Genomic DNA, 144,179 nt, shown 5'->3' with positions numbered 1-144,179 from the left:
GCTGTATGTGGTAGTTGAAGAATAAGTCATTTAAATAAAAAGACCCATCTATGTGTGGTGTGGGAGGAAGAGTGAGTCCTGCTAAGATCATGGTTAATGCTTAGAGTGATAAAAAATAGTGTTGGTGGACAAAGTGATTTTGTGGCAAGAAACAAATGGACTTTTAGTTTTTAGATCTTTGCTATTTCTTTTCTCATTCCTTTGTTTATCTGCATTCTGATTTCTACACTTTGTCTTCAGCCCCACCCTCATACACAAGTACATTCTCATCTAGTCTCAATGTTTAACATAAACCTACACACATCTCTTTGTTTTTATCAGAAACTATGAAATAATGTCCCCACCTCCAAATTATTCTTTCTTTACTGCCCAATAGCCTATCTTCAGGAGCAGCAGCAGCTTGCTGAACGTTTTACCCTCAAAAGATGGGTTTGCACACTTGAGCTCTTCATGGTCCAGGGAGGACCTGTGTCGGTGTCCATAGTCATTATCATTTTGCCAAGGGAAAGTGTTGTTTCTGATAGAGCAGCAGCTGGGGCTAATTTACCTAAATAGTTTCTCTTTCCTCCAAATGGACAGTAAAATATCTATGTAAAAAATAAAGAAGAAAACTGTATCATGAGGTAGAGAGGTATGTGATGGAGATTTATAAGGTACAAGTCAGCCCAGAGAAGTAAGAGCTAAGAATCTAAAAATAAGTATCCGTCCATTGTTTATAGAAACACAGTGCTAAAAAAAAAAAAGCCCATATAATGTCCTAGAGTACATATCTTTGCCACTGGGAGCTTTCCTCTCTACCCCCAGACAGGGGATGGACATCTTCCTGCTTGTAAATGTCTCTGGGGCAGGGAGGCCTCCATGACCATTCTCAGAAAATTTTTGAGGGTCAAATGTTCCTGAAAGCTAGAGGGTTCTGGCTTTGCTTAGTTGAAATCATTCTTCTTCTCCCCTATTATGGACATGGAAAGAGACCCAACTGCTGTCCATAACACAATGTTTCCCAAGGCTTCTTGCATCACTTCCATGATAACTTCTTCAAACTGCAGGGATCCTCCCCTGCTGTGCATTACCCTGGCTTCCTTGGATAATTCCAAGGCTCCTTCCCCATATGTCATCAGAACTATTCTCCTTTAATGTTGAAATATGTGACCAAACATTCACTTATTCTAATAAGTGTTTGGAGAGAATGAATGTGAAGGTCTTGTTTTGCTGTGATGAAGTGGTGATGAAGTACTTCACTTTTTCTCTTCCAACCTGCAGCTTCAGCCACTGGTGAAGGCAACCTGACCCTAGGCTAACAACGATTTCAACCAGGTTTATTTATGTGACAGCATTGTGCCAGCAGCTCTTCCATTTCTTTTCCTTTTTCTTTTTCTTTCTTGTTCTGCTCAGTTCTCTTTTCTCCAGCAATCGGACATTGTGTTCTGCCCCTCTTCTTGGTTGGAAAAATGTTTCCTGCTAATTTTCCCCCTATTTGTTCTTAAGAATGAGTGTTTTCCTCCCTATTTACAAAACATGCTCAATGCAGAAAATTTGGAAAACACCAAAAAGCACAAAGAAAAAACTATTCATAATTCTACTACCCTGAAGTCTCCATTATTATTAATTTAGCCTGCCTATCATCTATCTAATCATTCTAAGCATTTTATTCATATTACAAAAGCACCATTATACTGTGCTTCCTGTTCTATATATTTTAAAATTTGGTAATATGTTATATTCATCCTTTTATATTATTCGTGTCAAGATTTATTTTCAATAGCCTCATTTTATTAGCTTAACATTTTATTAGCTCAACTTTCTAGATGTAGATTTTCATTTTTTCTGTCATATGCAATAGTGAAATGAACATGATTGCACAAACTTTTTAAAAATATATTTGTTTTAGTTGTAGGTTGAAACAATAACCTTTATTTTAATGTGGTGCTGGGAATCAAACCTAGTGTCTCATGCGTGCTAGGCAAGTGCTCTACTGCTGAGCCACAACCCTAGCCCTAAATAGGTGTTTTTGTACTTTGACATTTTCTTCAGAATAAATTCCTAGAAGGAGGATTAAAGAGCCTGCACATCAGAAGGCTTTTGATCAATGTTGCCTTCTTGCCCTTCATAAAGGCAGCACCAGTTTATTCTCCCACCAGCACTGTATGGAAGCATCCGTTTTTAAGTACTATGGCGAGCATTAGATACTTAACATTTAAAATCTTCATCAGTTGAGTGGGTATAAATGCTATCAATGTTTAATATAGTATTTCTTTAATTATGAATTTGAATATATTTACATGTGTTCCATGGTCAGATATACTTTTGACAATTTGCTTATTTAAGTTTTTAGTCCTCTATTTTGTTCATCTCTTTTCTTTTTTTCTTTTTTGTATGTGTTGATACATAAAACTCCACTAACTCACTGGCAACAATCAGAGTGGTTATCAACCTGAAGTCACAATGTCTGAGGCCAAATCTCATTCTACTCCTTACTAGCTGTGTGACCCTGGATAATTACTTAGCCTTAGAATGAAACATATCTTCCCCAAAGGGTTGTTGTGAAGACTAAATAAGTTAATGTATACTAAGCATTTAAAATGGTTTGGCACATAGTAATGAGTAAAGAAGTGCAAATCATTACATATAGTTAAGACACCCTCTGTATAAGAGGATATCAATCCTTTGTTATAGATGCTACAAATACTTCCTCCTTTTTCTTTTTTCTTTCTTTCTTTCTTTTCTTTCTTCTTCTTCTTTTTTTTGTATTGGGATTAAACCCAGGGTACTCTATCACTGAGCTACATCCCCAACCTTTTTTTTTTTTTAAAGGAGTAGGATTTATTCAAGTATGAAGAATAGAAACAGAACTCTCACAGGGTGAGAGGGACCCTAATAGCAGGTTTTGCCCCAGCCTTTAAAAAAAAATTTATTTTGAGACAGTGTCTCATTCAGTTTCTCAGGCTTCAAACTTGAGATCCTCCTGCCTCAGCCTCCCAAGTCACTGGGATTACAGGTATGAGCCACCATGCAGGTCTTCTCTCTCTCTCTCTCTCTCTCTCTCTCTCTCTCTCTATTTCTCTTTCTTTCTGTGTGTGTGTGTTGCTGGGGATCAAACCCAGGGCCTTGTGTATGGTAGGCAAGCACTCTGCCACTGAGCGACACTCCCAGCTCACCCCTAATTTTTTTAAATGATATGTATGTATAAAAATGACTTATAAAAATCTGCAAATTAAATTTACCAATTATTTTCTTTAAGAGTTCTGCCATGGTGTAAGGTATAAAAAGTATTTTCTTATTATCAGTATCATATAAATACTGTATTTTCATCCAGGATTTTGTTTACTTTTTTGTTTTTAAAAAATTAATTATTCAACCAAGATTGAATTAATTTTGGTAGAGTAAGGCAAAGCACCAATGTTAAAAATCTCAATACTCTTTTTAAATCCCATTATTATTTATGAATAATCTTTAATTTTCCCATTATTTGGGATATCACCTTTATTATATGATAAATACTTATGTATTCTTTTTTTTTAAAGAGAGAGTGAGAGAGAAAGAGAGAGAGAGAATTTTTCAATGTTTATTTTTCAGTTCTCGGCAGACACAACATCTTTGTTTGTATGTGGTGCTGAGGATCGAACCCAGGCCGCACGCATGCCAGGCGAGCACGCTACCGCTTGAGCCACATCCCCAGCCCTACTTATGTATTCTTGTCAGCTTCTGCACTTACTATTTCATTTCTCTGAGCTTACTCTGTCTCTTAATATTAATGCCACAATGTTTAAATTATTGTCACTTTAAAATATATCTTATTGGGCTGGGGATGTGGCTCAATTCGTAGTGCGCTCGCCTGGCATGCTTGCGGCCAGGGGTTCGACCCTCAGCACCACATACCAACAAAGATGTTGCGTCCGCCGAGAACTAAAAAATAAATATTAAAAATTCTCTCTCTCTCTCTCTCTCTCTCTCTCTCTCTCTCCTCTCTCACTCTCTCTTAAAAAAATAAATAAAATATATCTTATTGTTGGGCAGTGATGATGCTTTTTCTTTTACTATTCTTTACATTGTTTCTTTCACCCAACACATATCATTAACTTTGTAATATTTTTTTTCAAATTTCAGAAAATATTTTTAGCATTTGAATAGGAATTTGCATTAAATGTACAAATTATTGTGTATTGACACCTTTACAATGCTGACTTTCTCATTCAATAGGTTAATTTATGTCTATTTTCTGATATTTTATGTATTTCAGTAAAATTTTATTTTTATCCCTACCAGGCTGATTTAAAAAAAAATGTGTTAAAAAACATAAAAATTTAGATTTAAAAAGAAATGTATAGTCCTATATATTTCCTTTTAGATTAAATCCTATATAGTTTATGTTTTGCTATGCATTGGTAATAGAATATATTTCTTTTTTTTTTATTTTTTTATTTTTTAGTTCTCGGCGTACACAACATCTTTGTTGGTATGTGGTGCTGAGGATCGAACCCGGGTCGCACGCATACAAGGCGAGCGCGCTACCGCTTGAGCCACATCCCCAGCCCCGAATATATTTCTATTACACATAAAACTTGTTATTAAAATTTTCATTATAATGGAAGGAAACATTTTCTTTTTGTATTTTTTTTAGTGGTTGCTTCAACAAACTGTCCTATGTACTAATGAATGCTATTTATGTAGATTTTTCTAATATTGATATCATTTGTAGTCTCTTATGATATCTACATTTTTTTCTTGTTACTATGGAAAATTTTAAATGTTAAATACTTGCAGTGGTCTGAGCATTCTTGTCTCACTTTGGTTTTTACTGGCAAGGTTGGTTTTTGATTGGAGGTACATATTCCATTTAGTGGTATAATTAAGAACACATTTTTTTTCACTGAGCAAAATCATGAAAGCCTTATCTTTTCTGTGCAAAAATCATTCCGCTTCCCTTGTGGTTAGAGTTGCTCAAGGGTGGAACTGTTTGCCATTTTGTGTTCAGCATGACTTAATCTGCATTTATTATATGATGTAATTCTCCTAACAATGCTCTAAAGTTATTGTTATCCCTATTTTTGAATGAGGAAACCAAAATTCAGAAAAAATATAAAAATTGCTTAATTTCTAGTCACACAGCTACCACATGACTGACAGAAAGTGATATTTGAGCTAATTTTGTTTTTTTCTTTTCTAGTGTATTATAAACCAGTAGGAATAGTGTAAGTTTCTAATTTCATTACTCTGTAAAATCCAAAAGGAATATGAAAAAATATATGTAGTTCTTAACTCAGTAGCTTTCAAATTTTAACGCTCATAAAAATTACCTGGAATGCCTTTTAAAATACTTCCTGGCCACTTTTTTTTTCAGAAATTCCAATTCATACGGGATAGGAAGGGGACCAGGGTCTATAGTTTTGAAAAAGAAGAATCACAAATCATGCTTCAAGAAACAACATTGTAGCTGTATAATCAAGGCTATTGTATCAGTCAACCACCATGTCTAGGAGCTGCCTGGGATATGGAAATGCTGCCCAGAATTGATGAGAAATCTCTGTGAGGTATTCTAGGGTAAGATTCTTATATGGTACATCCTCCCATATTAAACCACCAGACCTAATTTGTTTGTTTTAATAGAAGATGTAGAAACTGGTGTCAGAAAAGTAAATAGTTGGGCTGGGGGTGTGGCTCAAGTGGTAGCATGCTCGCCTGGCATGCGTGGGGCCCGGGTTCGACCCTCAGCACCACATACCAACAAACATGTTATGTCCGCCAAAAACTAAAAAATAAATATTAAAATTCTCTCTCTCTCTCTCTCTCTCTCTCTCTAAAAAAAAAAGTAAATAGTTTATTGAACAAAATTTTGCATTTTTGCATCTATGATGTTAAGGAATGAATATTTTAATCTTTTGCTAGGACCCCCATTTTACTCAAAAGTAATTAAGGAGTTTCTCCAATTTGTTTGTTTGTTTGTTTGTTTGTTTTTGTCTATTACTGCTTCAACCAAATCCTTATCTGAAATTCTCTTTTCTGCATGGCTCAAGCCTATGAAATTTTAAAAGAAATTTAGTATTTTTTATTATCAGATATGTTATAAAATCACTATATCTTTAGTTTAATCAGGAAGAATTTTACTCTAGTGGCATTAAGCCAACAGTTGATTACATGTGAAAATGATTGACTACTTGGTTTCAATTTTTGGTTTTAATTACTTGGCTTTATCTATATTATTCTGGACTATAATTTTCCTATGAGAGAGCTGATCTTTACATATGTGTTAAGCTGGGTTTATCTGCCCCATACTTATTTCATATTTTTAAACTTTAAGTCTAACTTCTCATAGTTCCTAAGATTATGGATGGGAACTGATTTTATTGTAGTTTTTGGAAAGCAGCCTCAAGAAGATGCAGACAGCAAAAGATTTTCATCTTACTCGAACTTCACAAAAGGATATTTTTATTTACTTTCAAATGGTATCTTTTTAAAAAACTAAAAAAATAAAATCCTCCAAATACAATGAATGTTAATTCATACAAGTTGGAAAACAGGGTGTACCTGATAGAAAAAGCTGTGAAACCAACTCAGGGCACATTTCCCAGCTGAAGAGGGGCTGGAATTACAGACTCAATTCTTTACTAGACTGCCAGCTACCGATGAATTTGACCCAGGCAGGTAACTGGCAGGTAGGAGCCTGGGAAGTATTATTCTGAATTCTCCAGTCCAGGTGCCTTGGAGTCCAAAGTTTATTCTTAGAGATGTCTTTTCCTCATGACATAATCTGTTTTTCAAAATTTCCAAGGGCAGATGGTTAAATTAATCTCTAATTCCTTGATTTCTTAGAATGATTTCTGCCCTGATGAGACTGACAAGGAGAAAGGAGTGAAAAACAGCTGATGAGAGGAAAGAGCCCCCCATAGTGTAAAACCATGCTGGGGCTGGCCAAGTTTCTCCCAGCCAGACGCCCGGGAGATGCTGTCTCCCAGCGTGGTGGCTTGCCTCAGTCATTCTGTATCCCCCAAACTAGATGGTCCTTTATGATAATTTATCTGAATTCCTAATAGCAATTCTTACAGGTTGGTTACACTTCGCTTCCTGCCCAGGCATGCACAGATTACAGTTTCCTCTGGCCTCACTTGGAACCTTTGAGGAATATTCTGTGCAGGAGAGTAGGTGTGATAGTGATAAATGGTGTTGGTGCTCTTTTGGATCACACTTCATTTATTACAGTAAAACTTGGGTACACTCCACCCACAATAACATAACACCAAATGTAATACAGTTGTCAATTAGCTCCCACCCTCATTTCAACACTTTTTCTTGGGGGGTGGTCTCATTATAATACTTTCTTTTGGGGGAGGGGATAGAAAGTGATTTCCTTCTGATAATTGGATAGTTGGTCAGTTCATTTATTAGTCAATGACCTACACATCTGATAAGTACCAATGTTTTTAAATTTCAAAATATCATTCCTCAATAATCTTTCAGTTTCACAACTCTGTGCTTTAAAGAGTACTATACTGTAGACCAGTTACTTCATTTTACCCCACCACTATCATCAAAACACAGTCATAAATCACTTCAGTGTCTTGCTTTCCTCCTCTCAAGCTGTCACTTACTCATCTTCTTGGCCATTTTCTCAGATGGTTTTCTATCTTTGACATGTATGATTCTTCTTCCTGCTGTCTTCTTGGGGCAGTGACCATATAACATATACTTCTGATGTTCCATTTCTGTGGAGACCTTCTTGGTTCTAATGCTCTCCACCTCATTTTTACTTTTCCAGCCTTTCACACCAATGGCCTCACCTTGGACTTGGCTCTTTAGCAGGACTCCTTCACTCTGTGACACCCCACCCTGGTCACAGCCTCTGATCTTCCCACCCATCACTGTTTTTCATTACATCAGCTCAAGGATCCTGCAGGGTCTGTCTTCTAGCTCCTTCCTTTTCCTTGGCTTGTGCATGGATTAGTCCTCCTGTGACTTCACTCTCCTTCCTGGATCCATTGTGTATGTGTTGTGTGTATGTCTGGGGAGGAATGCATGCTGTATTTAGTTTGTGACAGATTACCTATTTTTATTGATGTAGAATTTATGTACAGTAAAATGCCCAAATCTTAAATGTACAATCTGGAGAATTTTTCATATGTCTCCTATGTAACCATCTTCCAGATCAGATATAGAACATTTCGATTGCCCCACAGAACTCTGTCCAGCTTCTTTCCAGTCAATAACCACCCTCCAAATGTAACCATTATCTTGACCTCCAATTAGCAGAGGTCAGGGTTTGCTTATTCTTAAGTTTCCTATATATAGAAAAGTCTCTACTTCTTAAAAATCAATATTTAAATAAATTATATGTTATCCCTAAATGTAAGAGGTCATCATATGGTGGAAACTGGGGTTTAAAATAAGTTTCATTAACTACACACACACACACACACACACACACACACACACACACTGCAGCTGTTTTAATAAAGAAGGAAAAAACCTTTCTCCCAAAAAGTCACTGAGATCTTTTTCTTTCCCTCAGAGTTGTCTGTCCCAGGATATTCTTGGCATCTTGTATCATTTAGCTCAGTGTCTTCATGCTCAAATCCTCCCCTCCCCCAATATACAGCTCCAGAGAAAGGAAATGGTCCTTCCTGTCTTTCTCTGACTCTACCCCTTGGCAGAGTAATTCAACTGGGCCCAAACAGAGACAACTATGTCACGTACCTGTAGGTCAAGCATGCTACCTTGATTTGAACAGAGAAAGAAGCTTAGCTTGCTGATATATTTATTTATTTATCGGAGGGGGTTACTATGAAAGGAAACTCAGTCCTCAGTCCTTTCAAGTGCTCCAACACTGAAATATGTCCTCAGTCACCAGTTTGAGGTAATTTCGACTCTGTACATTCCTTTAGGTGATCTAATATAGTAATGTACAAGGTTTTATTTACTTTTTTTAAAGAGAGAGTGAGAGAGGAGAGAGAGAGAGAGAGAGAGAGAGAGAGAGAGAGAGAGAGAGAGAGAGAGAGAATTTTTAATATTTATTTTTTAGTTGGCGGACACAACATCTTTGTTGGTATGTGGTGCTGAGGATCGAACCCGGGCCGCACGCATGCCAGGCGAGCGCACTACCGCTTGAGCCACATCCCCAGCCCCTGTACAAGGTTTTATTGGTTTAATTTCACAATACTTGTGTTGTATGAGAAGGAAACAATGTCAGGATCCAAAGGAGGAGCAGACCACACTTACTTATGTTTTTCTCAATCCCTTTGTTGTCTCTAGATGACCTCTTCATGTGTTTCCAGAAATCCATCCTTGGGCCTCTTTTCTCCTCCTGCCATACACTCTTCCCAGGGAATTTCTTCATCATTGCCTGCTGTGGCAGCCCTCTTGTCTCTATAGGTGTGGCTCCACAGATGTTCATCTCAATCCAACCTTGGACTGAGCCCATGACCCCAGTGACCCTTCCTGGATATTTCCACTTGTACATCCTGTAGGCATCTCCAAGGCAACAGATACCAAACTCCACTCAGACCTTCCTCTCCTCCAAATCTGCTCAACCTCCTCCAGTCTATGTATTGATGAGGTGAAGTCTTCCCCCTTCTCACCTGAGTTCTGCCTTATCAAGTTCTTGATCCAATTCTTTTGTCTTGCAGGGTCATTGCCAAGCTTAGACCCCATCATAGCCTGCCCAATCTTACCTCAAATCTTCCCTGCTCATTGCCTTCATCTGTTCTGCTCCTACTGACAGAATGAGGATAGGGAGTTGATCTTTTTGACATGAGATCCGATCATGTCAATCCCTAATTTAGAATCTTTCAATGAGTTGGGAGTGGGGGTTGTTAGGAAGATGTTAGTCAAAGGTTGCAGACTTTCAAGAGTTCAAGAGATCTATTTACAACATGATGACCATAGTCAATAGCAATGTATTGTATTGTTGGGACTTGCTCAGAGGACAGGTGTTAAGTGTTCTCAGCACAAAAAATAAGTTTGGGAGGTACTGCATGTTAACTAGCTCAATTTAGCCATTCTACAGAGTGTACTTATTTCAAAACATCATGTGGTAAATGAAAAATAAATGCAATTTTTGTCAACTAGAAAAAAATAATTAATTTTAAAAAGTGCTTCAATGGCTCCCCATTTCAGCCTCTTAATCTGGTTCCTGTCTACTTATCCAGACTTACAGCTTTTGCTACTCTGCTTCAGACTCAGAGCTTCAGTAATGCTGAATCATCCAGCTTCTCTGCACGTGCTAGATGCTGTGCCCATGTACTGCTGCCTACTTTCCCTGGAAAGCACTTGTCCTGTTGTGTGCCTGGGAAGTGTGACAGCCTCAGTGCCCCTCTTTGTGAAGTCTTGCCTAACTCCATGTGTGCAAGCACAGACTCCCCAGTACCATAGACATGAGGCAATGAATATGTAAACCCTGCAAGCCAGCTGCAAAGTAGATCCAAGGCTCAGTGCTTTCCCATTGCACAGCTATCTGGTGCCCTGGCTTCTGTTTCCTCTAGGTTTCCAGAGGGCAGAGGTTCCCATTTAGCTTTGCTCAGAGGAGATATTTAATATTCAGTTGTTAAATAAATAAAAGAATGAATAAAGAAGGTAGCACTGTACTGGGTATCTTGCAAATAAGTTGGATGCCATTTCTACCCTCTTTAGTCATACCTGCCAAAAGGATGACAAAGGCAGGAGGGGAATAAGCAATAAACAGTGATTCTTTAGTAACTATTTGCTTTCAGTGAGCATGGTGGGGCAAGATGCCAGGAAACTACCTTCTGTTTCTGATTAGTCTGTGGAGCTGCAATCTGGTGGGGCTGGGGCTTTAGGATCTGGGGCTGGGTGTATAAGGGAGCCTACCCAGAGGGTGGAGAAGGGTTTCAGGAACTGGGTGGGGTTTTTTTTTTTTTTTTTGAAAGAGGCTCCTGTCCATGAGTAGAGTGTTGCTAAGAAGACAAGGTGGCAGGGCAGGCAGGAGAGGAGTGAGATAAACCACAGATGGTGCGATAACTCAGAGCTTATGACACTGGGGTGGAGTTCCTTTTAAGTGTGCTCAGATTGTGTATGCTTGAGGATCACATCGAAGTCATCTGTCATATTTTAAGAGCTAACATATCATAATTGCAGATTAGCTAACTTCTGTCTTTTCCCCAGGGCCACTTAGGCGAAAAAGTTAAGTCAGGAAAAGCTTACCTTGCCTGTCACACACACGCATGCACACGCGCACACACATTTATCACAACTCAGAGCACTTTAGCTGAAAAGGAACGTAGATCACAGTGTTTGAGACAATTTGGGAGAGGTAATTTGATGTCATCTCTGATGTTTTCATTATTCTGTTCTGGGGTGGAGGCAGGTTAATGTTTAAGTGTATACATGTTTGAAAATATGTGCTCAGCTTATGTGAAGCACAAAGTTTGCAAACTTCCCAATGAGCATTATTAGTTCTCTATAACAGAAGAAATATCTGGGGATTAGAGAAGTTAAGTGACTTTCCTTTGATCACAAAGTAACTCTGGACAAGTTACTTAGAATTTCTGAATCTCAGTTTTCTCACCCCTAAAATGGGGGATGATAATACTATAATGGATATTATAGTTGTATTGCCAAATTTTCTTCTGCTTGTCCTTCATTATATAGCAGCCAGCTTAAAAAAAAAGAGAGAGTAGTATGCAAACTTGGGTAGTTACTCCCCAAAGTATTTGAAAATGTGGGGGGGACATTCTTGTTATCACACTGACTAGAGGGGCATGTAATTGACATTTAGTGGGATCTTCCTCCGATCATTGGCTGGATCTTGATGGATTTCCGTCAATTAGGATAAGCCTTCCCCTTTGCCACAGTCCCTTTATGGGACTGTCATCCAAGATGGGAAACTGTGAAGGACCCATGGGAACAGTAATAAATAAACATTAACAAGTGGTATCAATGGCAGCAGAAGAAGTGTGGCCCTTAGCCATACCATACCTCGTATTGTTTTCTGTTGTTTCTGATAGGTTCATCTTCTCCACTCCAGCTCTACTAGAAGCTCTTTGAGGGCAAAGACGCATCTTAGAATTCTCTTTTACTCATCATAGCATCAAAAAGTAGAAACTTCCAGGGGAAAAAAGTTGTTAATATCTTTAGAAATATAAAAGAAGCTATTTTAACCACAAAATGAAAATAGAATGCTAAAAAACATAACTAATAGAATGATAACAAAAATATCTTAGAAATTAATAATGACATAGAAATGAATAGTTGGAAGATAAGGTTGAGAAAACATCTCAGAAATAAGAGTAGAAAAAGAAAGGGAGTGGGGTGGTCAGGGGGTAATAAGGTAAAATAATTAGAAAATTCATCCTGGAAGTATAACATTTGAATAAAGGTGATCAAAAGAGAGAACAGAGAAAGCTTATAGGAAGGTAAATCATCAAAGTAATTCAAGTACATTTACCTGCTGTAAGACACAAATTTTCTATCTGAAATTGCCTATGTAATGCCCACCAGAATGCAAGGACAGAAACCTATACCCACCACAGCACTGTGACATTTCAGGGCACTGGAGACAAGGAGAAGATCTTGAAAGCTTTGAATTAAGACAGAACAAATCACATACAAAGAGCCAGCAATCCGAATGGCTCTAGACTTTTCAGAAGCAACACTAAAAGCTAGAATACAATTTTGAACTCAGTGTAAATTAGCATAGACATGCAGTCTTGAAAAGATTAACAAAGTTTGCCTCTACATAAATACTCTTAAGAAGTTGCCATAGGATGAGTACCATTCAAATAATGGAGAAAACTAAAGAAGAGAAAAATCACAGAGGACGGGGGGGGGGAGGTGAAGGGGATCTCAGCTGATGAAAAAGTGATGTTCCAAGATAGTGTCTCTGCACCAGGCTTGTAACCTCACCATCCTTCAGTTTCCTTGTCTATGAGATAGGGACAATTGTTGATGTCTTCCCCATGAGATTATAAGGATTAAATGATGAAAAATGTGCTCAGCACTTAGAACAGAGACTGACACACAACATTAGCTATTAATTTTTTCCTAGAACTTTCTATTAATGTAGCTTAAGAAACCCACTAATATGTTTGATAGTTTGTTTTAATTACTCAATGAAACCATCAATCAAACCACAAATATTTATTGTGTCCCTACTCTGTGCTAGACGCTCAGAAGGAAGAGAGTAAGAGTGATCCCTTATTTGGAGGAGTGGATAGTGTATCACTACCTTGTCTCATTGAGAATTGATTATTCTATGCTTTTTTATTGTTTCATTTTAAAAAAAAGTTTTTAAAAAATTAATCATCAAAGGTGTATATGCACATTATCAGAAAGTTAAATAGAATTTAAAGTTTAGAGCAAAACACAGCAGTTTCCCTGGATTACTCCTCAGACTTTTCCATTTCCTCTTCCTGGAGGTAACTGCTTTTAAATCTTTTTTTTTAAGAGAGAGTGAGAGAGGAGAGAGAGAGAGAGAGAGAGAGAGAGAGAGAGAGAGAGAGAGAGAGAGAGAGAATTTTTTTTAATATTTATTTTTTTTAGTTCTCGGCAGACACAACATCTTTGTTGGTATGTGGTGCTGAGGATCGAACCCGGGGAGCACGCATGCCAGACAAGCGCGCTACCGCTTGAGCCACATCCCCAGCCCATGCTTTTAAATCTTTTGACTGTTTCTTCTGTTGTATATATCTTGGCACTTCTAAATAATATGGCTATATTATACTGTTTGCAATTGTGACTTTAGACATAAGCACCTATTCCAATAGAAGAGCTTCCAGGTCTAGTATACCATCCTCTCTTCTATTCCTTGCCCTATCTGCCCAGATAATATAATTTTTGACTAGATAAACATCTCTACATAACTTACTGATGCAAATACTATTCCTAGTTTATTATTGTGGACTATGATAATTTCTTTTCTGATTTTTTTGCTCCCCCCACTATTTGCTTTTTTGGGGGAGTATGCACTTTCTAATAGACACACCTTCTAAGAGATGTGAGGTCAACCAACATTGGTAGTCTGTTCCTTCCTTCTTTCCTCTTTAGCAGGCTCTCCTCCCCGCCACTCTGCCCCTTCATCCTTTCAGGTTGAGTGTGCTCTGTAGGCTATTGAGGAGCTGACAACATGACACAGACCCACCACTATTCCTTCACTCTCCCTAGGTTTTTCTCTCAAGTTGTATTCCTCATCTTTTCCTCTTTTTTGGTTTACTCTCTTGTTTTAGGAGAAAACATGCTCCAGTGCTCAAGTAAAAAAAAATCCTTTTTGAGGATATCTTTTCTGTTCTCATTCTGAAATTCCACAATGATGTTCTTGGGAAAGAATCTCAATCTCTCTCTCTCTCTCTCTCTCTCTTAATTTTTTCTTAGTTGTAGATGGACACAATACCTTTATTTTGTTTATTGATTTTTATTGGTGCTGAGGATGGAACTTAGTGCCTCACACAGGCTAGGCAAGCACTACACCAATGAGCCACAGCCCCAGCCCCAGGGAGAATCTCTTTTCATCCACTCTTCTATGGCCCCAGTAGCCTTTTCAGGAAATTTGGAAACTCATATCTTTTGCCTATGAGTCATTTGCTTGAATTATTTTATTGATGATTTCTGCCCCCTTGGTTTTCTGTTTCTTCTTTCTGAAACTTGTTACTTAGATGTTGGATCTTCAGAATTGGTTCTCCAATTTCTTCAGTTTTTCTTTTTTCTATTATTTTACTCTCCTTGCTAGAATACCTCAACTTTATTTTCTGATCTTTCTTTTGAAAGTTTTTCATCACTACCATTAATGTTTATTAATTTCTAGTTCTTCTTCTCCCCCACCCTTTCTTCTTCTCTTTCTTTTGTGACTTGAATGTTCCTTTCAATAGTTTCCTATTCTTTTTATCATAGTATATCATTGTCTCTTATTTCCCTGAGTGTATTCTTGATACTTTTTCAGTTTCAGTCACTGTGTGTTTTGTGTCCTCCAAATTGATTTTCTGTTTTATTCTATAGTTTTTTTGTTGTAAGTTTTCCTTAAATACCTGGTAACCCTTGATAAGCATTAGAGGACTAAATAACTGATTGGGGCTCTGAGCTCGTCTTGTTGATTTTCAGCCTAACTAGAGGGTGAGCTAGGGGAGTTTTTTTATTCTAGGAAACTTCTAGTTGAATCCGTTCTGGTCTTTCTTCTTGGGCTAATCAGATTCTCCAGAAAGAAACTATTCTTATCTTCTGCTGTGGTTACAAGTACACTCCCAGTGTTTTAGTAGCTAACTAGAAAAGGAGGCTGGAGAAAGAGAACTGAGATGTCAGCATTTTGGGGTCTCAAATACCAAGCTTCCTGGTACTGTTCTCAAACTAACCACTGTGCCAGTTGACCTCCACTTTCAAAAGAGTTCCTTTTAAGAATAAACCTGTAATGAAAGGTTAATAAAATAGGTACTTGTCACTCTGTTTTTCTATATGCTTAACAAAACACTGTTGAAATCTTGTTCCCAGGATGTGTTGTCCCCAACTGTGAACTGTTTGCTAATCTTGTTCCCAGAATGTGCTGTCCCCAACTGCCAAACTGCAGGATGCACTCCCTCACTCGGTTGCAGGCAAACTGCTCACTCGCCCTGACCCATCAATGAACTTCCCTCCCTGCCCTCTCCAAGAAAAGTATATAAGCTCTGCTCAAGCAGTTCTCAGGGCTCTATCTCTCTTTGCTATAGAGAGCTCGGGCCCCAGCATGCTGGTCTCCAAATAAACCCACCCTTCTGCTTTTGCATAAGACAGTCTCTTGTGGTCTCTTACTCCTTTCGCCGGACCCTTACAGTAAGAATAGGGGCGTAACTCAGTGGTAGAGTGTTTGCCTGGTATGTGCAAGGCCCTGGGTTTGATACCTATCGCTGCAAAAAAAAAAAAAAAAAGAAGAAGAAGAAGGAAAAGAAAGAAAGAATAAACCTGCCATATTCTGTTGGGGTGGAGAAGAAGTGCTCAGTGAGGTGGAACAGGAAAGGACTGAAGGCCCTAATTGCTATTTAAGTCACTTTCACTCAGCCCTTAAGTTTGTTTCACCTTAACTTCCAGTTTTAGAAGTGTCTGGGTCTGGCAGTTCTTTTGAAGACTTGGCAACAAATTTTGTTGTAGTTCTTTTTTTTTTTCTTTTTTCATTGTTGGCTCAGAATTCAACATTCTATGATGTACTGAGTTACATCAGCCCTGACTACATTCAGAGAGCATTGTGTGGCCCTGCACTCCAACCCCCCTTAGCTTTTTTTTTTAAAATTCTCTTTGGCTATTGGTTGTTCTGGATTGAACCACTTTTTAAAATCTTCCTTCTCCTCTCAAGTTCTTAGCTTTATCTCTCCTATAATATTAGAATTCCCAAGAATTCTCTTTTTAAAAATACAGATGCTTCTCAACTTACAATGAAGTCATATCACCTGATAAACCCATTTGTTGTAAGTTAAAATATTATAAGCTAGGAACACTCTTAGTACCTGTAACCTACCAGACATCATAGCTTAGCACCCTAGACACTATAGAGTGCTGGTATTTATCCTTGTGACCAACTGGCTGTCTGGGAGCTGCAGTTTGCTCCCATTTCCCAGCATGATGAGAGAATACAGAGCTACATGTCACTAGCCCAGGAAAAGATCCAAATTCAAAATTTGTAGTGTTTTTTACTGAATGTATATTACTTTTGCACCATTGTGTAGTTTAAAAATTTCAAATTGAGCCATTGAAAGTCAGGGGCCAGATGCAGTGTCCTGCTGGGTGAACGTATCTTCTCTTATATCTCTGAATAAATTAATATTATCTTACAATATGTTATCAATGTCTAATTAGTTTATTTTTCTTCTTATTTTTATTTTTTCTGGTCTATTTCTTTTCAAGATGTGGCTTTTCTCAAATGTCTTGGTCACTTTTTGTTTGTTTGTTAGTAGAGCATGATTATTTTGTAAGATTAGAAAGTATAGATAAAGAACTAAGTACAAAAATGACCTATTATTTCACCACTCAGAAGACTACTGTTAACAGTTTGGCAAATGTCTTTTCACTCTTCTTATGAGTATTCAAAAACGTGTTTGTTTATTTATTTATTTATTTATTTATTCCCATTTTTTTTTGTTGTTGTTGGCACAATATAGTTGTACATAATAATGGAATCTGTTGTTACATTCACACAGTATAACAATATAATTTGACCAATATCACCTCCCCTCTTCTTCGGTCACTTATTGTTAAGGGAGAGGTATCACAAAGCTGGGGCTTCCTAGCTAGTAGGCTTCTCTGAAGGATAATCTGGCAAGAGCTCTCATTTTTTTTTCCATTGGAGGAAATTTAAATGACATTGTATGCAGGGGATGGGGTCAGGTTTCTCTTGGGACATTTAGTTTCTCCAGCAGGGAAATAGTGTCTTACCTGAAAGACATGAATCTGCCTTCCAAGCTTCCAAAGCCAAGCTTTGCTAAATTTGGTGCCTGGGGCAGTGTTGATGTGCACTCATCTCCTTATCAACTGATTGGTTCACCTAATCTTGTCACTCTTGGTGGTTCACACTGCCCAGTTCTGTGACTGGAGTCCCTCCAAATGCAGAGTCCCTTGGCTACTTAGCAAATTTTTTCTTAAAAAAAAATCATCTTTCTAATGCCATTTTAATGGGCTCGGGGGAAATAAACACAAATCTTTAACTTTTCAAGTGGATTTAGAAATCCCATTTCTATATTTATTCATATCTACTCTAGCTTGTTGAGTCCACCAAATCATATACAGCATTAAAAAATCACTTTCTGTTCTTACCAAGAGCCCAGGAAGATGATTTGATGGGAGTCTAGCTGAGCTTTGGATTAGTGTGGGATAGATCTTGAGTCAAGTTTGGCATGGAGTCCTCAGCTGTCTATGCTTCCTCCTCTGTATGTACCCCATTCATCATCTACAGGGCAGGAGGGAAGGAATTTTGCTTCTGTCATCTAGCACAAAAATGCTGGGTTTCAAGAAGTTGGCTGGGCTGCCTTCTGGAATGTGGGTCAAGATACTAACTTCTTGGGCTGGGGATGTGGCTCAAGCGGTAGCGCGCTCACCTGGCATGCGTGCAGCCTGGGTTCGATCCTCAGCACCACATACAAAGATGTTGTGTCCACCGAGAACTAAAAAATAAGTATTAAAAAATTCTCTCTCTCTCTCTCTCTCTCTCTCTCTCTCTCTCTCTCTCTCTCTCTCTCTCTCTCCCTCTCCCCACTCTCTCTCTTTTAAAAAAAAAGATACTATCTTCTGAAGGATAGCTATGGGTAAGAGAAATGAGAGAGAAGAGTGAGTGTACAAAGGGGACAAAGGCCTGTGGATGTGGAGGCATTCATACCAACACACATGCTGAACTAACAGTATGTGCTGGTTCACAACCCAGGGCCCCTGCCACTGCTGTGTGCCTCTGGAAAGCTGCTATGATGCCCATAATTTATGGTTTGCTCTGTTTGCCCTGGAAGATTGCTAGTTGACCCCCAACCCTCATGGAGCAGAGGTCCTTGAGAAAGTCTGGGCAGTGCAGTTTGTCCTTCTTGAAGGCTGTATGCAACTCCTGTGCTAACAGGTATCACCTGATTAAGATGCAGTGGGACTGGGAATGTAGTTCAACAGTTTGGCACTTGCCTAGCAAGTGTGAAGCTGTGAGTTTGAACCCCAGCATCAGGAAAAATAAAATAAAAAGAGTGGCCGACAGTGGTTAGGCTGACAATTCAGACCCAGCAAAAGCTAATTTCATTATACTTGAGTCAGATTTTATAGAAATGTTTAAAAAGGAATGGAACAAATGGTTTCCTAATTACATTTGGACATTTTAGAACTTAATGAATGGTTCATTGAAAGACTTTTTTACCTAGTCACTAAGCAAGAAATATCATAAAACAATCCTTTGTCAGCCTGTCCTAAAGGTATACCATGATTTCAAAAGTAATAAGGACTACTTTAAAAAATTGTCCTATAAATCAAATTAAAGCATAAAGGGGGTTTTCACAGAGTCAGACTGGCTAATGCCCTGTTAGTTCAAAATGTCCCATATTTTCAAGTAGATTCTAAGTGTTTTGTTTTGTTTTTTTAAATAATCCATGGATGTTTGATGCAGTATGAAAAATTAGCTTTCTGTTCTCATCAAGAGCCCAGGAAGATGGTTTGATGAGCTTTGGATTAGTGTGGGATAGCTCTTGAGTCAAGGTTGGCACAAAGTCCTCAGCTCTCTATGTTTCCTCCTCTGTGTGTACCTCAGTCATCATCTACAGGGCAGGAGGGAAGGAAAAGTACACTTGTCCTGGACTTGAGTGTACTGGAAAACATCTGCTAAGAGGATGGTTTTCATTTGGGTGTAGAATACCCCTGCTGACCCAGAAGCAGCATAGATAGAATGTGGAGTTTTTATAACAGTTCCTAAGAAGCTAGTATATTTTCACCCCACATGATTTCCATAAGCATACTAAGTGCATTATTATTAACTTTGTAAATGTTCAATGGATTTTTAAAAAAAATTTGTGTCAATGACATTTAAAGAATTCATCTTTAATGTCTTACTTATCTGTGTTGTGATTGAAACTTAAGGCGGTTGTAAAATCCTCAATTGTTGTATTGCAAAATATAACTACTATGACGTCATCTTTTGTGAATTTGTTTCTTAGACGTAGGAGTAAAATTTACTCCCAGCACACTATTGCAATTTTTAATGTCCTTGGAAACTTTGCCTTTAAAATGAAGGGTAAAAATAACATAAGAATGCCTATTAATATGTAACTTCCTTCTCAGAAGAAATGAACCTATAATTTCTAACATACTGAGAACAAGAGTTCCTTTTTATAAGTATTGTTGGGATGTAAGAACAAAATATCAAGCTTGCTTCTAAGCAACTGAGAAAAATGAGTGGTGATCCAGGACAGACTTAGAGCTGAAAGCTCAACTGTCAGATGTTCCCTAGTTAGAGAAGTCTTGGGTGAAGGGGAAGAGAGGGGCAAGGACCCTGAAGCATGTGGAATGCTGTGCTTATTTCTTTTTTGCTTTTGCCATGAAAAACCATATAGCATAGAACATTTCAAGCACTCACAACAGTAGAGAGACTCATATAATGAACCACTATTATAAAAATTTATTTTTAATTTAATGTCCTCAAGTTGGTATGTGAAAAAACAAAAAAACAAATTTGCAAGTATAAGTCTTTACAAAACAGTGCAGAATTTTAAAACCAGAACAGGTCATATTTCCTTGCTGCTCAGGTCCATTCCTCTAGTGAATACCAGCATAATACAAATGCCTTTAAAAAAATTTTTTTTTAAACAAACAAAAAAGCTTTCTTGGAGTCCCAATGATCTGAAAGAGCTTTCAGGGCAGGCTTATCGGAATGCATTTGGGCATCTGACCTGCCAGGTCCACTGTCCTAAGTCAAGCATAAATGGAAATAATAGTATGGGTTCAGGAGAGTCAGTTCTAACAGGCACTGTCATAAGCCCACAGTGGCTTGGGAAAAGCTATCAGACATGGATATGTTTGATTCAAGGTCTCTTTAGAGATGCCACTGACCTGTTGAAACTGACAGTGGGTAGGGTTGCTTGCTGTGGGAAGCTTTGTGCTCTGGCTCCTGAAATTCCTATTCACCTGAATTATGGATGTGGGGGTGAATGCTCCAGGGGGCAAAGGCTGTGCATTTCTTTTTCATAAGAATGCCACTTTTTAATCTCTATGGAAAGCCCTAAAACCCCCCAGGGCCTTCCAAACATAGATAAAATTAGTCAGTAGTGACATTTACAGGGTGTTTTTCCCCCCTCCCTCCTCCCTTCTCAGGAATGCCAAAACTTTTTCTTCTTTGTTCTTAGTAAACTTATCTCCCTTGAGGATTTTTACCATATGAAAGAAGGGCATCCTTAATTCTACCATATTGTATTTACTAGATTTTACTAACAAACAAATTAGAGTGCTATAACCCATTTGGGAACATGTTGCAATTACTTTGAGGATGGAGAGGGCTAAAATGGAAGGTATTAATTAGAAAAATTGGGGGTGAGTTTGTGAAAAGCTGAAAGAAATGGCTCCTCTGAAGTAGAATGTCTCCATTTGGATACTGATTGCTTCCCATGCCATGAGAACCAAGGATGTGTTTGTATAAATATCACAAAGTCCTTTTCTAACCACAGTTGTAGGTGTCCAGGTTTCACACGTGCTTTATAGATTGAGCCAATATAACCACATGTGTCTGGCAATGGAGATGTGCTAATTGAGAAAGAAACCCAATGAGAGGCAGAGTGCCAGGAAGGAGGAGAAAGACCATGCTGTCCTTTCATTGGTCTGTCTCTCTCTCTCTCTCTCTCTCTCTCTCTCTCTCTCTCTCTCTCTCTCTCTCCTTTCTTTCCCATTGCAGGGCCCTAGGACAGTTCTCTCAACTGTTCCCTTCCATCCAGTTACCTCCTACTCTCCCTTCAGATCTCAACCAACCTTTGCTTCCTCAGGAAAGTCTCCCCAGCAACCTCTACCTCCACCTAAAGTGGATTTTGTTCTTAATGAGACACATCTAATATATGTAATAGATACCCAGTAAATATTCGTTGAGTGAATGAACAAGTTAATCTACGCATTCTTTCCTTTGTCTCTTCACTAAGCAAATTTATAACAGTGACTGTGTGAGGGCCGTGCCTAGATAGGTAGGCCAGGGAGGAGAGGAAAGCAGCCTTTTGAACTTGAGAACTCAAACAAGTCAGGTGCCATCTTCTTCAAACACCACAAGAGAGCTGAGATGTGGTGGATTTCAGCATGGGTCTAGTGGGTGGACGTTCATGGAAACTAACCAGAAAACGGACAGAGACAGAGTGAAAACTCTGTTTACATTTGTGTCAAGCTCATATGACTCTTAGAATTTGATATTTAATTTTCTGGTAAGGAAACTTCAGTCTAGAGATTAAGTTTGTTATTTTGATGTCACAAAACCGACAAACTTGAATCCCTGAGATTTCTTTGAACTGAATAAAAGTAGTTGTGGGTTGAACTAAAAAAAAAGCTGGGGTATGTTTTCATGCCTTGAATTTGAAAGGCACAAGATATTTCTAGATAAGTGCATCCAGAGTACAGATGTGCAAGAGAAAGGGAATCCCAGTCTCAGGGCTCTTCTACCAGGGCAGTGGTGGAAGAGGGGTGCCAGCAAGATCACCAAGAGAGCATTCCTGGAGGGGACAGTTCTCTCAGCAGTTGATTTTACCACTGCTGGGTTTTACCAGAAAGAAAAACTTTTCTCACAGCACTGTAGAAACTTCTGGATGGTTATCACTTGCTCTATTTAACTTAGCTGTTCTACTTAATTGTTCGTTGATTATGTATACCACTTTTGGAATATGTTTACCTTAAACTTGCAGGGTTTTAGCAGGTATGCAACCCTTTCACATACACTAGCTTACTTGGGTCCTTGACACTCTTGAGAAGAATTTAAAGAGTCCTTGGTGGTGTGTCCACCCAAGCTTGAACCTGGGTCCCTGAATTACCTCCTGTACTCTGTCCTGTGTATCATAGTAAGTTTATGAGAAAGAAAATGTTTCTCCAGAAAGCTGAAAAAAGCCCTTAAATTTCATTTTTTCAGATTTATTAAGGAATAAATGACAAACATAAATTACATATATTCAAAGTGTATATTGTGATAATGCAATATGTATATACATTGTGAAGCAGTTATCACAATTAATACATCTATCACCTCACATACTTATTGTGTGTGTATGTGTGTACACTTAAGATCCATTCTCTTAGCAAAGCGGCATATAATACACCATTATTAATTATAATCACCATGCTATGCATTAGATCATCAGAACTTACTCATCCTATAACTAAAATTTTACTATTTGAACAACATCCAATTTCATTTTTTCTTATTGAATTTAAGTGCTGTCCTTCTCCGAGGCAAACTTTGCTTACCTGAAACTTTTCTTCTTACTAAACAATATAGCAAAAAGTGGTAGAGGTGACTAGCAACCAATAAGGATGATGATGATTAGTGATTTACTAGATGGCAGACACTAAGTGCTTCATATACTTTAGATTATGTAATCTCAGGATGTTGTAATTTTTCTCATTCTACAGATTTATAAACTGAGGTACAGAGAGGTAAAGAAACTTATGGTCTTATAGTATGTTTAGTGTCTGAGATCTATCTTCTTAACTACCACATGAACTGACTTCTTATCTGTAAGTTTGGTTTTAATTAAGCCAACCCAGTACAAAGAGGGGCCTTGTTATTTCATTGTGAAAAATACTGAAAACTCTGGGGTTCCATGACATTACTTTTCTTTCTATAGTAATTTTCTCAAGAACTACACTTCTTGAATAAGTGATCCATATGAACAGTACACCATTCGCAACTACTAAAGGATGTGTAAAAAAAATCAGCTTCCCTCTACCCTGTTCCTCCACTTCTTTCTTCCCCTCTCCAGCAGTCTGCTGTTAGCAGTTTCAGTGTTGAAAAGGCTGTTTGAAGATTTACTTTCCTCTTTCTGCCTAAAGTAGAAAGAAACCACATAGCAGGGTTCCTGGCACAGCCTCCACAGTGTCCTCTGTCAGGACTGAGGCACATGGGCTGTCTGGAAGATTTGCAGGGCAGCGGGCCAGCAGTCAGAGGCTGCTTTCTGGGAGAGTGAGCAGCTTTCTGGGAGAAGGAAGCACCTGAGAGAGAAGGCAGCTGGCCCCTGCACAGAGCAGGAGGCTTCGTGGGAGGGAGGGAATTCTAGAAGCAGTGGCAATTTTCTCAGCCTTGATATGGTTCCCCCATGCAGTGGGGTCTGAAGTCCTTTGTTTGGAAGAACCCCAGAGTGCCAAGGTAAAGCATGCAAGGAGCATTCTGGAAGATGATGAACACTGCTCAGAACCTCTCCTGCCCAATGGGCCACAGGGTTGGGGGTCGGGTGGGGAGGGAGTCCATGGAAAAAACACTTGATGATTCTCTGCACTGACCATTCTCCTGCTCTTCTGGATTCTTTATTCATGCTGCTCTCCTTGACAGATACCTTTTTTTCTTCCCTTTTCCTGTCCAGTTCCTGCTTGCCTTTAAGACTTGGCCAGACAACACTTACCCTAGAAACCTATGCCACCCTCTGCCTCTCTATGTCATTACCTGATTTGTATTAAAATGACATGCTAATGAGTCAATCTAAGACCATGAACTTCTTTTGTTTAGCAATGGTTTTGCTTAGTTTCATAGTTCTAGTGCCTGGCGCTCAACAACTATAATGTTCATATAGGAATGCTCTAAACTACATTTCTGGAAGCAAAAGATCCCTCAGTGACACTTCAGTTTTTCCAATAATCCACCTTTTGCTAGCTTGGCAGACTTAGTGAAATATTGATAGAAATGGACCTATAGGGAATCTGCCTTTTAATTGCAAGCAGAATTATAAGATCTGCTGAACTCCAACAGATTTTGGTTTCAGAGTATTCATATCTAGAACAAATTGTCTGGAAAATGATTTGCATCAATACATCACCATAACCATTTAATTTTATTAGATATCCAACAAAATGTTGCCTATATTACTCAAGTTTAGACAATTTGCAAAAACAAAAAACAAAAACACAACAGCAACAACAAAACCAGCCAATTGAGAAATATCATCCTGTTTACACAGGGGGAAATATGAGGGTACATTGAGATGTTTTAAAGAAAGACTCCACGTTATTGTTATTTTCCCCTCTTGCAATTTAACTTATTTCCAATGCTTTTCTTTACTCCAGAGTTGGTGATTTGAATAGTTTAACTTGGGGCAAGATTAGGATATAGAAAATGGCCAATGCAGAGAAGATAGGTACCTGCCTAATATTTGTAATAGAGTGGAAGTAGACCACAAGAGGTATACTTCTGGCACGTAACCCTTTTCTATATCTTTAGAAGGTTGTCAGCGAAGTAGAACAAAATCTGAACTCTGAGCAGATTCTGCCTTGTGTAGTTCCAACTAAATTTGTGTTGAAAGATTACAAGCTTACATGCAATGGTGCAAGCTGAAGGTTTTACACTGTGTAAATATGGTAGTTTCCTGTCGGAGGGCAAGAAGACAGGGATGGGAGGGGTGGGTGGGGGAATCAATGTTTAAGTCAAACATTTAAAATTTAAGTGTGATCCTCTTAGTCATCACTTTCATTTCTGTCTTCTAGGGAAATCTGACACAGCTAGAAAGCAATGGAAAACACTAAGGGTTGCATCAGATATTGAAGAGGAACTGATCATACCATGGGTTAAAAAGGGTTTCTTAAATGAGACTTTTTTTAAAGCTGGTTATTTAAAGGTAGCTTTGGGCAAAGGAACAAGGGTTCCAGAGTCTAACTTGTCCCCAGTTGGCAGTGTTGGCTCCGTATTAGGAGATGAAATATATTTTGATGCTTTTTCTTTGCTCAGTGTAGGTTGTCAAGGTTGTGCTATAAATGGACTTTCAGACTTTTTCAGGATGTTTCCCAATAAAGGATATTCTAGATTGTGGAATCATGTCTACAGTAGAATTAATATATTTGGGATTTTATCTTAATTCTGGTAGATCAATGGTTTTGTTTATTCATTTTTAATTCTGTGTCTAATATTAGCCTACAGTGTTACTGGCACTGTATGTGTGACCCAGGGAGAAAGAAAGTAAGAGATGTGTCCTCAGTGAGCTCATTGGAGAGGAACCATACAATAATGATAATTGACATTTGTATAGCACTTTAAAACTTAAAGGTCACTTTCTACCACATTACTTCACTAGCTCTCTCCATGGGTGTGTTGGGTAGGCTCCACTGTCCCCACTTTATAAATGAGGACAGTGGAGCTTGGTGAAATTAAGGGACTTCCCTGGGATCACATTTCAGTAAATGGTAGAGTTTGAGCTTAGAAATAGTATTCTGCCTCTAAAACTGTATCAGATTCCATTGAAGGCTGGTGATTATAGCTCAATAGCCTGTATCAGGGCATGACCCAGGTGGCTCTTCAGGGATGGTTTCTTGGGGAGGAAACAGTGAGTTTGGATTATTGAAGAAGGTCAAAGGAGCACCTGCTATGGAGAGAAGGATAATAAATAAATTATACAGGAGGACAACAAGGGCAGAACTGAGTTTGCTATGTCTCATGGGAAGGAGCCAGATCTTCTGAAGCACAAGAACCATTGTTGGGTTTAAGGGGAGGTAAGTCCAGAAGGCATTGGAAGATGTGTGTGTAAGGGTAGGGGATAGTAGCACCTGGGGGGGGTACTATTGTCTCAGGGGCTGAGAGCACTCCTCCTTTGTTCTGCATTGGTGCCTCAGTGGTAGAAAAGGGGGTTGCCAGGCAAGTTATATATGGAAGGTCTACAAGGGAAGTTCTTATGCAAAATGACTAAACATGCTTCACTGCCCTCCCTGGTTACTTATCCATGTTATGTATGTGCAGAAGTCAGTGGGAGTCCAGCCACTAAGAGATTGCTCAGAGAATAAATGAGAATGAAGTTGTTAGAAAAGATGAAGGGCTTCTATGTTATCTGCAACAGCTGAAGACAATATGTTGTTTTGCCATAGTGGAGACTGCTTAAGACACATTCCTTTAGAGCATTTCCTTTATCTAGCACTGACAGCTTGGAACTTGCAGGAGACTAAGTGACCTAGCCTTACTCAAGGGAGGGAAGTGAGACATGATACAGACTTGGTGATCTTTACAGTTATGTAACTTTCTGGTCACAAGCCTCTTATTATGTAAAGGTATGGCGAAACGTCGGAGGGAGAGACCACCCAAGAGACTGACTCCATGCAATTGGCAAAAGGGGATATTTATTGGGATCCATTCCAGCGCGCTGGGACTCTGTGCTCACTCAAGAAGGGAGAGCAGCCCAGAACCCAGAGCAAAGGTCAAGCAGAGCTTAAGTACACTTTTTGGAGAGGGCGGTGGGCTTTGCATACATCAGAACAAATCATCATGAGGCGCGGGGAAATTGAACAACAACTCTGAAACATGATTGGCACAATCATTGGCAGGAACAGGTGGGGCGGGGGTGATTCGTCATTCCTAAGTGGGTTACACATTCAAACTGATTGGTTCAGGCCCTGTGAGGAACTGCACAGGGCCCTAGGCTAAAGGGCCAGTAGGGCGTTGTTTTAACTATCTCGGGAATCTGGGTGTAACAGAGGAACTTAATAATACCTAATCTTTTACATTCAAGCTTTCCAGCTTAGAAACTTTACCCTTTCCATTAAACCACTAGATTCATAAAACAAAGATCACTGTATATTTGAATCACTTCAATGACCTTGGAACATGGGACCTTTAGGACTGGGGGTGGTAGCTGCTCATGTCAGGGAGACTCTTTTCCACAGTGCCACAAGTACAGTAGCACCAAACTCAATTGGAAACTCATGGTAGCCAAACCCTGAAGCCCAAAGCAATAAAATGGGGAGAGTTCAGAGGCTTCTTCCTCTGAAACATGTGAGTAGGTCCAAGGGAATACATAATGGCAAGATACATTCTGCAAGTTAGTGTCTGTGCTTGATGTACTCTCATCCCAGGGTTGGGGTGGGGTTGCCTAATTCTAGAACAGGGATTGTAGTTTGCTGCAGTTGGTTCTAAGAGCACAGGTTCTAGAATCAGGGAATGTGAAAGTTTATGGAAGCTCTTGAGACTTGACTTTCCTCTGTAAAATAGTGGAAAAATTATGGCAAGGATGAAATGAAATAATGCGTGTTTTGCATTTTGAATTCCTTGGGACCCAGAGTATGAGGTGGAGATTTGCATGAAAGAAGGCTACTGGGAAATCCTCCTGGGATCAATAATTTTGTAAAGTGAAGGTAGAATTATTGGGTGGAGCGAGAATGTGAACTGTGATGCAGTCAGAAGAAAGGCTTCATTACTCGCATGGTGGCCGTGGAGTCATCTGAATTGAGACAAGATTGACCCCATCATTGGTCAGTCACTAACTCCAGGAAAGGGAATGATCTTGAGTAAAGAAACTCTTGAACAGAGGGCAATGCTTGCAGAGGGATTCAGCTGATAGCTGATAGCCATCAACCTTTCTGGTTGAGAAAATGAGTCATTGGGCTTGAAGGGATGACAAATCTGCAGTTGACTTGCTTCCTGTAATAAATTCTTGGAATAGATCTGCCAGATTTTGGTGGCTCTCTTTTTGGGGAAACTTATAAGATGAAGGTGAATGAAATAAACTATAGCCCTCACCCCAGCAGCTACTCTGATCCTCATTGTCTTCCTCTTTTCCTACCCATTCTAGCCTACCCTTCTCCTTATCTGGTCCAAATAGTTTACTTGGTGGCTGCAAAACTAGGCTGTGACTGTTGTCCTTATTGATTTCCCTTTGAGAGACACCCAAATGGATTACCTGGGTGCAAACAGTCTTCCCTGCTCTCTCCGTAAAAGCATTTCTACTGACTGGTGGTCAGAGTCAATTCCTATGTCATAATACTCCTTTTTTGTCTACTTGGAATGCAGAAGGTGAATTAACTGGGTGGCAGCTACACCTTATTGTTTAATGGGATGTTATCTGTGTTCCCTGTGAAAACAGGCCATCAACAATGGTATGAGTCATTGAATCTGCATAGGCAGATTCATCTGTTAAGCATGCATTTACTGAGGCCTCTAAAATACTTTCCACTTCTTGCTTCTCAGGTCCACACAGCCCTGGAATAAGATTGTAATGCAATTGTTATCTGTTCCTAATGAAATAGAACTATTTCTGATCTCCCTATCTGATAGAGATTGAAAAGAATGCATTTATCAGATCAGAACAGCAATCAATACACCTGAGGCAATTCCAGCCCTTCTATCTGGCAAAGCAGTTGCAAAGAGAACCAGTGTTAAGTGAGTTTGTGCAAGTCTCTGGTCATCCTCCAAGATCCATGTGGCTTTTCTGGAGATGAATTACATGAAAGTGTAATGGGGATCTGCCATTCCCTTTGGGATATGATACTGTTTTAATTTCCTGACATGACTGGGGTGGGTAAGGGCAGCTTCAGAGGCTTCTACTTGGTTTTCCCACTATGATATCAACCCCATATCAAGTTATGAATTCAAGGTCAGGGAAAGTGACTACTAAGTGAGTGCCTACAGTGCCTACTGTGAGCCAGACTTGAGCCCCATAAGCCTCCTCTCTAATGGGAGAGGGGATGATGTTGCTTTGGATTCCTGGATTTCAATGTCAACCTGCTTTCTGTGTACAAGTGTTATCAAAATATCCAGAATTTCCCCTTTTTTCTGTGTACAGTTCCCTGAGTAAATGGTCATAGATCTGTTAGGAAGGGATTGAGGTAACTAGGAATTATATACTTACCATGGTGGTACAGGGTCCACCCTCTTAGAGAACTTGTCTTTCTTTCAGTCAGGGGATTCCAGGTTGGAACACCAGCTTAAATCCAGAAATAGGGCTAGAGATAGTGACTTTTCACTGGGCTGTTTCTAATCTCTTGGTCACTTTTTTTGAGCAATGCTAGGGATCAAACCCAGGACTTCTTGCTTATGCTAGACAAGTGCTTCACTAATTGAGCTACAACCCCAGTTGATGATCCATCCTTGATCTGTTTGGTTTGTATAGATTGAATGTTACCTTTATTAGTTTGCCCTAGGAATCCTATATTCTATTCACCAACTCTGGAGTATGATAGCTGTGACTTCCTTTTTTTCTGTTGGCTAAGGGCAACTACCTGAACCCTTTTCAGGGTCCTTTCATCCCCATTACTATCAATCAGTCAGTAGAACTGTGTAATAACATCTACTTCCATCAAGTGGCCTTACAGAGGATGACCACTATTGAAATTCTCAATGATGTTGATTCCTCTCTCATCAGGGCATTCCTTGCTACTTTGATAAACAGTGTTTCCTGGCCTCTCTTGTGAATCTAAGTCATCTGGGGGCATTTTCTCATCTTATTTAGTGTATCTGCTCTCAAGCACCTACTTCTCTGAACCTTTCAATCACTTCTTCCACTGTTTTCCATGGCAGTTCTGACATTTTCACTTCATGGTTTCCTCCATATTTCCAAGATCTGTCTTAGATGTTATCTTAGCACTGTCTTGTGTGATATTAAATCTTCTGTCACAAACAGTGTTCTAGTTCTTGCTGGCATATTCTAGCAAGAATCTGAAGTTTATTGGGGGCATATTTTTTTTCTTAGAAGACCTAGAACATCTTCAATTGGGTTATGTTATGATTTAACTCAAGATATTAGTCTGATGGCCAAGATGAGAGGTAGGAATAAATCCTGAGAGGACATATTATTTATCTATCACTGTGTAACAAATCACCCCCCAAATCTAGCAGCTTAAAATGTAATCAGTCCCCCAATTTCTGGCTCAAATTTCCTGAGATTGTATTTAAAATGTTGTATGGGGCTGTAGTGATTTGAAGCTTTGAATGGGATTGGAGGATCCACTTCCAGGATGGCTCTTAATGTAACTGTTGCCACTAAGTCTTTGTTACTCACTGGCTATTGGCAGGAAGTCACCATTCCTTGCTCTATGGGGCTCTCAGTAATGCTTTTCATCTTGATGTAGAATTGCTAGTTTATTTTTGCTTTCCTTTACTGTAAGGGGGGGTCCGGCGGAGGCTCGGAGGGAGAGACCACACAAGAGACTTACTCCATGCAATTGGCAAAAGGGGATTTATTGGGGATCCATTCCAGCATGCTGGGGCTCCGTGCTTACTCAAGAAGGGAGAGCAGCCCAAAGCCCAGAGCAAAGGTCAAGCAGAGCTTAAGTACACTTTTTGGAGAGGGCGGTGGGCTTTGCATACATCAGAACAAATCATCATGAGGCACGGGGAAATTGAACAACAACTCTGAGATGTGATTGGCACATTCATTGGCGGGAACAGGTCGGGCGGAGGTGATTGGTCATTCGTAAGCGGGTTACACATACAAAATGATTGGTCCGGGCCCTGTGACGAACTGCACAGGGCCCTAGGCTAAATGGCCAGTAGGGCGTTGTTTTAACTATCTCAGGAATTTCAGGTTCTGGGTGTAACAGAAGAACTTAATAATACCTAATCTTTTACATTCAAGCTTTCCAGCTTAGAAACTTTACCCTTTCAGTACATTCTGCCATCACCTGTCATTAATCAGTTTTCTATCTTTTATTAGCCTAATAGCAATAAAGCAATAGCTTATCATTTCTTTAATTTTCCATTTCTCCGATTATCTCTTCTTTTGAATATTTCATGGGTTTTCTGTTTTGCAAATTGCCTGTTCATAAACTAAGCTGGTTCTCTTACTGGAATTGCTTTTTTTTTCTTATTGACTATCAACAATAAGAACACATACCTAGATGTAATCCCTTATGGGTTTTAGAAATCACAAATATCTTTCCCTATTTTTTAAGCTGTTCTTTAATCTTACATGTCTACCATTGAATAGAAGTTTTTAGTTGATTTCATTTTCTCTTTGTTTGCTCTCATCCATGCTAACCTCTAATAACTCCTTTTACTGGATTTGTTAAAATTCACTAAATGATATGTTAATGTCATATTAGATGAATTGTTCTTTTTTCTCTTGCCCTTCAAATGTTTTACATTATCCTTCCCCAACCCCTACCTGGAACCCAGGAATTACAAGTGAAGTAAGAGTCAGGACTGGATATGGCAGGCCTCATTCTACAATGGAAAACACTGAAACTCCTTAGGAACATTTGGGACTTGAGCACATTTCTGTGCAATCAGTCTATTTACATTTAGGTCTGATTATTGTGTGGCTGGGCCAGAGGTCACCTCACAAACCCTTAGGGAACCTACTAAGACAACTTAGGGCCAACAGCACACAGCACACTGCAGCAAAGTGATAGCACATGTGGGGGGATTTTGGGGGAAGTGTTCACTGAGTCACTCAGTGTGAGAGCTGGAAGGATCTTGGGGATCATCCAGTCCTGCCCCTCCTTTTACACATGTAGGAACCGAGAAGGAGGGAAATGAAAGGGCTTGTCCAAGTCATACAGCAGTGGGTGGATGGCTGGGACTAGACCAAGATCTCTGGATTCCTATGAAGTATGTTCTCTCTCCCTCCTCCTTTCTTTTCTTTCTATTTCTTTCTCTTCTTCCTTCTTTTTCTCTCCCTTCCTTTCCCATCTTCCCTTCCTCCCTCTCTCCTCCTTCCCTTTTTCACCTCCAACTTTCTTTTCTTTCCTTTCTTCCTTTGCTCCCTCTTCCTCTCTCCTTTACTCCTTCTTTTTTTCCTTCCTTCCTCCCTTCCTTCCTTTCCTTCTTTCCTCCCCCTCTTTCTTTTCTTTCTCTTTCCTTCCTTCCTTCCCTCCTCCTTTCCTTCTCTCTCTCTCTCTCTCTCTCTCTCTCTCTTTCTCTCTCTCTCTCTTCCCCCCACCCCTCTCTCCTCAAGAGGAGGTCAGTAGTCATACTTTGGAGAATTCTTAAAGCAAAGTTGAGACTTAATCAAGAAGGTCATAGGTCCCCAATATTGGGGCCCTCTCAAGGCCTCCCACCTATTCTCTAGCCATTCTAGATTGGTCTCTTCCTCCTTGCTATACAGTGCCCCCCTCCTCCCCTTTGCCCACACTGTGGTGCTTCATGATCACAAGGGGCACCCCCTTCCTTCTTCTCTTTACCTATATCATCCTTCAAGTGTTCATTCCTTGAAGCTCAGTTCTATTTCCTTCATACCACTGCTGACTAACATTCTTCTCTTTCTTCCTTACTTTTCCATAATATCTGTGATCTACACAAATACCATTTAGACTTGATTATATTCTGCAATATTTTTCTGAAAAAAAATTCATGTACAACTGATAGAGTGAGTCACTTCAGGTCTCTGTGCTTCATTCAAATATTCACTAATAAAAGAGTAGAGTTGGTCAAGATCATTTCTAAGGCAGCTTCTGTGTCTAATAGTCCATGTTGCCATAAAATTTTGAAGGAAAAGGACTCCTTCTTTTATTTCTTTGGCAATTATCTTAGTCTAGTGGTTTTCAACAGGAGACTATTTTGCTCCCCAAGGGACATTTAACAATATTTGGAGAGATTCTTGGTTGTCACAATGTTGGGGGCTAGAATCTAGTGATACTAGAATTTAGTGTTTAGAGGCCAGGGATAATAATAAAGAGTCAACCCTTCACATAGAGGAATTTTTTCCAGTTCAAAATAGCAATAATAGCCAGGTTGAGAGATCCTTCCTCAGTCCCTAACCCAACACCATGACATATTGAAGATTACCTTCATCTTTTAGGCAAGGAGAATTGCCCTCATAGAAGGGATGGTGTTGGGTATGGAACTGTCATGAGGAAAAAAGGAAAGGTGGGCACTCATGCAAGACCAATCCTAAGTCAGAGAAGAGCATCTCATTTTTCTTAGTCAAGAGGGAGGGGAGGGAATACAGAAAGGAAGGAAATGTGAGATGGGCAAAAATTGAAAACTGAGAAGTTATTCACTTTGTAGGAGGAGTTGATTTAAATAGTTCATCTTCCAGATATCTCTAGGGGAACAGTTTGTGAGTGTGATAAGTAGTGGAAATAACATTGGAAAACACAAAGGGAAGTTCTGGGAACTATAATTTATGTTGTCAGGAAGTCTCATGTTTATAAGTTTTTTTTTTTTTTTAATTTTACCTTCTCTTGAAATAAAGTCTGGGTGATGAAAGTGGATTTCATTTACAGATAAGGAAAGGAAATTGGTCCCATTGACTCTTATCTCTGACTCCCCCCCTTCCAAATAAAATAGAAAAAAGAGAAAGAAAATCACAGCCTCTCTTTCCAGTCCTCAGCTCAGATTTTTCTGAGGATTGGGACAATTTATGACTAAATGTTTTCTGTGATTCTTCCCAGCCTTTGCCTTGGCTGTGCTCCCAATGTTCTTTCTCATCCTGCCATGTCTGTCTTTCTCCTTAGATTATAACATGCAAAAAAAGCCAATTCATTATCCTCACCCCTTCCCTCTCCACTCTACAATTTAATAAATAAAAAATATCATAAACTTATAGGATAGAAAGCTCCTCAAAAAGTTGGGATTGGAGGAGAAAGCATGACCTGAAGCTTTATTGAGATAGATGCAATTATTTTCAACCTCTCTAAACACTTGGCAGGAGATTCCATTACTGCATCTCTTGGCTACTAGAGGTATTTGTCAAGGTTTCTGTTTAGATTTCTTTGAGGGAAGAGATGTTTAAATTAAACATTGAAATTCATGAGAATATTTCTGTTCCTTATAAACTCTTCTAATCACAGTCACTTCAAGTAACTCATTGTCTCCTCTGTGAGTAAAGGTTCTCCTGAGAGGGACTTCCAACAGTTAATTTCGGGAGATCTGAATCCATGGTTATCATAAATCAGGCTGAAATAGTATACAAACTATATTCAATAATTTTTTAATAGTTTAGATTCCTCTCTTGCACAAGATTATAAATTGAATTGTAAGAAAATGAGTTTTCTCAACCAGCAATGCTTGGGTTCACTTTCCAGTTTTTCCAGTAAGAGAAAAGTCAAATAGGGAAATTGAAACATCTTCCTATAAAGGTTTTTGAGGAAATATGAAAAATGACTGAATATCAGTTGTCAGAGCAGAGATCCATGTGTAATAGAAATTGGAAAGGTAAATATACTTGCTAGTGTTGTATTTTTTGGCTAATGAGTGCATGGCTTCTCATCATAAATGATCTGAAAAAAACACAGGAAGGAGTTAGGAAAAGAAAGAGTCTGTGAGTGTGATTGAAAGGGTAAAGTTTCTAAGCTGGAAAGCTTGAATGTAAAAGATTAGGTATTATTAAGTTCCTCTGTTACACCCAGAACTTGGAATTCCTGAGATAGTTAAAACAACGCCCTACTGGCCATTTAGCCCAGGGCCCTGTGCAGTTGTCACAGGGCCCGAACCAATCATTTTGAATGTGTAACCCGCTTACGAATGACCAATCACCCCTGCCCGACCTGTTCCCGCCAATCACGTCTCAAAGTTGTTGTTCAATTTCCCCGTGCCTCATGATGATTTGTTCTGATGTATGCAAAGCCCACCACCCTCTCCAAAAAGTGTACTTAAGCTCCACCTGACCTCCGTTCTGGGCTCTGAGCTGCGCTCCCTTCTTGAGTGGGCACAGAGTCCCAGCTGGAATGGATCCCCAATAAATCCCCTTTTGCCAATTGCATGGAGTAAGTCTCTTGTGTGGTCTCTCCCTCCGACGTTCCGCCGGACCCCCCCTTACAGTTGGTCAAAGATCAGTGCTTAGTAAAATCTACCAAAGCATACATATTTGCCAATGTTTTTTCAGGTAGCCACTTTTTTCTGTGAATAAAATGATACAAGATTTTTACTCTTTCACTACAGTGGAGGATGCAATAATATCCTTTCAAAGATAAAAGCCAAGGTGATACTTAGACATTTTTCAAATGAATTAGAATTCTTGAATTTTCAGTCTAAGCTCTAACTCTAAATCAATCCCAACAAAACTTTTTCACCCCATAAATTGTTACTATCTCTATGGTAAAATATAAATATAAATGCTTGTTTTAATGAGTAAAAGGGACTATTTGGTGTGAGACATGTTTCCTTTTCAAAGCATCTTACTTATTTTTTAGAAGTGAAATATAAGTCTTCCCCTTACTGTAAGAGCAATGTCCATATGAACACGGTGGCTATTTGTATATTGGGGGAGAAAAGGGAAATTCCTACAAAGATTGCTTTTCCCAAATTGAGTATTGAGGTAAAATTATTTTCAGTTTATAAATAACTATCCTATTTTAGTTCAAATATCTTTTTTTCTTTGTTCCAAATCACTTCAATATTTTCCTTGGAATTCAAATTAATCCAAACTGTTATTGGAACCTTTTTCAGAAATCCAGGAAGTAGACCTAGAGCTTTTTGATATGTGTAAATTCAAGAGAGCTAAGATAAGATAAAAATGTTTGGAACAGGTGAACAGAGCAGTTAATGACTTTTCAGCTATTTTAAAACAGTTCCTGGAATCTTTGCAGTAAATTACATGGTATCAACTTTTAAACAGATATAATTGTTATTTGACTTGCCTTCTTTTTAATTACTACCCCACCAGATATGCCCACATTCCATAGACCCTTATCTAAACACAGCCAGAAATGAATGGAATGCTAATTTATTCTTCCAGAGTAGATTAGCAAAGAGCATCTCTGATCTGGAATTCAGAAAGGGAAAAGAAAATTTTGACAAGACCTTAGCTTACAATTGATAAAGTGCCCACCTGTCTTGGAGACACTATTTTTCTACTTACTCTGTTTTTCTAATTATTATTTGTACTCAGAGGAGATGACACAAGGAGGAAGATATAACCTCAGGAGAATGGGAATTCAATTTCTTCTTTTTGTCCCAGGTCTGAAGTAGTGACTAATGGACTAACTGTTAATACTGTTTTTCATTTACTAGTCATTAATCATCCAGGTGGGGGAAGGGATATGTAAAAGCTCTTTTCAAATATTTGGAAAGAAAATGTTCGTTCCCTATGTTCAGCTTCTACTTTGATAAATTCTGGATGACTGACTGATTTACAAAAAGATGACAACCAGATTCAGAAGGATAAGTATTTTTCTCCTCAAGAGAGACATTTCTAAGCAAAATGTGAAAATAAAAAGTCCTAAAAGAAAATAGCAACAGATTTGACAATATAAAAATTTAAATATCTGTATTCCCTGAACAAAGTAAAAATACAATTGAAAATGGGGGAAAAATTGAAACAGATATAACAGACCAAAAGGCTTATATTTCTAATGTGTAAAAATATAAGAAAGAAGAAAAACTCAATTAGTGAAAGAAATATTAGTATGCAATAAACCTACTAATATAAAAATGCAAATTAAGGCCCTTATCTCATCTAAAAGGATATAGATATACATTAATGCAGATAGTGCTTTGTGCAAATCAGATTTAACAAAATTAAACAGTCTGATAATATTGCATATTTGGTGTTGGTGATAAGAAAATAAATGTACATGACCTTTTTGAAGAGTGATTTGTACCCATAAAGGTAATAATATGATTTTTCTCTATCCAGTAATGCTTCTACCAATAGATGAGAACTTGGAAAGGATGTTAGAGAGGAATTTTCACATCAGGTAAGGAGTCCAATGCATTCATATTTTTTGTCTCTGCTGAAAATCTATAAGTCTAGGTTGGAGAATAATATCTGCTTTTAATTTTGAGGCAGATCCCCTGCTCTGCCCCAGCCCCATGAAATAGTTGATTTGGTCTGTATAATGGATGTGACTTTAGAGTGACAAGCCCATCTAGAGAGAATGGGCTCAGAGGCTTACTGTCTGGTTTTGCCTTCACTGTTGGATCCCATGGAGATAAAGAACAGGATGAAACAGAGTGGAAAACTCACCTGCTGTATGCTGGAGTTGGGGCAGCACCTCCATACCCCTGCTGATGGGACAGGGCCTGAAGGGAGCTTAGTAATTATTAGGAAATTATTATGTATTTCAGAGAATAAATATCACAACATCTGTCTGTCTCTCTCCCACCAATCAGACACCCTTAGAAAATATAACATTATAGTTTCCTGTTAATACAGTCATAAACCCTTTTTCTAAAATTCATATTCATTTCTTAAAATTCAGCTAACAAGGATGCAACCCACTGTAACTGCCACCATTCTTGTATAGATAGACAAATGTGATTCCTTAGACCTCCTGACCTTGATCTTTTGGTTGACCTCAAAGGGTCCAACATCAGGTAAGGGAGAGAGAAGGAGGTATACTTAGATTACATTCCTAAACTTGTGGGCAGGGTCTGGAATTCTGTTAGTGCAATAGAGTTTAGAAGCATTTCTGTAACAAATTTAAAGATTTAAATAAAACAATGGGCCAAGGTCAAATAATATTTCAAAATGAGAGAATAATTTTAGAAGTGCTATCTTCTCCATTTGAATTAAATGGAGACAACAAATTAACTTTTCAACTCATTTCAAATTCTGTTCATTCTTTCTTAGTTAGTGGTCCTTTCTCATCCCTTCTGTCTACTACCAATCAGTGTAGCTTCTGGACTCTATGAAGTCACATCATCATCTTGAACACACATCTAAAACACACTACTACTGTGGTGTAATCTTCTACAGGCATCAAAATTCTGTTTGGACTAGTGATTACTACTATGCTTTTGTGACTTCTTTCCATGGCCTCTGCTAACCCCAGAGGCATCTACCTATGAATGAATGAATAAAGTAAGTGCCACTCAAAAATGATGCAGCCCCAGACTGGGGTACGTGGTAGACTAGATATTATATTTCATTCACTACTCACTCCGTCAACTGGGACCCCTTCTGCAGTGAACAACCTTTGTAATGGAATGTAATCCCCTGGTTTTTCCTACTTCTGTTCTAAAGCATAAGAAAGATGAACGGTTAGGAAAAAGAATGTGTGCAGTGCTGGAAGGAATAATTTATGGGAGTCCAAGGCAACATCAAGACAAGTGGGCAACACAGCTGTGTAACTCAGCACCTTGTCCCGCTTCTTATGTCCACAAAGTCTTTAACTTAATGATGGTGCTGAGTTGGTGCTCATTCAGTAGAAAGTGTACTTGGAATTTTGAATTTGGATCTTTTCCCAGGCTAGCAGTACAGTATGATGCTCTCTGGCAATGCCGGGCGTTGGCACGAGTAACAGTTCTCAGTTAGCCATGTGACCATGAGAGAAATGGATCTATTTGTACAGTGTGCTGTTGCTAAGCTATGATTTTCAGTAGTGAGGTGTTTTAAATGCATTTTCCACATGCATATTTTCAACTTACAATGGTCTTTGGGGGATATAACCTTGTCATAAATTGAGAAGTATCTGTATTTCCTACAGAATATTAAAATGGGATTCTTTTGCTTTCAAAGTTTTGGCAGAGCCTCCATGTCTAAGGACCAAATACCCTAGATTCCTAAAGGAGGTGTGGGACTTTCTGTGCAGGATGTGTTTGGAGACTGTGACATAGGTTGTGCTGGCATCAGTACATTGCCCACCACCAGGTGATATAATAGAATCAGAGATGCAGGATTAAGAGATTATTGGAGAGAATTTTGAGTGGGTGATCGTGTGTTGGAGAGAGGGAAGGCATGCCTCTGAAATCAGAGCTGTAAGAGAAGCTCTCAGAGATGTTGACATGGGTCCCCTGGAAAAAGAAGGAACATATGTAAAGTGTGAGGAGAGACTGATCTTGCTGTTCTGGAGCCATGGAAAGTACCATTGGTGGGGAAGATGAGGACAGAGGAAGGCACCGAAAGGGGTCATTTTGTGACGGACTCTAAGAAGACAGTCTGTGGGACGTGACTCCAACAGATAAGGGTGAACTGTCAGAAACCATGGGGCAGGAGTTGCATGGCTCTCTTAGAGATTCTTAATTATAAGGAGTCTTTTTTTTCTTCTTTTAAATATTATTTAGTTGTCAATGGACTTTTATTTTATTTATTTATATGTGGTGCTGAGAATCGAACTCAGTGCCTCACAGATGGTAGGCAAGCGTTCTACCACTGAGCCAAAACCCAAGCCCATAAGGAGTCTTTAAAGAATCTATAAAAATGCTTCAAAAGAGAGAGTATTGGCATTTAAATACTACACTCTGAAAGGGCATTGATTCAAACTACAACTCACCAATCAATTAAGGCTCTTCATTTCCTTACCTTCCTCCATACCAGGCTCCAACTATGGAAGGGCCAAAAACCCAGCAGGTCAGACTGGCCAGTAGAGAAGTTAAAGCAAACAAGACAGGAGACACAATCTCTCCTTCCCCTTCCCTCACTGATGATTTCTTGGGGGTGGTGTAGTTCAGAGCTGGAGGAGGCAAGGACTTAAAATTAAAAAGCTTTGGAATTTTAATAATATATAGGTTGCTAAACAAAACTAATGAATTCTTTGTTGTTGTCGTCACCTATCTGCAAAAGTCAAAGATATTCTGGACGTTTGGTCTGGGAGCAGAGAACAACAAGTTGAAAGAACTAGTTTCACAGGATGGTGGCGGGGGAAACCCCTTGCTTTCTGTTGCCACCTTTCTAGTTTCAATCTATACACGGAGCTGGTTCTGCCTTAACTAAAAGGGTCTTGCTTGCTAAAAATCATGGGCAAGCTCTGAATTGAGCCCTCTCACACTTTCTCAGGGTTGTCAGTCTCTGTCCTCTTGTGCACCACTGATCTCTCCCTCTCTGCTGGCTCTTTCCTTCCAACATGTAACAATGACTTTTGTTCACCTACCTGGGGAAAAAAATGTTCCTTATCTCCTTTAGTTATTCTTCCCTTCACTGAAAAATTCCTGGGAAGAGTCACATAACTGCCAGGTCTTTTTTCTTCATCTCTCATTCTCTACTTGGCTCACTGCAGTGGGCTTCCTTTCTACCACACCACTGACCAGACACCGCATGGTGGGTTCCCTATCATCATCTTACTACGTTCCTCAGCTGTGCTTGGTGAGATTGGCTACTTTCCTTCTTGATCCATGTTTTTATCTAGGTTTTTGGCACTCCACATTTATCTGGACTCTTCTTACACAAACAGCTCTTCTGCTTACTCCTTCTCCCCCAGTAGACCTCTATCCTTGCTCTCTTCTCATCTCGGTCAACATTTTTTTTCTAGTTGATGTGTCCAGGGACCTCACTGGACAGAAACAGACATAAAATATTTTTACTCCTAAGGAAATTTTTATTGGCTAGTGCTGGTCCAGAACTAGAAAACAAAATTCCTCACTATTAAGTAAAGCAGATTTAATCAGAATTAACAAAAATAAGGAGGAAAGAATCAAGAGTATCTGAATGTGTGTTTGTGTATGTGTGTATATGTGTGTGTGTTCATTAAGAAAAACATTCTTTTGGTTGTGACAGAAAAATTAACCCAATTATCATAAAAGAGAGGAAAGTATTGAATAATATATGCTGTTAGGAGCAACTTAATTGAGGTTTAGTCAATGTTCCCAGGGTCCTTCACCATCCTCTGAACCCACTCCACTTTTATCACTGTTAATTGACTCCTCACATATAAAATGTGCAAAATTTTTATTATAATGAACTAGTTCACATAATTATGGAGGCTAACTAGTGTCCAGATCTATAGGGTGAGTCAGTAATTAGGAGAATCTAGGAGATCTGATGGTATATGTGGTTCCAGTTCAAGTCCAAAGCCTGAGAACCAAAACTGACCTGTGATTCCAGTCCAAAGGACCAAGGAAGAGACAAGGCTGCAATTCAAGAACATTCAGGGAGGAGAAATTCTTTCTACTTGGGGAAGGCTTATTCTTTGCATTTAAAGCAGGCCTTCAACTGACAGATGAGGCCTACCCACATTAGTGAGAGAAATGTGCTTTACTCAGTTTATCAATTTACATGTAAATCCCACCCAAAAACATCCTCCCTGAAATACCCAGAATGATGTTTTGACCATGGGTATCTTGGTCCAGTCAAACTGATACATAAAACTAACCATCAGTCTCAGTACACTTCATCAGCTCATGTGCCTTTTTGTCATCTGAAACTAAAGTATATGTTCCTCTGCACAAGGGTGGAAAACACAGGTAAAATAACCCCTATGAAGGAAAATTGCAGGACTGTCATCAAAGAGGATAGAGTAGAAGCTGGGACCAAAACCACGTGTCCTCCACAACTGCTAATAAGTATATTTGAAAGCTAAAGTGAGAATAGGGTGAACAAATACTGAGTGATTGCTATGCCCTGGTAATGGTCCTAAGCACTTTGTAGTAACTCTTAGTTGATAAACTTCCTCAAAATGCTTTACTTGAATCTTTTTACCATTTTCTGTAGATTTACAATTAACAAAAATGGAACCTTTTCTATTCATTCCTTATTTCCAACCCACAGTAAGAAAAATAAGAATTCATGTTTCTAAAGGTTGACCCAGGTTCATAAGGTTGGGGCCAACCAGTTTGAATGGACCAACTCTTCTTGCCCCATGGGGAGTAAACAGCTTCTAACTGTAGTATTTCTGGTCAATAGAACAAATTTACTGTAAGACAATAGATCTCTTTGGAGATAGCCTTAAGAACACTTTTCTATATTGTTTTTTTTTCTTTTAGACTAAATTCCTGATTTATTAGTCAAGAATAAAGGAAACTGAGAGTGAAGTGGAAAAGTATGTGAAATTGTTATTTGTTTCTTGCATGTTTGTAAAGATACACCATTGAAGTCCTTGTAAAAGATTTTTAATTTCTTTCAATTTTCTTGGTAGATTTAGAGCTATTCAAATTCACAGATACAGAACAATTTAATACACAGATTCTACTTTCTTTTCATGGATATAAACTATTGAGATTTTTGGTCTTCTTCTTTTGGTAAGTTTGTTTTTGAAAGATTTAGTCCATTTCATCTAAAATTTTAAAATTAAAATGATATAAGATTATTTATAATATCCTCTTATCTATTAAATGTCTTAGTGATTTTCTCCTTTTATTCCTAATATTTTATGTATGCCCTCTCTCTTAGGTTTATCAATTGCATTATTATACTCAAATAACACATTATTGGTTTTATTTTCCCTATTCTATGTTTTTTACCTATTAATTCTGCTTATTAATATTTCATTTCTTCTATTTTCTTTAGATTTAGTTTGTCTGATTCAGATTTATTGTTACTTAATTTTTCATTCTTCTCCTCTCAAATATGCATTTGCATTTGGAACTATAAATTTCCTTTTTTGGCTTCACTGTATAATAGTCACACTTTTATTATCACTCAGTTTATAAGATTTTCCAATTTTATCTATTTTTTGCCCTTGAATTATTTTGGAAATATTTTGTTGACTTTCAAGTGTTGGGGGATTTTCTTTTTTATTGCTTTATATTTTAATTCCTCCAAAGTTAGAGAACATATTCCATATGGGTCTAATCCTCTGAAAAAAAATTAGGACTTTCTGTAAGGCCAGCACAGAGTGTATTTTGGCAATGTCCTCTATTACTATAATGACATCAGCTCTCTTTCAGCCATTTTATACCAATATCTTTTATTATCCTCTCATTCTCACCTTTTTGTATTTATATATGTATGGTTATTATTATAGACAACATAGAGTTGGGTTTCTACAATTTATTCAATGTAATAATCTTTTTTTAAAAAATTTGATTATCTGGCTTATTTATTTGAAATGAAATTACTGATAAGAGTTGGGTATAAGTCCATCATCTTCTTGTTGATTTTTATTTGTTTACCTATTCTTTATTCACTTATTGCTTATTTATAGCCTTCTTTTAGATTAATCAAGTAAGTTTTATAATTTCATTTCTCTACTTAGTTATTAGATGGTTATTTATACACCTTTGTATTATTCTTTTAGGCTCTCTCTGGAGATTATGATTCCTTTGACTTAATACTGTCCATCTCAATCTTTATGCTATTATTGTTCACTTATTTATATTTTATAATTTCTATAAGGCATTATTATTATTACACGAAACAATCATATTTTATATGGACCAACATATTTATACTTTCTGATGCTCTTCATTCCTTCTTTCAGCTCTATGCTTTGCATTTCTTTAATGAACTGAGGCAGTTAATTTATAAAGAGAAAATGTTTACTTTCACTCATGTTTCTAGAGGTTCCAGTTCAAGATTTGGCAGTCCCATTGCTTTGGACTTCTGGTGAGGGCAGGACATTGTGGTCAGAGTGCACAGCAGAGCAAACTGCTTTTGTCAAGAGCTAGGAAGCAAAACAGAGAAAACATATAGTCCCTCAATCCCTTTTAAGGGCTTGCACCTAAGTGGACTAAGGACCTCCTAGAAGGCCCCATTTCCTAAGATTCCTAACACCTCCCAGTAGCACCAGCCTTTTGAGGGACATTCAGCATCCAGACTATAGCACATGCTTTTATATGATAATTTGATCTTAGGTTTAAATTTTTCCTCTAATTGTTTTAGTAGTGAAGACCTTCTAGTAAAAGCTTTTCATTTTTATTTGTTTGAAAATATTTTTATTTGGGTTTGTTTTTACTGATATTTTTAATAAGTATAGAATTCTAGATTGGCAAAACTTTTATTTTTATTTTGTTTTAGACTAGCAAACTTTTATTTCAGTACTTTGAGCTGTTATCCCATTATCTTCTGGCTTTGTTAGCCATTAGTTTTATTGTTACTTTTTAAAATTTAGTGCCCCCTCTCCCTCCACTGTGGATGCTTCTAAGATTTTCTCTTAATACTTGATTATTAGAAGTCTCACAAAAATATATCCAAAGATTATTTTCTTTTTGTATATCCTGCCTAGAATATGCCATACTTCTTGAATCTTTGGGATGATATCTTATCAATCTTCGAAGCTTGGGTCATTAGCTCTTCAAATATTCTTTCTGCTCCAATTTATTTCTCTTCTTTTTCTGGCATTTCAGTTAAACATGGTAGTCCCTTAGACTTTGTTTTGCATATCTCTTATGATCAGTATTATTTATATACATTCTTTCCATCTGTGCTCAAATTGGCTATTTTTTTATTGTCCTAAGAGTCTAATAATTTTTTCTTCCTCTTTGTCTAGGCTGCTATTAAATACATCCAATATGTTCTTAATTTCAGATGATGTGTTTGTCGTTTTTAAAATGTCCATTTGATTCTTTTACAAAGAAATTAAGAATCTGTTAATATTTTTTATCTTTTCATCCATTTTGTTAATCTTTTATTCTATTTCAAGTAATATATTAATCAATTATTTTGATGTTCTTGTCTGCTCCCTTCAATATGTAGACTATCTGTGGGCCTTCTTCTATTGTTTATCTTTTCTCTTGACTATGACTATCAGTCATATTTTCCTGCTTTTCTGCAGGAATTTTTTAATTATGCCAGACATTGTCCATGGAAGCACTGCAGAGAGCCACTTGATACTTACATTGGAGAGGTTGTCCATGTTCCTCTTTAGCAGATAAGATGAGGGTTTATCTTTTTCTCTGTTCCTCAAACATAGCTCTGCTGGGCTTTTGAATAGAGACTGTAGGAGCTCTGTCTTCTAAGTTCTGAATTTAGTGTGATACTTTAGAGGTTTTGAATTTAGTTCTTTAATCTCCCATCCTTTGTCCTATTACAACCTCAAAACCTGGAAGATGTCTTAAGTGCTCAACTGTTGTTTGAATGGCAGAACTTCTTTCTCTGGTTAGAATTGTTTTCCTTAACATCATGAAACGAGAAGAGATTCTAGATTCTATTATGCCTTCTGGAAGTATTCAGCCAAATGTCCCAGCCTTCTTTGCATATCCCTGAACTCAGAAGATGTCCCATGGGGAAAACCAGCTCAGTTTAGCGCATCTCAAGTTATACTCACCAGTCCCACATGACTGCCAAAAGTCTCTCTGGTTTCTCTTTCTCCTAGCAGATTCCTTCTTCACAAGCAAAGTCTAATACTCAGTCTATGTCCAGAATTGAAAAATGTCTCCAAGGAAGAAAATAAATGGTGATTTATGTTACCTTCATTGTTTCCTCATTTTCTGAGACCCTTACAAATATGTCTTTTGTAATATATCTGACTCTTTCTAATTGTCACAATGGAAATTGTAGTCTGCCATAACCTACTACATTTTATTCAGGAATTGAAGTTCCCTGATCCTTATGTTTTAGGTAAATATCCACTAATATGGTTTCAACCTCAAGAATTTTCATATCATGACCTGCTTCTAATACTTGGATTCCAGGAGGAGTGAGGTTTCATTCATGGTTCTGACTTGGCTCCTTAATTGCAGAGGCCCTGAGGAGACTTAGAAGCTATTGCTAGGCTTTGTGCTGAAAGAAAAGCTACCAGAGTGAAGAAGGGCTTTTGAATGCCCCAAGGGGATGTTTACAATCATACTTAGCAGTAATCTAACTTGATGAAATGCCTGGACCTCTCCATTTCCTGGATATAAATTCTCACATGATCCAAAATTAGAAAAGGTGTCCTCCAGCCTTTTTTGCAGGTGATGTTTAACAAGATAAAGTGTTTTTTTAAAGATAAAATTTGATTTAGAAAATTAAATGAATTTGAACTCAGTGATTCACAGAAGGAAACATACTTATTACACTATTTTTCCTAATGGTATGACAAGGTAACTGAGTACAGAACTGATTCAAAGCTGTAGGACTTTGAAAATGAAGTTTTATAAGTACCTTAACAAGTTTGTCTTATTAATTTTGTCTTTTTCATAATATATGTATACATACATACAACATGCATATATGATATATATTTTTACTCTCTCCTTCTTTGTCAGTCACTGCTAATATGGAGATTTATTATTTTTAATAGTTATGGTTTTTCATTATGGATATTCTTTTTAAAGAATAATATTTTCATTTTAAACCAGAACCACATATTTTATACTGTGATTGTGCTAGTTTTTTATTCTTAATTTTGCTTCATGGTTTGGTCAGTTGAAGGATGTCTTCAATTTATTTCTTCTAGAAGACATTGGTATTTTGTGTAAGTACCAAATGCTTGACTGTCTCCTATTGTCTTCATGAATGAAAAGTAACCTTGAAGTCCTTAGGTTACAAATTTTTCCTCTGGAATCTCTAGAACAGTGAGTGGTTCTCTATCCTGACTGTTGAAATTTTCTGGGGAGCTTTAAAAAAATACCAATGCCTATTCCTATCCCTTCTGATTTAAGTAGTTTAAGACGTGTCTGGGAAATCAGGATTTAAAGAAAGGAAACAATAATGACAAAATAAAAAAAATCTACACCCTTCTCTAGTTTAATTAAATCAGAATTTCTGTGTGTGGGGCTTAGATGTTAGCATACTCTTTCTGTTTTGAGTGGAAAATTCTCATTTTCTTGCCACACTGTCTATGATGTCAATTTTTTTTTATTGTTATCAATGTGGATACAATTTTGCTTTTACATTTATAGATTTTTTTTGATAATCTTTTTTTTCTGCCTTCTCCCTTTTCCTCTTATCCTAAATTCTTTCCATGCCTGTTGATCTCTTCTTTTTTTTTTCTTTTTTTTTTAATAGGATTTTTTTTTCATTTTTTTTTTTTTTACCAGAGAGAGAGAGAGAGAGAAAGAAAGAGAATTTTTTAATATTTATTTTTCAGTTTTCGGCGGACACAACATCTTTATTTGTATGTGGTGCTGAGGATCGAACCCGGGCAGCATGCACGCCAGGCGAGCGCACTACCGCTTGAGCCACATCCCCAGCCCCCTGTTGATCTCTTCTTAGAGCTTTCTCCACTTTCACTATGGAGGCAAGTCATTAAGCATTTAATAAGACAGTTTCCCAGAGTTTTCATCAGTATTTTGCAGGAGATAATTTTTGAAGACTTGTTTTTCTTTTATTATCTCCAGAAAGATGTGCCTTTTTTGTTGTTGATGTTTGCTTGTTTTTGTTTTTGGTTTTTGGTTTTGCTTCTCATTGATTCCTTATTCTGTTGTGGCTATTATGATTATGTATCTATTTCCTTATTTTTAATTCATCTCAAGGAAGGCAAAACTGATTTCATTGGCTATTCTCAGGCAATATGGATGATAGCTGATGAATTTTCTCAACTTTTTTTGTAATGCAGTTGTAAAAATCCTATCTCCCAGTCCAATTCCAAAAGTCAAGGAGGTATTTTCTTCATGTTTCTCATTTTATAATGAAATAGCTTCTACCTCTACTTGCCTGGATCTCAATATTCTGCTTAGACACAATAACTTTTTATAAAAACCCTTTTTTCAGTATTCACTATTTGTGTGTGTGTGTGTGTGTGTGTGTGTGTGTGTGTAGTTCTCTATTCTCAGGAAGCAACTCACTCAAGCCATAATACAACTTCCATCTTACTGCTGCCTCAGTTGTGTTCTGGGGTTTTCCATATCTGTCAAATGGCAAAATGATCTGGGAACAGTAGCCGCCCAGAGAGTGACACCAGAAGGTCAGGGAGTAGCTGCTTGGCCTCCTTGTAGCACATGCTGGCTCACTGAGTCAGTGATCTATCAAGGGGAAGAATGGAAGGACCTTCCTGTCCATATTTAAATAGATGAAATATGCTGGGATAAAACCTGGTGGCCTATTCTCAATCCACCTTTGTCTAGCTTATATTTCGTATAAATCTACAAAGTTTCACAGTGATTCCAGGATATATAAGGTAAGGAACCAGTTTCAGTCAGTAATGGAAAAGGCTCCAGAGGGCCTAGTGGGAAGTACCATTTCCACATAGAAATCCAGGCTGCATTGAGCAGGACCACTTCCTGTGGAGGTGGATTGCAAGAGAAGCCAGAAAACAAGGGAACAGGTGTTATAGTCAGCCAAGTGATGATGTTACCTGGGACAGTGACTCCTGGGAGGGGAACGGAGGGACAGGGTGAGAAACATTACAGAAGCAGCAGTAACAGAACTTGGATCCTTAGTACATACAGCAGAAAGAAAAGGGAAGAGCTGGTGACGGGGCAGAGGACTCCACCCTCATGAATGTTTGTAGGCTAGAGTAAAGAAGCGCATCTGGTCTTTTTAGAAATGGCATATTAACATTGAAAGATAATTTAGCACCATCCACTTACTAGTAAGGATTTATTGAACATCTACTATGTGCCAGGTTTTGCTATATCTTAGAGACACGTGATTTAAGAAAAAAAGAAACCTTTCCGTGGTGATACAGCATCAATCAAATCAATTCCATCAGTGAAGGAAATGACCCTGCTCTGTTATGAAACCACATAAGAAAGGAAGCTGAGGCAGGAAGGGGATCTGGAACAGCATTCCAGGCAGAGTAACAGATGACAAATTTTCTGAGGACCACAGTTCAGTGGGAGGAGACAGAAGAGCCTCAGTACAGCAGATCTCAGTGTGATAACAGCAGGTTCAAGGAGAGGCTGCACAGGTAGACAGGGCCTTGCAGGAAAGAAGACACATTCTGTCTTGACCACAGTAAGAAGCACTGATTTGCTTTTTCTCTCTAGATATTAATCTTATAAGTTGTTGCTGAACCATTCCATCTAAGTAAGCAAGTGATTTTTTTTTTTGTTTTTTTGTTTTATTTGTTTTTGTGGTTATAACGTATGAAATTCTGTGATATATCATGAGTCAGAAAATAATGAGAACTTTTTCTTTGAATAAAACTGCTATGAATATTTAGTCTGGTTTGAAAAGCCCAAAGTGACCTAATAAATATTTTACAAACTCAACCAAAGCCATGTCTTACCGTAAGTCCCGTAGATTTTTCCAGTGAGGAAATCACAGGAGCAGACACCAAATGAACACTGCTGCATTTTCCATGTTTCATGAAATCTCAGCGTTGCACAAAAGCTGTCACTTTAGTCTCTAAGTTCTGTGGTCTGTTTTTCTTTTTCTGTTTCTTTTTCTTTTTTACTCTCTTCTCCTTTCTGTCTACCTGTTGCATCATAAGCTAAGCCAAGCCACAATGGGGAGGAGGGGGATGGGAGGGAGATCTCACTTCAAAAAAGTATCAATTCTAAGCCCTTGAGGAAGCATTGTTCCTATTTTCAGAGGCTGATTGCTCTGTCAGAGTAACTGAAGACTGATTTTTCATTTTTAAACTGGTTTTCTTCTACTGTTTAATATCTTTGATCTATTACCCCCCATTGAGCCCGCCTCATTTCCTAGTTTGGACCCTTTTTTTTTCATTCTTAGATTTTATTTTATTATTTTGGAATCAAAATTAACTCCCCCCCCACTGTTATGTATGATTTTATTTATTTTGTAATTATTTTATTTTTTAAAATATACGACAGTGGAATGCATTACAATCCTTCTTACACATATATAGAGAGCACAATTTTTCGTATCTCTCTATATAAAGTATGTTCACGTCAATTTATGCCACTATACATGTACTATTTTTGCATTACAATTCTTAATACACATATATACCACAATTTTTCATATCTCTGTTTGTAAATAAGGTTTGTGAGCCCCACAGTCAAATCCTGGTGCTTTCTCCTCCTCTCCTCTTCCCCTCCGCTCTGCTTTCCTCCAGTCTCCTGCCCTGGTGCTGGCCAGGCTCTCCCTTGGTCCCTCTTCCACCATCTGCTCACCACAAGCACCACAGGCAGGCTCTGCTGGGCCCCCTCCTGCTCTCCCTCTTCACATCCTTCACCGTGGTGGTTTTCGCTCTCAGCAAGCCCTTGCTTTTCTCTCTTTCTTACACTTACTCCCTATTTCTTTCTTTCACTCTTGTTCTCAGTTTTCCTCGCTCTGCCTTACTTTCTGCCCTGTAATTTGTAAAATGACCTACTCACCTATGTAGTTTCAGTCGTCACCTGCACGGAAGTAGCTTCTCTATATTTGTAATCTGTGGGGCTCTTGTAGTTGCCAATAACAGAAACCAGCTCTGACTGATTGCAAAAAACAAGGGGGGATTTATTGGGAGGCTACAGAGACACCCCACAGAACCAAAAGCATGAATAATCATCAACAGAAATGGCTCTAGAGTTCACTGTAACCTGAACTTAATGCCGGTAGTTTCTAATGTCTTTGCTTTTCTACTCCTGGTTTCAGATTCCTGGAAGAGGATCTGACCAACTCAGATTTGGCTCGAGTTTGTATACAGAGGCGCAGGGCTACGCTCTGCAGAGGAGGGCACTTTGGATCTGCATGTGTCTACTGGGCTTTTCCAGTCAAATGGTGGTACCCTGCAGTATCAACCCAGTCCTGTCTAGCTGACTTTTGTACAGTGGATGCACTGGGATGAACCATAGCAGTGGCTGCAATTGTCGTATACCTTTAATATCCACTGTTCTTATGTGGGATTCACAGTCCCTTGCCTGCTCTTCCAGCCTGGCTGTTATCACCAATCCTTCCCACACTATATATCAAGTGAATAATCAGACAAAATTAAATCTGTGTGGAAGAAAAAAGAACCTAGCCAATCAGAAAAAAGAAAACTCCAGGGATAATTACAAATAATTCCTAAGATTTTTGAAGTAGAATTGGTTTTGGGTCACAGTAAATAGAACAGGACACTTAAGTATGAATTGACTAATTGTTCATTTATTTCTCCATTTAAAACATTTTTTGGGCAACGTTTCTGTGTTTACACGAAGGGGCATGGGCACAGTATTGAACATTCACAAGTCCCTGACCTTGAATCTTCTGGTCCATCAGGATAGATCAGGACTATATGTGATTTCAACTGTTATATGCACTTCAGTGGAGAGGCTGGAGGGTCTGTGAGCACATTCAATGGGCAGTCAGTGGAGTCTTCCCTGAGGAAGTCAGGCTTGTGCTGAGATAAGAAGGCTGGTAATGGGGGTGTCAGGGAGGAGAAATTGAGTGAGCAAGCTGTGCATACGCTATGGTGCTCCAAGGACCCTGGAGCATGTGAGAAACTGGAAATCTAATGTGCACATGTAGTGCAGAACTGAGAGGACCAGGACAGAAGGAAAGTCTTGCAAGTGAGCAGGTGACAGAGTTTGCTGAGAAGCCTCTGACTGGTTTTTAAGTAATAGTATAAGAGAATTGAATTCAAGTTTTAAAATGATCTTTCTGGCTATTGTGTAGAGAATGAACTGGGATTGAGAAAGGATATAGGCAAAGTGAGTGAGGGATGCATTGGATGAAATCTGGGAAAAAAACACTGTAAAAGGCCTACATATTCATAGAGCTGACACAAAGCCCATTTTTTTCTGATAATTTTGTGGCTATTTTCATTTTGAACCTGCCAATCACCATAGTTGAGAGGTTGTATGAAAAAAATAGTAATAATGTCAACATAAAAATGTTAAATGACTAGGATTTACCCCAGATGGTGAAACAAAGATGTATAAGTATGAATCAAGGATAACTCCTAAGTTTCCAGCTTGAGCAATTAGGTAAATGTTTGGTGTGACTGCCTTTTGGTTGTTCCATTATTTCTTTTCCTAAGTAGGTTACCCAATGAAAAGGGACCATCTTAGTTATGGCTACTTCTCAATTGGTCCAGTCCCTAACTCAGCCTATGTATTTAATAGATTTTTCTTTTCATCATCCATATTTGAGATAATACTTTTTTCATGGCTGTGTTTTTCTTCTAAAGTCCTGTAAATATTGTACTTGGGAGATTGCAGGAAATACCGAATTTAGGTACTTAAGTCATTATGAAAGCTATCCTTCAAACCTCTTTGGCAGTTTATGACTCATACTAACACGTTTATTAAAAACATATGGAGACATTTTTTAAAGGAGGATTTTAAACAATGACTCTTGTTTATTACAATAGGAGAAGTGGAGGCAATCTGTTGCTGGAGAATGAAAGAAAACTTTGTGGACACTGGTTAGAAGGAATATTCTAGATGTCCATATAGTTACAAGGATGGATCTTATTAACACAGAGTTGTGTGATTGTTTCAATGGGAAAGATGGAGCTGGGTTTAAGTATTTCAGATACACAATAAAATTTAATATCCTTGTAAAAATTTCAATAATTTATTCTTTCCTTCTTCCCTCTTTTCCGATCTTTACTCATCCAGTTAATGTTTTGAGTATCTGGTACTGTACTAGACTCTGAGGATACTATAAAGAATAGCATAGATGTTATTTCCCCCTCCTAGAATGAGGAAACAGACAACAGATAACCTCATGAGTAAATATATGGTTGTGCTCTATGATAAATTCCTTGAGAAAAAGTACAAGTTGCTGAATTTCAGAGAGGTAGACCAGGGTAGGCCTCTTTGAGGAAGTCATGATTGAGTTGACACCTAAAGAATGGGATTTCTGATGCACATGATGGTGCTTGCCTATAATCCCAGCAGCTCAGTAGGCTGAGACAAGAGGATCGCCAGTTCAAAGCCAGCCTCAGCTAAAGTGAGGCACTAAGCATCTCTGTGAGATCCTGTCTCTAAATAAAATACAAAATAGGGCTGGGTATGTGGCTCAGTGGTAGAGTACCTCTGGGTTCAATCCCCAGTACCAAAAAAAAAAAAAAGACAAAGACAAAGAATGGGATTTCCCTGGAAAGAACATCTAGACATCTAGTTAGTAGAAATAGCATATACAAAAGAACCCAAAAGAAAAAGAGCCAGGTGTCAATGAGAAACTGAAAGGAGGTTGATATTGGTGTAGGAAGATAGACTGGAGTACAAGATTGTGCTGGAGAAACATGGAGGCCAGCCATTAAATGATCCTCTATCATTAATCTTAGATATTAACCCAAAGACAGTATCTGTTGGAGAATTTTGAGCTGGGATATAATATTACTTTATTGACATGATAAGGCTAGGTCTTTGATGCTATCAGAGGAAAGGTTTGAAGTAGGAATAAGAATGGATGCAAGAACCATTAAGAGATTTTACAAAGGATCAAGTGAGAGGTGACTTAGACAAGGGGCATAGTAATGGAACTGGAGAGAAGTTGGATGGATTTAAGAGATAATCTAATGATAAGAAAAATAGAACTTGGTGTTACCTTGAATATAAGGGTGAGCGGTGGAGTCAAAGATAACTTTGTAGGTTTCTGGATTGAGCAATTAAGTAAATACTGATACCACTTACAGAGTGGGTCAGGCTGGAGGAGCATATTTTCAAGAAAGGATGAGGAGTTCCATTTGGACATGTTAAAATTCCTGTGAAGTTAGGTGCAGTCAATCATGTGGATCTAGAGTTGAAAGAGAAATCAAGGCTAGATAAATAAATGTGAGAGCAATACACATAAAGAACAGAAACATATTTAAAGTCACTAGAGTGCATTGTTAACTAAGAGGGACACTACATAGTGGGAAGAGAAGAGGGTCGAGGGCAGATCTGAAGACATCTGATGTCAGAAATATTGGATGGCACAGTTATAGAACGTAAGACGGGTTCTTCAGTTGAGAATATTATTGCTAATTAAAAAGGATAAATCGATTGATCAAAACTGATGAGAAAAGACCATAGAATGTTCTCATTGCTTTTCAAACTACACAACAGGATGTCTCAGTCATAGCTGTCATCTTGGATGCTGGATGTGCAGATTGCCCAGGTCATAATTTACAAACATGGGCGGTAAGCATGAGACCAGGATTCTAACTGAGCAGCCCTGGTGAAGGTTGTGCATTCTAGCACGGAGCAAGCAATGGCCTATTTCCCCGTAGCTCACGGCCTCTTCCAGATGACAAACTTGTAGACAGCCAGGATTTGTGTATTGTATCACGTCCTCTGACTAAAGGAATGTATTACAATATATCAACACACATGTGATAGGAGAAATGTTCCTTGTAAGACCAAGAAAAACTCAACAACTTCTTCAAAATAGGAAGCATATGGGCCACATTCCTTAAATACAACACAGGAAGTCTTAGTAATGACAATGAAAATGTTTCCAACAATTAGAAATAAAAAAAATTATTCAAAATTATTATTGGACCAAAAGGACTCAAGACTGAAACTGATATTTAGATAAACTATTTAGATAGTGAGACTACTGTATATCAAAATGCACTCTAAAACCTTGAAGCTATCAAAATTAACTCAAAGAAAATAAAATATAGTAATAAATACGAAATAAACTGAAGTATAGAGTTCATCAAAGAAATCTAAAATTTATTCTTTGAAATATCATATGCCTGGAAATTTGTTGATAAGAAGGGAAAATACACAGTTTTAGAACTGAGAAACTATAAATAAGGAGATGGAGACATATCTGTATGATTATTTAAAAAATAACCAATAACTATAGTTAAATGAACTCTTCATGCAGAAAACATTACATGGAGAAAGGTAAATCCACACAAGCAACATTGAAAGTTATCCACTTCACGCCAACAAGTGAAAAAAGGTCAGTTGCAAAATCGAATCACATTGATCTCATTTATAAAAAAAAATCTGCTTGTCTATGCCCACATCAAAATCTGCAATTTTAAAAAAGAATAGTCTAGGTATTGGAATTGAATTGGGAGAGAGAACTTTCCTACTCTATTTGCTTCTTTATTGTTTAGGTTTTTTTTCTTAAAATATGCATGCATTAATTTTTTTTAAAGAGAGAGTGAGAGAGGAGAGAGAGAGAGAGAGAGAGAGAGAGAGAATTTTTAATATTTATTTTTTAGTTCTCGGCGGACACAACATCTTTGTTGGTATGTGGTGCTGAGGATCGAACCTGGGCCGCACACATGCCAGGCGATCGCGCTACCGCTTGAGCCACATCCCCAGCCCATGCATGCATTAATTTGAATGAGACATGGATAAGACTTTTAAAACCACTAAGTACGTTATAAATTCTAGTGGCTTCTGTTAGACTGCTGTTTGGAGAACATAATTTCACTTAGGCAGTGTGAAAAGTGCTACTGTCATCCACACTTAAAGAAGACATGCTTGGTGTGTGCCTGGAGCATTTTGTAGTAGCATGTTTCAAGCACTGGGCATGAGTTAATGGTCTTCTTGATGGTTCATGTTGACACAAGGAAGGAAAAATTTTGAATTTCAAGATGTGTGAAGGGATAAAGTTGATATATGAAAAAACTGTAGGCTGTTTTGCTGTGTCAGTGAAACTTCACTTGATTAATACCTCTGGTGGCCATGCAGGAGGGATATAGATGGTGGCTGTACTTGTCCAATAGGGCACAGGTGTGGGTCTGGTGGGGGACCAGCAGCTCCAGAGTTACTCCACTGCAAACTAAATGGTCTACTGTGCCTGGCTTGGCATGGTTTTATTTTTTTCTATGTTGACTTAGGGTCTCTCTTGCTTCTGGTACAGCCCTTACACTCATTACATTTCTGTTGAGAATTAAAAAATTTTTTTTTAAAAATTTTAATTTGTTATATATGAAACAGAATGCATTACCATTCAGATTACAATTTTTCATATCTCTGGTTGTACACAAAGTAGAGTCACATTCTTTGTATCTTTATACATGTACTTAAGGTAATGATGACCATCGCATTCCACCATCTTTTATACCTCTATACCCCCTCACTACCCCTCCCTACCCTTTTCCCCTTTGCCCTATCTAGAGTTCATTTAATCCCTGTCCCCCACCCCCTCGGCATATTATGAATCAGCGTCCTTAAATCAAAGAAATCACTTGGCATTTGGTTTTGTGGGGTTGACTAATTTCACTTAGCATTATATTCTCCAGCTCCATCCATTTACCTGCAAATGCCATGATTTTATTTTCTTTCAATGCTGAATAATATTCCATTGTGTATATATATACCACATTTTCTTTATCCATTCATCTACTGAAGGGCATCTAGGTTGGTTCCACAGTTTAGCTGTGACCCTGTAGTATGCTGTTTTAAAATCCTTTGGGTGTAGGCTGAAGAAAATGGTGGTTCCATTCCCAGTTTTCCAAGGACTCACCATACTGCTTCCCATATTTGCTGCACCAATTTTTAAAGATGTCCTGAAAATGACTTGCAATTCTACCTGACTGGTAGTAGCAACTTTTGAAGTCACCAGTATGCTATTCCTCCATAGTTGGGAGCAAAGATTATTATTTACTTTATTGTACACTGACTGAGTAACTGACTGGCTGAAGAATTTTGAACTTAAAAGGGATCAGCAAGATAAAATTAGTAAAAACAAAACTTAACTGAGAGTCTGTAATGCACCATATCTCATTTTGTATCCTATTGTGAGTCAGGTCAGCTGGAGGGCTTGATAAACACAGACTTGGGGGCCCTGCTGCAGTTTCTGACTAGTCTTTGTGAGTGCAGGTAGGACCTGAGAATTTGAATTTCTAACAAGCACTCTAGAGAACTGCTCTAGCACTGTGCCATAGGAATTTGACATGAGCCATAAACGCAAATCACATATTTTGTATATTATTTTAAATTTTCTAGAAGCCATAAAAAGAAAGTAAAAAGAAACAGGTGGCATGAGTTTTAATAGCAATTATTTGACTTATTCACCCAAAATAATATGACTTCATCATATAATTGATAACAGAAAAGTTATTTATGATGTATTTTACATTTGGGGGAGGAAAATTAGTCTTTAAAACCTGGTGTATATTTTATACTCAGAGCATATTTCAATTGGACCAACAACATTTCAAGTACTCAATAGCCATATGGGACCAGTAAGCCATCCTATTTGACAGTGCAGCACTAGGTAACATGGAATCTAGTGTGTCTTTTTTTTTTTTTAAAGAGAGAGTGAGAGAGAATTTCTTAATATTTATTTTTTAGTTTTCCGCAGACACAACATCTTTGTTTGTATGTAAGGAACTCCCTGGGACTAGAACTAGGATTGGGGTATGGAGGTGATGGAAGATTTGAATAGGTGCTGAGGATAGAACCTGGGCCGCATGCATGACAGGCGAGCGCACTACCGCTTGAGCCACATCCCCAGCCCGAATCCAGTGTGTCTTAACCACTTTTCTGTCCTAATACACTTGAGGGATCTAATAACATTTCCTACCAGAATAGTGACTCACTAAGGCTACATTTTCGGGAGAATTATAGGTAGTACAGCTCTTCTCCCACTTGTATGGGCTGGTGGAGCTATTATGAGAAGATTGAGCAGGTATAACATACTTGATAGAGTATGAATGCTCTATTTTGGGGAAAGAAAGGTCAATTTCAAGTATTACACCATGTCCTGTCCATATCTATCTAACATTAAATCCTGTGTTTCCAAGAGACAAGGCAAGGTAGGGCAGTGAGAAGAAGTATTTCACAGTGCCTCAAAGATAATTAGAGAATCAACAGCATTCGTTAGGGACTTCTGTAATAGAACAGATTCCAAATCCTCACTAAGGAGAAGATTTATGTTTTTCTACAACTTCGTATAGGATACTATACCACCTTGTTGTGGTAGGGGCTCCATCACCCTAGATGTTCAGCAAGAGCAGTGCTTAGAGGTTCTTAGAGGAAGGTGGCAGAGCAATTACAAGGGCTGGAAGAAGTGTCCTTATTCATGAGTACAGGTGAGGTACCCTAGGAATTTCTATAAGTACTTGAACAGTAGAACTTAGGGGGCTGAGGTCCAATCAAATGAATGTGGAAGATAGAGCCAGAAACACCTGGTTAATTATTGTCAGCATGACCTCATTATAGGAGCACATTCTGTAGTGGTCCAGAAGAGATATTAGGGAAGGTTACATAGACCAGGTCAATCTTGAACTAGGCCACTAGGCCTGGTGGTTTCAGATGTACAGAAATCGAGGAATTGCTATGGAGCTAGGAGACTTCAGGCTGAGAAAAGACCCAGGTGGGTATGAGGCATTTTGGCAGGGAAATGTATGCCCAAAGAAAAACAAAGAGCTAAGGCTGCAAAATATTAGCAGAACCCACCCATGTGGTCCTGTAATTTCAGACTTAGAACTTTGAGCTCAATGTTGTATAAAATGTGGAACTCTTAATTAAACGGTTTTGAGCAGGGCAGTGTTATGACTAGATTGCTGTCATAGAGAAAATAAGTTTGCAATACCGTACAGAATAAAATATTTTGAGATGAAATTACAGTTAAGAAAACCAGTCTGTCCACAGGAGGGATAAGGAACTCCCTGGGACTGGAACTAGGATTGGGGTGTGGAGTTGATGGAAGATTTGAATAGGACTGCTAGCACTTCACATGGATGTTTGCAGGGGCAGGAATGAAGAAGGTAAGGAGAATGGTTGGAAGTTACAAGTTGTAAAAGCATTTGTGGTCACGGATGCAAAAATGAAAAAGAGCAAGATTGGGGAGAAAGGACAGAGAATTGGGAATGAGAAACAAAGAGACAGAGCGCACAAAGAAAAGGGGGAAAGAAGGCACACTTAAAACCCAACCATACTATAATCTAACCCTCCTGTCATTCTCCAGCTATTCTTTAATAACCAAATTAAATTCCAAGGGTCTGAAGCTTGCAGCTGGTACAGTGGTGATGCTTCTAATAGAAGCAGGGAAACACCCAGAATAATCTCTCCAAAGTGGACTCAGTTTAGTTAATCAGGGTCTTGAAGTTTCACCTCTTTAGAGTAAACCTTGATATTAAAGGCTATTTGTTCTGACTGTGCTCTATCTCAGGTCATTAGTAAGAGATCCTGGGAGCAGAACAAGTATCCTTTACAAAACTTATAGTATCTCCACTATAAGATAGTAAATAAAACATCCTTGTTGCTAGGGAACATACTTTACAATCTTCTGCTGACAGATGGAGATTTATTTCAATCAGGCCAGCTGACATTCAGAGAATATATCCAATTCAATCCAAGGCAAATTTTGCCTCAAATTTAGATTGTTCTTGGAGAGACAGACAGCAGTTCTCTGTTTCCTTCCTAGTCCTCCAGGGCAATGACACCCACCCTCCTTTTCTTGCCAGCAGCCACCCGGGGTGGATATCTACCTGGGGCTCCTTGAATGTGTCACAGATGCAGCTGTGGAAGTAGCTGGTTCATTTGTTTGATTGTCTCAGGCACCCATCACCAGCCTCAGACAGGTGTTCTGCATCCCTTCAAAGGGGCAGATTTAAAGCCAGGACTCTAGAAAACCCCAAACTCTAGAAAAATCTAGAGACAATAGCAAAAGTCATCTGCAGGGGGAAATCTAAGCCTTTTACTTCATATTGTTGCACCAAATAGGAGAAAAGTCACTTTAAAGGGTAAAATAAAGGTAAAATAAAGGGGGAAAATAATTTTCCAGTTGTGCTTTGTCTATGGATAACATTTTGGCCGTTTCATAATTTTTTTTGTTTTGGTATGCTTTGTGGAAGGAGACATTGAGGCATTTGAAAATCTCACTTAAAACCCTGACATTTATTTGATAAAGAATTTACCCTGTTGTTTCCCCCTGGAAGAAATCTAACAACTCTGGACTATTGACAAACATTCCCTTTTGTTGTCCCAATTCCTCTTTAAGCTCAAATGAGGTAATCAAACTTTTTTTCTAAGTAAATGTATAATTATTCCATTTTGAATATTATTTGCATAACAAGGCATGCAGGCATTTTCTGCTCCTTCTGTGGGAGAAACCCAACCACAGGACCTTCTTGTACTTCATCTTGCCTAATTTCCTGCCTTCAACATACAATGTTATGAGAATTTTCCCAACCATACTATAATCTAACCCTCCTATTATTCTCCTGCTATTCTTTAATAACCAAATTAAATTATTCAAACCCTTATTCTGTACAACAGCAGGAAATCTATTGCCTTCCAGAATATTCCACTCCCTCTTATCAGCTTCTAAAAGCTTCTGCCTCTTCTCTGGCTTTGCTCCAAGAATTAATATAGTTCCTTCTTCATTCCTTAAGGCATTGCTAACACAACCTGAATTGTACTGGTTAATTGGTTTCCTAAAGATGAAAATAGCAAGGAGAATGACACCGTACAAAAGAACAAAAAAAGCGCTGAAGGGGTCCTCTTCAGCTATTTTACTTCTCAAGGAGTCCTTTCTTCTCTTCCCCTCAGTCCTGGCTAGTTGCTGGGACCCATTGTTTCACTCATACCAATGCCATCTTTGCTCTGCCCCCAAATTCCTAGGTTCCAAACCCCACAGAGGAAAATGAAAATCCATCAATTAAAACAAACTAACACAATTCTCTTCCCCAGTAACCCAACCTGCACTTTTCTGCTAAAAGAAGACTCTTTTGTACTTTATTACAATGAAGTTTCCTTCCTTTTCTAACAAATTCCCCTATTTAAAATTAGCCTGGGTCTTACTCAGGCAATCAAAGATCTTTTAAAGCCATTCCCAAGGAAAAATATTTTTCTTTAAAGATTAGTAACTACCCTTACCTAGCAAAGGGCTCAATCTGTAGGCACATTTTTGTTCCCACAGCAAAATCATTCTGAGCTATTTAATTCTCTGGTGTTTATGTCCTTATTTATATTCAATGAAACAGAAAAAAATTTTCTTGTATCAGGGAATCCATGAACTAGAAAAAAACAATAAGGAAATTCATTATAAATATTTATCTAACTTAAAGATATTTAAACTGAATATGATGATGTGATGGAAAATCTCTGTATTGGGGGTTTCAAAATGGATTACAGACCTGTGTTCAAATCCAAGTCTCATTATTTTCTCTGTAGTTGGGCAAGCTTCTGACTTCTTTAAGTCAAGAATAAACATACTACCTCACAGGTTATTGTGAAAATTGAGAAAACTTATGTAGAACATTTGGTTTCCAATAGCAGGCTGGATATAGATTTCTTTTCTTCCTGCTTCTCAGACTAGTACACTGATATTGCTAGCTGTATAAACTGGTGCCTTACATACTTCAGGATTATTAGCTGATTGAATAAGGAAGTGGTCCATTAGGCAGTTTAGCAGCCAACCCCAAGGCATCTCTTACCTTTTCTCCTGTCTTCTCATTTCCTGAGCGCCTCTCTCCCACTCTGCCTCTGTCCTGTCTCCCCATCCCTCTTTTTTCTCACATCATTTACTCCTCACTATATAGTAAAAAAACTGACCACTGGATAGAGCCAAAATATAATGAGTGCTTGTACTAATTTATCTTAATGCAAGTAAAAATCTTAAAAGTTATCTTTCCAAGAAACAAAAATAAATAAACAAATGAGCTGGTTTTCAATTTATTGATCTAAGTTGATTTTAGAAGGTGGAGTTGAAGAGATGTTGGTGCTTAATAAGAATCTCCTTACCTTCGCCTTAAATTACTTTGTGTCTTATTTTGACCTTTACTGTTTATTTAGCAGCTTCATGTCTGCAGACTTTATCAAACAGAGAAAACCACAAAAACTCTGCAATTATCCAGCCAGGAGTCAGAAACACAGGCATTACTTTGATGCTTCACCTTCCTTCCCGTTCCACAGCAAACTGTCAGCATGTTCTTCTGGCCATCCCTCCCACATACATTCTCTATCCACTCGATTTTCTCTATTTCCAGGGCCACCACCACTCTAGTTTTTTGGACTCCTCAAAAAGCCTATTAATGAATCCTTTCTCCTTAATGCAAGTAAGTAAGCATCCCTCTTACCCCCAACAATCTCCACAATAGCCAGAATAGAGTTGCTAGATTTAGCAAATAAGAACACATCACAGCCTGTTAAGTTTGGATTTAAAACTAACAATATTTTTTTTAGTTTGTAAAATATTATTTAAAATTTTTATTGTCCCCAAATTATTCATTTTGTTCAATAAAATTTGTGGGATGCCATTGCATTGGACTGAGCTCTTGAACTAGGCCCAACAGACTGACCAATCAGGACGGAGTCACTCATTCTAGATGCCAAATAATTGAACTGAACTTCGAAATGGTCCAGTTTTCCAAACAACAGGAATTCCACAGCAACCAATCAGAATGGGTCCAGTTTACTGAACCAACACAATAAGAAACCCCATCTGTTTTAACCCTTGAAGGAAAGTCACTTGAAAATATCCAATCCACTTTGGGTCCTTGTTTCTGCTTCTGTTATCCTTTTCCTGCCTGTTAAAGCAAACCTCCTCTGCTCAGTTCATCAGAGCACCTTATCTAAATCTTTAGATGAAATGCCCCATCATTCATGAATTGTAGTAAAAACTAATTTGATCTTTAAACTAATTTTATTGAAAGATTTTAGCAATTATTTGCCTGAAGTTGAGGTTTAACTAGACATCCTGTAAACTTATCTGGCAATTCTATACTAGAATAATATCTTTAAAAGTGCAGATCAGATAACATCAATGTTCCAATGACTTCCCATTGCTTTTTTTTTTTAAAAGAGAGAGGAGAGAGAGAGAGGGGGGGGAGAGAGAGAGAGAGAGAGAGAGAACTTTTAATATTTATTTTTTAGTTCTCGGCGGACACAACATCTTTGTTGGTATGTGGTGCTGAGGATCGAACCCGGGCCGCACGCATGCCAGGCGATCGCGCTACCGCTTGAGCCACATCCCCAGCCCTCCCATTGCTTTCTAAATGAAAGCAGAACTCTATCATAGCCTGCCAAGATTTCCAAGGGCGGAGCTCTTCTTTCTTTTTGGCCTTTGCCATTCTCTCAGCCTGGAATTCCCTTCTCCAGACTTTTACTTGATTGACTCCTTCTTGTCAATCAGCCTAAACTCATTAGTCTCCTCCTTAACTGGAACTTCTCTGTCCACCCAATCTCCCATGGATTTTTGGCCCCTCACTGATTTATTTTCTTTATAACACATATTTTGTGCAGAGCTAATCTTGTTTATTTTCTGTCTTCTTCACTGAGCTCCAGAAGGTCACAGAACATGTCCCACCCTTTTCTTATTCCCAGTATTTAGAATAGAGTCTGGTACCCAGAAGTCCTCAATATATACTTGTTGAATGGGGGTGGGGGGAAGGTGGCAGGTTACCAGGGATTAAACTCAGGGGCACTTGACCACTGAGCCACACCTCCAGCCCTTTTTAATATTTTATTTAGAGACAGGGTCTCACTGAGTTACTTAGCACCTCACTTTTGCTGAGGCTGGCTTTGAACTTTTGCTGAGGCTGGCTTTGAATTCACAGTCCTCCTGCCTTGTCCTCTCAAGGGGCTGAGATTACAGGCATGAACCACTGTACCTGGTGAATGACCCTTTAGTTGAGCAAAGAGTTAAGAGTTCACTCAGCTTTGTAACACTTCTCTGTTAATCTCTCTCACTGATTCACTGGCATCTTCATCACACAGGCAGTCACATCAGCCCAGAGAGATGTGAGAAACTTCACTGTTGCTTGTTGAGTTGTACCTTATACATCATTGACACAACTGTCTGTGCTGACAGGCTGAGAATTAAATTTACATGGTCTATTGTTAAGTTAAAAAAAACAAGTTACAAAAAATGTAGTATGATTCTTATATTGTTCATACAATAAATATTTGTTGAATGAATCATGTTTTTGTAAAAAAATCATGTCTCTGTACAAAAGTCTGAAAATAGCTGGGAAAAATAGACAAACAAATGTGAAAATGTGGGTATTCCTGGTGATGAGATTGTAAGTATGCTTTTTCTTTTCTTTATATTTTCTTTCAATTTTTGTATTATGAGCATAAATCATAGCCATTTCTGTAATAAGAAAATGCAATGAAGTAATTTAGGTTTTGAAAAGAAAGAAAAGAATTTCTATACAAGAAATTTGATATTTGAAATGAAGTATATCAAAGAGTACAAACTGATAGTTGATAGAAAAGGAACTAAAATTGTTTTTCTTAAATGCCTAAAGGTGTGTTTATTCTCAGCAAAGCATGAATTAAGAGTAGTTTGAGGTATTGTATTCACCCATTTGCTTAACAAAACTCCAAAAGCTTCACTGGCAAGACTGGGGGATGATAGAAATTTAAATATTGCGGTGGGAGTATGAAGTGATACAACCTATATGAAAGCCAACTTATAATATTTCTCAATATTTCTATTGCATAAATCAGAGCTTGGCAACTGTAGCCCATGGACAGCTGTCTTTGTGTACCCTGTGAAATAAGAATGGTTGAAACAGAATTCAAGTGAAGCAAACTGTTTCATAACCATGAAAATGATATGAAATTCAAGTTTGAGTCTCCATAAATAAAGATTTATTGGGATATAGCCATGCTCACTCACTTACTTATTATTTGTGACTGCTTTCACAGTGCTGTGTCAGGGTTGAACATGGAGACAGAGACATATGGGCTGACAAAACTAGCATATTTACTATCTGGATCTTTACAGGCAATGTTTGTGGATCCACTTATAGCAGAAGCTGGTTACCAGTAGCTACACTTGAAGAATTTATTTTAAATACTTGGACATGTGCAAAATGAAATTCTCAGCACTGTTTATAAAGTTATAATTAGGAACAATCAAAATGTCCATTGTATGACATTTAATGTATTATGGCACATTCATACCATGGCATAGTAGTGACTGTTAAAAAGGATTAAAATGTGTTTTAGATACTGATGTGGAAAGATATCCAAGACATATTGTTACACAAAAATATTACACATGTTGTTGAATTTTTCCACGTAGGGCAGCTCTGGGGTCACTGTTCCCACTGTATGCTATGCAAATGGAGCCCCTGGAGAGGTGTAACAGCAGCTGCCCTAATAATATGCCACTGCTGTGTAAATGCAGGTGGCACATATGCTTGTACATGCTGACATACATACAAACACAGCCTTAGCTCTGTAAGTTACCTGAGGAACTTACAGTGATGGTTGCTTATTACAGAGGTGGGAGCTAGACTACCAGGATCAGAGAAGTTAAGGGAGGTGTTTGACGGTATTCTTCTTTAGTATTCTTTTGATGTTTAAACCATCAAATGTATGGCTTATTAGAAAATTAAGTAATGTTTAGAGAAATGAAAAAAATACATATGTAAGTCCTAGGTGATGCTGTCAGTCTTGCTCATTGATCTGGTGTGAGGTGAAGGCAGCTGGCAGCTGACCCCAAGCTGTCTGTCATCTCCTCCTTCCTCTCTGCTTCTGGGATAGAGACCTTTCATTCTGCGTCAGACTCCCCAGCTGCATTCTGATTCTTCACTCTCCCCCCACTGTGTCCTACATAGTTCTCCCAACTTCATGTACTCCTCCCCACCCTGTCCTCACTGCCTCCCACCGGAACCTGCTTCACTAGGACAAACTCAACTTAATGCTAGCCTACAGCTTGGCCCTCCTGGCTCTTGGCCCTGTGGTTAATCTGGGCTCAGTCTCCCTGAAAGACCCAGGTCCCCTGCTGTGATTTTCCAAGGAAGTCCAGGGGAGGTCAGACAAGATTTCATCACTCTCCAGGGCATTTCTAGGCTGCTAGGTCAGGTGTGTCTTCCTTTTTATTTTATCTTTTGACTCCATGTTGTCCATCCTCACTGTCTTCTTCAAATCAGTAGCACTGTACCTTCCTGTCTGCTCATGGCCACCTCCAGGTCTTCACAGTGTTTCTTCTCCAAGTGGACTGCCCCATCATCCTCCATCACACCACACCTTTTTCTTCTGCTACAGTGGCTCAAGCCTCCACCTTCACCTATTAGAAACAGTACCCTTATGTGCTGGGCCTCCTCCTTCTAAGCCCTTGAAGGACCCCCACTTCTGAAGGCCACACCCCATGCTTCCGAGGGCTCTGATCACAGCTGTGCACACTTCCCTTTGCTCATGTCTGTTCTCCCCACTGTGACCACCACATTGAACTTGCTCACTGCCTCAGTCCCCTCTGTCTAACCTCCCATCCAGCTGCCTGGCATCTTCCCTCAGCAGCATTTCTTTACCACCACCTGCCTTTTGTGCCTTCTGTGGTGGAGGTTACATATTGTGTCCCTTATGGGGTTCTGGTCCCTGGTTTCAATCTGCCATGTGTTGCAACTTGTTAAACTTTTGTTCTTCTTTTCTTATATTTTCAAAGCATCATCCAAATGGTTGTTTTAGTCCCACTCTTTCCTCTAACACTAGTAAAGTGACTCCTAAGCTTTGCATTTTAGAATCTTTGGGTAAGCAAAACACCTGATTGAGGCCATCTGCTGGATCCACAGAGCTACCTCTCATGACTGAGCATCATTAAGAACAACTATGTCAACTTGATATCTATTTTTTTAATTATATTTTAGTTTTAGGTGGACACAATATATTTTATGTTTATGTGGTCCTAAGGATAAAACACAGTGTCTCATGCACGCTAGGTGAGCACTCTACCATTGAGCCACAACCCCGGCCCTTGACATCTATTCTTTCCAGGAAATTCTTATCTAGAAAAAAGGCTGTAAACCATAAGTAAACTTCCCTATTTGATTTTATTGGGCAAATAATTTCCTATCTGAGCAAACAGCTCTCTTCTCAGGATAAGAGATTGTTTTACTGGGTAAACAGTTTACTTATCAGACTGTTAACTTATCTAAAACTTGACTTCACAATGCTGTGTTCACCAATTCTAAACTGTCCCCTCACAAATTTTGCCTGTTACCAACCATAGTCCCCTTAGAAAGACCTGCATTGGGCTAGAGATGTAGTGTGATGGTAGAGCTCTTGTCTGGTATGCACAAGACGTATTCAATCCCAGAACTGAAATAAATAAATAAATAAATAGATAGATAAATAAATAAATAAATAAATAAATAAATGACCTGCCTTAACCCTCTTGAACCCAGACTCCCAAACTCGTGTAAATATTTTCCCCTTAGAGTTTCTCTAGCAGTTTTCTATGTGGTTTTTTTGGGGAGTTGGCTTTTGTTGGCATAATGTTACTGGCCCTCATTTCACAAATGGAGACTAGGATTCTAACCCTGGTCATATGAGTCCCATCCTTTCCTAACTGCCAGGGTCCCCTAGTCATGCTATGTCTTGGAGCCTCCCTCTCCCTTCTGACTTGTCTCTGCCTATCATCAGGTGTGCTGAGATTTGCACAGGTTCATAAGCTTTTCATTTGATCCTGATACCTCTTTTCACTATAGGTAAATAATTCTTTCCTGTCCAAGCTCTTGAACATATGAGGTTCCCCCATAGCCTCATCTTCCAGGGCAGCCATATCTCCTTCTGACTCTCCCCATCTGAACCTTTGCACCCACATTTTACCAATGGCCTCTTTATTGCCACATCAACTGGGCTTTCATCAGAGTTCTCTCTGATGACCCTACTGGATATTACACTGTTACTTCATCTATCTCTCTTTCCTTTTTTGACTTTCATGATGTGTCATGACTTCACTCTTCTTCTCTCACTTTCTCTCTCTCTCCACTATTCTAATTTCTCTTCCCATCCTACTTATCAACTATGAATTTGCTCCCAACTGAAGTCAACTCACACTCTCACCTTGAAGGCATTTACTCTTGTGGCTTCATCTGTGAGAAAACAACTTCCACACCAGAAATTCAAATGTGGGATGAAGCAGGTGCTGAATAGGCACCCCCTGAATTCATTCATCAAGGAACTGATGAGGGCAAACACATCAGTACCAGGGAGCATCTCACAGAGTTGGATGGCATGGCTGGGAGAATCTGCGTCTAGGTGTGCACAGAAAGGGCTGCCCACAAGAGATCTGTAGCCCAGAGTAGGACTGACACTGTGGTTCTGTTGGGTCTTGTAGGAGGGCCCTTGGTTCCTTTCCCATGGCTGTCAATCCATTCCAGCAGTGTTGCCTACAAGATATCAGCCCAAGGTCTCTGGTAGAACTTCAACATAATTAGAATAGTTTACAAAGGGAAAATGGAAAACGTCCTCTTGAGAGGAGAAAGTGGCAGGACCTCACTTTCACCCTCCCTAATGCTATAGAAGCAGTCATTGGTGACCTTTCCATTTTATCAGGAACACAGTAACTATCTTACCTTGATGTACTTGTATTATAGAAACTGAATTAGAGATCAAAGAATCTCTCAGAGGGTAAGGTCATATATTATCCCTGAAATAGTTCTGGAGATGCTCAGAACTGCCCTTGGGTGAAGCCATGTTTATGCTTCCTTCGCCCACCCACCCAGTATTCATTGCCTAATAAACATGTTTAAAGCAACTTTTTAGCAGGCACCGTGCTAAATGCTGGTGTACAAATGCCAATAAAACTTGCTTCCTGTCTCCCAAGAGCTCATACTCTTATATCCACACAACTACATGTTAAACCAAGAGTCACCTAAATTTAGGTTTTAAGTGAGATAGACATAGAGAGGTATCATTCATTATATTGTTTGATGTTTCACAAGTGTTTTCATATTATTACCACATTCAATATTCATAACAGCCAATAAGGTGAGCAGAGAAAATAGTGTTGATCCCATGTTAGAGAAGAGGATATCTAGACATAAAGGAGTCATGTGCAAAATCAGGTGTCCAGCTTATGGCTGAGGGCTGGGGCAGGAGCCCAGGTGGGGAGATGGAATGTCTTTTATCTCATACTATCTTTCTTCTACCATGTATGTATAAGGTAGGTATTAGATCAGTTGTCTTTCTTCTATGGTCCATTCAACTATAAGAAGCTCTGACTTTAAAACCAGGTCCCTACTCTAGGAAGCACCTGGTCCAGGAGATACAGATGAACCCCAAACTAAAACATCATTCCCTGGCCCATAGAACAGGGTTGTTGTAAAAATTACATTATTTAATGCACTCATCCATTCAAAGCGCTTTGTGATTCAATAAGACTATATGCAATTGTGTCTACCATTTAATAGAAGGTGTATATTTCTAGGTTCCCCTTAGTTTTCCAAGTGTCTCCCTCTCCCAGGAGATTTTACAGGAGCAGAAAGCATATGATAGCCACCATCACTAACAATTCATGTTGATAACATGGATTAACAACATGGATTGTGGAGAAAATGTAAGACTAAGCAGGTTTTCTTAGAGAAAAAGTAGCTGTCTGCCTGGGCTGTGTTCTCTTTATCTCAACACACATTCTTGTGTTTCTCATAGTAACATACTAATAAATGTTGGCATGAATTTAGTGACTATTAAATGGGATTGAGAGCAGGACAGAGGAAGAAGAGGAGGAGGCAGGAGGAGCAGGAAGAAAGGAAAAAGAGAAGGAAGAAGGTAGGGCATCAAAATTCAGAAAATGCATTTATCTCTACAGATAAAAGTGCTGGGGCTTCATTTGTCCTTCATCCTCATGTGTTCTCAGTATCCCAGGAAGTGCACATGTAGCACAAGGTCTGCCTGAGAGGTTTTGCCTCAGAGTTCTCATGATGACATCTTGTTCCAGGAAATCATGCTGGAGTCACAGCAGAAGCAGTGGCAGAAATGACTGCCTTCACATTCCTCTGAAAAGACTGGAGTTTTGCCTGCATTCCCGGGAAAAGCCTGGAGCATTGCTCTATGTTGGTTTTGGTTCTCTAGCCCAGGAAACATTATTGGATGGAAACACTGCCTCTCCCACCCCCAACTCCCAGTGCTGACTGTGGTCAGTGAAGTACTTGTAGTTTGTGCCTCTTAAGAAATGTGGGACAAGAAACTGTGTGATGTGCTGCCATCATGACAGTGGAGGTACGTCAGTGGGCTCAGTGTCAGGTGGCAGAGGCCAGGGGCCTGGGGAATCACTTACAGTCAAAAAGGTTTCTTTCTCTCCCAGCCGTAGTGTGCTGATTGGAATGAAATAGTGGCAGCCAAGTCGCACCACAGGAACCTGGAGAAGGCAGCCTTGGGCATTTATACATAAGTTTTTGTCTTTAAATTACTATCCAGGGGCTGGGGATGTGGCTCAAGCGGTAGCGCGCTCACCTGGCATGCGTGCGGCCCGGGTTCGATCCTCAGCACCACATACAAAGATGTTGTGTCCGCCAAATACTAAAAAATAAATATTAAAATTCTCCCTCTCTCTCTCTCTCTCTCTCCCTCTCTCTCACTCTTAAAAAAAAACTAAAATAAATAAATAAATAAATTACTATCCAGTAAATTGGATCCCTAGGAAGAATTTGTTTATTGGCTGCCTTTTTTTTCTTTTTTTTTTTTTAAGTAAGTCTCTTAAAGACACTCTTCTCTTGGGCTGGGGTTGTGGCTCAGTGGTAGAGCGCTCACCTAGCACATGTAAGGCCCTGGGTTCAATCCTCAGCACCACATAAGAAATAAAATAAAGATAATGTGTCCATCTACAACTAAAAAATAAATATTAAAAAAATACAGTCTTCTCTTGGTCTCACATGTACTTGCTGAGGCTCATCTTATTCTTTTAATACTAAAGGTCTTTTGTTTAACAATTAGGAAGGAGCTGGCTTCAAATCTGGGAAAAAGAGCAGGCATAATAACCATGGGGGCTGGGGATGTGGCTCAAGCGGTAGTGCGCTCGCCTGGCATGTGTGCGGCCCGGGTTCGATCCTCAGCACCACATACCAACAAAGATGTTGTGTCTGCTGAGAACTAAAAAATAAATATTAAAATAAATTCTCTCTCTCCTCTCTCACTCTCTCTTTTAAAAAAAATAACCATGGGATTCTTTTGTGGAAATGTACAGAAGAGAAGGAGCACTACCTGGATTGGGTATGCCAAATAGGATCTAGCTGGTAGGGCAAATGACTCGTAACAGGGTTGAAAGATGGCTACTGCTAAAAAATGCAAACTGGAGTTGCTTCTCATCTGAAATAAAGTATCTGCATTGCTTGTACATTCTCCCCACATGGAACTGGGCAAGGACATTTCCTGTAAGTTGGCTCTTTGAAAAGGAAGAAAAAACGTCCCAGTGTATAATGGTAGCTAATTTTCATGGTGTAAATATCTAACTACAGCTAATCTCCAATTACCAAGTGGACTGTCTTGCACATTCCTGAATATTTAACAGTTAGTTTTCCAGAGCTGGTACCAGCAGCTTCAGAATACCACTGGCCAAGAAACAAATCTGTTTGCCACTTCCATTCTTGGCTTTGTCACCTATTAAATGTGTTCTCATTAGCAAGTTTCAATTTCCTCAACTTCAGTTCTCTTTCCAGCTCAGTGATGTAATAGAAGGTACTGGCATCTCTGACACTCCTGCACTACTCCTCCTTGACAACTTCACTCTTCATGGTGTCCCCTCATGGTACCATATTGGGACTAATGTATCCTTGACGCAAATTAATTAAATTAGGGGTGACAGACCCCTGGGGAAGTCAATTCATTGTCTGCCCATTAGGAATCATATCTCTCCCTTGATTATTCTTGGAACCTAGAGTCTGGAGTTGAGGGGGGGAAGGAATGGCGAGAAAGGGGGGGAGAGGGAGGGAGAGAAGAAAGAGAGTGTGTCCCTTCCATCCTGCTGATGCTATACTCCTCAATCTTGGCATCTGGGAGATACCCTGCTGTTTCCAATAAATGTTCTTGTGTATTCAGGCAAGTCTGAGTGGGATTTTGTAAATTGAAATCAGTACAGTTTTCAGTAAGGAAGAACTAATCCTTGAGCCCTTTTTGAGAGCTGATATTATACCAATGGTTCTCAAGTGTGGGCTCCTAACCAGCAGCATCAACTTCATCTGGGAACCTATTAGAAGTGACAACTTGGACCCCACTCCCTAGACCTGTTCAGTTAGAAATTTGAGTTTCTAAGGGATGGGGCCTAGCAATTCATGTTTTTTCAAGCATTCCAGGTGATTTGGATTCATGCATTACTTTCTAAAAAGGGTATATTTATGTAAGAAAGACATGTTTGGACTGATGCAATTTTATTTTCTGATTCTTTTATTAGATGAAGGCCAAAAGATTATTTTTAATTGGTTAAAAACTAACTACTTTTTATAAAGAAAATATATTATTTTTATAACTGGAGGGAAGTGACAACAAATTTTAATTATTTTTTTTTTAAATTTTAGTTTCACCAGTGTTTCAGAAGGCTGAGGCACAAGGATCACAAGTTCAAAGCCAACCTCAGCAACTTAGTGGGGCCCTGTCTGGAAAAAAAAGTTGTAAAAAGGGACTAGAGATGTGGCTCAGTGGTTAAGCACCCTTGGATTCAATCCCTGGTATCAAAAAGAAAAAAAAAAAATTAGTACCCGTGGACCAAAACTGACATTCAAAGGCTAGCCTAAAGGAATATTTTCCTTAAGTGTGAAGAATAAAACCACTGCCAATAGATGGACTAAAATAGAAAATAAGCACTAAATCATTTCAGAATGGTGAAAGCCAGAGGAAATTCGGAACAGATAACTCAGATCAGTGTGGTTTTGCAGTGGAGAGGATTTCTTAAAATGTGCTATTGAACATTGAAATGACTAATAATTTCTGGCATTAGGTAATGGTTTAGAGTCCATTAATGTGCTGTAAAAAGTGAAATAAGAAACTTTGAATTTCATCCCAGTATAATATATCAAAGCACAGTTTTCACTGTTGGGTTTCAAGACATGGTTAGATAAGAATTTCACTACAACACACTCTCACACAGGCAACGTTTCATTGATAAGTTGGTTGTTGAAAACCAACACACATGTTTTTCTATGGAATATCTTCCTGTTAGAGAGCAGATTTCAGGTTGGATAAGGGAATCCTTAGAACTGGTATGTTGGTCATCCTGCAGGTTCCTGGGAGTGGTGGTGCAGGAGATGGGCTGTACTTTAAAAGTTCCCCCATCATCCCCTAGGAGGCAGCCCTGGGTTGAGGTAAGGGAGAGGCCAGTGGTGGAAACAGAATCCAGAGGACAGGAATCCTCTGAAGGAAGGAATGGGGCTAAAAGGTGTTCCCTTTGCTGAAGTGTCCACTAATGGGTACTAATGGCAGGGAGGTTCCACAGATGAGTGATTATGAGAAAAACAAAATGTTTTTCTTGTTATTCACACTCACACTTCAGGTCACTAAATGAGTAAAAGTGATTCCTACACCAAGCAATTCAACTCTCTGCAGATACTAACCAGTGGCCTGCAATTCAATTCTGACACTAACTCGTGCAGAGTTAGCACAGACTCTACAACGAAAGGACTGTCATGCAAGTCTGTTCCCTCTTCAGATGCCAGTCACAAGATCCAGGTTGTAACCTATCCTCTAACCTATCCTCAATGGAGGATCCTCTCAACCTTTGGCTAAGATTCAATCATTTGTGAGAATGGCTCACAGAACTCAAGGAAACAGTTATTTACATTTATTGATTCAGTGTGAAGGACACAGATTAACATCGAGAAATAGAGGCATAGTAGGAGGTCTAGAAGAGTCCAGGGCTCAGAAGCTGGACTCCCTGGAGTTAGGGTATGCCTCTTTTCCCAGCTCATGTGTGCGTTCAACCCAGAATCTCTCTGGCCCTATGCTCATTTTCATTATTTATGCATGATTGGTTAAACCACTGGCAACTAAGTCTATGTCTGGACTCTCCCCAGAGGTTGAGCTGAAGTTCCAAGCTTCTAATCATGATTGTTTTCCCTGGCAACTTGCCCATATCTGGAAGCAATCCAGAAGCCCCCACCATTATTCATCTCATTAGCATAAAGAGATATTTATTTCTTCAGAGAGATCCCAAGGATTTGGGGAGTTCTGTACCTAGAAATAGAGACACAGACCCAATATATACTTTTTATTATTAGAAATCACCTTATAGTAACTAAATATGTATTAGTAACTTGGATAATTAAAGTTGGGATACAACTTTTATTTATTTGCAGAAACATGCTCTGCCCATGCTCTGTTGTGGAGTAGACCGCTGAAGCAAGTTTGGACAGCGCAATAGTCATGATAACTGGCTCTGCAGGCAGATGGATTCTGGTTTCAATCCCAGTTTTACAAGTTCCCTTCTGTGTGACCTTGGCTAGTGACCAATATGAGCTGTATCTTTTTTGGGGTACAGGGGGGCACCAGAGATTGAACTCAGTGGCACTCAACCACTGAGCCACATCCCCAGCCCTTTTTTGTATTTTGTTTAGAGACAGGGTCCAGGGTCTTGCCAAGTTGCTGAGGGCCTCATTAAATTGCTGAGGCTGGCTTTGAACTCTCGATCCTCCTGCCTCAGCCTCCCAAGCCACTGGGATTACAGGCGTGTGGCACTGCACCCGGCTACATACTGTATCTTAATTTCCGTATCTATAAAATGGAGTTTATAAGATAGCATAATAAAAAAGCATATATTTGATCTCTGCCACTGATCATTGGCACAGAGATCCTAAACTCTGAGAGACAGGAGTGCTAGACAAATGTTTTGCTCTATTATTTAGTCTTTGACCCTGGCTCCTGACACAGCTCCTAATCCCTTTGAATTTTCTGGGTGATAGGAACATATTTTGTTCTGATGAGACAACTCATGGTGGGCCCCTGAGAAGGGGCTAGTCACCAAAAAGAAAGACTAAGCCATGATTAAAAGTTTGGGATTTTGAGCCCAACCCTCATCCTCTGGGAAGGGGAGAGGAACAAGATAGAGTTAATTGTTAATCTTGCCTACGTGATAAAGCCTACACAAAAATTACTGAATTATGAGGTTTGGAAACCTGGTAGGTTGGGGAGCATATGCTGATGATGGGAAGTAGTACACCTCAACTCCACAGGACAGCAGCCTCTGTGCCTGGGACCCTTTGAGATCCTCTGTGTAGCTCATCACCTGGCTTTTCCCCTGTATCATTTGTCATTGCCCACTAAACATATGGGAGTGTACCTGAGTTCTGAAAGCCATCCTAGCAAATGATTGAACCCAGAGACCGAACCCCAGGTGGGAACTCTGATTTTTAGCTGGTCCCTCAGAAGTACAAGTGACAACCTGGGACTTGTAATTGGTTCAGAAGTGGGGAGCAGTCTTGTGGGACTAGGCTCTTAATATGGGGCTCATGCTTACATTGGTCAGTGATTGAATTGAATCAAATTGTAGGACACTCAGTTGGTGTTCATCAAAAGAATGGAATGTGTGGGAAGAAAACCCACAGGCCTGGTTTCAAAAGTGTATCGAGTGTGTGTACAGAGAAAAACAGAATTTGTTTTTCCTATACAGCAACAATAACAATGTTATTTACTTTACAAGGGTGTTTTAAAATCAATGGAATAATGCATGTTAAAACAGTTACCACACTGAACATTTACTATATTGTCAGATATTGTTATTGCAACTCGTCCTCAAAATATCTTAGTTAAATGATTCTCATTGTTTTTGAAAAAGAAGTAATGCATCAGAGATCTGTTACCTACCACCAATCGGAAATATGATGAGGGCTTGCATTGTTGTAGGAAACTGCATCTACTTTCTTTGGAGAACAAGTGGCTCACATCTCTGAATCACAAAAGATCTTACCAAATACGTTTTTCATTAGGAGCATGCTCTATAGTAATTGAAGAATTCTAGAAAAAATAAATAGAAAAATTTCTCAAAATAATTCATGATGCAGAGGGGATGTTATTATTGTAATTTTTATTTCCTTCTAAGACTGCTGCTGGAAGGAAATATGAATTAAAACTTAAAAAAAACCTACTTGTCGATATAGAGACACTGAACATATTTCATCGTGTGCCCACCACTTTTGATAGCCCAAGTGCTATCTAAAGAGTGTGGTTTTGCTAATGCACCGCCCTCTCAGACTTTTGAAGTGCTTTGAAAGGCCTAAAGAATCACAGCTGCCTTAATGTTTCCCACAGCCCTCTTGTGGGGCAAAGTAATCTTGATGTCAGTGAATTTAACAAGTGTGTGGGCTGCATCCATTATCAACAAGAGAACTGGGTTGAGAAATGATCCTTGAGCCTTGTGCATGTGTCCCAGAGGTGTGGTGCTTCTGACCTCCAGGAGAAACTTAAGTAGATGCCCCCCCATGTTTTATTGCAAGTGACTCCATCCCAGTGACCCCCCCCCATTAAAGTCCAAGTATTTACAGGATAAAGAAGCAAACTTCAAAACAATGCAAATTCTTATACCAGATGGATGTTAAGAGCTTCATCACTCATTTACCTGGTCTGTCCTGGTTATCAGTCTTTTCAGGCACTGCATAGCTTCCCCAGGAGGATCAAATACTGGGTTCAACTTGAGTGAGCCCAAGCAGTGGTCAGTTTACACCAATAAAAAAGCTTTGGAGTTAAGAGGTCAGTGATTTGGGGTTTGGCTTGCTGGATTACTTGTAATGGTAGTTACATGACTACTACCAATCAGGGCCCAATCTAAGAGATTTCCTGAAGGAATTTGCAGCCAGAAACTTCCCAATGAATACCCTACTTTAAAAGCAATAACCCTCTCTGTGGACTCTCAGACTCTGACAAGATAGTACCTGACAATTTTCTTGTCATATAACCCCTCTTAAAATACTATTCATATTTTAATAAGAAGCAGTTGGAGGGTCTGGGGTTGTGGCTCAGTGTTAGAGCGCTCACCTAGCACTGGTGGTGCCTGAGTTAGATTCTCAGCACCACATTAAAAAAAAGCTATTGTGTTGTGTCCATCTACACATAAAAAAATAAATATTAAAAAAAGAAGCAGATGGAGGGTCTGGGGTTGTGGCTCAGTGGTAGAGTGCTTGCCTAGCATGTGTGAGGCCCTTGGTTCGATCTTCAGCACCACATAAAAAAGTAAATAAAATAAAGGTACTGTGTTCATCTACCACTAGAAGAAGAAGAAGAAGGAGGAGGAGGAGGAGGAGGAGGAGGAGGAGGAGGAGGAGGAGGAGAAGAAGAAGAAGAAGAAGAAGAAGAAGAAGAAGAAGAAGAAGAAGAAGAAGTAGTAGTAGTAGTAGTAGTAGTAGTTGTTGTTGTTGTTGAGCACTAACCAAATAAGTATTTTAAAGTAGAATGATAGAATGTTGGGTACAATAGTAGCCCATAGGAAGATTTTGTATACATAATTCATCAGGTAGGGTTTAATGACTTCCATATATCAAGCTTATCTAATTGAACAGTGTGTATTTTTCTATAAAACGGAGATAGCAACACTTAACCTTGCTAGTTCAAAGGGATATAAAATGATAAAAGGAGATAATAAATATCAACCTTTAAAAGTGACAACCTCAGGACATTTTATTACAGTTTAATAAAGAGCAACAATACAGTATCAAGAAAATCGTGTAAACTTTTTAGCCAGGCAGATACAAATTCTATCTTATCTGCTCTGTATTAGCTGTGTGCCAAATTATTGAACTCTTGTGAGCTTCTAGTTTTTCAGCTGTACAGTAGGGACGATAGCCCCATCTCCAAGCTCACTGTGAGGATGAGCAAGAATAACACTGTTGTGTATCCTTCGTGGTGCTAGGCACCTGTCCACACCAACAAATAGCAGCTCTGATCATTCCTTAGGGTATTATTTAAATACATGATTTTATTATGAACAATGGGCAGTTAAAGTGGGAAATCTAATCTAGCATCAGACTGAGGTAAGGCTAGAAGAACTTTGAGGATCCAGGGAAGTCCTGGGATCCCAGAGTGCAGTCTGGACTAATCTGGTAGAACTTGAACTGCACTTAAGGCTTTTGTTCTAGATACATCCTCTACACCTTTAATCATTGCTGCCTGGCTGCCTTTTCTTTCAGACATCCTGTAATATGGCGGAATTGATTAGATGGAGCCCAGTCTGTCCTGTTCCTTTGTGTAACATCTGGCATACTTATTAAATAAGTGAATTGCCTAGGTCCTTATTTGGACTTTCATGGGCTCCTGTGCAAAATCGTGTCTAAGTCTAAGCTCTAACAAATTAGAATTAGAATGAAGATTTGGGATCATATACTGCGACACTTAACCTCCAGAGTTCTAGGTAGGGCGGGAATACATGAAGATGATGCATCTTTTCACTCCACTCCAGCCTTAGAGGGCCATATGTTCAGATGTTCAGGACAAAAGGAAGTATTGAAGACATTAGCTTAGGTGGGAGGTGTTATTTACTGAGAGCATACTATGTATTAGGCATTATTCAAGGATTGGTGATATAGCACTGAATAAAATGAACAGAATTCTTGTCCTCATGTATCTTACATTCAAGTGGGGGCAGGAATAGACAGTAAACAAATAAAGAGATCAAGAGCAAAGGTGGGTGATATAAATAGGATGAGGAAAATCAAAGCATCAGGGGATGGAGGAAAGCCAGGGTGCTATTTTATCTAGAGTAGTAGTGGACAACCCAAAGTTTTTCATTCTTAAATGATATTTTTAATCTCAATATTGTATGTGATAATTGGCCTTTCAAGATAATGTTTAATTTATTGTTAAAATTTTACATATTTGGGCTGGAGATGTTACTCAAGCAGTAGCTCACTTGCCTGGCATGTGCGTTGGGTTCGATCCTCAGCACCACATAAAATAAAGATGTTGTGTCCACCGAAAACTAAAAAATAAATATTAAAAAATTCTCTCTCTCTCTTAAAAATTTACATATTTATTGTTAATATATGGGTTGGACATGGCACTGGAGGAAAATAAAGGATCAAGGAGGGACTCCAAGCCTTTTGACCTGATCAAGTTGAAGTTTTTACCTTGGATAGCTTGCTGAGAGGGAAAAGTCAGTTTTGTGAGGAAAAAATGAAGGGTTTGGTCAGGGAACTCTTAACATGTCCTATTGTTGGATTAAAAACCACCCCTAGAATCCAAGAGTGGTGCACACCTATAATCCTAGCTTCTCTGGAGGCTGAGACAGGAGGATTGCAAGTTCAGAACTAAGCTCAGCAATTCAGCAAGGTCCTAAACCACTTCGTAAGACCTATCTCAAAATAAAAAATAAATAAATAAAAAGGGCTATGGATCAATTAAAAAATAGCTAAATTGTGGAACCAACCTAGATGCCCTTAGTAGATAAATGGATAAATAAAATGTGGTATATATACACAATGGAATATTACTCAGTAATAAAAGAGAATAAAATCATGGCATTTGCAGGTAAATGGATAGAGTTGGAGAATATAATGCTAAGTGCAGTTAGCCAATCCCCAAAATGCCAAATGTTTTCTATGATATAAGGAGGCTGATTCATAGTGGGGTTGGGAGGGGGAGCATGGGAAGATTAGATGACCTCTAGATAGGGCAAAGGGGTGGGAGGGGACAGGAGGGGGGATGGGGGTAGAAATGAGGGTGGAATGAGATGGACATCATACCCTAAAAATATCTATAAAGACACAAATGATGTGAATATACTTTGTATACAACCAGAGATATGAAAAATTGTGCTTTATATGTGTAATATGAATTATAATGCATTCTGCTGACATATATAACAAGTTAGAATAAACATTAAAAAAGGGGCTATGGATGTACTCAGTGGTTAAGTGCCTAGTACCAAAAACAAACAAAAAAGGCCAAAAAAAAAAAAACAAAAACAAAATAAGCCCACCCCTAGATTTAGTGATAAAAAGTTACAATTTATTATTGTCTTTCATGTTTCTATAGGTTAACTGAGCTCAGCTGAGTAACTACAAGTTGTTTTTCTCTTGCAGTTTCAGTGAGACCTTTGGGGCTCACTCATAGTATGGCTGTACTTGGTACTGGCTATCAGCTAGAAGCTCAGCTGGAGCTGTTGATGGCAGGGCCATCACATGTTGCATGGCCTTCTTAGGGTAGGACCGTTCCAAGAGGGAGTGTTCCAAGCAACTCTTAGAGAGTCATATGGAAATTCCCAGGATTCTTATGACCCAGACTTATAAGTGCTAAGTTACTTCTGCTGTACTTTATTGGTCAAGGAAATCACTGAAGGGAAGGGAAGTAAGGCATCACCTATGTCAGCATCAGGGAGGAATAAAACTATTAATAGACATTTTTTATATATTTTCTGATAAAATTAAAGTAATACAAGCACATTCTAGACTCCCTAGACCACCTCTTTTAATTGAAGTACCTTATACAATTTTATAGGGGCAATTCCTTGAACATATGGTCATGTTAATATCTAGGAAAACCAAATTCCATTACAATTCATCCATTTAATAAGTATGCCAGGTGTTACACAAAGAAACAAGACAGACTAGGCTCCATCTAATCAATGCTGCCATATTACAGGATGTCTGAAAGATAAGGTAGCCAGACAGCAATGATTAAAGGTATAGAGGATTGGCTAACTTCACTTAGCCTTGGGTGCAGCTCAAGTTCTACCAGATTAGTCCAGACTGTACTCTGGGATCCCAGGACTCTCCTAGATTCTCAAAGTTCTTCTAGCCTTATTTTTAAAGAAGAAAAGTAATTATGATGGTAATAATAATGGTTCTAATGATGACACAAACTTCAGTAAAACTAAATACATGAGTTTTCTACTATTAAATCAGACATCAACACTATAACATCAGCAAACAACATCATCCATTATTCTAATGTTGATATTTTTTTATTTTATTGGTTTAGTTATTTAGTTTGTATTTAATTTATAAACTTAATTTGGTTTTAGATTCCCCTGAAAGCTCTAAGACATCTAACCTTCATTCAGGATTTTATTATTTATTTATTCTTTTTTTTTTTCTTGAGGTACTGGGGATTGAACCTGGAGCCTTGCACATGCTAGGCAAGTGCTCTATTACTGAACTACATCCCCAGCCTACTTAAATTAAAATGATTTAAGTCAACACTGATTATTCATATTTTCTTTAAAAAATTACTTAACTTTCATGCTTAAGAAATATAACTTAATAAATAAGCTCCTAGAAATCCAAGAAACATTCTCAACACATTGAAAGGTATAAAAATCACCCACTCCCAGGGATGTTGCTGATAAACTGGTATAATTCCAGATCTGGTTGTTTTTGTTGTTGTTACTGCATTTATTTGTTTTGTTTTTGAATTATTTTTTGATGGTTGTTTTTTTTTTTTAAATTTTTTTTTAAAGAGAGAGTGAGACAGAGAAGGGGACAGAGAGAGAGAGAATTTTAATATTTATTTATTTTTTCTTAGTTCTTGGTGGACACAACATCTTTGTTGGTATGTGGTGCTGAGGATTGAACCCGGGCCACACGCACGCTAGGTAAGCGTGCTACCGCTTGAGCCACATCCCCAGCCCTTGATGGTTGTTTTGAGTCTGTAGAACATAGCAGAAATTTTAACATGAATCTCACAGTGTTTTTTGCGATTTAGGAGGAAATTTGTTCATTGCACTCTAATGATACCAATCTATTTCCAATTATCTGAACATGCAAACTCTTTCTCACCTCTGCACCTTTACACATACTCTGTCCTCTCCTGTTTCAGAGCACCTTCCCCTGGCTTTCTGCATGGCTCATCCTTTAAGGTCTTTAGGTTTCTGCTCAAACATCCCTTCTTCAGAATGTTCTTCCATGACAACCACTGTCTTGAGGAGGTTCCTCTTGGTATCCCTTACGACTTTCTGTTTCCCTTATAACACTTACAGGATATCTCATTTAAAAAGTTCATTTTACTTATTTATTGCCTGCTTCCCTCATCAGACTAAGTTATAAGAGGGCAAGCCTCCCCACCCATCCTTTTTGTTGTTGTTATTATTGTTTTGTTTTGTGGTAGTGGGGATCTAACCCAGGGCCTCATGCATGCTAGGCAGGTGTTCTACCACTGAACTATGCCCTCAACACCACATCTGTCATATCAACCATAGTATTTCCAGCATCTAGCACACCATGTGGCACATAATATAGACCTGGTAAACATTTGGAAATATGATAACTTTGGAAATATGATGATCCCTGCTTTTATAACGTAGTGCATTTCTGGAAACCCTAATACCTAAGAAGCCATTGGGAAAACACTGAGAACTTTTTCACAGGTGAAAACCATTAAGTGAGTGAATTGAAGGAACCAGTGGAGGATCAAGGTGTATTGGTTGAGCTGAATGGTGTGGGGCAATCCAAATTAGGGACTAACTTCCCAATAGAATTTGGTTTGCTATTTGAGTTGCAAATACTTATTTGTTGTCCTTATTCCCATTGTTTGCTTTTCTCTAGGATTTCATAAGAGGTTAGGAAGTAAATAAGCTTCTATTTTATTAGACAGTAGGCTGGAATGAGTGCCTTAGTCAGGATGAGATCAATGTAAGTTGATATTCAATGGAATCAGTGATCAAAGACTAGTTTTTAAACCTCAGATATTTATTCATCTACCTTAGAAGTCTGTCATGTTACATATTGGACAATTAGCATTTTCATTAACACTACCCTGCACATTTATCCCACCTTTTATCTCTGAAACTGATCTTAATAATTGATGCCATGTCATGATTTACTTTGTGGCTGCTTTCTTCCAAAAGAGAAGATAAAACAATGTGAAGCTTGCAATAGATACATTTGGGAGTCCATAAAACAAGACAAGAGGCAATTGGCTAATATGAATTGGTACAGTGAAGGAACTCAGGAGCATCTTGCTTCCCAACCACTATGGGAGCTTCTCAACAGAAAATGGCCACCTAGAATTCATGAGTAGCTCTTCTGCCTATCCAGTCAAGAAATGGAGTCTCTCTCCCCTCTCCATAATTCTAGCTTGATCCTGTGTTTTACTTTAACCAATAGAATGTGGGAGAAGTGCACTGTGTGACTTCTGGGCCTTGAGAGGATGTCCAGTTCCTTTGGAGAGCCAGCTACCTCAGTGTAAATACAATCACTGACTGGCAGGAGATTCCATGGGGAGAAACAGGTACTACAGAAAAAGTGAACTGCCCCGCCTGCATCCAGTACCCAATAGAGCCACCAACCATCTTCTAACCCCAACTGATCTGGCTCAGACATGCTGTAGAGCAATGTGAGCTATCCCCACAGAGCTCTGTCTAATCCCCTGAGTCCCACAATCATGAGCAATAGATAATTTTTGTTCTAAGCCATAAATTTGAAGGCGGTTTGTTAATAATAAAACGGAGACACCAACAGTGTAGGATTTGACTCCTACAAACTGTTTTCTTCACTCTCCCCCCATTTTAAACAAACTTTCCCCTCCAAATAAAAAATAACCTTCAGCAATTTAAGCCTTGGAAAAATTCCTTGTTTCTCCTATATCAGATTCCTTGGCACTAGGGAAACAATCATGAAATGCTATGAGAAGTCACAGTTTTAAAAAGTCCTTCTAGAAAAATCATTTCCTCAATCACTTTTTCATTCATGATTGTTTCTATTTAGGGCTATAGTGCTTTGTTGAGTATCAGGGACTCCCAAAAGAAGTTTTGCTGCATCACTGTTAAACCTAATATAAACCTGCATAACTGATAACGGACTCACATCCAATTATGTCTAATGCTTTTAAATAGGAAATGATTGCCTGGTCATGGCAATTCCATGAGAGAACAACCTTTGTCGGCTATTGTTCCAGACCGTGATTAGCAGGATGATCTGGATCCAACCAACCACAGGAGTGCCAGGGCACAGGCGTAGCCCACAAGCCAACTCCCTGGAGAACTGCCACTCAGAGGCACCGACCTACTGACCAAGCAGGATATCCTCAGCGTGAGCAGCGGTTTCTCAATAGGAAGTACACATATCAGGAACATTGCAAAAGAGAGAGAAAGGACTCTGAAACATCAATATCCAGTGAGGTATGAGAGGAAAACTTAAGCTACTTTTCAGTAACAACTTCAGAATGGAAAGCTATTTTACTAGCCAAGTGTGGAAAGTTAACACTAATCAAATAAAACCATAGGGTCATAAAGCTAGGAATGTGAAGGAATTCATCAGTCTGATTTTCCTAAGTTTATTTGTTCTTTTGAGAAAAAAATTCCTCTATTGCTCCATGAAATATGAGTGTGTATGTGTGGGGGGTATTATACCCCACTATGTCATAGGACCTAGTCTTCCTGTTCTACAGCTCAGTCCATGGACAAGCCTATAATTATAATTACTTCAATATTTCTTTGAAAATAAATGCAGGACCTCCTATGTACCCACCTGAATTACTTATTGGGGGTCTAAAATTAAGAATGAAATGTCTTTTGCAGCCTTTGATTGGCACATGAGAACTTCTTCAGGGAGTAGCTGGGGTTATAAAACCTTCCATGAATGAGAGTTCAAACCAATCCATCCCAGGAAACTCAGACTGCTCTACTCTGTATGGAATCTGTGTAGACATCAATCTACTGATGAATGTAATCAAGAGAAGGATCAATACCATCCTTATACAGTTCAGGGGAATGTTGAACTCGAATTCAGATTGCTACATAGTATCCAAGAGAGACATAAACATGGAAGAAGAAGAAAAAACTATGAAATGAAATCATTACCAAGAAAAAGCAAACCACGAAGGAGAAGGGAGGGTTAAGAACCATGGATATTGCCATGGAGGCCATGATTTGCCATGAGGCAGAAAGAAAAGAATCCTTTTCTAGCACATTTAAAAGTAGCTTGTCATTTTGCCATTGTTGCAAAAATTATAAATTGACACTCAGTATGTTACTCCTTACTGAGGCATTCTGTATTTTTTCTGGGTCCCAGCAGCAGACTTGGAAGAACAGTGCCAAATAAAATTGAAATCTTCATTTGAAGTTAGAAGATTACTATTGTTTTTTTTTTTTCAAATAAATATAGATAAAACAGCTCATGTTATTTTCTAGCAAAGGGAGTAGGGGAATTCACATCAAATCAGAGACAAATCATCAAAGTTGAGATTCCTTTCAATTTAACCCTCCTATCTTGTCAAGAATAGCTTAAAGTAGCTTTGGGGGTGGGAGTGAGAAAAGGCCTCGTGACATCTCCCCAGTCTCCAGCACTTCCCCTCATTGTGTTTTCACTTCTCTTTGTGACACTCTACTGAAGGACCACCAATTACATCTATTTCTAAAGATGCAAATGATCCTGGCAAAGGAGGTGAGGGACAGGAACATTGATTCTATACCAGGACTTAAAACAGAGAATAGGGATAAAAGAAGGATCCAGGAAATGTGTATTGAAAGCGTGATGGTTGAATGTACATAGAACAATAGTCTTAGATTCCTGTCAAGAGTTTGTAGAGTAAATCTGAGAAGGGAAGCCAAGATGGGGGGGGGGATATCAATGCAGGAATCATGGACCTGAGTGAAGCAAGACAAGGGCCATGAGTAGCCTGGGGACAGAGAGACCTCCAGGGATGACAAAATTGTGTAAGAGGTTGGTGGAAGGGAGACTTGCAAAGATGAAGATAGTGTGGGCCAGCCCTACCTGCCTGAAGGGGATAAAGGGAGTGTTCTTCCTGTCCCCAGGGTCCAGGATTGGGCTAGGACCATTGACCTGGAGAGTTCACTTCATGGTGGATTTCTTCAGCCTTGTTGATATTTGCAGACAGTTCTCACCAAAGTCAGTCAGCTACTAACTAACTGGCACGTTATATTCTATGCACTACTGCCTTATAGACAGTCTCTCAGTGGCTTTTGATGTGAAACTGAGTCTATATCCCATGTAAGATTTTCCAGAGTGACATCCCTTGTGGCTCCACCCAGAGCCATGTTAGGGTCAAGCTCTTTGGTTTAGGGAGTCACCATTTGCTAATCAGGGCTGAACTTGAGACAGTTGTGCTCGTCAGTTTACACTATCTTCCTATGTGTTTCTAGCAGTCATCGTGATTCATATAGTACTGTTCCTCGAAAGACCAAGAAAAAAAGACAACCAAAGTTCACAGAATACTTCCTGTTGCCTATTATTTATGGATACAGATTTTAGTATTATTTATAAGTATATATCCAGTTCTTCAGGTTTGGAAGCATAAAGAAAGAACTATTTCTGGTGATTAAATATGGGTACTGGGTAATAGTATTATATATAAAACTAATTTTCTGCCTCAAAATAAACTACAAAGTAAGGACTTCCATAACATAGCCAGTTTCTCAAGTGTGGAGGTAGGAGGTGACACAGATCAATTGTTTTTTACTGTCATATTATGGATTAAAAGCCTGATGTTTAAGTTTTCTTGTAAAAGTATATTTAGAAAAGGAAAACCAAACAGAATGCAACAAGATTATAAAACCACTAATGTAGAGGACCCCTGAGGCTGTCCAGGTTCTTTTCAAGAGATTTACAAGGTCCTGCCTTTTCCAACTATGGTTCTGTGGAAGGCTAGATTTTCTTTATAACCTGTAGCCAAAAGAACATAACAGATTGAATGCAGAAGTAGATGTATGATTCTAGTCATCTTTTCTCACACTGTACATTAAGTAAATATCCAAAAACATAGCAAAGTGACCATCTTGTCATTACATTTTTGGGTGGAAACAAAATTAATTTTCATGACTAACATAAGTGTTATTTATGTTAAAATATAAATGATTTATTATTGTTATTTTAAGTGAATGAACACATATTACAAAAATTTCTCAGTTTTAACTTCCAATATGGTAAATATGAGTGAATATAAACCACGTAAACAAAAGATCTATAAGATCTTCAATAATTTTTAAGATTGTAAAAGGGTCCTGATCCTGAGATGTTGAGAATTGCTGCACGATCCTGGTTCATTTTCCTCAAGTTAATTCTCTAAACTTTGTACCCATCTGTCCATAGTTTGGATATGGTTTGAGTTTGCCCCCTAAGGGTTCATGTGCTGAGGCTCAGTGAGGCCCTGTGAGGTGGCTGGACCTTTAGTAGATGGGGCCTGGTGGAAGGTCTTTAGGTTATTGGGGGGCACTGCCAATAAGTTAACTCTCATGAAATCCCTGAGCTCCCAGAGAAGCAAGTTGTTAGGAGAGCAAGTATAACTCCTGAATTTGTTCTTCCTTTTCCTGTTTGTCAATATGATCTCTTCACCCTACACATGCCTCTGCCATTGTCATTCATCATGAGGTAATGCAGCCAAGGTGGGCCCTTATCAGAACTTGTGCCATGTAATTTGGACATTTGGCCTCCAAAACTATAAACTAAAGAAACCTCTTCTTATTATAAAGTAAGCTTGCCTTGGTTATTTCAATGTAGTAATGGGAATATTACTAATATACCATCTAAGCCAATTCACCTCTCCCCACCAATAGAATGCTCATATTCAAGAATAATATAAAAATATTTAGAAACCGGCATGACATGGAAACCCAACAATGAAAATGTCTTCCCAACCATAAGCAAAGATTTTGTCTGAAAGCAATAGGTTCAATAACACTATCTCTGAGCTTCTAGGTCTTGCCTTCCCACTTGTAAATTCCATCTACTTGTGAATATGTGAGAATTCTCCCTCCCACATAAGACTGTTCTGCTTGTATGTGACTCTTAGGGCTTCACACAGTACCAAGCATGCCACAGAGGCTCATGAATCTGAACTCATTCATCTTACACCAGCACACTCTTTGCCTCACCTAACAAAATTCCTCAAAAATTTGGAAAAACACAAGACAGGGTTTTACTGTAGATGACAAGAAGTAAAAAGATCATCAACCACTTTAATCACTAGTCTAACTTGCCCCAAGGAGGTGGACCTTCAAATAACCTAAAATTGTGCCATGTTTTGAACACCAGGATCAAATTTGTTTAGGCTTAAGGAACAGGTGAAATGCTTCTTCAAACCAGTTAAGTTACTCTAAGACCTAGTTAAGCACATTACATAGAGCGCAGTAGAAGGAGCTTGCCATCAGAAATGCATGGAATGTACTTAGATGTCTTTTTTTTTTCAGTAGGATGAGATTACGAGAATTGGGAAAACCAGATGCAGGGGATTTCCAAAGGTCTGAGATTACACTAATGAATGTCGACTCTGCACACTTTGACCAAGTTCTGGAATGTAACTCCTCATGCTCTTGTTCTTTCCTGCTCTTACAGATCAAATCGTGCACGCCCAACCTCATCCTTAATCCTAACCCCCAGAACCTCAGAATATGATCTGATTTGGAGACGGGGTCTTTAAAGAGATAATCAAGTTAAAGCAAGTATGGGTGCCAACCCAACATGACTGTTGTCCTTATGAGAAAGAAAAATTCAGACACAACGATATATTGAGGGAAGATGGTATGAAGATGCAGGTAGAAAGCCTAGTGAATAATGAGACAGACATCTAGGAGGCAAGGAGAGAGGGCTAGAGCAGGTCCTTCCTCAACCCTCAGAAGGAGCCAACCTTGCAGATACCTTGATTTTGGATGTCTCCAGAATTCCAGAATTGTGGGCAATTCCTGTGATTTAAACCACCTAGTCTGTGGGATTCTGTGGGACTCCAGTTGGAAACTTGACTACCTATATCCAAACATAGCACCATTTCCTCTTAGGAGAGAGAACTTTCTCTCAGGCAACTAATTCCTAGGAGCTCTTTATTTTAGTAAGTGAGATTTAGAAAACTAATGAGCATTTTCCCTCTTACACCTCTGACAACAAATCACACATGGCTTATGATACTGGCTTTTCTCCACCTTCAGACTGAAGGGGTCCCATTGCTGGAAAACAGGTAGTGTGGCTGACAGACATGGTATCCCAGCCCCCACAACTTTCTGGATATAGCCCTCATTTGAGGAGCTCCTTCTCAGAGACTTCTTCCTTTCTCTTCAGGCCTCCCAGAACCTGAGCCCACATACATGTGTCCAGTGTATCTTGTACCATTTAATCACCAACACTATAAAGTTCATTAGGACTTGATGTGGCTGCTGGCCTTGGCGTGCCCCACTCAAAACTCATCCTCTTCCTCCTGTGCCCACACCCTCCTCTGCCCCCGACTTTCCTAATGTCTTCATTCATCTCATCACATGATGCACCTTCAACCACTCTCAGTGTCCCTTCCACTGCCATATCTCGTGGATCCAGCCTTTTGGTTTCCTCTGACTCTGCCTTACCTTACATGCCTGCTACCATCAGCCTTGCTCAGGCTTTTGGATGAAAATGTTGGAATACCAGGAATATCTCAAAGTCAGGGCACCTGGAAATGTAGGGTAAAGGATACAGGGATGTCAAGTGGGTGGGTGAGAGTAAAGAATAGGCTGTGGATTAGGGAACAAATGAATTGGGGGAAATTGAGTGATGGAATGAGAGCATCTATTTCATGTCATGGTAATAAAAAGCAATTAAAAGTTCAGTGGTTTGGGAGAAATAAAAATTACTGCAAATGTCAAAATGTCAACTAACCATTTGATTTCTTCAAATGGTCAACAAACATTTACTGAGTGTATTTCTTAATATGAAGATTGTTATTTAGTATTCTGTCACTCTCTTCAACAACTTCTCCAATTTTTATTTTTTAGGATGATTCTTAAAGAGTTACTTACTGTGTGTGGGGTGAGTAGGGGCAAATTTATCACCAATGTCCCAGAGATACAGATTTTTAACTCATTTATTATAATCAAAATGAAGATACTAAAAGGGTAAAATTATTAAATGATTACTGAGATGAGCACTATAGAGTATTATTCCTTTCCTTTGATCACTTCTCCATTTATAGAAAAAGTAGAAAAGGTCCAGTTTTTATTCTGGAGTCTCCTATAGGATAAAATGGAAAAAAATATGGGGACATTTCCCAAAATATAGGACTTACCCCTCCACCACATGATATGTTTGTTTGTTTTCCAGTTTCAGATTTTAAGTCCAAGAAATTTTAAGCTGACTTTTAAAAGTTCATGCAAGGAGAACAAACTTAGCTGATTGTTTTGGTACTCTTAACTCTTTAATGTTGTAATATAAAGTAGGCTCCTATTTTTAACGCTGAAAGACAAAGAGTTAAGCTGTTGCCTCCTTCACCCAATTCCCCTCATCCATATTCAGAGCACAAAAGATGCAGGCAGCTCCTTTCTGCTTTGTCCAAGCACAGAAAAACTTTTAAATTTCTTTTTCTCTCAATTACTTAATTGTCCTTTATAAAGACACCATTTGGGGGAGAAGACAATCAGTTAAAAGTATGCAACATTTTTCCAGATGGGGTAGTTCATGCCTGCATTTCCAGAAAAATAAAAAATTAAAAGGGCTGGGGGTATAGTTCAGTGGTAGAGTGCTGGCCTAGCATGCCCCAGGCCCTGAGTTTAATTCACATTATGACAAACGTGGGTGTCTGTGTACATGTATATATGACATTTGAATTGATGCAATTGTTACTGACTTGTCAAAAGCAGATTATCACACAGGCCTCACAGAGGGGTCGTTGGTAATCAATTATAAACTGCTGAGTATTTTCTGGAGAAAACCAGTTAAGCAAGCATGTAGTTTATATTGGACAAATAAGATGAATGCCATCTGCAAGAAAGTGCTGGATTTGTCAGTCTCCAAATCTCCTTTTGGGCCTCTGCTCCCTTGCATAGACTTGGAAAGGGTCTAAGGCAGGAAGCGGGGTGGGGGGTGGGGGAAGGAGGGCTGGGGGAGCTGGTGGAAAAAGTCCAGTTTTCATTCTTTCATTCTGGAGTCTCCTGCAGGGATATGACTTGTCTAGACTTGTTTGCAAAGTTTAGAGAAATACCTCACACATGACAAATGAAGTTCTGGTTATAAAGCAGAAACTTATGTAGACAGTCTTGGGTCATAGGCAAGAGACAACAAGAAAGAAAAGCTATCGATAAAAAGTACATGTAGGTGGGTGGATGTGGGTATGTGCATGGATACATGCATGGGCATGAGCATACACAAAATGAAGAGACCTGGGGATAGAAAGATGGGTCTGGGACATTTGGCCATGGTGTCTTAAAGCCAGGTAATACTTGACAAATGGTTTCAAAGCTAATAATTATCTATTTAGCAACCTCAGATGTCTGGAATCGTACTGTTTCCAGGCACAGTCTGATTTAACTTCCTTAGGACATAGCACCTAATCTTAGCCCCAGTTGATAGAGGAGAACACTGAGACTCAGAAAGCTTTAAAATTTTGCCCCAAACCAGACTTGGTCTATTATCTACTGAAGCTTTTCCAGTACCATCCCAGCTCCTTCAATGCTTTCTTTAGTGTTTAAAGTTTTTCCTGGATATAGAAGTTTATATTCAGATTGAAGTTTTTATTTTTTTTATTTTCTCTATGTACATTAAAGATTTTTTTTTAAAGAGAGAGTGAGAGAGGAGAGAGAGAGAGAGAGAGAGAGAGAGAGAGAGAGAGAGAGAATTTTTAATATTTATTTTTTAGTTCTCGGCGGACACAACATCTTTGTTGGTATGTGGTGCTGAGGATCGAACCCTGGCCACACGCATGCCAGGTGAGCGTGCTACCGCTTGAGCCGCATCCCCAGCCCTAGTTTTTTTTTTTTTAAATGCTCTTTTGAAATTGTTTCTGAGAATAAATGCAGAAATTTTTTTGAGTGCCATTTGCAAGCATTTCCTTAGGATTATTATGTTTTAGGTTTTTGCCAAATAGAGTTTAAAACATAATCCCTGTATCAAAATAGACTTTTGGATTTTTTTAATTACTTGGGATTGAACTCAGGGCCTCACACTTGTTAGGTAACCACTCTGTCTTTGAACTACATCCCCATCACTTTTAAAATTTTTATTTTGAGACAGGGTCTGGCTAAGTTGCTGAGGCTAACCTTGAACTTGCAATCATTCTGCCACAGACTCCGGAGTAGCTGGGATTACAGGTGTGAACCTCCATGCCTGGCTCTGAAATAACTCTTTATTCTTTTTTTTTTTAAAAAAAGAGATAAAGAATTTTTTAATATTTATTTTTCAGTTTTTGGTAGACACAACATCTTTTTTTATTTTTATGTGGTGCTGAGGATCGAACCCAGCACCCCGAGCATGCCAGGCGAGCACGTTACAACTTGAGCCACTTCCCCAGCCCAACTCTTTATTCTTTATTCATTCAATCATTCATTCATCTCTCTGATAAACTCTTTCTAAATACTTCCTATGCCTCAGGCACTGTGAGATGTTTGGAATAAAAAGCTAAATAAGATACCACATTTTATATTAATGGTGATAATAACAATGCTAATGATAAAGGCAAACGTTTACTGAACACTTGCCCTGTGCCCTTTGCTGTCCTAAGCACTATGTATCTGTTAACTTGGGACTTCTCCACCATAAGCCCATGAGTTGGGTGCTATGGTCCTAATATCCATTTTACAGACAAAGAAGTCAAGGCACAGAGAGATTGAGAAATTTGAGATGGAGCCAATATTCAAACACAGTCAGTTTGAAACCTGGACACCAGGGCCGAAAGCAGAAGCTACAACAACAACAACAAAAATACTTAGAATGCTATGAAATGAGTGAGAATGGAGCGAAATCTCTGATCATGAGGGCACAGGAAATCAGTGACCAAACATATCCATATCTAGGGTGCAGGGAGGGTATCTTCTTCTCCACGTGTGTATGGCTCTTGGCTGGGTTAGGAGGGTTGGCAGAATGTGGTGGCTGGATATTTGAGAGGCAGAAATGAAATTCTTAACCTCAGTGTCATTTCAGAAATGTAGGGCTGTTTCTGCAACAGTTGAACTCAGGGGCACCTGAGGGAGATGTTTCTGGGTGTATTTGGAAAAGGGTCAGCAGGATGCTAATAGGAATCCTGGGATGGTTGTTTATTTACCTTCTCAGGATTTAAATGCAAAGTTTTGGTGTGGTGTTCATGAATTCATTCAGTAAATGTCTATTAAGTACCCACTATCTGTCCAGAAACTGTCCTAGATGTGTAGGATACATAGTGAATAAAACAGGAAATATCTTTGTTCTCATGGAGGTTACATTCTTGTGGGTGAGACAAGCAATAAACAAAGCATAATAAATAAGTATATTGCAAAGTTAGAAGATGACAAGTGTTAGAAAAAAAATGTAGGTGATATTCAAACAAAGTCCTGAAGGAGGTAGGAGTAGCCAGTGCCAAAGTCCTTAAGCAAAAAGTTCCTGGAACATTAGAGGTCATTGCTGCTGGAGCAGTTATTTGGGGACAGGGGATGGGGGGAGAGCAGGAGGTGAGATGAGAAAGTGCCTGACTGGCACATGATAGACAACTTCAAAAACTTTGAAATGGGGAGGCAGTGGTAAGCGAGACGTTGAGAAAGAGTTTGTGGATATACTTTGAAGTTAACAGATGTCTTGGGAAGAAGGAGGTTAGGTAGCAAAGGGGACGGTCAAGGTCAAGGCAAGTCCAATCAAGTCCAAGAATTCTAAGGTCAAGGTCTCTGGCTGCATCACCTGGAAGGAAGGAAAAACTATGACCAGGGAGGAGGCAGCCAAGAGGACTGAGAAGAAGCAGCTACCGCAGGTGGAAAAGAGTAAACCATCTTGGGAGAGGTGGAGAATGTGTGTCAAGGAAGGGGGCCCTGGTCTGCTGCTTGTCCACAGGGAAAGGCTTACCCCAGTGGAACTCATGCCCCTGCCTTTCTCAGGTCCATGAGTCTGGAGTTAGTCAGGCAAACAGTCTCAAGGGACAGAAATGATTGTATTTTCTTGGTGTGGAAACAAAAGCAATTTGTATAAGTGGCCCTATGAGAATGAACACCAAGTCCAGTGACAAATGAAGGAGACTTTAGCCACATGAATTAATCAGAAGCCCATGTCTTCACTGCCTGTGTATGTGTGGTTTCTAGACAGGCTGGAATTTGTTTAATGATCCTGGTCTTCCTTTTCCCCCCATCATCTTTGAATAAAAAGATCATTTTTGAAAAGCTAGGTCATGCATGGCTCAGGATGCCTTATTTTCATTTTCCTAATTTCATAGGGAAAAAGGAAATAAGGAGACTCAATGAACACATTTGTCTTTAAAATCAAAGTTATCTCATGTTCACCAACATCTTCACCTTGTTATGCCTCCAAAATGGATTCTCCAGCCCCATCATCCTTAACACTGGCCCCCACCAAGGACTGAACGTGGTTCATTCTTAAAACTGTTTCAACATTCTTTCATCCATTTTGTCCCTCTCTCTGGTTTAAAAGGGATCCCAGAGGAACTAGATTTGGCTATGTCACAATGTGGACTTGAGACCAAAGGGAAGCCAAAGTCTGAGACCTGGATAGACATTGGCAGGATACAGGAAATTATCATTGGGGCTACAAGGTCAGACAGCAGGTCAGAGCCTGGAGACCCCCAGAGGTAATGGTGCAAAGTTCATTGGAGCAGAGGGATCTGATGAAGGTCCTTGCCCATTTATTCACTGGCTGTGTGGCTCCTGTGTCTTTTTCATCAGTTAATAATGTTTATTTAACTATACTGAAAAAGCCAGACATAACCTAATCATGAGAGGTCTGGTAATAGATGGTATGGCATAGGGGAAACAGCACCAGCTGAGTCAGGCTGGCTTGGCTTCAGATCGCAGCCCTGGCCCGTTTTCCTCTGAGTTGCTTAACTTCCTTGGTCTCAGCAGTTTCCTCCACAGGGGACTCTGTGATACATTTCTGGTGGAGCTGCTAAGATCCCAGATGATCTGTGGAAAATAGCCGATTTGTGGCAGGGACATCAGATATTTTAACAGGAACTCCATATACCATAATGGTCACAAACTTTTGTTTATTGTAGTAAGATGGATGAAATAAGTAAACACAGTGAGCCTTCCCACCTAGAGGTAGAAGAAATGAAGAATTATTGCCCCAGAACAGAAGCAGTGAATGTGCCACATTCAGACTATTGTTCATATTTCACATCCTGCAGACATTGATAATCAATTGTCATACTCCTACTGAAGCTGGGAGGTGGGGGTGGGGTGGGGGGAGCTTCTGAGTATGGCTGCAGGCCAATACCAATTAACTGGAGTTAGCTTGTGCAATGTCACCCATTTACCACTGTCATCCCAAGCAGAAGGCCCAGGGAAGCATTTCTGAGAGCTTGTTTGTTGACATCCAATTTAACAAAAGGGGATTTGACTGAGAGATAGCCCCCAAGAGTGAAAATTAAGTCTCTAAGCATCAGAAGCAGCTTCTTTGAATTGTGGAGGCAACCCTCAACCAGGAAATAATTTAGAAAGACATTTGAAAGTGCTTAGATTCTCTTTTCCGTGATTAAGAATGGGCTTGTCTCTACTGTCCATGCCCCAGGAAGGGTGCAGCTGTGGGCAACACAGCCTGCTGAAATAGCATGGCTTCTGGATCCTGCAAGTCTCTCTCCAGGCCCAGACTTCCCCAGAAGAGGGAACTCAACTCTGGTCACCACCCCCTCAGTGCAGTTTCTGTTTCCCCCTCCCTCCTTCCATCATCATAGCCAAGGGCTGTCCAGACACAGGAGGCAGGAAGAGAGTCAGTTCTCAGTTTCTTCCTCCACCACAGCCCTTCCTGGGCCCCAGCTGGCAGGGAGGAAACGGGAAGTGCATTTTCCCTCTGGTGAGCCACACAGTTGGTTGTAGGACTTTGTGTAGCCTACCCATCCCCATAGGCTACAAAGTCTTTGCATAAACATCACCCCCAAGTGCTAGGAACTGAAAAGAGATCATTGATACTAGACATAAATAAATACTCACTACCTAAAACACAACCCAATGAGCAGGGAAAGCTGGAGGATTCTGGGTTTCAGATTCCTCATTAGACCTGATCCTGGGCATTTCTGCTGCTTGTTAGACAATCAGTGTTGCTGTTGTGACTGGTAGTGGATGGTGGGAGGAGACTGTGGCAGGTAGCTGCTGATGGCTCAGCCCATCTCAGGTCCTTAAAAATTGATATTTACTGATATGTGACTTTTTCCCTGAAAAACTTCAAAGGCCCAGGAAAGAAGAAAAACTTCCCTTCACCAACCTGGGCTGACTCTTCCATATTCCAATAACCCAGACATGATGTTCAAGCAGGATGATATCAGCAAATGTGATGTTAAAGCAAGATGAAGATGCAGGCAGAAGATACAAAGTAGCACACAGGTAGAATGAACAAGTCTGAATATTTAACGCACAATTTGAAGACTAAAAAAAGGACAAGCCACACGCATTTCATGAGATGCACTGAGAAAGGCAGCAAACCAGAGTGAGCATCAGGTCTCCAGCACACGAACACCAGGCAAACTGGTTTCCTTGGACCAAGCCAGCTTCCTGAAGCCCTGTTGTAGAGGGAGGGAAGTTGGAACCTCAGAAACCTCTTGGGGAGTTCACTGAGTTCAAACCTAAATTAGGAAATCTGAAGAGAAAACTTTAACAAGTCCATAACAACAAAACATCAGGCCAGGCATGCACCACCATGCAACTTAGTGAGGTTCTAAACTCAGTGAGACCTGGTCCCTAAATAAGATTATATATATATATATATATATATATATATATATATATATATATATATATATATATATATATTTTAAGGGGGAGGATGTTAAGGACTTGGCTCAGTAGTTAAGCAACCTTGGGTTTAATCCCCAGTTTTTTTTAAAAAAATGACATCAGATAAAATTGTTGATTCACTAATTGTTACAAGTAAATGATTTTTATGGAAAAAATACAAGCATGCTATAAGCAGATTTAAGGACAATGGAGAGAGTGATACAATAGGAAGAATTGTTTCGACTAACATTCCAGTGCCTTACACATAACTAATAATCATAATCCTCTTCTTTGTACCAAAAATCATGTGCAATTTCTTTCCATAATCCTAGTAAGAATCATGCACAGGATGTTTTATTTTCCCAATTTTTCAGATGATAGAACAGGTTTAGAGAAGTTTAGGAACAGCCCGTTATCACCCAATAGAGAATGGAGAGCTCAACTGGGAACCCTCGTGGTTCTGACTCAAATTCGATCTTCTGATTGGCTGACCACACAGCTTCCAGATAACAGCAGACTTGAGAACGAGAGAGCCTTGCCATTATTCATCAACTCTGCATTCCCTCCGGCCTCCCCTTAGATGGCCTCCTCTTCCTCTGGATTGGTGGTTCTCTCTTCTTAGGGTTCATCCTCACAATCACTTGTAGGGCTGTCCATAGTACAGGTGAGTTTCTGATCTTTTAAGCATTTGTGTTTTCACATTTCTGTTTCCAGATGGTACTGGTGTCAAGAGACCACTGAGAGCCAAAGCTGAGGATAAACCTGCTTTTGTTTGTTTGTAGGATGCAGTACTGATATTGCAAAAAAAAAAAACGACTTTAGTGTACTGTTCTAATAAATAAACAACAAATAAAATATGGTATTGTTTGATGATAGGTGGCAATTAAATTTGTCTCTATTGTAAATGAAGAGCTTTCAGCTATTGTTCAATAGGTCCTGGTGAAATGGCCCCACATTAGCAACCATTACCAGTATGTGAAATGGCCCTGAGAGTTCTAGCAAGAGGCTATGCCAGGCCTGTTTCAGAACTTAGCCTGTTGGGAAAGTGGTGTTTCCTGGGTCTTTGTAGTCAGTTTGTGTTCAAGCTGCATCCAAAGCCCTTTCTGAAGTCCTGAAGGCTGCAGGCTCATGGGGGTTTCTTTTCCAGGCCTCGCTGCCAGGTTTAGTGGAGGAATATGTCAGAAAGCTAGGCAGTCAAAACTTCCTCCCCTGAGCACTATTGTCTGCCTCTCTGAATTCTCCCCCTTACTCTCCAATCTTCTCACAGTTATTTACATCCCCTAAGCATCACTATCCAACAGAAATGTATTATAAGCCACATGTTATTTAATTTATTTAGTAGCCACATTAAAAACATAAAAACAAACAGGTCAAATTAAGTTTAAGAATATTTTATTTATATGAAAATATTATCATTTCAACCTATAATCAATATAAGGTGATTATCGAAATATTTTACATTCTTTTTCCCCTCCAAGACTTTGGGATCTGGTGTTACTTAACACTGACAGCATGTCTTGATTCAGACCAGACATGCTGCATGTGCTCTATGGCTTCATGTGGCTGGTGGCTGCTGTTGGGATGATATAGCTCTTGGGTATTTGCAAGATGTGAATGTAGAAAGACGCACTCTTTAAAAAGCAAAGATATCCAAATATATGTATGTTTATTAAACATATAGACAGAGATGGCAATACATGGCTGTGCCTCAGAATTGACTGAGACACCTATTAAAAATAGAAGTGTGGGCTGGGGATATAGCTCAGTTGGTTGAGTGCTTACCTTGCATGCATAAAGCCCCAGGTTCAATCCCCAGCACTGCAAAAAAAAAAAAAAAAAAAAAAAGTAAAAGTGTTGGGCTGGAGTTGTAGCTCAATAGTAGAGCACTTGCCTCGCATGTGTGAGGCACTGGGTTTGATTCTCAGCACAGCATATAAATAAATAAAATGAAGGTCTATCAACAGCCTAAAATATATTTTTTTAAAAATAGACATATCTGTGCCAAAATCCTTGGGTACTTAGTTACAATAGAGCAGAGGAATTTGCAACTTTAACAAGTTCCACTAATCATTTTGCTGCATCTAGCTTAGGACCTTCCTGAGAGGAACTCTCCCAAATCAACAGATGGAAAAATATGAAATCCCATCTAGAAGTGTCAGTCCAAGGTCCCAAGGGCATATTCCAGCTCATTTCCCCACCAAAATGTTTACCTTACTCGCTCTTGTTGCCTGATTTACATAGATATGTATTCTTAACAGTCAAACATTTTGATTATCTTTCAGTTGAGGTTGTGATCCTAAATTCATAGAATAAACACAGTTCATGTGGCTTTCTCATCTTGCTTTTGAGACTAGTTTGGATTTGTACGCGGGTTCTGCCACCTAGTGTTGGAAGGGACTATTGACACATGTTGGAATGTAGCCCTTACTCCTGCAGTTAAAGACCAGTTCTGATCTGCCCCATGTGGGCCTATTGCTCAGAGTCACTGTTGACATCTTAAAGCAGTGGTTCTCCAAATGTGGCCCCCAAACCAGCAGCAACAGCATCCCCTGAGAACTTGCTGGAGATGTGCATTCTTTGCCCTGCTCCAGACCTTCTCAAATAGAAATCCTGAATCAGGGTCACAGAAGCGCTGATCATGAGATTTTTTTTTTAATAGCAAACACTTTTTTTTTAGTATTTATTTTTTAGTTATAGGTGGATACAATATCTTTATTTTATTTTTATGTAGTGCTGAAGATCTAACCCAGTGCCTCATGCATAGTAGGCAAGCGCTCTACCTCTGAGCCACAACCCCAGGCCCTGATCCTGAGATTTTCAGTTGAAGACCTTCCTCCATTTATTTATGGTGAAGAAATTGGTAATGAAATAAAGAGAGTCTACAATTTTTTTAGCACCAGTAACAGGTATTTAATCTGTTAAACAGGTGTTTTACATATTAAAGTAATCACCAGTTTTCTTAAAAAAATTTTCCTTACTCCTTCAATGTTTTTAAGACCATTATGTACATTGAATTTGGTTCCTGTGTTGTTTGTCTTGAACACTAATTTTACTTAGTATATTACCTAAAATTAGTACTGAGGAAATAAAATTTAAAGTCTGTTTTCAGAAGGGCTCCCTTTTTGGTTGGCATGCTAAACTCTATTTCAATAAAATCATCAAATTTTTAAATGAGTCCTGGAAATTGCTCTTATAATCAGCCTTTTCCTTATGAAATGGTTTCAAATTTAGATTTGCTAAATAAATATTTTTTATGCAGTTCTGTATTTTATGTACCTATAAAGGTCTTGGGCAATGTTTTTATTTTAAAAGTATCAAAAGAGGTCTTTGCTGCATTGTTCACTATCAAGAAAATAACAAATATAGAGTGTTCTGCAATGTAAATGTTTTAGAGGACTTTCCCATTACAACTTATGTTGTTTTCTACATCTACTTGTGGCATATAGTATCCTTGGCCTCCAAATTGTTTTGTTTAGTTGTAGCTTTATAAGTGGTCTACAGAAAACATTCAATTTCCTTTTCTACAAAAAAAAAAAAATTTCCTTTTGTATACTACACAACTCCCCCCCCACCACCTAAATGTGCATATTTGAAAATAATCACATTTGGGAAATAAACAACTTAATTATTATTTGTTCTACAAAGTTTGCATTAAGACTTGTATCCAAGATAACATAACATTTATACAAAGTGATTTACATACCCACCCACGTATTTGAGGTTTCAGTTATTCATCGTTAATCATGGTCTTAAAATACTGAATGGAAAAGTTCAGAAATAAGTTTTAGATTGCACATAGTTCTGGGTAACATGATGAAATCTAACATCGCCCTGCTTAGTTGTACGTGGGACATGAATCATTCCCTTCGTCCAGTGTTTTCATCCTGTGCATGCTACCTGACAATAGTCACCACATAGCTGACTTGGTTGTCAGATGGATTCACAGTATCACAGTGCTTGTGTTCTGGCAACCCTTCATTTACTTCATAATGACCACAAAGGACAAAAGGAGTGATACTGGCAATTCAGAGATGCCAAAGGGGAGCATAAAGCTTGCTTTAAATGAAAAGATGCAAATTCTTGATTTAACTGTTAAAGGAAAACATCATGAGTGAGCCCAGTACAATACAATACTTAGGGACAGCTTCCACACAACTTCTATTATAGCATATGATTATAATTGTTCTATTTTGCTATTAGTTATTGTTGTTAATCTCTTGCTGTGCCTAATTTATAACTTAAAATTTATTTTATATATACATATGAAAAGCATGGTAAGTTTAGGGTTCTGTGTTACCTGCAGTTTCAGGCATCCAGTTGGGTCTTGGGACATCTTCCATGACTAAGGGGGGCTCCATTGTAATTCATCACATCTGATATTTTTCATTATTCAGTTCCATATTTTGTCTTCTAAATAAATTATTATTTGGAGTTGATGTTAGTATTCTGCATAAATATAATATTGTAATGTTATTAATATTTGATATGTTTCTGCCAAATGAAGACAATATGAATTATCATAATCACAAACTGTTGTCTGTGTTTTATTTGATTTTTAGACACTACTTCACCAAAAATTGAATCATGCCTATTATGTGTTCAACAGAAGCAGAATAATATGTTTTTATTCATATGCATCCTCGTTCTGAAGCATTAACAGTTAAGCATTTTCTTTTTTTTTTCCAGATGTGGAAACTAAAATACTTTTTATTTTTTTTACAATTCAAAGTTTAATATCAAAGTCTTTCTACACTGTATGTGGAGTTTTCTAAAATTATTAATGACATTGAACACTAAGCACTTAAGAGAACACTATTTTCTACTACTACATTAGGAAGATCAGTAGACAGTCCATTTCAACTTGCAGCATCCATTGACAGTTAAGCATTTTCTTCTCTTTTTTTGTTTGTCTTTGTGGTGCTGAAGATTGAACCCGGACCTTGCACATGCGAGCAAGCACTCTACCACCAAGCTACACTCCAGTCCAGACGGTTATGTATTTTCAAGTAAGACCTCACTTTTGAACATACAGTGCCACCACTGGAATGTGTTGTCTTCTTTGTCATAATGAGAATCCATGATGACCTTTGCCAGTCTCTTCTGCATCCTATGCTTTAGTGTTTGATTTATCCATAAAAAGTTTATAATATAGACAAATCAGAATATTTGGGGGGTAGAACAACATAACAAGAATCTATGGATTTTTTAAAAGTATTTGGAAATTTTTGAGTACAATGTGTTTCTCAAAACTTCCTACATGTTATGTCTTTAGAAAGTGAGAATTTTCAGAAGTGAATAATTTTCAACAAGAGGGTACTACCATGTGCTATTCCAGTTATATGATCATGTACCCAAACTGAAAGAAAGTACATTCAGTTCAGTAATTTCAAGGGAGTTTTGTCTTTTCTTGCTTTTGCTACTGTTCTTCAGTATGACCAGCATAGAGGGAGAGGGTACCCATCTAGACTCGTGCCTGCCACGCTTCATTAAAACCAGGGCCATTGACATCCCTGTCCTTTCCTTCTAGTGTTTCTTATATTTTCTCCAAAAGTATATTCAAGCATCCAAATATTTTTTTTCAACATTCTTTCCTAATGGTCTTCCATTTTATGTTTTCTAATCTTAATTTCAAAAATATTTCTGATGACCAGGAAAAAAGTCACATATTTTATCTTAGAACTCATAACATCTTACTACATTAGCATATATGATGGTTAATTCTATGTGTCAGTCTATCTGGGTTAAGGGATATGCAGGGGGCTGGTGAAGCATGATTTCTAGGTGTCTGTGCAGGTGTTTCTGGAGGAGATCAGCAATTGAATTAGTGGACTGAGTGAGGAAGACACACCCTCACCTGTGTGGGTAGCCTGGTCCCATCCATTGAGGGCCTGGACAGGACAAAACAGAGGAGAAAAAATGAATTTTCTCTCTTATCCAGAGCAGGGACTCCCATTATTTCACATGCTGGAGCTTCAGGTTCTTGAGTCTTTGGATCTGAGGATTTAAACCAGTAGTTCCCCAGCTTCTCAGGTCCTTGGACTCAAATGAACTGTCCCACAGGTTTCTGTGGTTCTTCAGGTTCCAGAGAGCATATTGTGAGACTAATTCCTTCACAATCAAGTGAGACCATTCTTGGAATAAATTTCTTGTAGACCTTTATCTACACCTGTGTCTGTATCTTATTGGTCTGTTCCTCTGGATAACACTAACTATTATAAAGCATACATTAACAGAAGTTAATGTTGTGTACAGGTGAAATTTTCATAACAAAAATTACTAAAACATAACTAGTGCATCATTATGTAAGCTCTAGAAAATGTCTTGGGAACACTTCATGATTAATCCCACAATGAAAATACTGTAGACTTAAATTGAAAGCTTAATAATACCATTACTGTAATATCAAATGGCATAAACTATAAGATGGAAAGTAAATTTGGCAGGGCTTTAGTACCAAAGGAGATTTTTTAAGTTTTATTATACTCAAGTCAGTTATCAGCCAACTTCTTGTTTGGAAGCACAGGAAAATAATGCACAATAAAAATAATGTTATGGTATAGCAGCAGGGTCCTTTGATAAAAAGACTAATCATCTGTAAGTCGAAGCAAAATAGTATGATAAAACACTGTCAGAACAAGGCACTTTACTTTTACCTGTCACAGAACAATAATTTTGTTAAAATAAGATATCTCATTGTTGTATGCTTGAAAAACACTGCAATAAAATATACTGGTTGCCCAACTTTGAAGACAACAAAGAACATATTTCAAAATTGCACAGAGGTCTGTGATGGGAGCTTGTCATGTGCCCCCCCCCTTTTGAAATGGCACCTTTGTGCAGTGCACTACTGAGCAACTCTATTTGATGGCCTTGGTACTTGGGTTGTGTTCTCATCAGAGAGGAGCTTTTTTTTCTAGATTTCTCTTCACGATTCAGTCCAGTAGGACATTTAAATGAAAGTAATGAAATGTTATGCAAGTGAAGATTATTTTGTTAATTCCTGTGATTCCATTTACAAATATATTCTGATTGTCAACAACATTTCTGAGACTTACTGGCTTGTGATTAATGTGGCATCAGGAATGGATCCATTAGTGATGTGAACATGGCAGCAGGGAAACCAAGCTTCCTTTCCATTTAAAAAAATATAACTGTGAGGAAAACCGTTCATTGAACCAATGAAGTCTGAATCTGTCATCTTATTTCTTAATCTTGAAACCACAGTGATGGTGGGAGAAAGCCATGGAGAGGGAGTCACAGGCTCCAATCAGAGCTCAACTTTGGGTTTGCATCAGGTCTTCCTGCCAAGCATCCCCAAAGGCTTTCCCAAAGCTGGTCCAGACCTGCTCTGATCTCTGATCTCCAGTCCTGTTCTTAAATCCCAGGCCCAGACTGACGGAGCAGAGGCTAATGTGCCATGATGAGGGAAGGTAAACTGAGCTTCCTGCTTCCATAATTGTTCACTGGGTTCATTCTTCTGGGCTTTATTGTCTTTGTTTGTTTGTTTTTCTTACATATCACCTAGGAAAAGGTAGCTGTTCAAAAAAAGCAAGCTTTGTCCCTTCCTGCTGGGGTCCCTGCAGTATTCCTAGATGTGGTTATCCTTCTCTTACTTATGAGTCTCCACCCACAGAGCCAGAAAAACCTGGACTGGCCCTCCCAGAGCTTCCACACAAGAGGAAAAACAACACTAATGACCTGTTTTACGGTGGTCATACCTCAAAAAGGCCCACATTCCCTATAGAAAAGGCCCCAAATTTCACAAAACACCTAAACATGGCCTCTTTGTCCAGGGAGGCATACTGCCTAAAGCTCATCATTTACTGAGACCCATAGGAGCTCAGTTATTTTCTTTCCTCTTTCTTCCCTGTCATTCTTCAGCATCATCCCCTTCACCCTGGTCAGCAGGCTTAGGGCTCCTCCAGGGAAGTAAAGATACATCTGCTCCAATTTTTTTCCAGGGGGTATGGGCACCATAATTCCTTTCTTTAGATCCCTTCTGTCACTGGCTGAGTTGTGTCCCTCTAAATTCAAATGTCTAGGTTCTAAATTCCCAGTACCTCAGAGATGACTGTATTTGAAGACATTATCTTTACACAGTTTATTAAATTAAAGTGAAGTTATTAGGATGGGCCTTTGTCCAATATGGTTGGTGTTTTTGGGAGAAGAGGATATCTGGACACAGATATAGAGATGAAATATCACGGGAACATGAAAACAGCCACATGGAGGCAAGCAGTGAGGCCTCAGAACAAATAAACTTTCCAGTACCTTGAACTTGGACTTCCAGCCTCCAGAACCATGAGAAAACAAAGTTGCATTGTTTAAGCTACCCAGTCTTTTTTTTTTTTTTTTTTTTTTTTTGCAGCCCTGGCAAAGTAATACACTTTCAGCACTGGGGTTAACCTTGCTCTGAGGTCAGAAAAGAGACAGTGATATATGATAAGGAAATACAGCAAAATCTTAACTATAGACTCTGGGTGCCCGGATGTGTCTTTCAGGGTCCAGTCAGAGGCAGGAACCACATAGTGATCTGAGCCAGGAAAGTTTAACATGAAGAATGATTACCAGTTACAAGGGCTTAAGCACTGAGAGGGCTCTGAAGAACAGCAGTCACAGGGAGCAGCCTTTACTACAGATGCCCCCAGGGAAAAAACAAACGTGGAAGGGGTGGACAGGGTATGGTGGGACCCTCTGAATGGTGGAGAAGTTTGCCAAAGTGCAGCCAGCCAGTGCTGATAAACAGAGAGCTGTGCTCTGAGGCACAGGAACTCAGGGAGAAGCTGCCCACAGGTGTGCTCCTGAAACTGGTTCTGGGTCCCTCATGCTGCTGGCCAACATGAGCCTAAATAGCAAATCCTGGGGAGCCTCCCAAATCAGCTAGAGAAGTCCCTTCCTCCTCCAGTGTCCCTCTATTGAAAAAGCTTGGTAAGCACCAAGCCATCTGGAGAGGAGACATATAGGGCACAGCTCCAGTGTCACCAAGTACAGCAAGAAGAGTGGATTTGGAGCTGAGAGACAACACACAGATAGCTGGCACAGAGTGTTCAGTGGACACATGCCTGACAGGGCTCAGGTAGATACTTCTTAAATTTTTCTGTAGAGGAGAAAAGAAGAAAAGTTCAGCGATTTATTGGAAGATGATCCACTAGTTGTTTTAGGATAGATAGTGCCAGCTTTACGTCAAACCACCCTGAGCATTCCCTGGGTTTCCCAGGAATGCATGACCTTTCTCTTTGGTGTGTTTGAGGGGAACTTGCTGCATCATTAGCAAAGATTTCAGAAGTATTCCCAAAGGTTTCCCAAGTATTCCCAAAGATTTCCCAAGTATTCCCAAGTATTCCCAAAGATTTCCCAAGTATTTCCCAAGTATTCCCCTGCCTTTTGAGGCCCCTAGAAAGGGTGAGGTCTACTGGGAGTGAGGGGGTGAAGAGGGCATAAGCTGTAGATGGGATGAGATAGTCTGATTCCACTTCTTTTGCACCTGAGGCAAAAGAGGGAGCTGTCCCAAGCCCTGTGCTCATGACTGAGGGACTCTTGTTGTCATTGGAGTCGAAAGAGGCATGAACAGACTCAGAGACTCCCACGATGGCAGGGCTGAAAGATCCCACAGAACCAAGTACCTTCCTTCACCCAGGCCCAGAGAGGACCAGAACTAGATAAGAAGGGAACCTGTTCTGAAGATCTCCTTGGAGTTTCTCAGAACCAGTTCAAGGTTTTGGCAATAAGTCAAATGGTGTTATGAAGAACTTTTAAAAAGTGGATACTTTTGAAATCATCTTTTAATTTTCTCTTTCTGAGCAAAACAAGTCCACCTCCAGTTCTTCTGGTCTACTGCATCTGGTTCATCACATTCTGATTTTAGGTCCCTGCCGCCTCCTCCTCCTCCTCCTCCTCCTCCTCCTCCTCCTCCTCCTCCTCCTCCTCCTCCTCCTTTTTTTAGAATATTTGTTCTTTAGTTGTAGATGGGCACAATACCTTTATTTTATTTATTTATTTTTATGTGGTGCTAAGATCGAACCCAGTGCCTCATGGTGAGCACTCTACTGCTGAGCCACAACCTCAGCCCCCCTGGCTTTTTTTCCCCACTTTTATTTTATTGGTGCACTGTAGTTGTACATAATAGTGGAATTTGTCGTTACATCATCATACCTGCACATAATATAACTATATAATTTGACCAATAGCATTCCCCAGTATTTCCCCTTTCTCTCCCCTGGTCCTTTCCTCTACTCTCCTGATCTCCCTTTGCTTTACATGAGATCCCCCTGCAACACCTTTCCATTTGTCCTCTCTAGTTTTCACATAGCCTTGACCTTCTGAGTTTAGCTTACTTTGCTTAATATAATGTTCTCAAATTCCATCAATTTTCTCAAATGACATAGTTTCATTCTTTTTTATGACTGAATAAGCTTCATTGTGTGTGTGTGTGTGTGTGTGTGTGTGTATACATTTTCTTTATCCATTCATCCATTGATGGACACCAAATGTGTTTCCATAGTTTGGCTATTGTGACTTGTGCTATTATAAACATGGATATGCATATGTCACCATGGTATGATGACTTTAATCCTTTATGATAAATAGGAAGAAATGGGGCAGCTGAGTCACACCACAATAAAATAAATGGTGGTTTCATTCCTAGTCTTTTGAGGAACCTCCATACTGATTTCCACAGTGATTGTACTGATTCACAGTTCCAACAACAGCGGTGTCTCTATCTTCTTAAGGTCAGGACACAGCACAATTGTATCAGCCCAGAGCTGCAAAGTTCTTACTCTATTGCCTTGAGTGAGACTTCTCCTCCCACTCTGGTCTTGGGTCCTTTGCCTTGACCATTATGGGACTTCACAGTATTTTGTTCATGGATATAACCAAGAGCAGGAGTCTCCCTGCTAAAGTCAACTCTTTGTGTCTAACACTACCACTGACTACTGGGCTGAGTAGTGGATTTTGACCCCTCATCCTCCTTCTAAGCCAGTTATCAATGCACCTAGTCACCCTACTGCATGGATACCTTTCCCTTCTCAGAGTTCAGGGTCAGGAGCCCATCATCTAGGAGCTCAGCCAAGTGGGTTAAGGTAATTTTTTCCCCTCTTGAATTAGGGGATACCCAAGACATGGGATGGTGATGATGAGCACACACTCTCAGGAGTTGTTCCCAGCTCCTGAGGAACTGTGTTTTTTAGAGGCTGAGGCTGAGGGAGTATAACTTCATTCTTTCTTAGACTCACACTGGTTCTCAGTGAACCCCAGACTCAGCAGAAACGTTTTATCAATGCAGATTCCTGCACTTCCAGCACTGTGTTTTCTATGCTGCACTTCCGGGGTGGGGCCTGGGAATGTGTCCAATTCCAAATTCAGTTGTCTAACAGTTCTAAGCTGAATATATTCTCTATGCTAAGCAATGTCCTAGGACCTCAGGGTATATTAAAAACAAAACAAAAAATCCCAACCCTCATGCAGATTGCCTTCTAGTTGGGGGCACAACAGGTAATATAAACAGAGTAAGGGAATTTATGCTAGGTTAAAAGGTGATAAATACTATGGGAAAAAACAGCAGGAGGACAGGGATTAGGAGCAAGGGACAATTCTCAATATGGCCATCAGAGTTGTCCTGGCTGAGATGACATTTACATGATGTTATTAAGGGGGTGTGGCAACATCTCAGCTACCTGGGAAGAGGCTTTGCAAGTAGGAACCAGTGTGCTGGACCCAAGGAGGCCAGAATGGTTGATTGGAACAAACCCGGAAGAAGTGGAGGAGACGTGGCCAGTGGAAATATGGAGCCCTTTCCTGTGCAGTATTGGTACCATTGGCTTTAAATCTTCTAGGCCGCGTTGCCCAGGTTTTTCATGATGCTTCCAGTGTGCCAGGTCCTGGGGAGGGATGTATGTGTTTTAGCCCTAGCCTAAGTAGCTAAACCCTACCCTCACCCTGGCACAATTTATATTATGTTCAGAAGGCTCACCAAGGCTGCTGCATTGTGTATATATATGGACAATAAACTGCAATGGGTGGAAATATTGAACTAGTTAAGATGAGGTCATATGGAAGTAGGGTGTGTGCCTCCGTTATGACTGATATCCTTGTAAAAGCAAAATTTGGAGACAGACTGTATGAGTTTTTCATTGGTCTCTCAAGATATCCAAGACAGGCTAATTTTATATATTTTTAAAATATTTACTTTTTAGTTTTAGGTGGACACATTATCTTTATTTTATTTTTATATGGTGCTGAGGATCAAACCTAGTGCGTCACACATGCTAGGTGAGCTCTCTACCACTGAGCCACAACCCCAGCCCTAATTTTATAAATTAAAGAGCTTTATTTAGCTCACAATTTTGAAAGCTAAAAGTCCAAATAACATAGTGTTGGCTCTGGTGAGGGCTCCATACCAGATAACAGGATTACAGCAAGAAGAAGGATCACATCTCAAAACAGGAAACTAGAGAAAGATTCAGATCAGATTCCAGCTTCCATAACAACTTGCTCTCATGAAAGCTCAGGGGTCCCATGAGAGCAACCTTCCAAGGGCAAGGCCCCTAATGTCCTAAGGAGCTCCCACTAGGTCCCTCCCACCTCTGAAAGACCATCTCCCTCCCACACACCACACTGGGGACCATATTTGCAACACATGAAGCTTTGGGGTGACAACATCCAACCATAGCATAGACACACACAGGGACAACACCACATGAAGATCAAGACAGAGATTGAGGTAGGCCTGAGCAAGCCAAGAAGCACCAAAGATGGCCAGCAAAGCACCCGAAGCGAGGAGAGGGTGAAACAGTCATCACAAGGAACCCACCCTGCAGGCACCTGATCTCAGGCCTCCAGGCTTCCAAGCCATGAGAAATTCGGCAGCTGTACCTGGGCATAGTTTCCAGAAGGCATCTCCAAATCCTACCACAGCTACGGCTAGGAAAAGGACTTATCACCAAGACCTTGTGATTCCTGGCTTTGTCCTAGTCTCCACAAGGGAATATGGTCCTGCAGGTAAATTTGGCTAGTCCCAGAATAAATAGTCTCTTTTACTAGTTTTCATTTTATAGGATTATTATTATTATTTTAAACCAACACACATACATATGGTAAACGGAAACAGTACATAAGGAGTGCAATATAGGTGAGTCTCTGCTCTTGCCCACTGCCTGGAAGAAGTCATCCTCACTCTTCCAGCCATTTCTTGCATGAATAAGTTTGTCTGCATGAGCAAATGAGACATGCTTATGTCTCTCATTTGTTCTTTCAATCTGTTGTGTCATGGGGAATAGTTCTGCATAAGGGCAGAGAAGGCTACTCAGGACTTTAGAGCCGCCATTGTGAGTGGTCCCCAGGGCAGTTACACAAACATTTCAGGTAACTTGGTAGAACTGAACATCTCATAGGCCTCTTTACAGATCAACTGAGTTAGAAACTTGGGTCTGGGGCTCATGAGCGAGAGAATGTTCTAACAAACCGCCCACACTCAGATTTGGGGTAGAGATGGTGCTAAGATTAGCTCTAATTCTCACTCCATTGTTCTGCAGCATAATTTATTTTGGCTGATTTAAAAAAGTAACAGGTTTTTAGAGGCTTAAAATGAAAATAATGGATCTTACATTATTCTTTGAAGTGTAACTGTTGTTAAGTTCCACTTCAAAGGCGGGGTGCATTTGAACTCTATTAGAAAGTTATTTTAGTTACATAAGCCAAGGAAGGGAGAAAACAAAAATAAAGATACAATCTTAACTCTAAAAAAAAAATCACCTCATTTTAACAGTTTATTACAAGACCAGGAGGTTATGGATAGTGGTTAAGTGTCTCAAAGTCATTAAACAGTTAAATCTCATCTGCAAACAATTTACAGGAAAACAAGTGCAATCCTCTAAAATAGTTACATAAGTGAAGTTTTTAATAATAAGCTTTCTTGGTTTCAATGCTAGGGGTCAGCAGTCCTGACAGACAGCTATAAAAACAAACCTCAATTATTTCTCTGATTTAAAGATGCTGATTCATAATATGCTGCGAGGGGGTGAGGGAATCAGAGGATGGGAGGATTAAATGAACTCTAGATAGAGCAAAGGGGAAAAGGGGAGGGAGTGGAAGGGAGGGGTAATGGGGTTGAAAAGATGGTAGAGCGAGATGGACATCATTACCCTAAGTACATGTATAAAGACATGAATGGTGTGACTCTACTTTGTGTAGAACCAGAGAAATGAAAAAATGTGTTCTATATGTATAATTTGAATTGTAATGCATTTTGTTGTCATAGATAACAAATTAAAAATTTAAAAAATTAAACACTCCTATCTTAATAAAAATCTCTATATGAGGAGAACTTCTTACTCTTTTTAGTAAACTGATGTTGAAAGAAACTTAATGCACAAGATACAAATAAATGTAGATTTATTTTGATGTTACAGTAATCAGTTGGTAAAGTTTTTTTGTGAGTCTGTCACAGAGATTGAACGCAGGAGTGATTTACCACTGAATTACAACCCCAGAACTTTTTTATTTTTTTATTTTTAAATTTTGAGACGGGATCTCACAAAATTGCTGTGGCTGGCTTTGAACTTGTGATCCTCCTGCCTCAGCCTCCTGAGTCATTGGGATTACAGGCATGCACCACCATGTCCAGCATTGTATATAATAACTTTTCTTTTTTTAAAAAAACAATGGTTCCTATGTCACCTGAAGCTTTATTATCAAATGCCCTCATGTCAAAACTTCTTCTTTAAATTTTTCATAATACTATCAAAACTTGTGGCCCATTTTAACTGAGCTTGAATGGCATATTTTGGTGTATTGTCTTTTACTTTATGGGCATTTAGACAGCGTCTAGTTTTCTGTCTCACCAAGTCATTGGTTCTATGGCATCTTCCCACCTGTGGCCAATGATCATGGAGGTTAGGTTCCTCAAAGTGGAACTTCTATGTTAAAGGTTAGGTGCATTTGACATTTGATAGAGTATCATCCAGTTATTTTGTAAAGAGATAGTTGCAATTTACACAGGATATTAAAATGTGAATTTACATATACTTGCTAATATCTTTTTTTAAATATTTAAAGCTTTAAAATATTTTCCATGTGCAAGGCAAAAGAAGAGTGGCTTCTTTTTGTCATAAATTCATTTCCTTGTGGAGTCATCTGGATGTCTTTTTTCTATTTATGCTTCTTTCTCAATTTTCTATTGACTGCAGGTTTTCCATATTATTTTGCAAGCACTCTTTACATGAACAACAAATGAGTCTTTTGATATCTGTGTTGCAAATACCTGTATTTTTAAGTTGTTTTATTTTTTCATTTAATTATTTTTATGCAGAAAACTTTAATTTTTAAAAAATATATTTTAATTTATTTCTTACATGACAATATTGGAATGCATTACATTCATAATTATTAATTCACAGCACAACTTTTTGTAACTCTGTATATAAAGTATTTTCATGCCAAATTATGCCATTATACATGAGCTCTCTCTCTTTTTTTTGCATTACAATTCTTAATACACCTTTATACCACAATTTGTCATATTTCTGTTTGTATATAAGGTATGTTGATGCCAAATTCACATCCTCATACATGTATTTTGTATAATGATGACCATCTCCTTCCACCATCCTTGCTATTCCCCTTCTCCCTCTCTTTCCCTCCCACCTCCTATTCCCTAACTATCTAGAGGTAATCTTCCTCCCCTGCTCTCCCTCCCTACCCCACTTTGAGTCACACCCTTATATCAGAGAAAACATTTGGCATTTATTTTTTGGGATTGGCTAACTTCACTTAGCATAATCTTCTCTAATGCGATCAATTTCCCTGCAAATGCCATAATCTTATTCTTTTTTAGTGATGAGTAATATTCCATTGTGTATAAATGTCACATTTTTATTTTTTAGTTGTAGTTGGACACATACCTTTATTTTATTCATTTATTTATTTTTTTATGTGGTGCTGAGGATGGAACCCAGGGTTTTACACATGCAAGGTGAGCTCTCTACTACTGAGCCACAACTCCAGCTCCAGAAAACTTTAATTTTTATATCATCAAATTGATCCATCTTTATTTTTGTGGCTTCTGGGTTTTATAGGTCATATTTGTGGAAAAAAAAAAGAAAAACAACTTTTTCCTTTCCCCAAGTGTATCAGTCTGTTTTCTGTTTCTATTAATACAATACCAAAGACTGGATGAATTATAACTAAAAGAGGTTTATTTTGGCTCATGGATCTGGAGGCACAAGGTGGAGGGGCTTCTCTGGTAATGGCCTTCCTACTGGCAGAGCATCACATGGCAAGGGATAGAGAATGTGTGTGTGTGTGTGTGTGTGTGTGTGTGTGTGTGTGTGTGTATGTGTATGTGTTTTCTGGTCTGTCTCTCTTACAAAGGCCCCAGGCTTTAATCATGATAGCTATACTCTAATGATTTATTTGATCTTAATTCCCAAAGGCCCCATCTCTAAACACCATAGTTGAAAAAAGTTTCCATCTTCTAAATTCTTCATAATAGGGATTAGATTTCAATATGTGAAGGCTTGGGTGACACAAACCATATTCAAGCCATAGCACCTAGGTACAGAAAAATTCATCCTTGTTTTCTCCTGGAATTGGGAGGCCATTGACTTTAGAGTTCAATTGCCTATGTTTAAATCACACTTGTTGTATGATCTTGGCTAAGTAACTCAACCTCTCTGGACTCTGATTCATCATTTGTACTTATCACACAGGGAAATTGTGAGGTAGTGTCTGATATGAATATAAGGTTTTAGTGAAATTATAAATTACTTGGGGATGAATTGAAACCTTTACATTATTTTTTTCTAATGTAATTAAATGACTTGTCTAAAATAAATAATAATGACAATAAAAAATAATAATGTTGCTTCCTCCTTTTCAGCATGTAAGCCTTATTTTTTCATTTTGTCCATTTGTTATTTTTCAAAACCCTCCAGGACAATGACAGCATGTGGGGGTGCTGCAGGTGTTCCAAATAGGCTTCTTGACTATGTCTCTGGTGCTTGACATTCACCCTGGTGCTGGATTTGCTACAGCAATTATTTTAAATTGTGAGCATTCACTAGTGGAGTCCCTGGCATCTGTCACGCTTTATCTTGCCAATAGCCCCAAAATCTTGCTTTGGAAATGACATCCATGTCTTCCCCTCAGCCCTGCACTTTGGTTAAGAGGGGCCCTGCCTGCATCTGTACAGTATGTCTTCCCTAGATTTCTGAGTGCTCCTGTAAAGAGCTCTGCCCCCGGAGGCACAGAAATGTATACAAACTTACAGAGAGCCTTTGTCTTCATATCTGGCAATGTTTTACTTTTCGTGTACTTGTAAAGACTCAGGTTGTAGTCATTTGTCTAGTTGGTTGCTCTGAGCCCAAGAGATAATAAATCTTTTTCCCCAAGACTACCACACAGTCACCTTCCAGACCATTCCCCTAGTTTAATTCCAAGTTTAATTCTCTCCACAGGCATTTATCCTTCAAGGAAGATGGGGCAGGGACCTTGGAGGCACCTCTAGTTTGTGACCTGGTTACTGCAGGAGTTTTATCTACTTACCAAAAGGTTAGAGTCCTTTCCATTCTATCTCTAAGAACAGAGGCCTTTTCTCCCTCATTTCAGAAAGGGAAAGGACAGCTGCCTCTGTCCTGTATATAAGGAAGAGAAGATCCATTGTTCACTGTACTTGGCCCACAGAGTCTTGGCCAAATCAAAGGATTTTCCATTAGGTTTTCCTGGTGTGGCTCTAGGATTAAATATCTGGGCAGAAGAGGGAGACATAGTTGTTATTTTGTGGATGATAATAACTAATCTGTCTCTGATCCAAAATACCCTCTATGCTCATTCAGGATTAAATTAATCAAAATATATATTAAAAACCTCACAGTACTTAATTAGCAAAAACACTACTAATGACTCATCTAAAATGTGCACAGCCTTCTCAGGAGATTCACTATGAAGATGCAGTAGAAATCACCACCTTTATCTTTCCAGACGTGCTAGTGGTACTAATCTTGGTAATTCCCCAGAGATGAGGTATTGCTTCTGATGTACCACCTTGGCAGAGGGGTCAGTTACAATAGAGTACTTTTGGCCCTTCAGCCATAATAGCCCCTACTCCACGGATCAGGGAATCATTGTGAACATTCTATTGATTGCCAAATAGATCTATTCCACTTGCTCATCTTGAGATGGAGGAAATGACCACAGTTGGTGTCCCTGTTGGACCCAGTTTGAGAGAGATCGGGGCAAGGACACTGTCCATCACAGGCTTCTTGGGGCTTCCCTTCTGCCAGGCAGGCTGTGGTAGCATTTCCCATCCTTAGGAATTTAGGTCAGTTGAGAGCAGATATATAATACTCCCAGGGTGGGGGTTGCATCTTTCCCATTCTCACATCATAGTTACACAGGTATATAGCCACAGTTTGCTCTGGAAAAGCTTGGAGAAAATTCTTGATACACTATGGCTGATTTGCAAAGTCTTTGTTTTAGGGCTCCAGGTCTGTGAAAGTGGTCATGAATCTCCCTAGGATGATTTGATTTAGGTTTCTGCCCCAGAATTTATATATATATTTTTCTGCCTAGCTATGTCAAGCAGCATTTTATCCTTATCCATTAGTTATAACCACAAATCGCTGCAGTTCCATCAGTCCTTGTGTTTATTGTCATAATTATGGCCATCTTGTCTGTATTAGACAAGTATACCACAGGTCCCACCACACCAGAACTGTGTTACTTTTCTTGAGACCAGGGATGCTAATTTCATCACAGAGTTTTTCAAAGTGCCCTGTGCTGTTGATTCATTTCCAATATGTGTTTCAAAGCTTCTATACATGGTGGTTACACTGGGATCACTGGTGGGGCATGTCTGGGTGTGGGGGGAATCCAGGGAGCTGAGTAGCTTGCAATGAACAGATGCATTCCACTGTTCCTTTCCTATTTCCTCAAGCCTTTGCAGGAGCAGCAGGGTTTGGGGTGGGTGCTGGTGAGTCACCCTGAATATAGGCTGCTGTGACAGGTGGAATAGCTACTCATGGAATGAAGGTTGCTAACAGCTGACCTTAGGATAAGAGGATTGCACTGGGTCAGCTCAGAGGTCCTAAGAAATCACAAGGCTCTTTACACAAAAAAAAAGAGAGGTAGAAGAGTTATAGCCCAGAATTGGAGAGTTATCATCAAAAAGACTACAGGTGGAAGAAAGTCCTCAAGTCAAGAAACATGCACAGAGACAGCTTCCAGACACTGGAAGAGGCAAGAAAACAGATATATTTCTAAGATCTCCAGAGAGGAATGCAGTCCTGCCTCTCCCTTGATTTGAGCTTAGCAAGATTCACTTTTGAACTTCTGACCAGAACTATGAACTAATAAGCTCATATTGCTTTAAGCCTCTTAGTTTGTGGTAATTTGTCACAGCAATAGGGAACTAATACATCTATTGTTGACTCAGGTTTCAAATTTATGTCACTTGCAGGTTTGGGAGCATATATCTTAGATCTCAGATCTCAGAGGAGTTTACCCTTGAAAATGAAGTTAGCTGTACAGAACCTTTTAGTCAGTGTGATGCTGACAAGTGTTTAATGATCAGCTCTCCAGGAAAAAAAGCTCTGATTTATACCAATTGCTGACTTCCAATTTGCACATACTCTCACCTTGGCTCTCTTCAAGCCAAAAACATATATCTGAACTTGGTGTTGAGAAGCAACACATAGTATCCCACCCTCATGGAATATCTCCTGGGTACAGAGGTAGTTGACCTCCAAAGCAGATAATAGTAAAACACAGAGAAGACAACTAACAGTGAGTTTGGGGTATTTATTACCTGTATTTTTTAAAATATTTTTTTTAGATGTGGATGGACCTTATTTTATTCATTTATTTTTATATGGTGCTGAGAATCAAAGCCAGTGCCTCACACATGCTAGGTAAGTGCTCTACCACTGAGCCACATCCCCAGCTCCTATTACCTGTATTTTTAACATACTTAATTGTACTTTCCTGTGATTTGTTTTAATGAAGGCTGTGCTTAACAGCCATCTTGTAAAATTCCGTAGGGATCTAATTCCTGTTGAAGGCTACGTAGCCTACTCTGAGGAGAATGGGCCACTGGCTCATGGTGCATTGTGTGGGTGCAGGAACTTTCCTTGGATGAGAATTGGGGGTTCAGAATTCTCAACCTCATCTGCGTCTGTCACTCACATGTTTTATCACAGAGTCCCTCCTTTCTCAGTAGTGCCTTGCTTAGTGCCATGGTTTTCTTTTTCTTTTTTTTTTTGCTAGATCATATTGCACTTCTAGTTGTATTTACTTATTTATTTGTTGAAGAATCTCCATACTGTTTTCCATGGTTGGTCGCACCACTTTGCATTCCCATCAACAGTGCACAAAGATTCCAGTTTCTTCACATCCTCAGCAACAGTTGTCTTTGAGTTTCTGACAGTAGCCATCCTAGTAAGTCTGAGTTGCTCTGCTATCTAATCCCCCAGGGAGCTGGAAGGTGGCTTTGGTTCCCCGCAGGTGTTTCAATTGGCTTTTGCATCGCTGTGACCAATATTACTGACAAGAACAACTGAGAGGAGGAAAAGGTTGTTTGGTTCATGGTTTCAGAGATGCAATCCATGGCCCGCCAATTCTGTAGCTCAGGAACTGTAAACCCAAGATGAAAAGATACAATCTTTGTTCCAAAACGCTCCTCTTCTAGCTGGTATATGGATTATTAGCTCAGGACACAATTAGCTCATTTCTCTTGGCTCATGGTTTCAGAGGTCTCAGTCCCTGGTCATCTGGTGCCAAGGTAGTAGCACCATGGTGCAAGGGCATGGAAGAGAAAAACTCTTCAGTTCATGGCAGCTGGCTAGAAGAGAGCAGTGCCATGGTTTTCAAATGTGAACCTGCATCTGAACCTCAAAGGACTTGATAAAACACAGGCACTGGGCCCCACCTTTAGGGCTTCTAAATCAATAGGCCTCTGATGGGGCCTGAGAATTTGCATTTCCAACAGTCCCCAGCCAACCCTGCTGCTGCGGGTGGGGGAAGTGCACTTTGAAACTGTCTTAGTTTCAGAGACCTGGTGGGTTTGGATATTTAATGCTGCAATTTTGTGACCCTGAGAATCAGGTGTTGGGCTTGCTTCCCAGTCACATCTGGCTGAGATGACAGGAGCCCCTGGATCCCTCAATTTTGCCAGAAAGGATGCTGACTTTCCACTTAAGGCCACAGTTGGACATTTCTGGATTTTAATTTCTCCTTTTCCCACTAGTTCCCTTAGAAAAAGCTCATGGACCCTACAGTCTTTATAATTAGTATTGCAGCAAGCACTTCAAGTGTAACAAACCACTCAGAAACATAATGGCTTCAGACAATCATGTTATTTGCTCACAATCTGTGGTCAGATCTTCCCCCACCTCTTTGAGGAACTTGACCAGCTGGTTGTCTGGAATGGCAAACTTAAGGCCTCAGCTGTAGTGTTGGAGACACCTGCAGTGCCTAGAGCCTCTCTTCTCAAGTCTCCTTCTCTAAGAGGCCAGCCCAGGTGTCCTCACATTGCGGTCACAGGGCTCCTGCCAAGCAGCAGATGCAAGTGAGCCCCAAATACTCATGTTGCTTCTGTCACTTTTCCTGATACCCCCAAAACCAAAGCAAGATGGCTATGGCTAGGGTCATGGTGGAAAAATTAACTCCACCAATTTCTTAATGGGAGGAAATGCAAAATATTGTATCCATTCTAAAAAAAAATCTACCACAATCACTATTGTCACTATAGCAAAGAAGGGCCACAGTCATTTAATTTCCCAGTATCTTACACTCTACTTAAACTTTATTCCGCAATGACCACTGAATAAAGTGGCTAACCAACATACTGGTGCATGCCATAAATGACCTATGTCCCATTTCCCTCCACAAAGAAGGTTGTCATGATGTTATTAAATGCATGAGCAAAACAACCCACTATTATGTTTTCTGGGATCACTCTCCAAACAAATTACTGAATGAGTCTTGGCAGACAAAATATCAAACTAGATACTTCCAGAGGAGTTTACTAAAGAGATAATTTAGAAAGGTGTAGGCAGAATGAAGGTAAACCAGGACAGTATCCTGGGTTAGCCCTTACTGAGGCAGAGATTTCTGGAACCCTGAAGGGCAGCTGTACAGGAACAATTGCCTGCACCAGCTGAGTTTTCTAGATGGCACAGTCAGCTCCTTATGACCCAACAGAGCAAGAGCCAGGGGTATAAAAGCCTCGACCTCATTTTCCTCTGACCCTGTGATCTCCCACTGGTGCCTTCCCTGGGCCAATTCTAATGGATCACAAGAGAAAAAGATAGGCCATTGATGTGTTTGTTCCCTGCAGGTCAACGTCCCAAGTAATACAGTTGGCAAGTGGGATTAGAACTCACTTGTGTTCTTTTTTTTTTTTTTTTGCAGCGGGGAGGTGTACCAGGGATGGAATTCAGGGGCACTCAACCACTGAGCTACATCTCCAGCCTTATTTTGTATTTTATTTAGAGACAGGGTCTCACTGAGTTGCTTAGTGCCTCACTTTGGCTGAGATTAGCTTTGAACTGGTGATCCTCCTGCCTCAGCCTCCCAAGCTGCTGGGATTACAGGCATGTGCCAACATGCCACTTGTGTTCTTTGATTGAGTCACAGGTGAAGCTGCAGTGTAAGCAGACTGCTCAAACCATAATTAGTACCTACCAATAAAGCATCACAAACTGTGTGACTTGGAACAATAGGAATTCACCTCAGTTCTGGAGGCTACAAGTCTGATCACCATATTGTCAGGGTCAATGGGTCCCTTCTGAGGGCTATTCCAGATCTCTTTCCACCTTCCCGAAGTTGCCTGGCAGTCTTCAGCATCTCTCAGCTTATCCATGAATCACCCCAGTCTCTGCCTTCATGGTCATGTGGTGTTCTCCCTGTGTGCCCACTGTTTCTCCAAGTTTCCCCCTTTTTAAAGGGAAACTAGTCCTGTGGGACCAGGGCCTACCCTAATGACTTCATATTAACTCAATTATTTGCAAAGGCCCTGTTTTCCTAGTAAAGGCAGTTTCATGTGCTGAGCTTATAAATTCAGCATTGTTTTGGAGAACACATTTCAACCCATAATGGTGCCTATTCTGAGACATATTGACCATGTTTATTGAGTGTCTGACACCTTCATAGTACTAGGAAGAATCAATTCAATTTAGTCCTGTTTGCACCTTATGCTTTGGTTGTACTATACTAAAAAAACTCATGATCCAAGAATATTTTAATAATTATGAATCAAAATATGTTACTAAATAGAATAATGTCTTACCTACTGTACCAGGTAAATGGGATATCCTCAAACAACAAACAAAAACAGCAACCGACCTCAGCTCTCCATATCTGTGAAGTTCTGGACAGTGACCCTGCCTCTGTGGAGAGAACTGGGGCTCCGGTTGCTCCTTACCTGGTGTGAAGCTGTTCTGAACAGCAGATGTCGCTGTTGCCATTCTGATTGTTCACTGTCAACACAACAAAGGGTAGAAGAAACAATAAGGCACTTTGTCAAGTGAGAAAACTTACCCAAGGCTACTCACCTCATTCACCCAAGTGTGGTCCATTTAGGGTTCATTCATGGCTAGATGCAGAAACTTCTGATGTGTCTCTAGCCTCTGGGACCCTCTTAGGCTCCACCTTTACAGATGCTGGCTCAGGGGAGAACAGGCTGCAGACCTCATGATTGGGACCTTCAGGACAGGGCCAACACAGCTAAGTGTCTCTATTACTGTGGCTCCCTGCTGGGAAGCAGTCAGCAATGGTCTCCTCCCATGGGCTGTGAGCACATGGCTCCTATGAAAATATGGCCAGGCCACCAAGAATATGAGGTCCCATCATCCCCTTTCGTTGGAGCTAAGGTGTTTAATTTAAAATTTACCACTGGGTCTGTATATCGAGATTGAATTTGTTCTTTTGAAAGAAGGGGACAATGCAGGACAATAGTAGTTAGGGAGTGTGGGGCCAGAGCTACTGAAACCCCCTGTCCCCAGCTCTTAGTCCACTGAGTCGGGCAGGGAGGCTCCCCTTTCTCTGACTTGTGGAATGACAGACAGGAGGGATGTACATTCCTAAAGGTCGCGGCTCAGATAATAAACCTCTTCCTTTCTTTTCTCCATGCCTCAACAGATGTAAAACTGCACAGCCCCACAGGAAATCTGGAAAGGTGTCCTGGGCTGCGGGAAGGATGGGCAGGGCTGGGAAGAAGAGGAAATTGCATTGGCTTGGCAGTGGCAAGGGCCTGAAGGCCACATGGATGGTGCAGCTGCACCTGGGAGGGTGGAGTCGAGGAAGGGCCAGGAGAGAAGGGAAGCAGAGGTCAGGGACATTAACACAGTCCGCTGTTTCGGATGTGGTTGGAGCTTTGTGCAGCCATAACAGTTTCTGTGGTGGCTCTTGGGAGTCAATAGTCTCTTCACAGACTCTCAGCCTCATAAGTTACTAGTTGGAATGACAGTAACCATTATTCATTGCAGAGGTAGGTGATCTGGAACAGTCCTGATAGATACAGATATTAATATAATAGGCTAAATTTTATATACTTTTTTGACCTGTACTTTTCTCCCTTTTGGAAAATGTAATGTGATTAGTGTATAACAAAATGTGCTTTGGTTCTTTGTCTTTGCAGGAGTTTTTAAACATTCATATAACTAAAAGAAACCTATAATCAACCCTCAATCCTGATATTCAGGCAACATCCCAGGAAGCTCTCTGTGTAAATCCAGGTGTTACTCCCTTGGATCAGGGATCATGGCCTCATGTTTGTGTCTGCATGTTTGAGAGATAAAGGCCACAGTTCTTATTTTCAACCCCTTGTTTCCTTCCCTCCCCTTTCTACCTGAAAGACAAAGTCATCATTGTTAAGATGATTCTTGGTATGTGTCATACCTGGTCCTTGTGGAGGGGAGCAAAGCCTTACGGACATCTTCCTGGTGAAGGGACCAAGAGCTGAGAAGGTTGAGCAGTAGGCAGAGTATGGGGCATGTCCTTATTCCCGGGGCAGCCTACATGGAGGCCCTGAGTGGGGGCACTCACGGGGGAAGCACAAGTAGCCAGTGGCTAGAAAGAAAGAGGGCGCCCCACTGAGGGGTTTGCTTGGGAGGGAGAGGGATCTTAGAGGGATGCCCTCTTGACAGTGTGCAGGTGGACAATAAGGGATGCAAGGACATTGCATAGGAAAGGTCAGATGAATCTGGTTAGGACTTGAACGTGGGCATGCACTGGCGTGAAAAGAAGTGCCCTGCTGTCTGAGATCAAGAGGGAAGGAGACGGGCTGGGGATGTGGCTCAAGCGGTAGCGCGCTCACCTGGCACGCGTGTGGCCCAGGTTCGATCCTCAGCACCACATACAAAGAAAGATGCTGTGTTTGCCGAAAACTAAAAAATAAATAATAAAAGAAAATTCTCTCTCTCTTTAAAAAAAAAAAAAAAGAAGGAAGGAAGGAGACCAGGCTCCCACACAAGGTGCTGGAGCTGCCCCTCGGGACGGTGCCAGGGAGGGCTTTTCTGAAAACAGACACCACCTCAGGAGGGGAGAATCCAGCCACAGACTGTGGGAGGTGGGTGGGTGAGGCCTGGAGAAGAGACCATTGCTCCCTGCCCCCTCAGAAGGTTGGAATAGGTAGCTAGCTGAGGCCAGGCCCATACACAGAGGGTAGAGACAACGATGAGGTAAAAGCAAGGGTATCAGGGTCTCCAACTGAACAGCTCTTGGACTGTGTGCTTCCCAGCCCTGGACCTCTCATGAAGGCCAGGAATGCCTGCCTCAGCCTGCCAGCTGCAGAACTAACCCCACCGTGGCCATGGCATGCCTGATCCTTCCTAGTCAGTTTCCTTCAGGGGATATTAGAAATTAGAGTGTCTCTAAATTCAAGTGACTTTTTTGATGAGCTGCCATGTATGCTATAGGATTCAAACCATGACTGAACACTGGAATCACCTGAGGAGCTTAATAGCAACATGGGGGCACCCGTCGCAGGGATTGCGCTCTCATTGGTCTGGGTGCAGTCCAACTATTGGGATTTTTACAAACTCCCCAGGGAACCCTAAGGATAGCCAAGTTTGAGAACCAGTGAACATGGCAGGGTTACATATGCCCCATGTTCTGCTAATAGCTATGTGCATGCATTCTCTCATTGAGGTCTTTTAACCCGTGGTTCTCAAAGCAGGGTTCTCAGAACCAGCAGCATCAACAACCCCTGAGAATATGTTAGAACTATAATTCTTAGATTCCTCTTGAACCAGACACTCTGGGGATGGGGCCTCACTAGCCTCTATAACAAGGAAGAGGGGGCAGTGAATCATCCCCAGGTGAGAACTACTGACTTAGAGGAATAAATCTCTAATGGTGGAATTTTAGTATCAGTTAATTATGTTAAGAAATATTCTGGGGACAGAAAGACCCACTCAGTGCCTCTCAAATAATACCATTAGGCAACTTTCACACTTTTCTTAGTCTTGTAATAGGAAAAGTGAACATCTCTGTCTGTCCCCCTCCTCCTCATATAGAATACATATAGGTTAAACCTGATAACAAACCACTGGAAATGGCTTCCTTCTAAGCTGACTTTTCTCCTAGATGTCAGAATAAACAGGGCTCACCTTGACCTTTCTCCTCAGTGTGAGCCATACAGTCATTGGCATTTCTCCCAAATGGTGTTTTCTTAAGAAAAGGTAAAAGAGCCATGTTCTCCCAGTCCTGAGCCTGCAGGGCCCTCTGACATGTTTCCCTGGTGTCGCCAAGAGTTCCTCTTGCTCCTTGATTCAAAACCACCCATAAGGTTTCACTGACTCCCCAGAGGCCTGAGAGTGACCAGCAGGAGCGTGTGTGGGATAGAGGGTGGCATGGTCCTGTGGTCGCCTTGATGGAGTAGTGGCTGTTTGCAGCTCCCAGCTCCCTCCTCCTTTGGAGAAAGGCCATGCTGGGAGAACTCACATACCTGTGAGCCCAGCCACTGGGAGGTGAGGCAGGAGGACTGGAAGTTTCAGGCCAGCCTCAGCAACATACCAAGACCCTGTCTCAAAATACAAAATAAAAAGGGGCTAGGGATGTAGCTCAGTGGTAAAGCACAACAATCCCCAGTCCCCCCAAAAGATATACCCACCTCACATGGTGTCTTCTAGAATAGCTGGTGCTCTTGCACTTGCTCTCTCAAAATTTAGATGTGGTTGCCCTATAGAAGGACAGGAAGGGAGCCAGGGGTAGGTGGGGATAACCAGCTTGACAGTAGTGAAGGTCACCCCTCCTGATTCCAGTTAGTCCTTTAGCTGCTTTTAATCTGTTATGTATAGTAAATTAGTATCTGGAAACAGAGGAGCCAAAGCAGGTTGACTGGTGCAGATGTTGGGGAGAACCTTAGATGCTGGAGTGATCCTGCAGGCAACTTCACCCTATGCTTCCCTGCCCCTGCTCAGCAACTCCTTCCGTACTGCTGATGTTTTGCACAAAGCTGGGTTTCTTCACTGCAGGACTTCTTAGGTCCTTCATAATATAAATGGGCTTCATAAAGCTCCAAAGAAAACTCTGGTTTGCAGGATTTTCCCAGGTCTTTTTAACATAGAAGTTCCCTTACAAGGGACATATATTAAGCTCTTGTTCCCTAAAGCACACTCTGGGAAAGCTGCTCTAGATGTAGCATGTGAGGAACTAGCAATGACTAGCAGTGGTGGTGAGAGGGGAGGGACTCCGATTTGACAATATCATTCCTGCAGCCTCATTGCCCTCTTCTCATGCCAGGCTGACTTTGTAAGAACTTGTCCTGAATACTTCTCTTCATCTTTCGTTTTCTACGGGACCTTAAACTGGCAAGTGCAAATCAAACACATCACTGGGAATTCCTTTAACTGTTGATGTACAATTTATGCTCTATCTGTAAGCCTGTGACATTTTTATAGCCCTAAAATTACATCAGCTTTACTAGCCCAGACAGGAAACTGCCAAGTTCCCGCCGTCTGGGAGGACATGGCCAGAAGCTTCTCTCCCTCCCCCTTTCCTGTCCTAGTGAAACAGTGACCCTGTTCTAGAAGCACCATGGAAGGAAAGTGCTTAGCACCATGGAAGGAAAGTGCTTACCTGTTTCCAGTTCCTGGAAACACCCAGAGTCAACCAAAGTTGACGAAACATTATACTGGTGACACAGATCTGGCAGCTAATGGACACGGTGAACTGGGTTCTGTTTCTGAAAGCCCTGACTAGGGATCCATTCATAGTGAAAGGACACTAATGGGAATAAAAGGTTCAGCGATGCTCCCTAGTTCAAACCACCCACAAGTCTCACTGACTCCCCAGAGGCCTGAGAGTGGCCAGCAGAAGCACATGAAGGAGGGAGGGTGGCATGGTGCTGTGGTCACCCTGACGGAGTACTGGCTGTTCGCAGCTCTCAGCTTCCTCCTCCTCTGGAGAACAGCCCTTGGCCTGAAAGGATCCACTTATCCTCCCTGCCCAAGAACACCCTCTTTCCCTTGTGCCCAGGGCAGATGCTGGCAATGGCTGAATGTCAGAGTAGGAATGCTGACCTCTGCCCCACTGGGTGGCATTTCTGGCTTTTGCTTTGCAGTGCAGGGCTCTCTGCAGGATCGGGCTCCAGGCAGAGGCTCCCTCTGTCTACTCAGAGATCTTCCCTGCCTGTCCTTCTTCCCTGGCACCCAGGATTGTTAGATTTAGTCAGTAAAAACAACCACACCCAGCTAAATTTTAGATGATCAACAAATAACTTTTTAGTATAAGATATCCCATGAAATACTGGGATGATATTTGTACTAAAAAATTATTTGTTGGTTTTCTGAAATCCAAATTTAACTGGGCATCCTGTGTTTTCTCTGACAAAACTACTTGTACCCCTTCTCCTAAGAACATGCCTTCAATAAGTAATTTGAACAAGAATCCCTGTCACAAGCTCTGCTTTGGGGAACTCAAAAAGTGGGACTATGGAGGGCAGGAAAGAAATAGACAGTTTGTGCCATGAGGGACCCTGATTCAAAGATGCTTAGTGAAACACAGGTCAGCAGCTTTCCTTACAAGCAGGACTCTAAGGACCAGACAAGGCCCTGCCTGGCCAGGTAAAACAGTGTCCACTCCACCTCCCCAGAGCAGGATCCTGGGTTTCCTGGGTTGCACCTAGTTAGGCATGAGTCTTAATGGGAGTGCAGGACAACAGATATGGTTTGACTTAGTGCTTCCTCCCAGCTGTCTTGAATTATAGGAGCTGTACTATTAATGCCCTTCGTTGGCTTTGTCCTATTTCATCGACTTCTCTTCATCTCTTCATCTTTCCTCTGGCTTTACATGTCTGTCTTCATCTGAGGAGCAGTGGCACACATGTGAAATAGGTGTAAGTCTGGCCTTGCAAAACAGAACCACATGTGAGTCTTACATGTGTTACCAAATAATTCACCACAATGTACTATTTTCCAGTATAGCATGGTGCTTCTCAAACTCTACCATGCAAATAAACTTGGTCCTTATTAAAATGCAGCTTCTGACTAGGTGGGTGGTGGAGCCTGAGAATTTGCATTCCTGACAGCTCTTGGGGGTTGCATCCATACAAGATGAGATGAGAAAGCAGCCCTGAGGGTTACATATGGTAACACAGGTGGCTCACAGCAGAGCTGGGTTTAGACCCCAAAGCCCATATTTTTTTTTTTTAAGATTGACCCAAAATGTGCACTTTTATGTTAAAACTGAACCTTGCAATTTACAGGTACAATATTATACAGTATCATATGCAGAATATTGTTACATTGTTAAATTCGATTTCTATATATAAAATATACAATGATTTCTATATATAACATACAATGAAATGTTATCATAAACAAATACACAATTAAATGTTATATATAATTGAATTTACAATATGATACATGATTATTTTCTCTTTTAATTAGTGCATTTTAATTTCAGAGAATAATAGGTTTTATTGTGATGTTTATTATTCATGCAAATATCATATATTTTGATTATATCCATCCTCTCTTTACCCTGTTTTAACCTTCTCTCCTTTTCCCCTCTTCTAATAGACTTTTCTAATAGTCTCCCTCCTAGTTTGATGTTGTCTCCCCACCCCAAATTCTACATATGAGGGAAAACACCTTATATTATTTCACTTCACATTATGATCTTTGTTTCCATCCATTTCCCTGAAATTGACATGATTTTGTTCTTCTTTATGGCTGAATAATCCTCCTGTATTATGTGTGTATATATATAGAGAGAGAACATGTGATATATATATATATATATATCACATGTTCTCAACATGTGATATATATATATATATATATCACATGTTCTCTATTCATTCATCAGTTGATGGTCACCTGGGCTGATTCCATGACTTGGCTATTATGAATCATGCCAGAGCTCATGTTTTTTACCACTAAACTAGGTAAAGCTCATTCAAACACTGCGGGGAGTGTGCAGGTGCAGTGGTGGTGGTGGTGCACAGACAGGTAATACATGAATCCAGGGGATACTGGGACAGGAGACTCAGAAACCTTCAGAAATAATCAGATCACCCGATTTCAAGGTTTCCCTCTACCTCTTGCTGTACAAGTTTAAAAAGATCCCCTAACTTCTATGTTACTGCAAGATGGGATCCTAGCAGTAATTCCATCCATGGAGCTACTGGTGGCTTCCATATTCACACACATCAAGTGCTTAAGAGCAAGCCTGTCTGGAAACACCTAACATCTGGGAACTGCTATTAATGGAACCTCAGACACAATTGTCCTGTGTAGCAAGGTAACACACTGTGAAGGGACCTACCTACCATGTCACATAGACAGCTGGACCTAGGCCAGGCCAGGAGCACAGTGCTTCCCTCTTCCTGTCTGCTTTTTACCCCTGGTCCTACAGCAATTTCTATTTCTTTAGGGTAGAAATTAAATGATTTTGTCCTGCTACTGCTGCTGGCACCCGTGGGCAGGCTGCAGCTGGCTCCTATTAAAAGGATAATGGCTTCTAATGGGAGACAGTATCATACTCAAAGCTCAAGCAGAGCAGCAGCCACCCCTGTGACATCTAGGGGCATGTCATTGCTGGGAACATGAGGAGGAACAACATGCCATTAGCAGGATAATCCTTTGGTATAGACACTGCACCCAGGCAGTGCAGCCCCAAGCTCAGGTCTCTCTCAATGGAGTACAATGGCCTTCGTTACCTGCATCCTTACAGCAACTCCCCCATCATTTGCCCCTGCAGACAGTCTCCCTGGGGAAAGCTGAAAATTGCCCTGAGTTTAATCCATCTGGGCAGCAGGGCATTGCCATTACTCACCTGGAGTACAGACCTCCATGATTTTGTCACCTTTGTAGAATGACTCTATCTCAGTACACAAAAGGTACGGGGGCTCACAGGCTGTGATTAGGGTCTTGGGATAGCATTAGTTCCCAGGAAGCAGAACATTTAAAGCTTTCAAAAGAAAGACCAATGCTGTAAAGTGTCTATCAGTATGGATCTTTATCTTTTGGTTGTTGCTATAATCCAATCCAATCATTTATTTTATCACTCAAGTTGCTCCAACTTTGACCTTTGGGGACATTCTCAGGAGGCTCCCGTGCCCTTCAGACATACCTGCATCTTTTCTGTTTGTTTTTTAAAAATTAGTTCTTTGCTTTCTGGCACTACAAGGTACTTCAGGCTCATTTTGAGTCTTCTCCCTAGAATCAACCCGTTCTCTAAGGAGCCTTGCTTTCTTCTATGGGAAAGCATTATTTTCAAATCAGGATCTAGGAGTAGTTGTGCTCATTGCTGCTGGGGTGCTGTCGTTTCTAGCTCCTCTCAGTGGATCGAATGAGGTAATAAATGCATGTGTACTAACTTAAGCATGTGCGCACCTCTACTTTGATTTCTGTATCTGCCTGCAAATTTTTAAAACATAAGTTAACATTGATAGCTATGACCCCCATCTGTAATCTCAGTGTTCATTCTAGCCTTTATCCTTTCTTTATCCGTAAATTCTTTTTCCAGTAGTGAGAACTGGGTCAGCAATACATTTTCTTACTTGTTCCTCTTCTGTACAAATCATTTCTGAACTCCTAACTTGTACCCCTGTGAGATTCCACATTTATCAACTCAAGTGTGGTGATTATATTCAGTTCTTTGTCTCTAGCTTCATAGGATCTATCAAAACACTTTTTTCAAAGTGTTTGAAATGGTAGATAGGGTCATATGATAGATAGAACCATATGGTAGGTGTATGTTTAACTTTTTAAGAAGCTGCCAAATGATCTTCCAAAGTGGCTGTAACCAGTTTGCATTTTCACCAGCAGTATATGAGACTTCCAGCTGCTCTGAATTTTAACAAGCACTTGATATTGCCAGGGTTTTAGAGGAGTGGGGGGCAAACTAAGCCTCCTTTCTGTTCCCTCATCTATAAAATGTAGGTAATAATAGTACTTTCCCTAAATCAGTTGTATGAGGGTTAAATGAATCAATTTGTGTAAAGCACTCGGAATAGGGTTATCAGATAAAATACAAGGCACACAGTTAAATTTGAATTTCAAATTAACAATTTAAAAATATAAATGCATCCCATGTGATATTTGGGACATACTTATTCTTTAAAAGATTTGCTTATCTGAAATTTGAATTTAGCAAATAAAAATACAGGAATGAAATGTGAATTTCAGAGAGACAGCAAGTATTCTTCAGTATAAATATGTCCCAAATATAACATGGGTTGTATGTATATTAAAATTTTTGCTTTTCTGATATTTTAGAGCTTAGAGCTCTTTACCAAAGGAATTCTCAAATACCCATGAAGAAGATATAGAAATGATCTAAAAGTTCTTAAGTGAGCATGGTCTTTGTGTCTTGGTATTTGTTTTTAGTAAAGTTTGTATTGAAGTTGAATATACATACAAAAGTGCGCACAAATCACAAGAGCAGAGCTGTATCTGTTTTCACAAAAGGAACACACCCAGCCAGGCATCTAGCACCAGACCAAGGAACAGCCCACTGCTACCCCCGACCCCATCCTGATTTGTGACACACCAGACTCATTTGGAGCTGGCTCGATTTTAAGCAGATTTAAGATACTGATATTTTTTTCCCAGCAGATTACTTGGGAATTTCCAGAGAAGTTTCCCTGGAGCTTTGACTTACGAGTGGGTCATTATCCTTTTGAATAAAATTGGAAAAGGGAGGCAAGTCTGAACCCAGGAAAGGGATCTTATAAATAAGAAGTCTCCTGGAATGCTGGCAAGTGCTTAATTGACTGGGAGAACCTGTAATTATATTTCCTCTTAAGTCTTTCTCAGAGACCAGGTAACAGGGAATTCTTCCATGGCATTTGTCATGTCCCAGGTGTTAGAAGCATTTTCCATTTGTAACTTATATGATCCTTACAAACCCTATGGGGCAGATGTCATTATCCTGCCCATTTTCCAGCTGAGCAACTAGAGGTACAGAATTGTAAAGCAACTTACTCAAGACCTCTTGGCCAGCAAGTGCAGGGCAGGGACCTGAGCCCCAGTAGTCTGGTTCCAGGGTCTGTGCTTCTAATAGCCACACTATGGTGCCTCAGAGACCTGGTGGCATTCCCTCTCACAGCTCCATCCTCTAAGTTGGAAATGTATGTTTCTATTATTTTGCTTCTATTACCTTTAATGATTAATTGGACAAATGAGATTTGCCTGTCTCTGTGCATTAGTTGGTTAGGCTACCATAACAAACGCAGGGCTAGGAAGCTTAAACATCAAGAGATTAACTTTCTCACCATTCTGGAGGCTGGAAATCCAAGATCAAGGCGCAGGGAGGGTTGGTTTCCTTGGGGGTGTGGGCGCATAAGGGAAGGATCTGTGTGTATCCTTGTGTGTGTGTATAAGGCAACCAGATAGATTGGACTAGGGTCCACCCTAATGGTCTCAATTTAAGTTAATCACCTCTTTACAGGTCACATCTCCAAATCCAGTCACATTTTTTTCCATACAGGGATTTAGTATTTTGACATGTGAATTGGGAAATGGGGGGACACAGTGCAGTCCACAGCACCTGTAGTGTTCCTTGGCCCTAGCTCAGTGGCTGATGCTATTAAAAAGCACCTAGTCTGATGCGGGTGTCTGAGTTGAAAAGAGTCAGTAGAAAAAGTCTTGAGTAAACCCAAGAACAGATGTCTAGAGAAGAGTCTTCGGCCTGAGAAGGGGCAGAGGTGCCAGGTAATTATCTGAGCTGGAGTCTCCAAATTTACTGGGGAGGCATTGGAGCTAATGGAGCACTGATTCCTCATTGCAGGTGATAAATCTTCCTAATAGCATTTTGAACACATTGTTCTAAATTTAAATATTTTAATATTAATTTATTCTAATGCCACCTCAAGTGGATAATGAACAATACGATCAGCTGAATTAAAAAGAGGAAAGAAAAATAGGCAAGTTCTTACAAATTCTCTGCTCAGGGAGTGAAGCCAGAGGAGAGTAAAAAACATTCCACCAAAATGCATTTCTCTTTTAGATGGTAACACCGATTACCAAAATTGTAATAGGTATAAATGACCACTAAAATTTTAGCATTGTGAGGAAGGCATAGCTTAGCTTTCTATTTCTTTCAATTTCTGAGAGTGTGCGTTTGGTCATCAGCATAGCATAGCAGTGATAAACTATTATCAGATGTTGAGTGTACATCTGGTGCTTCCCAAGTGTTTTCCACAGATTATCTCATTTAACCATTCTAACAATTATAGGAGCAGGTGGTCTTTGTCACTATTTTACAGATGGGCAAACCAAGGTCCTACCATTTAACACAAGAATTTAACTAACTGTTGGAAATAGGGTACTTATGGCTTTGGAACTTTGGCCCTTAACTATGGCTTCTCATGATAAGAGCTTATTTGCACCATCAAGAAAATGGAGCAAATACAGCAGAGCCTGCTGGTGCTCTGACAGAGACACAGTGGAAATCCTGTGACATGACCCAGTGATCCAGAACTGCAGAGCATGTGAGCATCTGTGACAATGAACTGAGTAACTCAGTTGGAAAGTTCAATTGAAGCTGGAGCAGAATTGCCCTGAGTCCACTCAGTGATTGGAAGTAATGAATGAGAGCTCAGAGAACTGTCACTTTGAAACTGCACAGGAAACAGAAGCATCCCTCTTTTTATAGCCAAGTGCCTTGAGTTGAAACTTAAAATGAGTGACCAGATTTTCCAGTTTCCATTAGAATATTGGACCTCCTGTATGATTTATCAACTCTCTGCCTCTCAGCTTCCAATGCCCCTTCTAACATAGGCTCCATGATAAAGAACAGGATGCCTTTAAGAATTTCTTCTTTAAAGTGAGCAGTGAAATAAACTGTGTTGTATTTGTGATTCCTATGTATATACATATATCACATATGAAAAATAAGTGAGCTGAAGTATTAAGCTTTTTCAGTAGAGGGCACTGGAAGGACACTTTGGTGCGAGGAGGCTCTCTGGCTGTCCCCTGGTTGGTTCAGGGCTTGGTCTTATGGGTGTGCTGACATGTAACACAAGCTGTCCTACCTTCAGCCCCAGAACGAGGTCCCTCTGCAACCTTGTATCTTAGGCCTGGCGATAACCTTTCTGCAGATGTCTCTAATGAAAATCACAGTCCCCCTGGACTCCCACAGCATGCCCATGCCTCCAGTCTTGATGGTTGGCTCCCCAATAGGCGCTCCAGAGGATGGCCTTTGATTTGCCCCACAGCTCGAGGAACTTCACAGGAAACCTCTACATCTAATGGCTGAGCCATGCTTCCCTGTTACGGTTTTGATGTGAGGTGTCCCCAGAAGCTCATGTGGGAGAAAATGCAAGATGGTTCATAGGAGAAATGATTGGGTTGTAAGTCTTAACCCAATCAGTGAATTAATCCCCTGATAGAGATGAACTGAGTAATAACTGAAGGGTATGGCTGGAGGAGGTGGAAATTGGGGTATGGCTTTGGGGTATATATTTATATGTGGCAATTGAGACCTCTCTCCACTTGCTGATCATCATGGAAGCTGCTTCCCTCTGCCACACTTTCCTGCCATGATGTTCTGCCTCACCTCAAGCCCTGAGAAAGGAGATGGCCTTCCCTGGGTTGAGAACTCTGAAACTGGGAGCCCCCGGATAAACCTTTTCTCCTCTACAATTATTCTGCTTGGGTCCTTTAGTCACAGCAGTGAAACAGCTGACCAAAACACTCCTCCAACTGAGGGAGTCCCTTCCAAGCTTGGTCCTCCTTGAGGGCTCTCCCTCCGTCTGAGTTACCTCACATCTCAGTCTTTTTCTCATTGCTCATGATTCTTTATATCACACTCTCCCATTTAACAATGAGGGCAACTACCACACATACCTTAGGCCACCCGCCTGAGCCAAACTATGCTATTGTGATGGGCAGTTTGGATACTGAAACTGAACTTCTGGTTTTATTATCTGCCTCTTTTTTTGGTCTTATTTTTGTCTTTGAGAGTGGTTTTAGGAATAAATCTCTTCAATCTAATCTCAGTTCTGTTTAGGTGTTTTTATTTATTCTCCATAAAGGAGAATATTCAACCAAAATGAAAAGAAATTTGCAGGAAAAAAAATGCTGAAAAGGAAAATTCAGGTGTGCTCACTGAGGATGTTGGGATACAGTGTGAATGAGCAGGAGACCTGAAGATGGGCCCAGGAGGGGGAAGGATAGAAGACGAGGGAAAATTCATGGCCTGTGTTCAAAAGAGGACATCAGTTGAAGAATCCCACCCACCCTAATACGGGAGTGAGGCACAGCCTGGCTGATTTTCTTGGTACAAAAAAAGGAATATATGGAAAAATCCATAACCAGAGGAAATCACTTATTTGTCATTTTTGTCATGTTTTGCCATTTTTGCTAAGATAGACATCGTCATAATGAGGGGAAATTGGTCAGCCATCCTCATTCAGGTCACATCGCCCTGGCACCCAGCATAGCCTAGGGTGTTTTGCCAACATAAGAGGATCAAATTTTAAAGCAACTCCTTTGAAGTCAAACTGAAAACTTGAAATTTCATTTCAAATACAGCAAAGAAAGGCCGTGACAGCTTCCACATCTTTCAGGTGACCCCGACTGTCTCTGATTCATCCAGTTACAAAATTAGAGAACAAGTTTACAAAATAAATGGACAGTAGCTCCCAAGCTTAAAAGCTGAGGTCTATCCATCAGTAGAATTCAGAAATGGAGTCAAGGCCTGTGCCAGTGCTTTAGAGGAGAATTGACAGTTTCCATCATCACTAAAATGCACTTCAGCACAAATAGCACATGGCACATCAAATGAGAGTCCCTGCATCTATGGGCCAGACATACCCAGGGCCACTGTGGTCAGACCAGCATGGTGGACCAAGTTCACTGCTAGAGGTGTTCTTTTTCTAATGTGTTACTTTTGGTTTTATTTTTGACTTTGAGAGTGGGCTCAGGAACAAAATCTCTTTACTCTCAATATCAGTTTTTTGTTTTCTGTTTACTACCAAAGAGAGGCTTCAGTGATTGTAAATCAAGATGTTTCCAAAAGGAAAATCTTAGTATAAAAATCTAGCTTAAAAATTCTTAACCGACGTGATTCTGCAATCTGCATTTGGGGTAAATTTGGGAGTTCATAATCCACTTCAATCTAATGTATGAAATATGATATGTCAAGAGCTTTGTAATGTTATGAACAGCCAATAAAATAAAATTAATTAAAAATATGAAAAATTTTGCTCTATATGTGTAAAAAAAAAATTCTTTGCCTACACATCCCCTGCAGGATGAAAGTCGAAATTCCTTGGCATGACACACAATGCCTTCCACAACCTAGTCCTTGACTCCCTTTCTGTTTTATCTCCTGCCCTTGTGTTTGTGCACTTGATAGCCTAGAAAAATTACTGTCTGGGAGTGCCTGCCTCCATGTATTTTCTGGCCTCTATCCTTTGCTTATGAGATACACTTTGCCTGAAATGTTTCCCTCCATCTTGGCTGTGGCTACCCAGTGGTGTACTGGTAAATGTTAAACAACAGGTTCTCCAAAAGGAAAAGGCTTGATTTGTAGGTGGGCTGATTTCTAAGGTGTTAATACTCAGCATTGCTGACATCAAGGTGCCAATCAGAGTTGGGAAGAAATGTACACAATTGCCTCTTGCAAGCCAGCGTCAGTAGCTTTGGCCTATCCTTGACTTCACTTTTCCCTTATACTTCCACTTCTCCAGAAGCCTCCCCTGATTACAACTTTCTCTGGCCCCAAGACTGAACTGGATGCTTCCATGACATCCTGTGTATTTTTGTCTCATTGCCCTTTAAGACAGCTGCTGGTGTTTCTGTTTCTCTCTGCTTCTTCCATGGACTCAGCTCTAGAAAGATGGGATCACATTTTTTTTCCTCTGTGATTTTTGGCACCTAGCACAGTGCCTGGCACATAGTTGTCACCTGATATATGTTTATTGAAAGAATGAGTATAGCTCTCCCTTGCCAAAATGATGTAATTTTTCTCCTGCAGTTAGATTATATTGTCTAATGTTCTTAGAAGTTGTCTTCAAATAACCTGTTGGGATGGCTCATTCAGGCTTGTTATAAATCAGGCTGCTGAATGTTTGGCTGGGTGAGTTTGGCTGGAACAGGAAATGGCTGGAGGGGTTGGGGCATGGAACCCCAGAGTTTAGTGTAGAACAATACCAATAATTACAATGTCTATTAACCTCATCTGTTTTCTTTTTTAATATCTGGGCAAGCAGGAGCTGCCTGACTTTGTGCTTTCTTTCTAAACCTCAGGTTTATAAGGCTTAAAACTTTTCCATAGGTTTGCTAGCTCCTATGCTCGGTCAATGTCTGCCAGTTATACTCACATGGAAAATGTTACACATATTGGCATTAGAAAGATAGGTGTGGGGGGAAAAAAACTCAACTTCAAAAATAACTATTATTTCACATCTTGCAAATGTGTGCTATATAGAGTTGTAGAATTCTAGAGTTGAGACTGATTCACTAGTGAAGCTACCAACCCCCAGAATGTGCAAATTGTACTGGAAGGTGGCCAACCCCTGACCTTGGCATTCAAAGTTCTCCACTCCCTGATCTTAACCTTTTAATTACTAAACTGACTTCTTTCATAGTGTGTTGTATTCTCAGGGTGCATGAATAATACCATTGGCTAACTGGTTATTTGTGGCTTTTTACTTAGGGTAGTTACCTTTCCTGCTTCTTAATTCCTTTTTTTCCCCCTCAGTAGTTCAAAATAAAAAATTCCCTGTCATTACTTTTCTATTTACAATGAAAGAAAATTCTGAATACTAGAAACCTAAAGCTACTCCTCAGATCTAGTTAAAGCTGTCCACTCTGCAGCACAAAGAGTTCTATGGGTGGCTCCTCTGGATTCTTTCAAGGGAATTTACATGAATCTGCCTTGTCTTAACCTAGACCTCAGGAGCAATGTATGGGAGAAGCCCTCTATATGCTTGTTGCTATACAGCATGTATTCCAAATGTCAATTGTGCATACGAATCACCTGGCATACATTTATACACATACACACACACACACACACACACAGCTGGCCTTCCTGCCCCCATCCTGAATTGTTGAGTTCACACATCCAAAAGACTGTGCTGAGGCTTCTAATTTCCCACTTCACTTGCCTCAGGGAATTAGACCTTTCTTCCAGGCTCCTTTCTTTCCCCTTATCTACAATCAAAACCAACATCAGTTTAAAATGGCATAGGTGAAAACCCATTTTTTTAACTTAACTCACTTCTGGAATAAATGATGACTGTGATTCTCTCTGGACATTCAAGGAACATTCTCTGAGTACACAGGGCACAATAGTTCCTGCTTTCAAGGAATTAATAAGGAAAACAACCTTGACAGGAAATGAGAGGTGCCATCAGAGGGCTTAAAAGTAGTTTTGTCTTACTCCTGATGATTAAGGAAATCTCACTTGGAAATTGAGGCAGATAATCTGATTCTATCTAACAGAAGCTTCCATAATCAATCCAGAGCCTGCATCTTTTCCTCCTCCGTGACCTCAACAATTGAACGGACAGAGTAAATAATAATAATAATAATAATAATAATAATAATAATAGATATTTTAAGATGATTCAGATGATTCTTAGAATATTTGCCTTCTTAGGCAAATACATAGGTCAATTCCAAAACATTAATTTACTCTATTCCAATTATGTAAGCATGTTGTCATGACTCTATGGTCATTAATACTTAAGAAAGAAAGCATATTGGAAATAACAGTATTGTGATCTTCTGTGTCTATGAATACATTTTAAAAGTAATACAGATCACATATTGGGAAAAGACTCTTCACTAAATAGAATATCCAAATGTCCAATAAACACATGAAAAGGTGCTCAGCATCTGTACCAAACAAGGGAAGGCTAAATAAAGCCACAATGAAATGCACTTCATACACACCGGAATGTCTAAAATTAGAAAAACCAACAATTTGAGGTGTTGGCAAGTAGATGAAGCAACTAGAATTCTTTTTCATTGCTTATGAGATTATAAATTAGTGCACCCCTTTGGAAAACTAGCAAAATCCACTAAAGCTAAATTTTCAACAATTTTGTGGCCCAGCAGTTCCATTCCTATGCCTACACCTACATCAACTATGGATGTATTGTCTCTCTACAACAAATTAGTCCTTTTTGACTTCTCTGTGAAATGGATCTTGGTTCTTTAAATATTTTTATTTCCCCATTGCCAGCTAGTACTGAAGCTTGGTCAGTAGAAACTGCTGGTGAGATGCTGCGGGAGAAGTTTTGCTTTCTGGTTCCATTGTGCTCATTCCTCAAGCTTTTGCAATGTGCTTCTCCAGCGTCCAGCTCTGGCAGCTGCAGCAGCTTCCCCAGGGTCCAGCTTCTGCAGCTTGTGCTACCTTCCCAGCATCCAAAACCTGCAGCACCTGCACCTTCTGCCTTTCTCAGCTCCTGCAACGCCTGGTAACCAGGAGCACCTGGTAGCTTACAGCTTCACTGATCTGCCTGGTTAGTCAGTTTTATAGTAAGTGTATAGGTATGATGCTGCCCATCATACCTATACACTTTCTCCAGAGCCCAGAGGACAGATCTCTAGAAGATTCCACCAGGGCAGCTCTGTTATTCAGTGAGCTGTGACCAGGCCCTCTCCAGTAAGATCTCTATCTCAGGCCTAAGGCAGGGGTTAGGGTGGGCCTTCCTTGGGCATTCTCTTGCATCTCTGCTCTTTATATCTGCTTTTTCAATATTTAGATTTCTCTTCCTTTCCTGATAGTTAATCCTTTATTATTCCTATTATAAACATTCTTCCTATTAACCTTTTTCTACTCAAGTTGTTATGTGGTTTTGCCCTTCTGATTGGACTGATACAATACCCAAGAAAAATACATCTGTATTTTTCACCAAAAAACATGTACAAGAATGTTCACAGAAGCTTTATTCATCATAGCCCCAAACTGGAAACTACCCAAATGTCCACCAACAGTAGAATGGGTAAACCACAGTAGATTCTCACAGGGGATACTCAGCAATAACAAAGAGGGAGCTGCCTGTGGAGGAATCTCAAGGGCAGCATTGAGTGAAAGATACCAGATGCAAAAAAGTATAGACTGTAATATTTCATTTATATAAAGTTCAATATCAGACAAAACTTATCTATAATGACAGAGTCAGAATAGTTGATATGTCTAGGAGCAGAGTGGACTTAGATGGTGACTAAGAGAGGACACAAGGAATCTTTTGGGGATATTGTACATGTTATTGTTTGATTTAAAACTAGTTATATAGGTATATATTTATGTAAAAGCCATCAGTTTGTGCACTTTATATTATACTGTAATAAAAAGCTAAAGTAATATAAATAAAAGGTCATAGAAAAGAGCCACGGGTACAGAGCTGTGTAGATAAGATCCCACTAACTAAATCCCTTGGCTCCACACATCTCAATGGTACTCAATAACCCAAACCTGACATTTTACAATCTCCCCTGGGGAAATGACTTTAGTGATGGCCCAGGGGCTTCTGTAGTGTTGGGTGCAGAGTCTGAGGGAGGCAATGGGAATCTTGGTGGTTTTCTCAGGTACACAGCCAGTTAATGGTGGCGATGGACACACCCCAGCCTTCACTTCCCAGATGGGGCACTTTCTGCTTGTCGTGTGGCATTTCAGAAGGTTACTTTCTAAAGACATTTGAGATGAGTAATGGGGTGTTTTATAGAACAGAGCAGAGTTTCATCCAAGAAAAGCCAATAGAGAATGATTTTGAAATAATCCTGTCACAGTTGGTTGGCACGAACATAATTATTATTATTATTATTTTTAATAATGTCTTCCTGACTGCGGTGATGAAGACTGTAGGAGAGTTGGTGAAAAGGGAACATGTGCCAATTTGGTGGCTGTATGAAATCACTGCACTTCAAAACAGAGCAAAAATATGAAAAAATCAAAATAGTTCTTCCCCCGCTTCCTGCCTTCCTACTCTTCTTGGGCAGGAATCAAAGGAGAAAAAGCTCAGCAGTAAAGCAGTCTCTAGGGACTGGTGTCAGGATGAGCAACTGCCATGAAGACAGATAAATAATTCTCACCTCAAGAATCCTGGCCGCGCTCCCTGAACATGTGAGGAAACCAGCTCCTTGTGCACACACAGACAAAATCGGGATTTTGTGAGCTTGGGGAAATCTTCTCAGCCCTGGGTGCCACTACAAGGGAGTCACTGAGCTTCTGGTTGCTCTCTGTTTTTTACACTGAGCTGAAAGGAGTTAACTCAGGATCCTGTGCAGAGGAGAGAGTAAAAGTCATTCATCCTTTCTCTAGATACATCAAATCTTTCAGCCCTACTTTTCTCTTGACATTTGTTTCAGTTGTTAATTTATTGCCTCGAAGCTCCAAAGCCATCCCTTTTTTGTCTTGATTTGTGATTCAGGAGCTCAGCATTACGTTTCACCTTTGACGGCAGGCTCAATGCTGGGCTCTGCCAATAGAGGGCGCTGCAAGGAACCAGTAAAGCTGAAAAGGAAGGCCAGATGCTTCTTTCTGTGTGTAGTTGCAGTTGTGAGCAAGCTGGGATGCAGAGGGTCCCAGCAGTGTTCATCTCAGTGCGGGTGGCAGATCTCAGGGAGAGGCAATAAGCGGCCCCCTACCCGCCGGCAGCTGTTTTCTTCTTTCCTGGCAGCCACACCTTTTCTTTGTGGTTCCACCTGCCAACCTTGCTGGACCCTCCTCTAAATCTCTTCTTTCCTTTCTTACTTTGCCCTTACCTGTAGAAGTGGTAACTGCTTTCTTCAGTTTCTATCTCTGTTACACCAAATATTTCTTTAATGCCTTTTAGTAGTTAATTATCTCTTGCTGGGGAAACATTTATTCATGCTAGCTCTCTTCTGTTCACATTACTAATGGACTTGACTCTTAACTGGTCCCTTCTAGAAGCAACACTCAATGCATCTGCTTTGTGCAGTGGTTGCTTGTTTGTGGGGATCATGGTCCCCTATGGAACCTTGTGATTTTGGCCCCTAGGAAAACAGACTTCCAGCTGGGATATGCTAGAATGGATATATTTCAGGGAATTAATGTTCAGATTCTAGACTTCCACTTGTATTCTTAATAAGATGGGCCTGAGACATGCCTTCAGGCAGATATCAGGAGAAGGGTTTTGATTTCTCAGCATGCCTTGTATGTTCAAAAAGAAAGGCATAGCTCTCACATCTTCCTGATTTTATGGTGCAATGTCTAAAGTTGTGGTACATTTATGTTGTTTTGATTAATTTAAAGAATAATTTCAAAAATGATTTAATTCAGAGGAAAAAGATTTAACATGTGAAGCCTTAAAATTATAGAACATTTGAAAATCAATTTGATTTACATTAATTATTGCTATATAGAATTGTGATTGGGTGATTAATAACAGATTTTCAAGCATGAAATTCTGTACAGTGGAGTGATATTGGGGGAATGGAATAGAAATATGAGTTCAAGGAAGAAAAGTAACACTAGTTTTTTTTAAACTATTAATAGATTGTTCATCTGTTTATAACTGTTGAATGATGATAAATATGTAATTGCTATAGTGTTGGATTAATATTCCCTTGGAATCATATAAAAGCATGCATTAATACTTTTATTTTTACTTGTCAATATTACTACTACATTCAAAGAATGTAATTAGAGCTCATCTTTTAAAAGTTCTAGAGGATATGTTTTCCAAAATCATTTCAGGAGAGGTAAATAAATAAAGTTGCCTCATTTATGGAAAATCATGAAAAAATGAAGATTTGTCTGAGAGATTAATGAATGAATAAGGAAGTCTGCAACTGAAAGCAAGAAATCCCTCCTAGGATGAATGAAAATAACATCCCTGGTTTCCCTTAGGTTTCTCAGCTCCTTTTCCTAGAGAAACATGCAAATGGAAAATGGCAGATACCAGCATGCCCTTGATGTTGAGAACAGATCAGGGGCCAGGCCAGGGCAAGCCTCTCCTCTGTTCTTATTTCAGAATGATCTATGGCTGAATGAGTGGCATGTAACAATGTATTCATTCCCTTAAAATCTTGCCTTATGTCTTCATTTTGCCATCTGTAAAATATATATAGAAATTTTATATCAATGACAGTTGGACTACTCATTTTACCTTTTGGAAGGAAACAATTGTAGATTTGGACAACTGGATTTGGAGCCAGAAGATGTAGGTTGAAATACCAGATTTTCTAGTAATGGACTGCGTGATATTTATCAAATGCCTTCATGTCTCTATGTCTCAATGTCTCATCTGTAAAAAGTAGATAGTGCTAACTGTTAGCATTAGATGAGATCATGCATGTCAAAGTGGCAGGCCCTCAGTAAACGTTTGGCTGACTCTGAAGTGCTGGGTGGTAGAGCACTTTGGGTGTATCCATCTCTCTCTGAACTAAAACAGCAGATTATTTACCATAAGTTAAACTGTGTTGCTTCTATGACTGTCCACTGGTCCTGACCTTACTACATACCCTGCCATCCTAATGCAAGTATGTGGAACACATGATCCTAGTATGTAGACAAGTTCCTACTTTACCCCCACAAACACAGCCTATGTAAGCTCTACGTATGGCTAGTACTTCATTCTTTTTCTCAGGAGAGTCATGCTTCATCTTCACACTCTATTGCAGTGGTCACTGTCATGTATTTTTCTAGGGCAATAACATTATCATATATTATATAAAATATAAAACACAAGCAACAGCTTCTTGCCCAAGTGATTACTAACTCTACTGTCTTATAAGTGTACTTATCTTCTGATCAATTGAAAAGCAAGCTAACCAGTACACAGGCACAAGAAGTGATGTGTTTACACTAGTGGATGACAGACCTTTGTCATCCACTGTGGTGGAAGTAGGCCTGGCATTTTCTTAGCAACAGAGATCAATTAGAAAGTGAAATCCTTGTGTAAAGTGCCTAAGAATAGAATGAGGGTTTTGCCCATGAAGGAGATGGAGCTGTAAGTGAAATGAGGCTAAGCTGAATTAGAGCTGCTTCTGCACTAGAGCCAGCAGCTGCCTTTGAAATCAGAATTGCCCACTGAGCTCTTCATACCTTTACCCTAAGACATGAGATGAATTTTTGAAAGAGTCTTATGATGCACTCTGGGGAGCAAACACTCAAGCTCTATTCCTCTAAAGATTAAGAATCTCATTCCAGACACCATTAAACTAAGAAAACTAATGATTGCTGACACACGGAGAAAGATGGAGTTTCCATACGTGCCAGACCCTGGCGAAGGGCTTTCCCAGCTCTGGTCTCAGCACTCCTAGCACCATTGTTGGTGATTCTACTTCACAGACAAAACCACTGGGGATCACCCAGGTTCAATATGGGGCCAGGACTTGAACCTTTGTCTATCTGAAACCAAGCTCACATTTTTCCCTTTCATCTCTAACCCTGGTTCAAAGAAGTACATGCTTAGAAAACTCCGAGTCTTGAGCTTTAGCATTACATTCCCATGGAATGACTCAGAGTAGAGGTTCTTGATCTCAACTACATGTTATATCATCACTATTTGAACTCCTTGCTTTCAAGAAATGTCGTAGAACAGTCTCTGAGCCTTTAGTGGGCTTCATGATTACTGGGATGTATGTCAAAACAGATTGTCAGGCCTCGTCCCCAGAGTTTCTGATTGTTGGCCTGAGAATCTGCATTTCTAACAAATTTCCTGACACTGCTGTTGCTGCTGGTTGAGGACTGCCTATGCGCTTGCTATCTTAGGGTATTATTTCATAAAGTGCAGTCCTGACCTTGAGTACCTGGGTTGAATTATGGGCTCAAGCACATATTCTTGGCCCTGGCCCATATCTATAGGATCAGACTTCAGGAGGTGGGGCTCAGAGGCCCATCTCTTAAATAGGGGTTCCAGGCCATTCTTCTGTTCACTGAAGTGTGAAAACTGTCATCCAATGGGTCTTTAAACTCTCCCTCATACACAGCCTGGTTTTTAAATCCTGTCTCATTTTGAATGACAACCACCCAGCAGAACTCCATTTACAAATGACCATTAGCTGCTGTTATGACTTGCTTCTGGTTATTTAAAATGCCCAGAAGGGATCTCTTAGCCCATGCTTCATAAATAAAACAAAGAGGAAAAAAGGAAATATTTATTCATTGATTTAAAAAATAAAAACTCTCCATTTGTCAAGTTTCTGACTCATCAGGGGGAAAGAGACTTAACTGATTGCTGGTTGTTTAGTTCTTCCCCCAAACAAGCGAAATCAGGAGAAAGGCATTCTCCTTAAGAGCTTCCTCCCCCTCCCCACCGCTCCTCAGGGTGCCCTCTGCTTCTCAGTGTTCACCTTACAGTGCAGGCTCCGGTGTTGGGGCTTGGCAGCGTGGAGCCCAGTGCCTACAAATACAGCTGGGAAGCCAGATCTCTGCAGTGACTTCCTCAGAGTGGGAAAGGTCAACCAAACCCACGGTTCAAAGACTAAGTGCAGGAAGCCAGGCCCAGGCTCAGATGTGCCTCCAAGAGATGCAGGTGCTTCCCGGAGCTGCCCCTTCGCTGTGGGCCCCGAAGAGAAGCCAGGTGCTAAGAAGGATATTTATAGCGGCCCTCTGGCTGGTTCCTGCCACCTCTCACAAGGTGGCCTGCAGATCCCTGGACATGGGCCCTCCAGATGAGGGAAGGCTTAGAAGGCTGAGGTGGGAATGGCCCAGCTGTTCCCCTTGAAGAGTGGCAGAAATAAGTCCCACTTGACCTGAAGTTACAAATGCAGAGGAATTTCAAGTGTGGCAGAGACGATGGACACACAGAAAGACTTACCAGTGCTCCTATGTGCTCCAAATCTGCTGATTGCCCAAGAAAACCCCACCCTAAGCTGCCATCTGCAGAACTGACTGTAATCATTGTCATGAACATGGAAAAGTCTAGAAGCACTCTCAGCCCTGCTCCCAATGCCAGCCCTGCCCAGAGGCCCTCAAACAGAACCCAGCTTCACTGTCCAGGTTCCTAAGGCAAACCTTCGGCAAAAACAAAGGTCCTTTTTCTTTTCTCGTCTTCTCATTTAGGCCCGCGGGTTATAAAAGAAGACTGACCCAACACAGCTCTCCTTGTGCCTCCCTTGTGCTGCTTGGTAGCAGGAAATGAATACCTTGTGGGGGTGTCCAATTGTTTGTTTAGGGACCACAGCACGTCCACTCTCAGGAAAAAGCACTGGGGCCCATGAATTTTCTTGTCAGTTTTTACAAGGATAGATTACACAGCACAGCTGCTCAGCTAAAATTTCTAGGTGAAATCGTTAAATCTCTAGGGGAAAACCAACAAAACAGCATGTGTTCTGAAAGGGTTTCACTTCCTAACTGGTGGCCAGCCTGAGATCAAAACCTGTTACACAGTCACAGATGAAATTCCTGCAAGAGGCACAATCTATCCTTTTGTTCTGCCCCAGGCCCTTTTGTCTCCCAGGGTTGCTCCTAGTGGCTGGGGCTGAGATTCCTTGGAGACTAATGGGAGAGTCTCTCAATGGGCTTGACTAGTGTAACTACAGTACACGGTGCCCTGGGAACCTTCATGATGGGTGTGATTTTTAAGAAACCCCTTCCTGAAAGCAGAGGGGGAATTTATATTTTCTTTCTTTCTTTTTAAATGTGGAAGTGGGGGGCTGGGGATGTGGCTCAAGCGGTAGCGCGCTCGCCTAGCATGCGTGCGGCCCGGGTTCGATCCTCAGCAGCACCACATACCAACAAAGATGTTGTGTCCGCCGAGAACTAAGAAAAAATTTAAAAAAATGTTAAAATTCTCTCTCTCTCTGTCCCTCTCTCTCTCTCTCTCTAAAAAAAAAAAAATGTGGAAGTGGGCAAAAGTACAGTGTGGACAGATGGTTAGAGCTAGGCAAGGGTAAAATTCTCCAGTCCTCCTCGTGCACTCTCAGGTCACCTGGCCCAGTGCTTTCCATGTGTCATCTCAATAGCCAGTGAGAGGTGCAGCTGCTCTTTGTAGCAGAGGAATCCAAGGCCTAGAGAATTAAAGGACTGCCTCTTTGTCACAGGAGGAGGATAGCAGAGTTGGGATTCACACTCATTGCATCCTCAGGAACCTCTTTTTCACAGGAGGAGGAT

This window comes from Urocitellus parryii, chromosome 7 (genome assembly GCF_045843805.1).
Source record: "Urocitellus parryii isolate mUroPar1 chromosome 7, mUroPar1.hap1, whole genome shotgun sequence".
Lineage (NCBI taxonomy): Eukaryota > Metazoa > Chordata > Mammalia > Rodentia > Sciuridae > Urocitellus > Urocitellus parryii.
Note: the sequence above shows the minus strand (reverse complement) of the source record.